Source organism: Mobula hypostoma, chromosome 5 (assembly GCF_963921235.1).
Source record: "Mobula hypostoma chromosome 5, sMobHyp1.1, whole genome shotgun sequence".
NCBI classification, from domain to species: domain Eukaryota; kingdom Metazoa; phylum Chordata; class Chondrichthyes; order Myliobatiformes; family Myliobatidae; genus Mobula; species Mobula hypostoma.
The window spans coordinates 113,172,533-113,297,619 of NC_086101.1; the positions used below are offsets into that span (position 1 = coordinate 113,172,533).

Sequence of the window (125,087 nt, forward strand, 5' to 3'; positions counted from 1 at the left end):
TGTCCTGGATACTTCAGAGGCCAGTGCCCATGATGGAGCTGACTGAGTTTACAACTCTCTGTAGCCTATTTTGATCCTGTGCAGTAGCCGCCGCCCCCATACCAGATGGTGATGCAGCCAGTTGGAATGCTCCCCATGCTATATCAATAGAAGTTTTCAAGCTTGTTTTTGGAGACATGCCAAATCTTCTCAAACTCCTAATGAAATATAGCCGCTGTGGTGCCGTCTTTGTAGCTGCATCAATATGTCGGGTCCTGCTTACGTCCTCAGAGACGTTGACACCCAGGAATTTGAAATTGCTCACTCTTTACACTTCTGATCCCTCTATGAGGACTGGTGTGTGTTCCCTCATCTTACCTTTTCTGAAGTCCAGAATCAGCTCTTTGGTCTCACTGATGTTGAGTGCAAGGTTGTTGCTATGACACCACTCAACTAGCTGCTGTTCGCCCTCTCGTCACGATCTGAAATTCTGCCAACAATAGCTGTATAGTCAACAAATTTATAGATGGCATTTGAGCTGAGTCATGGATGTAGAGAGGGTGGGGAATTGGACTAAACACACTGCTGCTTTAATGTTGCCCCATTAAGTCTGAACATCAAAGTCACCGTCATTACAACGATTGTCTACAACTAAGTGGCATTTGGAGGCAAATACTTAGAAATTTAATCACAGCTTTCTTATTCAATACGTATGCTATAGCATACGTTTCCATCACACAAATTGGATATAACGCACTTGATATATTAGTGAACACCATGCGTATTAGGCTGGCCAAATTAGTTATAACTTGACTTCAGTAGGGAACTAGACACCACCTAAGAGTTACTTTGGAAATTCATAATCAGAACCAGGTCTATTATCACTGACATACGTATGTCATGAAATTTGTTGTTTTGTGGCAGCAGTACATTATAGCACATAAAATTACTATCAGTTACAAAAATAAATTGTGCAACAGACATAAATGAGGTAGTACTCATGGATTCATGGACCCTTCAGAAATCTGACGCCGGGGGGAAGAAGTTACCAGCATGCTTTCTCTGTAATTGCATCAATATGTTGGGCCCAGGATAGATCCTCTGAGATGTTGACGCCCAGGATCTTGAAACTGCTGACACCTCCACGAGGATTGGTGTGTGTTCTTCCCACTTCCCCTTCTTGCAGTCAACAATCAATACCTTGGTCCTGTTGACAGTGAGTGTAAGATTGATGAAGGTGAGTGCTTGTTACGCCGCTGGCATTTAGGGCAGAGATGAAGGTCCTCCGTCTCTGTCCCTCCATGGCCATCTTCTCCAAAGTGCCCAAGGTGTGGTTCAGAGTCCTTACCTCTACTCCTATGGTATGACGCAAAGTTATCTAGTAGCCTCCTCTTGGTTTTCACTACTGTCAGCCACACAAGTCCCGGGTGGAAACTCAGGAATACCAGCTCACACAGGTATAGAAAGGTTCTTCAAAATCAGAATCAGAATCAGGTTTATTATCACTGGCATGTGACGTGAAATTTGTTAACTTAGCAGCAGCAGTTCAATGCAATACATAATACAGAACAGAAATAAATAAATAAATAAATTACAGTATACATATATTGAATAGATTAAAAAAGTGCAAAAAACAGAAATACCATATATTAAAAAAAAACGAGGTAGTGTCCAAGGGTTCAATGTCCATTTCGGAATCGGATGGCAGAGGGGAAAAAGCTGTTCCTGAATCGCTGAGTGTGTGCCTTCAGGCTTCTGTACCTCCCACCTGATGGTAACACTGAGAAAGGGGCATGCCCTGGGTGCTGGAGGTCCTTAATAATGGACGCTGCCTTTCTGAGACACCACTCCCTGAAGATGTCCTGGGTACTTTGTAGGCCAGTACCCAAGATGCAGCTGACTAGATTTACAACCCTTCTTTTGGTCCCGTGCAGTAGCCCCTCCATACCAGACAGTAATGCAGCCTGTCAGAATGCTCTCCACGGTATGCTCTATATCGATATGTTGGGACCAGGTTAGATCCTCAGAGATCTTGACACCCAGGAACTTGAAACTGCTCACTCTCTCTACTTCTGATCCCTCTATGAGGAGTGGTATCATACCTTTCCTGAAGTCCACAATCAGTTCTTTCATCTTACTGACATTGAATGCCAGGTTGTTGCTGTGGCACCACTCCACTAGTTGGCATATCTCACTCCTGTACGCCCTCTCGTCTCATTTTGAATTCTACCAACAATGGTTGTATCATCAGCAAATTTGTACATGGTATTTGAGCCATGCCCAGCCACACAGTCATGGGTATAGAGAGAGTAGAGCAGTGGACTAAGCACACACCCCTGAGGTGCACCAGTGTTGACTGTCAGCGAGGAGGAGATGTTATCAGCAATCCGCACAGACTGTGGTCTTCCGGCTAGGAAGTCGAGGATCCAATTGCAGATGGAGGTACAGAGGCCCAGGTTCTGCAACTTCTCAATCAGGATTGTGAGAATGATGGTATTAAATGCTGAGCTATAGTCGATGAACAGCATCCTGACATAGGCATTTGTGTTGTCCGGGTGGCCTAAAGCCATGTGGAGAGCCATTGAAATTGTGTCTGCCATTGACCTATTGTGGCGATAGGCAAATTGTAATGGGTGCAGGTCCCTGCTGAGGCACAAGTTCAGTCTAGTCATGACCAACCTCTCAAAGCATTTCATCACTGTCGATGCAAGGGCTACTGGGTGATAGTCATTAAGGTAGCTCACACTATTCTTCTTAGGCACTGGTATAATTGTTGCCTTTTTGAAGCAAGTGGGAACTTCCGTGTAGCAGTGAAAGGTTGAAAATGTCCTTGAGTACACCCACTAGTTGGTTGGCACAGATTTTCAGAGCCTTACCAGGTACTCCGTCAGGACGTTTCATCTTGCAAGGGTTCACTCTCTTAAAAACAGCCTAACATCAGCCTCTGAGACAGAGGTCACAGGGTCATCAGATACAGCAGGGACCTTCACAGCTGTAGTTGTGTTCTCCCTTTCAAAGCGGCCATAGAAGGCGTTGAGTTCATCTGGTAGTGAAGTATCACTGACATTCATGCAATTGGGTTTCGCTTTATAGGAAGTAATGTCTTACAAATCCTGCCAGAGTTGTTGTGCATCTGATGTCACCTCCACTATCATTTGAAATTGTCTCTGCACCCTTGAAATAGCCCTCCGCAAATCATACCTGGTTTTTTGGTACAGGCCTGGGTCGCCAGACTTGAATGCCACAGATTTAGCCTTCAACAGACGACGTACCTCCTGGTTCATCCACGGCTTTTGGTTTGGGAAAGTACAATAAGTCTTTGTAGGCACACACTCATCCACACAGGTTTTAATGAAGTTGATAACAACTGCAAAGATGAATCCTTGAATACAGTCCAGTCCACCAATTTAAAGTAGTCCTGTAGGCACTCCTGCGCTTCCTCGTCCATACCGTCTTGGTCCTCACTACTGGTGCTGCAGACTTCAGTCTCTGCCTATACTCAGGGAGTAGAAGTACAGCCAGGTGATCAGACTTCCAGAAGTGAGAGCGTGGAATAACACGGTAGGCATTCTTGATGGCGGTTTAGCAATGGTCCAGTGTGTTGTTTCCTCTGGAATTGCAAGTGATCTGTTGATGGTAGTTGCTTAGTGATTTTTTTCAGACTGGCCTGGTTAAAATCTCCCAAAACAATGGTGAAGGCGTTAGGGCGCTCTGTCTCATGCATGTTGCTCCCATTTCTCAGATCATATCAAGCCTGATTGACATTGGCCTGAGGTGGAATGTATACTGCTACCAAAATGATCCCGGAGAACTCCCGTAGTAGGTAAAAAGGACGGCACTTAACTGCCAGATATTCCAGCTGTTCATTGCTGTCTCCGTAACTTTTTTTTGACCAGTCAGGATTGTTAGTCTTGAGCTGAACCCCAAACCTGGAGTACATGTGGACCACTCTTAGTCTGGCCTCTACCCTTTGACTTGTTTGGCATGGGTGACCCTACCAGGAGCCAAAGCATAAAGCCCTGACTCCAGCCAACATAGCCCTCCAGGACATGCTGCACACAAGCCTCCAAACCTTCTGACAAGGTTGTGGTCCTCTTGCGTGTAAGATTGCTGTTGCGAAACCAGTTAATTAACTTTATTGAGATACAGTGTGGAACAGGCCCTTCTGGCCCTTCAAGCCTCACTGCCCAGCAACCTCCAATTTAACCCTAGCCTAATCACAGGTCAATTTACATTGACCAATTAACCTACCAACTGGTACATCTTTGGACTGTGGGAGGAAACTGGAGCACCCAGGGGACACGCACACAGTTACGTGGAGAACATATTAACTCCATACAGAAGCATTAGGAGTTGAACCTGGGTCACTGGTACCGTAAAGCACTGTGCTAACCCCTACATTACCGTGCTGCCCCACTTATACACTTCCTCAACACCACCTGAGATTCTGCCACCGACAATGGTGACTTCGGCAGATCTGTAGATGGATTTGAGCTGTGCCTAGCCGCATAGTCATGAATGTAGAGAGAGAAGAGCAGTGGGCTAAGCACGCATCCTTGTAGTGCACCACGTGTTGATTGTCAGCAAGGAGGAAATTTTATTTATGAGCCACACTGTCTGTTGACGAGGTGCTACAAAGCCACGTTGAATCTCCTCCTATTTATCCACTATAAATCTGTTGTAGCAGTAGGTAAATTGCATTGGGTCCAGGTCCTTGATCAGACAGAAGTCAATTCTTGCCATGACCAATCTATCAAAGCTCTTCATCACAGTAGATATGAGTGTTACAGGGTGATAATAGCACTGGACAACAATTTTTTTCAGAAGTGTTGCTTCCTCAGAAATATTTTTTGTTTATGATGACCATTTGAAGCTGAACACAAACATAACTTCAGACTACTTTTATCACATAGGAATCTGGAGAAACAAGGAATTAACTTTCATCAAGTATAATGTGTTTAATTGTGTAACAGTGCTTTGCAATAGTTTAACTAAGCTAAAAAAAGGTTTTGTTAATGATTTCATTTGTAGTCAGTGTCTGAGGCTTCTCACTTAAGTGCCCAACATTGACAGATTCCAGTTGCCCTGACACCGTTTCTCCATGACCGCAATGTCCTGGTGAAACCTTTCACTAGGCTCGTCACTGACAGTGCCAAGATTTGCAGAGTAGTCGTCCAAATGAGAAGGCAGAAAATGAATCTTTAGTGAAATGTTGCATTTCATGGATTTGTGTGCTTGAAGCATGTTGTCAACCAGCTGCACGTAGTTTGGTGTTTTGTCATTGACCAAGAAAAATTTCAACAACATCCTTAATTCCTTCCATATGATTTTCTCTGGTCCCACTAGAAGAAGTTCTTCAAATTGCCTGTCATTGATGACCTGTTTGATTTATGGACCAACAAATATGCCTTCTTTAATTTTGGCATCAGTTATTCTGACTTGAATTATGAATTGAAATAACAAATATAAGGGATTTCAAAAAAACTGGTGTATGATAGAGAAATTTCATGGTGATATTCATGGTCAGCAGCTCAAAATCCATAAGATAGATCCAAAAGTATTCAGGAAGCAAAATCATTATTGTCCAGCGTAACTGATAATTGACAAGGAGAACAAAAAGCAATCTTGAAGGAAAAGAAAAATTCTTGGGAAGATATCCAGCTTCATGTATAACCACTGCTGCTGTCTCTTCAGAACACAGGTGCCATCTTCACCACAGGAGGCCATTTGGAATTGATGAGCAATCACCTCCATTGACAAATGTGCAAGGGTATTCTATTAAACAATCCAATGTACAGCCTTTGGTATTTCAGTTTGCAGTAACAGATAAACACCTATTGAAAATGCTGTATGAAAAATAACTTTGGTATTGTGAGTCTGAAACTCTGTGGCCCCAAACCCACTTTCATAATTGACATAATTGCTTTTATAATGTGAATTTCTACAATGTGAGGTGTCTTAGGAATGTAACTGCCTTGTTATAGGGTCAGAGAGCAATACAGGCCCTTCAACACAATCAGTCTATGCTGAAGTCTGAATTTCCTGGATTTGGCCAAACCCCACCCCTCTGTTTATCTCTGAATTTCTTAAACGACACTAATGTGCCTTTCTCAACTACTTCCTCTGACAGTTTGTTCCCTTCAGATCACACTTCTGCCTGTAAGGAGTTTGTACGTTCTCCCCATGACTGCGAGTTTCCTCTGGGTGCTCCGGTTTCCTCCCACTGTCCAAAGATGTACTGGTTGGTAGGGTAATTGGTCATTTGTAAATTGTTCCATGATTGGGCGAGGATTAAGTCGGGGGATTTCTGGGCGGCGCAGCTCAAAGAGTCGGAAGGGCCTGTTTCATGCTGGATCACAATAAAGAAAATACATACTCACCACTCTCTCTATGGAGAAGTTATCTCTCAGGTCCCTTTCAAATCTTTCTCCTCTCATCCTGAAACTTTGCCCCTATATTTGGACTCCCCTATCACAGGAGAAAGTCTACTACCATCCACCTTATCCCTGCCTATTCTGAAACACTTCTGTAAGTTTGTCCCCTCATTTGTCTACACACCAAGCAATAAAATCCAACTTCTCCCTTTAATTCAGGCTCTCTAGTCCTGGCAACTCATAAATCTTTACAGCAGCCCTGGCAATATCTTGGTCATAGCAGAACAAACAGTGTGGTACAACTGAAAAGACTCAAGAATCAAGATTCAAAAAACTTTATTGTCATTCTAACCGTACATCAGCTCTGCAGGGCAGAATGAGACAGCGTTTCCCAGGAGCAGTGCAATCATAACATAACAAATTCAACACTAAATAATAAACATAACAATAAATAGTAAAACACAACAGCCACATGTCAGTTAAAATCAAGTTATAAGTGTCCAGTGCAAGTTAAAAGTGTCCTAAGCAGAGTCAGGTAGAGCAGCTATTTAGCGGTCTGACTGCCTGTGGGAGGAAGCTGTTTAGTAGCCTTGTGGCACACATCAAAGTTGCTGTGAAAGCAGCAGGCCAGGCAGCATCTCTAGGAAGAGGTACAGTCGACGTTTCAGGCCAGCATCTGCAGAATTCCTGTTGTTTGTGTTAGTAGCCTTGTGGTTTTAGTTTTGATGCTCCTGTAACGTTTGCCTGATGGCAGAACAAACAGTTCATGGAGAGGGTGTGAGGGGTCTTTAATGATGTACCGTGTCTTCTGGAGGCATCGACTCTGAAAGAGGTCTTGGACAGAAGGTGGGGAGACCCCAATAACCTTCTCTGCTCCCCGAACCACCCTCTGCAAGGCTTTTTTGTCAACAGCACTGCAGCTGGAGTACCAGGTTGTGATGCAAAAGGTCAGCACACTCTCAACCACGTCTCTGTAGAATGTAGTTAAGATTTTAGTGGGGAGTGCAGCTTGTTTAAGCTTCCTCAGAAAGTGCAATCTCTGCTGGACCTCAACCTGGAGTTGATTCCATTCCCAACCGTTTCCAGGTCAAATCATACCAGTTGTGCGTTTTAACTGGGTTATTTTATTGTCAGGGACTCCTGGGACCCCTGGCATGATCTGTGTGTCAGTGGCACACACGATGATATCCTTTAGGAGCATTGCAGGAAACTGTGGAGAGGAATAAACAGTTGCCGTTTTGGGCTGAGACCCTTCATTAGAACTGGAAAGGAAGTGTGAAGAAGCCAGAGCCTCATCTACCTATCATCTGCCAACTTCTTACATCAACCCCCCTCCAGTCCTGATGAAGGATCTTGGCCTGAAACATCAACTGCTTACTCATCTCCATAGGTGCTGCCTGACCTATTGAGTTCCTCCTACATTTTGTGCATGTTACTCAAGACTTCAAGATCATTAAGTCCCCATCACCCAGGACATGGCCCCTTCTCATTGCTACCATCAGAGAGGAGGTGCAGGAGCCTGAAAACACTCACTCAATGATTCAGCAACAGCTTCTTCCCATCTACCTTCCGATTACTCAATGAAGATTGAATTCATGAACACTTCCTCACTATTTTTAATCTCTTTTTGGTACTAATGTTTTAATTTTTAACTATATACTTCATATTGTAATTTATATATTTTACTATTATATATTACAATGTACTACTGCTGCGAAACAACAAATTTCACAACATATGCCAGCGATATTAAACCTGATTCTGATACTTCCTGTACTCCTTCCTGGCCAGAGTCATAGGGAAGTACAGCACAGAAACAGGCCCTTTGGCCTATCTAGTCACTGCAAAACCATTTAAACTGCTTACTCCCATTGAACTGCTTTGGGACCATATCCCTACTATTCATGTACCTATCCAAACTTCTCTTAAACATTGAGATCAAGCTTGCATGCACCACTTGTTGAACAGGCAGAACAGCTGAACAGAGTGAATGGTCCTCCTCAAGTCATGACCTGGATACAGCAGCCTGCTGTCCAACTATCACAATTTCATCATCCCTCATTTCCTGTCAAGTGTAGGAAACCCCCCAGGTGTTTGTTTTCCCCACAACTTCTCTCAATGAATATGCCCTTCCTGGTTTAAATAAAGCTTTAAACTTGGTCTCTTCCTGATTACTGAAACACAATAGTTACATTCCTAAGGATCATCATTATTATGAGTCATATGACACTGGGCAATCATGGTCTTTCCATGACCATAATTGTTCTTGGCTATTTTTTTCTACTAAAGTGGTTTGTCATTGTCTTCTTCTGGGCAGTGTCTTTACAAGATGGGTGACCCCAGCCATTATCAATACTCTTCAGAGATTGTCTGCCTGACATCAATGGTCACACAACCAGGATTTGTGATATATTCCAGCTACTCATAATCCCATCCACTCATACGATCAACCATCCATCATGGCTTCACATGACTCAGATCAGGGGGTCAGGAAGGTGGTGGGGGGGTGCTAAGCACATGCTATACCTTGCCTAAGGGTAACCTACAGGCTAGTGGAGGGAAAGAACTCCTTACACCTCCATTGGTAGAGACATTCCTCAATGCCGCCACCTAAATTTCCTAAGAAACCTTGCATGATGGAATTTGATCTGTTTTAACAGATCAGGTCTAGTTGACTTCAAAGCACAGATTTGAATAGGATTTCCTAATCATGGTGTGTTATAATCAATATAGTCTATGTTTTGCAAATAGTATTCCCTAGTCCAGGGTGGCAGACCTTTTTGAGAATATGTGCCCAAATTAGTGATAATCTAAACAAAATCTATTGCATTGCCATAATAATTTTCTTTTCTGGAAAAGTGTCCATAAGGAAAAGAGCATACTTTAGCCATAATTCTTTCACAAATTCACCATCACCAAGTCATTTGTTGCTTCATTTGGCAGTAAAGATTATCATTATGTATCTTTTATATGACGGGTGAAGTTTAAAGAATGGAAGGGTGGCTCTGCATGCTATGTTCCAACAAATTTTTTGTGTGTGTCATCTTGGGCTCGCCACCCCTGTCCTAATCCATCAATTGTATTATAAGCACACTGTACTCTGGAAATACAGATCAACAGGACTCAATGGAAGTTTGAAGAACAGCACCTCGTCTTCTGCCTGGGCACATTACAGCCTTCCAGAGTCAATGAATTCAACAACTTTAGGTAACGCTTCTCACAGACTATAGGTTTGTAAAAGCTTTTTTACCACCAGTCTCCTCAAGGATGACGAGCATTAAATACTTGTGTGCCAGTACTGGAATCATCCACAAGTTAGAGAAGTCTCACCTTGGCTGTCTTCAGCTAGCGTAATCCAGAATCTGAAGCTTCTACTTAACCATCCCTTGACAGCAATTGGACTACAGATCATTGGAAGCTAACACAACAGAGAGCAATCTCACACACATGCTTTCATGAACACACATAAACACATGAAAGCTCAACACATTTAACCACAGTTACTGTGTTTTTATAAACGCACCCACTAAAACGCATGATAGAATGAGTCAATTGCAAACTGATCTTTTTCTCCCTTTACATGAGCACCTACTCTCCATCCACCAGAAAAAGCAGGATATTCTGGTAGCCACTCATTTCAATTCTACTTTCCATTCCAACATGCCAGTCCATGGCCTCCTCTACTGCCGTGATGAGGCCACACTCAGGTTGGAGGAGTAACACCTTATATTCCGTCTGGCTAGTCTCTAACCTGACGGCATGAACACTGATACCTTGAACTTCTGGTATTCCGCGCCCCCCCCCACTCTCCTTTACCATGCCCCATTCCTGTTTCCTTTTCTCACCTTCTCTCCTCACCTGCTCACCACCTCCCTCTGGTGCTCCCCCACCTTCCCATTCTTCCATGGTCTTCTATCCTCTCCTACCAGATTCCACCTTCTCCAGCCATTACTGTACCTCTTTCACCAAACTACATCCCAGCTCTTTATTTTACCCCCTCCCCCTCCCAGTTTCACCTATCACCTGCCACCTTGTACTTTTTCCTCCCCTCCTCCCACCTTCTTACTCTGATTTCTCTTTCTCGATGAAGGGTCGCGGCCCGAAACGTTGCTCTTTTCTAAAGATGCTGCCTGACCTGCTGAGTTCTTTCAGCATTTTGTATGTGTTGCTTTTTCTCCCCTTTCTGTTGACCATTCAAGCAGGAAGTTAGCTTTAAGTCAAGTCAAGTCAGGTCAAGACACTTTTTATTGTCATTTCAACCATAACTGCTGGTACAGAATATAGTAAAAATGAGACAATGTTTTCCAGGACCATGGTGCTACATGAAACAATACAAAGACTACACTGAACTACGTAAGAAAAAACACAAAAACTACACTAGACTACAGACCTATCCAGGACTGCATAAAGTGCACAAAACAGTGCAGGCACTACAATAAATAATAAACAAGACAGTAGACACAGTAGAGGGTGTAGTAGGTTGGTGTCAAGCCAGGCTCTGGGTATTGAGGAGTCTGATGGCTTGGGGAAAGAAACTGTTACATAGTCTGGTCGTGAGAGTCCAAATGCTTCGGTGCCTTTTTCCAGATGGCAGGAGGGAGAAGAGTTTATATGAGGAGTGTGTGGGATCCTTCGCAATGCTGTTTGCTTTACGGATGCATCTGTGATGGCAAGACATGCCATAAGGCCTGGTGGATTTGGATCAGGGGCAGGAGACTGTAGTGAACACCCCTCATCAAAGACAGCTGTGACCGGTTATTCATGGATTGAAGGATCTTCCCTGACTCCACACCACAACACTCTTAAGATTTCTGCACTCCTCCAATTCTGGATTCTTGGTCATTACTAATTTTAAATCAGCCCACCACTGCCTTCCTGTCAGAACTTGAAACTCTCAAATTCATTCTCTACCGCTCTCTGCCTCCCTGTCCCTTTATCCTGCTTTTAAACCTTCTTTAGCCCTTACGAAGCTAGAATAACTTTTTTTACTGCCACTCCCGTAACTCAGTTTCTGCTCGGGGATGTAAAAGGTCGCATAGAAAAGCAAAACTGAACTGGAAACATTGCTTCTGCTCAGATTGGATTGGCAAATTGGAAAGGCACATACCTGTTGCCAACACAACATTATGACTGACATGGAGTTCCATTTCCCAGTAGTGTACTGGCACTGAAGTGTTTCCCTCGAACAGGCTTTAACATCCCTTTTAAGGAGCCTTTCCTTTCACTTTCACTTTTGCCATTGGTACCGAGCCAGATTTGGTGATTTAATTTCAAACTGAGCAAGTATTAAAGGAAAACCAGACAGCTCCCTACCTTCTGAAGCAAAAGCTTGTGGGGCTTCAGATCCCGATTCGGAGATTTCAGTGTCGAAACTGAGGGTGCAGCTCCCAATGAGATCAAAGGGGTGTTGTTCTGAAAGAGATGTGCCTTTCAGATGAAATATCGAAGTGCTTGCTTGTTTGCACTTCCTGCTCTTGTGATGAATCAGCTGGTGTCCAGAGATTATGTTAATGTGTACAAGTTGTCCCTGGGAAATGTGTCAGTATTTACAGGGGGTCACAAAGAGTGTGTCAGTATTTACAGGGGGTCACAGGGAGTGTGTCAGTATTTACATGGGGTCCCAGGGACTGTGTCAGTATTTACAGGGAGTCCTGGGGAGTGTGTCATCATTTACAGGGAGTCTCGGGGAAAATGTTAGTATTTACAGGGGGTACCAGGGAGTGTGTCAACGTTTACAGGGGGTCCTGGGGAGTGTGTCAGTATTTACAGGAGATCCTGGGGAGTGTGTCAGTATTTACAGGGGATCCCGGGGAGTGTGTCAGTGTTTACAGGAGATCCTGGGGAGTGTGTCAGTATTTACAGGAGATCCTGGGGAGTGTGTCAGCATTTACAGGGGTCCTGCGGAGTGTGTCAGTATTTACTGGGGGTCCTGCGGAGTGTGTCAGTATTTACAGGGGGTCCCGGGGAAAGTGTTAGTATTTACAGGGGGGACCAGGGGGTCCTGGGGAGTGTGTCAGTATTTACAGGGGATCCCGGGGAGTATGTCAGTGTTTACAGGAGATCCTGGGGAGTGTGTCAGCATTTACAGGGGGTCCTGCGGAGTGTGTCAGTATTTACTGGGGGTCCTGCAGAGTGTGTCAGTATTTACAGGGGGTCCCGGGGAAAGTGTTAGTATTTACAGGGGGGACCAGGGGGTCCTGGGGAGTGTGTCAGTATTTACAGGAGGTCCTGGGGAGTGTGTCAGTATTTACAGGAGATCCTGGCGAGTGTATCAGTATTTACAGGGGGTCCTGGGGAGTGTGTCAGTATTTACAGGAGATCCCAGGGAGTATGTCAGTATTTACAGGAAGTCCCAGGGAGTGTGTCAGTATTTACAGGGGGTCCCGGGCAGTGTGTCAGTGTTTACAGGGGGTCTCGGGGAAAGTGTCAGTATTTACAGGGGGTCCCGGTGAGTGTGTCAGTGTTTACAGGAGATCCTGGGGAGTGTGTCAGTATATACAGGGGGTCCCGGGGAATGTGTCAGTGTTTACAGGAGATCCCCAGGAGCATGTCAGTGTTTATAGGAGATCCCCGGGAGTGTGTCAGTATTTACAGAGGATTGCAGGGAGAATGTCAGTATTTACAGGGTGTCTCAGGGAATGTGTCAGTATTTGCAGGCTGTCCTGGGGAGTGTGTCAGTGTTTGCAGGAGATCCTAGGGAGTGTGTCAGTATGTACAAGGAATCCCGGGGTAGCGTCATCATTTACAGGGAGTCTCGGAGAGTGTGTCGTTACTTACAGGGGGTACCAGGGAGTGTGACAGTATTTACAGGAGATCCTGGGGAGTGTGTCAGTATTTACAGGGGGTCTCGGGGAAAGTGTCAGTATTTACAGAGGATCGCAGGGAGAATGTCAGTATTTACAGGGAGTCTGGGGAATGTGTCAGTATTTATAGGGAGTCCCGGGGTCTTTGTCATCATTCATAGGGAGTCTCGGGGAGTGTGTCGTTATTTACAGGGGGTACCAGGGAGTTTGTCAGTATTTACAGGGAGTCCCAGGGTGTGTGTCATCATTTACAGGGAGTCTCGGGGAATGTGTCATTATTTACATGGGGTACTAGGAAGTGTGTCAGCGTTTACAGGGGGTCCTGGGGAGTGTGTCATTATTTACAGGGGGTACCAGGGAGTGTATCAGTATTTACAGGAGATCCTGGGGAGTGTGTCAGTATTTACAGATAGTCTCGGGGAAAGTAACAGTGTTTACAGGAGATCCTGGGAGTGTGTCAGTATTTAAAGGGGGTCCCAGGGAGTGTGACATCATTTACAGGGAGTCTCAGGGAATGTGTTAATATTTACAGGGGGTACCAGGGAGTGTGTCAGCGTTTACAGGGGGTCCTGGGGAGTGTGTCAATATTTACAGGGGGTTCCGTGGAAAGTGTTAGTATTTACAGGGGGTACCAGGGAGTGTGTCAATGTTTACAGAGGGTCCTGGGGAGTGTGTCAGTATTTATAGGAGATCCTGGGGAGTGTGTCAGTATCTACAGGGGGTCCTGGGGAGTGTGTCAGTATTTACAGGAGATCCCGGGGAGTGTGTCAGTATTTACCAGGAATCCCGGGGTGTGTGTCATCATTTACAGGGAGTCTCGGGGAATGTGTTAATATTTACAGGGGGTACCAGGGAGTGTGTCAGCGTTTACAGGGGGTCCTGGCAACTGTGTCATCATTTACAGGGAGTCTCGGGGAAAGTGTTAGTATTTACAGGGGGTACCAGGGAGTGTGTCAACATTTACAGGGTGTCCTGGGGAGTGTGTCAGTATTTACAGGAGATCCTGGGGAGTGTGTCAGTATTTACAGGGGGTCCTGGGGAGTGTGTCCGTATTTACAGGAATCCCGGGGAGTGTGTCAGTGTTTACAGGGGGTCTCAGGGATCGGGGAAAGTGTCAGTATTTACAGGAGCTCCTGGGGAGTGTGTCAGTATTTACAGGGGATCCCGGGGAGTGTGTCAGATTTTACAGATCCTGGGGAGTGTGTCAGTATTTACAGGAGATCCTAGGGAGTGTGTAAGTATTTACAGGAGATCCTGGGGAGTGTGTCAGTATTTACAGGGGGTCCTGGGGAGTGTGTCAGTATTTACAGGTGGTCCCAGGGAGTGTGTCAGTATTTAGAAGAAATCCTGGGGTGTGTGTCATTTACAGGGAGTCTCGGAAAATGTGCTAATATTTACAGGGGGTACCAGGGAGTGTGTCAGTATTTACAGGAGGTCCCGGGGAAAGTGTTAGTATTTACAGGGGGTACCAGGGTGTGTGTCAACGTTTACAGGGGGACCTGGGGAGTGTGTCAGTATTTATAGGGAGTCCCGGGGTGTGTGTCATCATTTACAGGGAGTCTCGGGGAATGTGTCATTATTTACAGGGGGTAATAGGAAGTGTGTTAGCGTTTACAGGGAGTCCTGGGGAATGTGTCAGTATTAACAGGATGATCCTGGTGAGTGTGTCAGTATTTACAGGAGATCCTGGGGAGTGTGTCAGTATTTACAGATAGTCTCGGGGAAAGTGTCAGCATTTACAGGAGATCCTGGGAGTGTGTTAGTATTTAAAGGGGGTCCCAGGGAGCGTGTCAGTATTTGCAGGGGGTCCTGGGGAGTGTGTCAGTATTTACAGAGGATCGCAGGGAGAGTGTCAGTATTTATAGCACGTCCCGGGGTGTGAGTCATCATTTACAGGGAGTCTCGGGGAATGTGTTGTTATTTACAGGGGGTACTAGGAAGTGTGTCAGCATTTACAGGGGGTCCTGGGGAGTGTGTCAGTATTAACACGATGATCCTGGTGAGTGTGTCAGTATTTACAGGGGGTCCTGGGGAGTGTGTCAGCATTTACATGGGTCCTGGGGAATGTGTCAGTATTTACAGGGGGTCTCGGGGAATGTGTCAGTATTTACAGGGGGTCTCGGGGAATGTGTCAGTATTTACAGGGGATCACAAGGAGAATGTCAGTATTTACAGGGGGTCTCGGAGAATGTATCAGTATTTGCAGGAGCTCCTAGGGAGTGTGTCAGTATTTACAGGAGATCCCCGGGTGCGTGTCAGTGTTTACAGGAGATCCTGGGGCGTGTGTCAGTATTTACAGGAGATCCTGGGGAGTGTGTCAGTATTTACAGGAGGTCCTGGGGCATGTGTCAATATTTACAGGAGATCCTGGGGAGTGTGTCGGTGTTTACAGGGGGTCCCGGGGAGTGTGTCAGTGTTTACAGGAGATCTTCGGGTGTGTGTCAGTGTTTACAGGAGATCCTGGGCTGTGTGTCAGTGTATATAGGGAATCCTGGGGTGTGTGTCATCATTTACAGGTTGTCTCGGGAGTGTGTCATTATTTACAGGGTGTACTAGGGAGTGTGTCAGTATTTACAGGAGATCCTGAGAGTGTGTCAGTATTTACAGATAGTCTCGGGGAAAGTGTCAGTATTTACAGGAGATCCTGGTGAATGTGTCAATATTTACAGGAGATCCTGGGGAGTGCATCAGTATTTACAGGTAGTCTCAGGGAAAGTGTCAGTATTTACAGGGGGTCCTGGGGAGTGTGTCAGTGTTTACAGGGGGTCCTGTGGAATGTGTCAGTATTTACAGGGGATCACAGGGAGAATGTCAGTATTTACAGGTGTCTCAGGGAATGTGTCGGTATTTGCAGGAGCTCCCGGGGAGTGTGTCAGTATTTGCAGGGAGTCTCAGGGAATGTGACAGTACTTACATGGGGTACCAGGGTGTGTGTCAGCGTTTTCAAGGGGTCCTGGGGAGTGTGTCAGTATTTACAGGGGTCCTAGAGAGTGTGTCAGTATTTACAAGTGGTTCTGGGGAGTGTTTACGGGGAGTCTCAGGGAATATGTCAGTATTTACAGGATGTTGGAAGGAGAATGTCAATATTTACAGAGGTGTCTAGGGAGTGGCAGTATTTACAGGGCAGTGCTGGTATCTACCTGTGGTCACCGAGTATGTGACATTATAATGCAGGCTTACTGGAGATCCCCACATTGCCTCAGTATTTGAAGGGGATTCCCAGCGGTGTGTCTATTTTATGGGGAATTTGCAAGTGCCTGTCATGCATTTGTTCACCACAAACATCCTCCCAGTGTAAGGAGCAGAGGAACATGTCACAACTGCCCTGCGGCTGTTACAGAGGGATCCATACTGACACTCATCTAAGGTAGCCCCAAGTGTCTGCATTTGACCCATATTCCTCTAAAACTGACCTATCCAAGCAAGTACCTCACTGGACCCTCTGTCCCTTACTATTTCTGGAAAATTATTTATGTCCTCCTTAGTGAAGACAGAACCAAAGTAATTATTCAATTGGTCTGCCATGTCCTTGCTCCCCATAATCAATTCACCTGTTTCTGTCTGCAGGGGACCTACATTTGTCTTTACCAGTCTTTTCCTTTTTACATATCTATAAAAGCTTTTACAGTCCGTTTTTATGTTCCCTGCCAGTTTTCTCTCATAAACTTTTTTCCCCTTCCTAATTAAGCCCTTTGTCCTCCTCTGCTGAACTCTGAATTTCTCCCAGTCCTCAGGTGAGCCACTTTCTCTGGCTAATTTGTATGCTTCTTCTTTGGAATTGATACTATCCCTAATTTCTCTTGTCAGCCACGGGTGCACTACCTTCCTTGATTTATTCTTTTGCCAAACTGGGATGAACAATTGTTGTAGTTCATCCATGCAACCTTTAAATGCTTGCCATTGCATATCCACCGTCAATCCTTTAAGTGTCATTTGCCAGTCTATCTTAGCTAATTCACGTCTCATACCTTCAAAGTTACCCCTCTTTAAGTTCAGAACCTTTGTTTCTGAATTAACTATGTCACTCTCCATCTTAATGAAGAATTCCACCATATTATGGTCACTCTTACCCAAGGGGCCTCTCACGACAAGATTGCTAATTAAGCGTTCCTCATTGCTCAAAACCCAGTCCAGAATAGCCTGCTCTCTAGTTGGTTCCTCGACATGTTGGTTCAAAAAACCATCCCGCATACATTCCAAGAAATCCTCTTCCTCAGCACCTTTACCAATTTGGTTCACCCAGTCTACATGTAGATTGAAGTCACCCATTATAACTGCTGTTCCTTTATTGCACACATTTCTAATTTCCTGTTTAATACCATCTCCGACCTCACTACTACTGTTAGGTGGGCTGTACACAACTCCCACTAGCGTCTTCTGCCCCTTAGTGTTACGCAGCTCTACCCATATCGATTCCACATCTTCCCGGCTTATGTCTTTCCTTTCTATTGCGTTAATCTCTTCTTTAAACAGCAACGCCACCCCACCTCCCCTTCCTTCATGTCTATCCCTCCTGAATATTGAATATCCCTGAACGTTGAGCTCCCATCCCTGGTCACCCTGGAGCCATGTCTCTGTGATCCCAACTATATCATAATCATTAATAACAATCTGCACTTTCAATTCATCCACCTTATTACGAATGCTCCTTGCATTGACACATAAAGCCTTCAGGCGCTCTTTTACAACTCTCTTAGCCCTTATACAATTATGTTGAAAAGTGGCCCTTTTTAATGCTTGCCCTGGATTTGTCGGCCTGCCACTTTTACTTTTCCCCTTTGTACTTTTTGCTTCTACCCTCACTTTACACCCCTCTGTCTCCCTGCACTGGTTCCCATCCCTCTGTCGTGAACTAACCTCCTCACGCCTAGCCTCTTTAATTTGATTCCCACCCCCCAACCATTCTAGTTTAAAGTCACCTCAGTAGCCCCCGCTAATCTCCCTGCCAGGATACTGGTCCCCCTAGGATTCAAGTGTAACCCGTCCTTTTTGTACAGGTCACGCCTGCGCCAAAAGAGGTCCCAATGATCCAAAAACTTGAATCCCTGCCCCCTGCTCCAATCCCTCAGCCACGCATTTATCCTCCACCTCATCGCATTCCTACTCTCACTGTCGCGTGGCACAGGCAGTAATCCCGAGATTACTACCTTTGCGGTCCTTTTTCTCAACTCCCTTCCTAGCTCCCTATATTCTCCTTTCAGGACCTCATCCCTTTTCCTACCTATGTCATTGGTACCTATATGTACCACGACCTCTGGCTCCTCACCCTCCCACTTCAGGATATCTTCGACACGATCAGAAATATCCCGGACCCTGGCACCAGGGAGGCAAACTACCATCCGGGTCTCTGGACTGCGTCCACAGAATCGCCTATCTGACCCCCTTACTATCGAGTCTCCTATCACAACTGCCCTCCTCTTCCTTACCCTACCCTTCTGAGCTACAGGGCCAGACTCTGTGCCGGAGGCACGACCACTGTTGCTTCCCCCGGGTAAGCTGTCCCCCCCAACAGTACTCAAACAGGTTGTTATAGAGCTCACGTTCGTCATGTGCTGTTGCCAACTCACGTCAAGAGCCATCCGGAGCATTCATGTACAGCAACCATCTAGAGACTTTCGCATCGTCTTGGTGAGTGTCCACATCTCGCATCCGTACGTGAGAATGGACTCTATGACTGCAATGAAAATCCTCTTTCTAAGCCCTCTGGTCAGGTTCGACTTCCAGATTTCCTTCATGTCGTTCATAGCCCTCCATGCCAGCACTTTCCATATCTTTATGTCCTTCTCCGAACTCATCATTCTTGACCCGAGGTACTTGCAGTCAAAGACTTTCTTAATGGTATCATTCTGTATGGTCTTGAGAGTACCTTTGTCGCAGTTAAACGCCATGTACTCTGTCTTTTTAGCGTTTAGGCGAAGTCCAACTTTATTGCACTCAATTTCCACTTTTGTCAGCTGCTGTGCTTCCTCCATCTGGTCAGAGAGCAGGACTATGTCATCTGCAAAATCAAGATCTGTGAGCGTAACTGGTCTGACGCTTTTGGTTCGCCATGGTTTTATGGTAAAACCAAGCCTGTCACGATCTTTGGGAGCTTGACGCAGAGCGTAATCAAGGACGATTATAAAGATGTAGGGTGCCAGAGTGTCTCCCTTGCAGCACACCAGCTAGGAGCTCCAACACTGCTGTTTCTCCGTCTGGTGATACAACTTTTGCCATGGTTTTGGTATAGCTGGACTCTATTGCTCTCAGTAGATGGTCTGGCACTCCGTAGGCTCTCAGGATCTTCAGCATTTACCTCGGTGAATGGAGTCAAAAGCTTTGTGAAAATCGATGTAAGTAAGCATGGCTGGTAGGTTGTTCTTCTTGGTAGGTTGGTCTGTAAAGCGATGCGCTAACTGCAATGCTACCATATTGCCTTACTATAGTCACAGAAAAGTGCAGCACAGACAGAGACTCTTCAGCCGTTTTATCCATGCCGAACCATTTAAACTACCTAGTCCCATCGATTTGCACCCAGACCATAGCCCTCCGTACCTCTACCATCCATGTACCTATCCAAACTTCCCTTAAACATCAAAATCGAACTTGCATGCACAACATGTGGTGGCAGTTCGTTCCACACCCTCACAGCTCTCCGATTGAAGAAGTTTCCCCTCGTGTTCCTCTTAAACTTTTCACCTTTCACCCTCAAACCATGACTTCTTAGTTGTAGTCTTACCCAACTGCAGTGGAAAATGCCTGCTCACATTTATCCTATCTTTACCCCTCATAATTTTGTATACCTATATCAAATCTCACCTAAGTCTTTTACATTGCAAGGAATAAAGTTCTAACCTATTCAATCTTTCCACATAACTCAGTTCTCCAGTACCAACATTCTAGTAAATTTTCTCTGCAACCTTTCAACCTTGCTTATATCTTTCCTGTAGTTAGGCAACCAAAACTACACTCAATTCACCAAATTAGGCCTCACTAATGTCTTACACAACTACAATATAACATCCCATCTCCTGTACCCAATATTTTGATTTATGAAGGCCAATGCGTCAAAAGCTTTCTTTATGACCCTATCTACCTGTGCTGCCACTTTCAATGAATTCCCTGTATTCCCAGATCCCTTTGTTCTACCGCACTCCCCAGTGCCCTACCATTGTGTAAGACCTACCGTTTGGTCCTACCAAAATGCAACATCTCACATTTGAGTCCATTAAACACCACTGTCTATTTGCAGTGACACTTTCAGATCAGAAGACTTTTTATTAAATTGTCCTTGCAAAAAAATTCTTGCTTAAGAATGTTTCTGAGAATACTTTTCTCTTCCCATTCACAACCTCAAAGGACTATTAGTCAGTTAATTCTATTGTTGTACTGAATGTAGGAAATACAACTTAAATTGAGGACCTGAGTATAAGGAAAGGTTATATGGTGAATACATGCAACACACACAAAATGCTGGAGGAACTCAGCAGGCTAAGCAGCATCTATGGAAAAAGGTAAAGTCAACGTTTCGGGCCGAAATCCTTCGGCAGGACTACCTGACCCGATGTGTTCCTCTAGCATTTTCTGTGTTGCTCAGATTTTCAGCATCTGCAGATTTTCTTGTTTATGGTGGATACATGCAGACTTTTCACCTTCAGGTTTGTTGAAAACAAGAGGTCACAGGTTTAGGGTGAAAGGTGAGATATTTAAGGGGAGTTAGAGGGGGAACTTCTTCACTCAGAGACATCAGTGCAGGTGGGAAGACCAGAATTTCACCAAGGAGCTGCCCCAAGGCAGTCGCCACATTAGCAGACATCCCACCCTGCAAAAACTCATTTCAGGGAGGTAGCACCCCCCGCCCCCCTACAACCCCATATTCACCCCCCCCGTCGACCTCCGAGGGTGTATGTAATACTTTGTTTAGTGATTTTGTCTAATCTATAAACCGTTGGGTATATGCAGCAAATGTGACATTAAAATATGTACTTATATTATATTATGTCTATTCTATTACAACTTTAAGCAAGTCTCCAGGGAGTTTGGCCTCCTCATGTAGAACATCAATAGCATAGCTCCTTGGCAGCTAGCCAGCTAGTTTAAATCAGGGGTCCCCAACCTTTTTCTGCTCCGCGGACTGGTTTAAAATTGGCAATATTCTTGCGGACTGGCTGACTGGGGGGGGGGGGGAGGGGGGGATGGGTGTTAATCATGACCGGAATATAGGTGATAAGTCAACTTTAAGTCACTTATAAGTGGCTAATACACTCAATTTCGTTTCTAAAGGGGTTTTATCTAACGAATTTAATATAAAACACAGCGCATATGTTCCTCACATGAATGTAGTGATGAGTCAATTATAACAGTCCCAAATCTCCAGGCCGCGAAGAATGCAGTGGTACCGCGGTAGCCAGAACGCACCCAACACATCTTTAAGAAAAAAGCCGAAATGAACAAGCTACACACATCAAAGTTGCTGGTGAACGCAGCAGGCCAAGCAGCATCTATAGGAAGAGGCGCAGTCGACGTTTCAGGCCGAGACCCTTCGTCAGAAATGAACAAGCTAATTGATTAGGGACACCACATGGTGCACCTCAGGTCCCCCCCCCCCGTCCTGAGATGAACATCACACAGAATGCCTCAGCACCCTCTTGCCTGATATGGATATCACACGTCGCGCCTCAGCCCCCTTTCCCCTGCGGGAGACGCCACACTACACCCCCCCCCCCCCGCCTGAGGGAGACACCACATAGCGCCTCCCCTCCTCCTCCAATCACGTTCTCCCTTCGCAGTCAGACGACCATTGCCCCGGCCCACGCCCCGCCCAGCGCGCGCACGCGCACTCCCGCCTCACGACGTCTCTCCTTCCGTGCGTGCGCGCGCCCGCCTCGAGTCACCTTGGTGAACGTGGAAATGGCGGCGGAGAAGGGGCGCACTTCCCCGAAGGCCATAAAATTCCTCTTCGGGGGGCTGGCGGGGTAACGTAACCCAGCGTTAAGGGGCAAATATTTAGAATAAAAGTTGTGGTGGGGGGAAGACTTGATGGGTTTCATTGACTCTCACTCCATGCCTCCCTATCCCCGGGACCTCTCCTCGCTCCTTCATCACCAGGCCGGCGCTGCAGCCCCGCTCCCTACCTCTCTAATAGAGAATTTAATTCTCTCATCACTGTCTTTTACTTTCAGCAGTTGTTTTAATTTGACCGGTCCCTGCAGTGCTGTTAGTCCAGAATTCGGCGGAATTATCTCCGAGATTATATTTAAATTTGCAAATATTTATCTTGCATTATTTCTCCTATATGGAAAGGTTAAGTTGCTACTAAAAACTAGGGCACTGTGTTAAGATTTTATCTTGCAAAATGTTTCTGTATCTGAAAGGTTATTTATTGGCTTTTCTTTTGAGGCATGCAGTTCATTAAGAATTATGCTTGTATTAATCTAGAAAAAAAGTTCATTATTTTTGCCGCTACATTATGAATTCAATCTTATGAATCAACATTCAAATCATTTGTTTTTTTTCTATTTGAAAAAAGTCAAATTTGCAATTAGAAGTCTTTAGTGTGTTAAGAATTTAATATGCATTATGTACTGGAAAGGTTTATTAATTTGCTATCAGAAATGGGTACAGTGCACTGAGTTTAACTTACAGTATTTTTATGTATAGAAATTTATTTGCATTAACAATCTATTATACAAGTGTCTTTATTACATAATATGCCTTACACACACATTTTGATTATGTTGAGAACAATAAGAATTTAATTTTTGCTGTAAAATTTGCATTCATTTAAGTACATTGTTATGATTTCTGTAATTATTTTATTAATATTCTGCATACTAGTGTATTCAAGCTATTGCAAATTGAGGTGGAATTACTGTACATTTTGCCTCTCCTAGTCTCACAGTACTTTCCTATTCATGTGAGCAAGTCACTTGGAGAAAGCTACATAATTCTCTGAACTGACATCTATAAGGCAACTGTGTATTGAAATCTTGCTCCAAGGACCTGGAATACATAGAAGGAGGAATGCGCACATCTAGACCTTGACTGATATTTAGTCAGACGTGACTGAGGTAGTGTTATACAGTCAAAGATGCAGTCTTCTGGTGGCACATTTAAACTGTCTAAACAACAGGAAATGGTGGAAATATTCAGTAGGTGAAAGAGTTAATGTTTCAGGTCTGGGACCCTTTGAGATCCTTCTGGTACATTTTGTTGTTATTTTAGATTTCCAGGTGGATGTAAAAGAATCTTGACAACTGGAGAGAAAAAGATTATTTATTTGTGTCGAGTTGCATTCCAGCCCAATGAGCCCGCGTCGCCCAGTTACACCCATGTGACCAATTAACCTACTAACCTGTCTGTACAACCTACTAACCTGTCTGGACTGTGGGAGGAAGCCCATACTGCCACGGGTAGAAAGTCAAACTTCTTACAGACAGCAGAAGAAATGAATACTAGTTACTGCTGATGTAATACAGTTAAACTAACCTGCAGATCCTTCCTGGCACTAGTAAAACAAAATCAGATTTATATTCTGTCTGGGTAGCCTCCAACCTGATGGCATGAATATAGATTTCTCCTGGTAATCAAATCCCCCACTGATGAGGCCTCACTGAGGTTGGAGGAGCAACACCTTGTATTCCATCTGGGTAGCCTCCATCCTGATGGCATGACCATAGATTTCTTGAACTTCTGGTAATTTCCCCCACCTTCACCATTCCCCATTCCTGTTTCCCTCTCTCACCTTATCTGCTCACCTGCCTGTTACCTCTCTTGGGTGCTCCCCCTCCATCCCTTTCTTCTATGGTCTTCTGCCCTTTCCTAACAGAGTCCCATTCTCCAGTCCTTTATCTCTTTCTCTAATCAACTTCCCAGCTCTTCACTTCACTTCTACCCCTTTCTTGGTCTCACCTATTACCTACCACCTTGTATTTCTTCCTCACCTCCCACCCCCACCTTCTTACTCTGACTTCTCCCCTTCCTTTCTAGTCTCGACCCAAAATCTTCGACTGTTTACTCTTTTCTACAGATGCTGCATGACCTGCTGAGCATTTTGCATGTGTTGCTTTATAATCTGATAGTTTTGCTGCAGCAGCACAGTGCAAAGACATTAAGTTGCTATACATTACAAAAATATAGTTCAAAATAAAGAGATAGTGCTCAGAAACCTGATGGCAGAGGGAAGAAGCCATTTTGTATTGAGTATGGCTCTCCTGGAAAGAGATGCACCTAAGGTCTTGACATTTCAATTCATGATGGATATAGTAATTCAGTATTCCATTGAGTGAATCCAGGGCATTAAACAGCCCCCCTCCCCCTAAGCTCTGTTTTACTCAATGCAAACCAATCCAGGATGATTCACTGGTGACTCTGTTTTGCTATATTCTCCATAAATGAATGTGTGACCTCTTAGGGGAGGCAATAAGATCTGTCTGTAGCAATCCAAATAAAAGTGCTACCCAATTTAATCTAGCTTTGATTTATCGCTGCAAGTCACAATTTTTCGAGTCCATATTGCAATACTTTTTAAATGTAATGAGAGTTTCTGTCTCTGTTACTCATTCAGACACTGAATTACAGTAGAGCTACTAGGACTTGATGTTTCAATCCCTATGCTAAGTCGGCAGTCTCAATGTTGGCAGTGGGCTTAGAGTGGTGACAAGGAGGGAGAGTAGGTATGTCATTGGGGTCATCAGGTGGGCACCCTCCTTCTTTGATGTTTCGTTGATAAGCCCACGACGTCTCCAGAGGGTTCAATGGTGCTACCTGGCGTCCCAGATACACCCCCCCTCAGTTCCATACCCTTCTGTCTTCATCTTGCAGCCCAGTTGTTGTCTTTCCTTTTAATCCAAATCCAATTGCTGCTTTCTTCTGCTGTGTTTGACAAGGACTTGATTGCTTGTTGGAGGGAGTGACCCCTCACCCCCATCTTCTTCAATAGATTGGTCGTAGATGTAGCAAAGAATCCCCTGCATCCCACTTCTACAGGGAAAATCTTGGTCTTCCAGCCATTCTGGGCAGCTTCAGTTGCCAGTTCAGAGTACTTGATCTTTTTCCTCTCATAAGCTTCTTCGATACCATCCTCCCATGGTACTGTCAATTCCACAACATATGCCAGCTTGGCTGTTGTGGACCACAGGACTATGTCTGGCTGGAGTGTTGTAGCCGCGATGTCTGGGGGAAACACAAGTTTTTTTTCCAAGTCCACATCCATTTTCCAATCCCGAGCAACCTGCAGAATGCTTACATCTTTTGATGTTATATGATGCTCTGGAGGTTGGCCTGATAAATCGTGTGATGTGGACATTTCCTGCCGATGTTTGTGGGAGAGCATTTGTGGTGATTCGCCTCTGTTCCAAGGTTGGTGCCAGCTGTCTGAGAACTTGGTTATGCTGCCAAGTGTACCGCCCCTGGGTGAAGCTCGTGGTGCATCCTGTTAAAATGAAATGCTTATCATTTTTCTTTCTGTTCATTGCAGGACTGTATACAACCTTTGACCTTGCCCTCAGATCAATCTAACCCTTCCCTCCTACATAGCCCTCCACTTTTCTATCTTCCATGTGCTGTCTATTTAAGAGTTTCCAAATTTCTGGATGTGACTGAATGTCAGTTAAGAATTCATCCATGCTAAATGAGGCTTTCATATCTTTCCATGGAGAGCTGCTGAGTATTTCCAGCCTGTTTTGCTTTTAGAACAGTTTAATGTTCCACTTTAGAGGTCAACTAACTTGCCCCTTTGCTAGCACTTCCTCAGTACCACACTGAGTACGTACAACCTCAGATAATGTCTAGATGTGCCCCCAGTCACCTTGATCTCTGCTGTGCATTGAGTTCTCTTCCTACTTTAACTTTTCCTTACTTTCCAAAGCCAAGGTGAATCTTGTGAAATTCTAGCAATGAGTGGAAGAGCTGGTATTAAATCCACTGGCAAATTGGATCTTCAACTTTGCTTCAAATGTCAAGGTCAAATAGCTTTCTATAGAAAGGTGTCTTAGGACAGCAATAATTTATTTCTCCAATTCTCCCCCCCCCCTTTTTACTTTCCCCATTCTGGTTACTTTCTCATCCCTTTTTCATTTGTCCATCACCTTCCTCTGGTGCCCCTCCTCTTTCTCCCATGACCCACTCCCCTCTCCTATTAAATTCCTCCTTCAGTCCTTTACCTCTTTCACCTATCACCTCCCAGCTTCTTACTTCATGCCCCTCCCACACCCACTCATTGGGTCTCACCTACCACCTGACAGCTTGTACTCCTCCCCCTTCCCCCCACCCCTGGCTTCTTCCCTCTTCCCAGTTCTGATGAAGGGTCTCAGCCTAAAACATTGATTGTTTATTCTTCTCGCTAGAAGCTGCCTGACTTGCTGAGTTCCTGCAGCATTTTGTGTGTGTTGCTCAAGATTTCCAACATCTGCAGAATCTCTATTTATACCTATCTTTCTTTGCCTGCTTTCAAAATAAGGGTGATTTTCTCATGGCACTTAAGGTCTTGTGGATGTAGGCAGATAATCTGCTTGCTGTATGGGTGGCACAGTGATAGCTCGTGGAGCCGCTGGCTCACAGGTCCTAGAAAACTGGGTTTGATCCTGACTGGCATGTTGCCTATGTAGAGTTCGCCAGTTCTCCCTGCGACTGCATGGCTTTCAGCCAGGTGCTTGAGCTTGCTTCCACATTCCAAAGAACAGCTGGTTGGTAAGTAAATTGGTCACTGTTACTGCCCCTCATGTGGAAGTGGATGGTAGAATCTAAAGGGAGTTGATGAGAGCTACCCCTGGATCCAGAGAGCAGAATAGAGGCGTAATGGTTAGTGCAATACACTAAGGAGGCAGCAATCGGGAGACTGGGGTTCAGTTCACACCACTGTTCATAAGAAGAGCATACATCTACTCTGTGACCTTGAGGGTTTCTTTCTACATTTCAAACTCGTATTGGGTTGGGGTTAGTGAGTTGTGGGCTTACTATGTTGTGGCGACACTTGTTGTGTCCCAGCACAATCCTCGCTGATTTGATTGGACACAAAACAATGCATTTCAATGTACATGTGACAGATTTATTTATTTATTAAATTTCAGCGCAGCATAAGCCCCTCTGGCACTTCAAGCCGCACCCCCCTGCAACCCCCAATATGACCTTAGCCTAATCACGGGACAATTTACAATGATCAATTAACCTACCAACCAGTACTCCTTGGGCTTTGGGAGGAAACCCATATAGTCATGGGGAGAATGTAGAAACTCCTTATAGGCAGCGGTGGGAAACCTAATCTTTATTTTTGTGAGGAGAATACCATAAGACTGTAACCATGGGAGCAGAATCAGGCCATTCAAGCCCATCGAGTCTGTTCTGCCATTCATTCATTTTTTCCTCTCGACCCCATTTTCCTGCCTTTTCCCTGAAACCTTTGACACTCTTACTAATGAAGAACCTACCAACCTCCACTTTAAATATTCCCATTGACTTCACAGATTTGCCATTCTCTGGCTAAAGAAATTCCTCTCCATTCCCCTGCCAAACTAGCTTAAGCCTTCTCCAACAGGTCTAGCAATAACAATATGTTTGGTAGAAGGTAACATTCTTAGACTTTTGGACTGGATCTTTGAAGGTCCCACACATGAATTGTGGCGTTGACCATGGTTCAAAGTCTGAGTCAATATTTGCTTCACAAAGAAACTGGTGACATTGCTTAAACCATGCCCCCTAGGAAAGTGTGATTGCTGACTTTAGCAGTTAGAGTAACCATTGAACTGTAGAATCGCACAGTTCTGAAATGGGTTCTTCCAGTCCACTTTGCCCATGCCAGCTGTGGTACATAGCTAGACAAATAACTTCCCGTTACGCTGCTGGTGTTTAGGGCAGCAGTGAAGGTCCTCCATCTCTGTCTGTCCTTGGTTGCACACAGATATAGGAGGATTCTTCATTGCTGTTTCCATAACAATTTTGTTTGACCAGTCAGGGTTGTTATCCCTGAGCTGAACCCAACGCCCCCTCCCAAACCTGGAGAAGCAGTGGACTATACTTAGTCTGGCCTGTACCCTTTGACATGTTTGGCATGGATGACCCTATCATGAGCTAAAGCGTAAAGCACTGACCCCAGCCAACATAGCTCCCCAGGTCATTGAGGCATGCAAGCCTCCAAACCCTGCGATAAAGATGTGGTACCCTTTGAAGATCTACGTAGATTGCTGGTGATCATTATGTGTAGAAGGTCTTTCAGTAGAAGCGAGGGACTCCATCTGGAATCCATTAGTAGTTTTGGGAGTGTGTTATGGGGCAATGAGGAGAGAATTTTACACCATATCTAACCTGCCCAGTGTGTGTGTGATGGGACAATGCAGAGGAAGCTTTACTTTGTAGCTTCTACTGTCCCTGCCCTGGAAGTATGTGACAAGACAGTGTAATGGGAGCTTCATTCTGAATTTAACCCTGTTATTCCTGCCCTGGGAGTGTGTGACAGGACAGTGTAAAGGGAACTGTATTGAACCAAGGCAAAATACATAAAATACTGGTGGAATTCAGCAGGTCAGGCAGCATCAGTGTTTCGACCTGAAACATCGACTGTTTATTCATTTCCATAGACGCTGTCTGACCTGCTGAGTGCCTCCAGTATTTGTTGTTTTGCCTTGGATTTCAGGCATCTGCAGATTATCTCATTTTGGGGATCTCTGTTGAACCAGTGCCTTCCCATCCTCTAGGTCAGCGGTCCCCAACCACCGGGCCACAGAGCATGCGCTACCAGGCCGCAAGGAAACAATATGATTTGGCAATATGAGTCAGCTGCACATTTCTTCATTCCCTGTCATGGGCGGCACCTTTCCTCATTCCCTGCCGGGCCACAAGGAAATGATGTAATTTGGCGATAGGAGTCAGCTGCACCTTTACTCATTTGCTGTCACGGCCACTGTTGAGCCATTACGCACGCGTCATCCATGTCAGCACGGGAAGGAGATCAACTCGAGCTTGCAAATGATGGCGGGCTGAAAAGTATGTTTGACATAACATCTCGGCCGGCATTCTGGATCAAAGTCAAGGCTAAATATCCTGAGATAGCCACGGAAGCACCGAAAATGTTGCTTCCATTTCCAACATATCTCTGCGATGAATGTAACAAAAACTAAATTACGGAATAGACTGGAAATAAGGAACCCCGTTCGAGTATCGCTGTCCCCCATCACCCCTCGATGGGACCGTCTTGTTGCAGGAAAATAAGCCCAGGGCTCCCACTGATTCTGCAATATTGGTGCGTTGCAATAATTTTATATGTTCATATGGGGAAAATATGCGCTGTGTGTTTAATATCCAAACGTTACTTAAAATGTTATGATGCTATTGACTTATATAACCATATAACAATTACAGCACGGAAACAGGCCATCTCTGCCCTTCTAGTCGTGCCGAACGCTACTCTCACCTCGCCCCACCGACCTGCACTCAGCTGATAACCCTCCATTCCTTTCATGTCCATATACCTATCCAATTTAACTTTAAATGATAATATCGAACCTGCTTCTGCCACTTCTACTGGAAGTTCGTTCAACACTTACTTCAAGCTTCCCTGTCCTGCCCTAGTAATTGACTTATCGCTATATTCATGCGAGGAAAATATGCGCTGTGTGTTTAATATTAAATTCATTAGATAAACCCTTTTAGAAACGAAATTGAGTGTATTAGCCATTTGTGACCGATATTCCAGTCCTGATTAACACCCCCCCCAACAGAATCGCCAAAAACGATTTGTAGAGAAATAATCAGCTTGTGCACGCATGCGCAAGTCACACATGCATACTGGTGCCCACGCAAGGCTTCATGGTCATTGTAGTCTTTCTCGGCGTAAACCCAACGTATTTGACTGCTACTCTTGTCCGTTGGCCCCCCCCCCCCCCCCGGGATCGGCCGGTCTGCAAGAATATTGTCAATATTAAACCGGTTCGCAGTGCAAAAAAGGTTGGGGACCCCTGCTCTAGGTGTTACAACATTGACAGACTTAAAATAACTAAACCTCTCCTGGGCCACTGTCATCTTTCACCGTTTGGAAACCTGAGCTCATCCAAGATACACCTGTTACACTATTTCTCAGCAACCTCTGTTAACCTGTCACTGCTGTTTATTGACCTACATTTGTTCTCAGTATGAGGAAGCTCTCATCCTCCTTGACATTCCTCATGCCCTAACTTCTGCTATCTACCTTCCTCCAGTTCTGTTCTGTAGTATGTGTAGATTTTTAATGGTGGTTGAGTAATAGACATTATTGTTACTATCCAGAGTTGGAATTAATTGCATGCACACTCAACAAATTGCATCTTGGCTGTTGAATCACTAGGTATAACACAACACCTGATAACCATGCTTTACACCACACAGAAACCAATTGCAAGGAGCAACATCGTGCGTTTTGCTTTGACTCAACGAAATAATTTAGTTTTGCAACATGCAGGTATTTCTCTTGCCTATTATTCTGAATAAGAACTAGAAGAGTCATGATGAGCTGAATGGACTCCTGAAACATGACTTTGTGGTTATAAAGTTTGCCCAGGGATATTTCAGCTCTTCACCAGGAGTAGCATAGAATAGTTTGTTCATTTGTTATGTGTCGTGTCATATATAACGTAGGTGATCATGGTCTTTCCATGACCTTGATTTTTCTAGGCAAATGTTTCTACAGGAACAGTTTGCCATTGCCGTCTTCTGGGCAGTGTCTTTACAAGAGGGGTGATCCCAGCCATTATCAATACTCTTCAGAGGTTGTCTGCCTGGCATCGGTGCTTGCATAACCAGGACTTGCGATGTGCACCAGCTGCTCATACACCCATTCACCACCTGCTTCTCTGGCTTCACATGACCCTGATCAGGTGGAGAATGGCTAAGTAGGTGCTACACTTTGCCCAAGGGTGATCGGCAGGCTAGCGGAGGGAAGGAACACCTTACATAGGTGTCCCCCACTTTTCGAATGTTCGCTTTACAAAACCTCACTGTTACGAAAGACCTACATAAGTTACCTGTTTTCGTAAACAGAAGGTGTTTTCACTGTTAGGAAAAAAGCAGCATGCGCCCCGAGCAGCCGTTAGCAAGATGAGTTCTAAGGTATCGGAAAAGCCTGAAAGAGCTCGTAAGGGTGTTGGACATAATTAAGCATTTCGATTGTGGTGAATGAAGCAAGGACAAAGTGAGTTTGGCTTGTGGAAGTTGACGAAGATGATGTTGAAGAGGTTTTGGCATCCTGTGACCAAGAACTGATAGATGAAGAGCTGATGCAATTGGAAGAGGAAAGGATAACAATCAAAACTGATTGTAGTAGCGAATGGACCGAAAGTGAAGTCGTCCAGGAACTGAACGTGAAGCAACTGCGTGAGATTTTCGCTGCAATGATAAAGTACAACTTTAAATTTGAAAGGGTCCGTCGGTTTAGGGCATATTTGCAAGATGGTTTGAGTGCTTACTAAGAACTGTATGATCTAAAAATGGCACGAGGCTAAGCAGTCAAGCAAGCCTTCCACATCAGCCAGAACAGATGACGAACCTCGACCTTCGACATCAAGGTAGGCAGTCATAGGAGAAGATAACCTGCCTGCCCTGATGGAAACAGATGACACCCCAGTGTCCCACCACTCCAACCCCCGGGCAGTGGACAGATACCGATCTGCAAAGAAAGCAGCGGTAGCCAGGAGGCACCCAGCACATCTTTAAGAAAAAGCCGAAATAAACAAGCTAATTAATGAGGTGCTGCCTGGCATGTAAATGTCGGCCCAGATCAGAGGCGGTTGCCGATTGCATCGCCTCTGATCTGGGCCGACATTTACGTGCCGGGCGGCACCTCATTAATTAGCTTGTTTATTTCGACTTTTTTCTTAAAGATGTGCTGGGTACATTCCAACCACAGCTGGACTGCTGCGTTCTTTGTGGATCGGTATCAGTTCGCTGCCCGGAGGGTGGGGGCCACTGCACCACCCCAACCTCCAATGACTCATCCTAACACACCATCATCAGTGTGCTCAGCACTGTCTTCCCGATTCCCGTGAGTGATACTACACTGTACATACATTATTTCTACTTTATATCGGCTGTGTATTTTTACGTGTTATTTGGTATGATTTGGCAGCTTCATAGCTTAAAGGTTACTGGAGAGAGTGTTTCTGCTGAGAGCGCTTGCGTGAGATCTTCGCTACGGAGAACAGTGCGGCAATGATTGTGGAAAAGTATTTCTACTTCATATAGGCTGTGTATTCATCATATCATTCCTGCTTTTACTATATGTTACTGTTATTTTAGGTTTTATGTGTTATTTGGCATGATTTGGTAGGTTATTTTTGGGTCTACGAACACTCACAGATTTTTCCCATATAAATTAATGGTAATCGCTTCTTTGTTTTACAACATTCCGGTTTACGAACCGTTTCATAGGAACACTCTACCTTTGGATGGTGGGGGAAATCTGCACCTCCTGTGGTAGAGACGTATCTCCACCTCACTGCTCATACAGCACAGGAACAGACTCTTTGGCCCACAGTGTTGTGCTGTACCAATTAATTAGTAATTAAATGGCCAACTAAACTAATCCCTTCTTATACCCTTATTTACCTCACATTCATATTCCTGTCTAAACTTCTCTTAAAAATCCCTAATACGTTTGCCTCTACCACCATCTCTGGTAGTACATTCCAAGCATCCACCACTCTGTTTAAAAACCAATTGTCCCTCACATTCCTTTTGAACCTACCCCCTCGCACCTTTTAATGCATGCTCTCTGGTATTAGACATTTCAACCCTGGGAAAAAGATACTGTCTCTCTTCTCTAAATATGCCTCTCATGATCTTATAAACCTTTATCAGATCTCCCCTCAGCTTCCAGTGCTCCAGAGAAAATCACCCAAGTTGTCCAACCTCTCTGAATAGCACATGCCCTCTAATCCAGGCAGCATCCTGGTAAACCTCTTCTGCACCCTCTCCAAAGCTTCAACATCCTTGCTGTAGTACAACGACCTGAACTGTATGTAATACTCCAGATGTGACCTAACTAGAGTTTTATAAAGGAGCAAACATGACTTACTTCGTCTGCCCCATCTCATCAGGTCAAATACAAAGCAGCATGAACGGAGACAGATTGAGAGAGGGCATCTCATTTCCCATCAAAGCTTAAGGGGACTTTCGAGATTTCTTATACACTCTAGACATGCTGTTAATTGGTTGCTCCCAAAAAAAAGAGCAGAGCTTTGTTCTATATTAGGCATGCACTGTAGCTGACCTCAGAGAAATTGTCTAGTCATTACAGTAGCAACGTAAGATATAGGAGTGGAATTAGGCCATTTGGCCCATCAAGTTTTCTCTGCCATTTCACCATGGCTGATCTATTTTCCTTCTCTGACCCAGTCTCCTGCATTCTTCCCATATCCCTTCATGCCCTGACTTATCAAGAATCTATCAACGTCTGCCTTAAATAAGCCATAGACTTGGCCTCCACAGCTGCCTATGGCAATGAATTCTACAGATTCACCACTCTCTAGCTAAAGGAATTCCTCATCTCCATTTTAAGTGGATGTTCCTCTATTCAGAGGCTGTGTCCTCTGGTCTTAGACTCCCCCACTACAGGAAATATTTTATAATCTCCAGTACTGACGTATTCCTCTGTTTGGGGAGCTCAAACAGCAGGATGCCTGTTCTATGAAAGGCTAATTGAGTGTGCACTTTATCTTTTAGGATGGGGGCCACGTTCTTCGTCCAGCCGCTGGACTTGGTGAAAAACCGTATGCAGCTAAGCGGGCAGGGAGCCCGAACAAAGGAGTACAAGACCAGCTTTCATGCTGTGAGCAGCATTCTGAGAGCTGAGGGGATCCGTGGAATCTACACCGGGTAAGTTAAGGCATTTAGCACTCGCGAAAGTGTGTCAGTGCTCTCTGTAAACTTATCTCCCTGGATGTTGTTACCTCTCACCTTGTTGAAATATTAGCCTCTGTTGCCTTCAAAGTTGGTACCTTTTCAATAACACTCAACAGGTTGCTCCCTGCCTGTTAAATCACAAGGGCCAACACACCAAAACCAATGCCCTCCTTCTCATCCATATCTATTAAAGCTAATTGTGCAAAATGCTGTCAGTTAAAGTAATTCAAAGTAGATTTACTTCCCAGTATCTATAATTCTGTAAAAGTCCTAGCAGAATCGTGATGATGTGCTGAATGGTCTCCTATGTCACACCTTTGATTCTATAAGTTTGCACAGGGACAAACTATCAGTTCTTCACCAGCGAGGTAATCTGTGAGAAATTTCCACTGAGATTATCTCCTGAGACCCATCTGTTACTGGAACCTCAAAGGTTCAATTATCATCAAAGTATACAACTCTAATATTCTTCTTCTCCAGATAGCCATGAAACCAAGAAAGAAAAGAAAGGCAACATGATCAATAACACCTAAATCCCTCCTCCACACGCAAAAAAAACAAGAAAGACCTGGTGAAAAACGCAGAATAAAAAAAAACCCATACGACTGGGAAAAAAGAGTCCACAGTCCAAGCCCACATCCAATCACAGAAAACCTGTACAAACTTCTCCCTCTCCATATCAGAGCAATCTCACTAGCGATAAAAAGGCAGTCTCACCTCTCCATATCAGAGTGATCTCACTAGCAACAAAAAAGCAGTCTCTCCTCTTCTTGCAGAGCAATCTCACCAGCGATAATACAGCAGTCTCCCCGCCCCATGCACAGCAATCTCACCAGTGACAACAAGGTGGTATCCATTCTCTGTGACAAAGCGATCTCACCAGCAGCGAATCAATTGGAATGGTGTCAGTTCCTGTCCTGTTCATGGATGGTGGTGGTGTGGGAGCTGAGAGGTTCGGAGTACTGGCAGACTGGCAGTCTTGTGGTATTTGGTAGGGTGCTGAAAACTCCAAAGCTTGGGCCCCGGAAAGTGAGGGTTGTCCTGCAGCACTGTGGCTTAGCCTCCATTGTAACGCCTGCCTCTGGTAAAATCAGCCAGCTTGGCACAAGCACCTTCCTGTTGGGGAACCAACTCAGTTGCCATCAGGAAGATGGTTTGTAATTGTCACATGCAGTGATGAAAAGTTTTTGTATGTGCTCCATCCAGCCAGATTATGAGTATGTTGAGCGCATATATATAGCTAGGGTGCTTAAGACTTTAGCACAGTACTGTAATTTTATGAATTGCTCTGTACTCTGCCACAAAAAAAATCATATATGTGAGTGATGATAAACCTGATTCTGATATGGATCTCCGTTGTGGACTGAGAGTGGAAAGGGGGCAGGGAGGGGGTGATCATGGTTGGGAGAAAGAGAGAGGAAGCACCGGAGAGACATTCTGTAATTATCAATAAACCAATTGTTTAGAATTAAATGACCTTGCCTGTGTCTCAGGGCTGTATGTATATCTGCACCTGCGCCAATACCTCCCACACCCCCCCCCCCGCCCTGGCACTGCTTCTCTGCCACCTGTCCCACACCCCTCCCACGCTGCTTCACCCTCACCACTCTCATCCTTTGTTCCCGCCAGATTTGCAAACTCGTTCTCCGTGGCATGTGGACAAATACAGTATTTTGCAAAAGGAAAACAAAGTACAGAACCTCCCAGTAGCCACACATTTTAATTCCACGTCCCATTCCCATTCTGACATGTCCATCCACGGCCTCCTCTACTGTAAAGATGAAGCCACACTCAGGTTAGAGGAACAACACCTTATATTCCGTCTGGGTAGCCTCCAACGTGATGACATGAACATTGACTTCTCAAACTTCCGCTAATGCCCCACCTCCTCCTCGTACCCCATCTGTTATTTATTTATTTATATACACACATTCTTTTTCTCTCTCTCTCCATTTTCTCCCTCTGTCCCTCTCACTATACCCCTTGCCCATCCTCTGGTTTCCCCCCTCCCCCTTTTCTTTCTCCCTGGGCCTCCTGTCCCATGATCCTCTCATATCCCTTTTGCCAATCAACTGTCCAGCTCTTGGCTCCATCCCTCCCCCTCCTGTCTTCTCCTATCATTTCGGATCTCCCCCTCCCCCTCCCACTTTCAAATCTCTTACTAGCTCTTCTTTCAGTTAGTCCTGACGAAGGGTCTCGGCCTGAAACGTCAACTGTACCTCTTCCTAGAGATGCTGCTTGGCCTGCTGCGTTCACCAGCAACTTTGATGTGTGTTGCTTAAAATTCCAGCATCTGCAGATTTCCTTGTGTTAGAGTACAGAATGTAATGTTATTCTTACAAAGTGCAGTTCTGATAGACAAATAAGATGGATGTGACAAAGTAGATTGAGAGATCAAGCATTCATCTTTATCAATAAGAGATTTGTCCAAGTCTTTTAGCAACAAGATAAAATCTGTCCTTGAGTTTGGTGGTACATGTTCTCAAGTGTTTGCGTGTTCTGCCCAAGGGAAGTTGGGGGAAGAGAGAATGATCAGAGTGGGAGAAGTCCCTGGTTATGCTGGCTGCTTCCTCAAGGCATCAAGAAGTGTTGGAAACAACTTTTTTTTAAAAAAACTTTTTATAGTAGTAATTAATGTAAGACTAAAGTTAATCATCTGTACTTTAACAAACTTGTGTATTTTTCACAGTTTGTGGTTGTTCGTCCCCACTTACAGGCAGAAAGTGGTATAGCAATTAATCTAATAGTTTATCACCTTCCTCATTTTTCATTTGCCGAGTAACAGCAGATTGCTCACATGATATAATTGTGCAACCAATGATTGGTTTATTTTATTTAAGGAATTTTTCTTACTCAGATTATAAAAGTGATGGATTTTTCAGAGGTGCCATCTTTTATCTTCGCTTCCTTTGTATTCAATCATTTCCACTTTGTTTCTCATTCTTTACTTAATTTGCTTAGTATTTGTATGGTTGTTAATACTTTAAAATACACGATCATCAAGAATTAAGACTGCTCGCCGTTCTTGATTCCCAGAAGGACCCTAAGGATCAGAAAATAGCAAGATCCAACAACTGAGTCCAAGGAGGGGAGGCTGGTGTGCGTGATGAACTGGGCTGTGTCCACAACTCTGCAACTTCTTCTGGTCTCAGGCAGAGCTGTTGCCATACCAGGTCATGATGTATCCAGATAGTATGTGTAAAAACTGCTGAGAGCCATTGGGTGAGTTTCCTGAGCCTTCTGAGGAAGTAGAGGTGCTGGTGTGCTTTTCTTGGCCATAGCATCTACACAGTTTTCGAAGACAACTGACCACCCAGGCCATGCTCATTTCTCACTGTTGTCATCAGGTAGAAGGTGCAAGTGCCTCAGGGCTTGCACCACCAGGTTCAAGAACAGTTACTACCCCTCACCCATTAGGCTCTTGAACAAAAGAGGATAACTACACTCATCCTATTTCTCATGTTCCCACAACGGATGGTTTCACTTTAAGGACTCTTTATCTTGTTATTTCATGCTCTCGTTATTGATTGCTATTTAATTATATCTGCATTTGCACAGTTTGGTGTTCAGTGATCCTGTTTACAGTTACTGTTCTATAAATTTGTTAAGTATGCTTGCAGGAAAAAGAATCTCAGGGATGTATGTGGTGAGGTGTATGTATTCTGATAATATATTTTATTCTGAACTTTGTACTTTTGAACTTTGAAACACTTGGCTTTGTTCAGGCAGTAACATCACAGTGCTTCTTCCTGTCTGTGCCCCTCTCTGTCCCATACAGTCTGTCTGCTGGCTTGCTGCGCCAGGCCACGTACACAACCACCCGCTTGGGCATCTACACCATCCTCTTCGAGAAGCTCACCAAGGCTGACGGGACGCCGCCCAACTTCTTCATCAAAGCTGGAATCGGGATGACGGCGGGTGCAATAGGTGCCTTCGTGGGGACGCCTGCTGAGGTATCACTGATCAGGATGACTGCTGACGGCAGGTGGGTGCCCGAAATTAGCTACATAGCTTGTATTTCAAACCAGTGAACGCTAAGAAGAGATTTGATCCTGGGTGGCAGAGTGGTACACCTGGTGGAGCTGCCACTTCACAGCTCCAGAGACTCAGTTTGATCCCAACCTCGGCGCTATGGGTGTGTGTGGAGTTTGTACGTTTCCCTGTGGCCAAGATGGTTTACCCCGGGTGTTCTGGTTTCCTCCCACATGCCAAGGACGTGCAGATTGATGGGGTTATTGCCTCTACTGTATGGATGAGTATTATACAGCCCTACTGCTTAGAAACGGGCGCTTTGTCCCAACTGGCTCGTACCGACCTGCTAGTCCCAGTTACCTGGGGTGGGCCAGTAACCCTCTCAATCCCCACCCCTCCATATACTTAACCAAATGCCTCTTAAATGTTGCAGTTGTATCCGTCTCAACCCCTTCCTCCAGCAGCTCATTCCAGGTACACACTACCCGCTAAAACAGGGGGTCCCAATCTTCTTTATGCCATGGACCCTTGCCATTAACTGAGGGATCCACTGACCCCAGGTTAGGAACCCCTGCTCTAAAGTGACCTCTTGGGTCTCTTTTAAATGTCTCCTAACTTATCTTGTACATGTGCCCATCCACCTTATCTATTACCCTTATGATTTTATAAATTACTCTGAGGTCACCCCTCATTCCCTTACACCCCAAGGGGTAAAGATCCTGTGTGGCCAACCTCTCCCTATGACTCAGAACCTCCAGTGCAGGCAACATTCTAGTAAATCTCTCCTGCATCCTTTTCAGCATGACAATGTCTTTTCTGTAGCAGGGTGACCAAAACCGTCCACAGTACTCCAAGTGCCCTCTCACCAACGACTTACGTAACTGCAATATAATACCCCTACTCCTCAGCTCGATCCCTTGACTGATGGACAGTATGCTAACCACTTTCTTCACCACCCTGTCTACTTGTGTGCCTACTGACATTTGTACTCCCAGATCCCTCTGTTCCACAGTACTCGTCAGTGCCCTGCCATTCACACTATAGGTACTAATCCTGGTTTGAATGTCTAAGATGCACATTCCACAGCCAATCTTCCTAACTGATCGAGATATTTGTAATTCACACAAATTGATGAGAATGTGGAGGGGGCACGGTAACATAGCGTTTATCATACACAATTACAGCACCAGTAACCTGCCGCTGTCTGTAAGGACCTTGTATGTTCTCCCCATCATCATGTGGGTCTTATCTGGGTGGTCCTGTTTCCTCCTATATTTCAAAGACGTTTGGGTTTGCAGGTTAATTGGTCACATGGGTGTAATTGGGTGGTGCAGGCCCATTGAGCCAGAGGGCCTATTATTTCTAAATAATAAAATAAGATAATGTGGGATTACTGTGGGAATATTTGGAGTATTTTGAAGAATTTGAGCCCCTTATTTGAGAAAGGATCTGCTGGCATTGGAGAGGGTTTGGAGGAGGTTCACATGAATGATTCTGGGAATGAAAGGGTTAATGTAAGAGGAGTGTTTGATCACACAGCCTGTACTCACTGGAGTTTAGAAGAATGAAAGGGGATATCTGTGGAATTCATTGCCACAGATAGCTGTGTAGGCCAAATCATTGGGTATATTTAAAGCGGAGGTTGATAGTTTCTTAATTAATCAGGTTGTCTCAAACATTACGGGAGAAGGTGTGAGAATGGATTTGAGAGGGATAATAAATCAGTTATGATGGAATGACAGAGCAGACTCGATGGGCCAAATAGCCTAATTCTGCTCCACTGTCTTATGGTCTTAATGGCTAATGTAGACTGAAGTGTTCCACACGGAGTGGTCAGTTAACCCATCACATCTGTGCAGTAAAAGACATGATCTAATTTACCTCTTGGCTTTAATCTGTCACTTTATAGATGCAGGTTTTCATCTAAGACAAAGGTATCCTTTTCCAACACCTTGCAGGCGGTGAGCTTCAGATCATCATCCTTTGCTGGGTGTAGGAGAAAGAAATGTCCTCAAATTCACTCTATCCTTCTACAAATTAGCTCTCTTCCTCTGGAAAGTCTCAGACCCCTTGATTATCAATGTTGATAATTCCTTTCCTCCAACAGATGCTGCTCTAACTGCTGAATTCCTCCAGCAGTGTGTTGGTTGCTCGATGGGCCAAATGGCCTAATTCTGCTCCTATATCTTATGGTCTAAACCCTAAGGTGGGAAGCAAGATTAAATTAAGGTCCATTTTTAGCAAACATAGAATCCTGTAGATTGTTGGTCCTTTCTTAAGCCATAATTTTTTATTGTCTGGACTATGCACTTGCAAAAGGGATCCAAAAATACGAAGAACAAAGCTTTTGTCATTAAGTTGGTGAAAACAGGGGTTACCAATATCTCCTTCTCTTTTGGGTCACGGGAACACTGAATAGGCTGGAACTTGTTTCTTAAAGCAAGATGAGGTCATAATAGTCTTTTAACTAAGAAAGGATTTTCAGTAGGGTTGATGTGGAGATGATGGTGTGAGAGAGCAAAGCCAGAGTTAATTATATATATAGACCTGATGAAAGGTCTTGGGCCAAAACATCAACTGTTTATTCCTTTCCATGGATGCTGCATGACCTGCTGAGAGCCTCCAGCGTTTTGTATGTGTTGCTTTGGATTACCAGCATCAGTAGAATGTGTGCTAATATTGGAAGTTCTTTACTCATCAGCATTGGATATCCAAGTATCATCTTGTGCAGAAATGTGTAGTCATGCAGGCCATAGCTGTGCGAGGTTTTATCCAGACTTAATTTTAATTGTTGAATTTGTAACAAGCAACCCTTTCAATCAATCAACAATTGTACGGGTGTCCTTTCTCTCTAGGTTGCCTGTCTCAGAACGTAGGGGCTACAAAAACGTGTTCAACGCGCTCTTTCGCATTACCCACGAGGAGGGGCTCTTCACACTCTGGCGCGTAAGTTCTCACCAAGGAGCACATCTCATCTACAAGGGTTAATGCCAAATAGAACGTACAATGCGGTTTCCCTGGGATGAGTCCAGAACTATGGATAATGGAGGCAGGGTGAGGGGCTGGGCCATTCAAAGGTGAGATGAAGGACTTCTTCAATGAACATGTAGTGGATCTTTGGAATTCTGTTGCCCAGAGAATTGTAGATGCTCAGCAATCATGTACTGATTTATTTATTGAGATGCAGTGCAAAATAGGCTGTTCTGTCCCTCCCACCACCAAACCATCCCCTGATTTAATCCTAGCCTACTCTTGGGACAATTTACAATAACCAATTAACCGAACAACCAGTACATCTTTGGTCTGTGGGAAGAAACCTGAACACTTGGAGGAAGCCCACGCGGTCACACGGAGAACGTACAAACTCCTCACAGGCAGCAATGGGAATTGAACCTAGATTGCTGGTTCTGTAAAGCGTTGTGCTAACCACAACACTACTGTGCTGCCCCAAGATTAAAATAAGTGGGAATATGGGAATCAGATCTTTGCGTGGTGTCCAGTGTTGCAGGACAAGTAGATAAAGCAGTTAAGAAGGCATGTAAGACCATAAAATATTGGGACAGAATTAGTCCGCTTTGTCCATTATGTCTGCTCCGCTATTTGGCTGATTTATTTTTCCTCTCAACCCCATTCTCCTGCATTCTCCCCATTACCTTTGACGTCTTTACTAATCAATCTATTAACCTCTGCCTTAAATATACCCAATGACTTGACCTCCTCAGCAATCTGCGGCAACACATTCCACAGACTCACCACCCTCTGGCAAAAGAAATTTCTCCTCATCTGGACTGTAGGAAACATCCTCTCCACCTTCATTCCAGCTTGGCCTTTCGATATATAAACCCACACAGTTCAATAGATTTCAGTGAGATCCCCCACCCATTCTTCTAAACTCCAGTAAATACAGGACCAGAGCCATTAAATGCGCCTCATATGGTAACCCTTTCATTCCTGGGTTCATTCTTGTGAACCTTCTCTAGATCCTACTTAGTTATACTTTATTAGCCAAGACAGGAAAGCAGGCTTGTAGGGGTGAATGGACTCATGCTCCTTGCACCTTTACATATTTCACCTGAAACCAATTCATTAAAGACTCTCAAAAGAATTTTGAGGAGGTGGTTCTGCTGGAAGTTAAAGACCTCCTTCCGCCCCCAAAAGGCACAATTCAGAGACATCATGATCCTTTTCACTGATGCTCTGGAAGGAGGCTGGTTTATTGGTTTACTGCTGTCACGTGTACTCAGATAGTGAAAAACTTGTGTTTTGTGTGTAATTCTGCCATTATGCCACACATAATTACATTAAGATAACAAAAAGAAAACAATACAGGATATAATGTTACATTTAAAGATAAAGAAGGGGAGCAGCTAGACAAATAAAGTAGATTGGAAGATTTAAGAGTTGAAGAGTTCATCTTTTGCTTATGAGAGATTCGTTCAAGAATGTTGAGGCTTTGGAGAGGGCGCAGGAGAGGCTTTACCAGGGTGCTGCCTGGTTTAGGGGGCATGTGCTAGAAAGAGAAGTTGAACAAACTTCGGTTGTTTTCTCTGGAGTGCCAGAGGCTGAGGGGAGATCTGATGGAGGTTTTAAGATTATGAGATGTGTCAATAGAGTGGACAGGGAGTATCTGTTTCCCAGGGTAGAATATCTAATACCAGAGGGCATGCATTGAAGGTGAGAGGAGGTAGGTTAAAGGGGGATATGAGGTGTTTTTTTAACTTTGAGGTGGATTCCTGGTATGGTGGGAGAGGCAAATACATTAGAGGCTTTTGAAAGATAGGGGCAAATACATTACAAGCTTTTAAAATGCACATGGATATGTGAAAGATGAAGGGATTTGGACATTGGGTAGGTAGGAGGGATTAGTTTTTTGGGTTTTATTGATTTACTTCTTAGCTGGTTCGGCACAACATCGTGGGTTGAAGGGTCTATTCCTGTGCTGTACTGTTACGTTAATCTGGGATGGAAGCTATCCTTGGATCTGGTGTTTCAAGTGCTCAGGCCAAAACGAAGGCAACTATTTTAAAAATTAAGACTTTTGCTATAATTAATTTTATCCCTGAGTTGTATAGTTGCTGACGTCTCGCCCTGGGGCACTTTGTCATTTGCTATTTAATTAGGTCGCATGATTGGGTAGGGTGGAGGAGTCCTTACCTGGGCAGCTGATCGGGTAGCTGTGGCAAAGCTAATTCCAACAGTTCATGGGACCCAGAGCAGGGTGATACTATCTTAACATTAGACCTAGCGTGCTCAGGAAGTGATTCATACAAGTCATTCCCTGCACACCAAGCCTGGCAATTCATGGATGTTCCCAGGTAATGAATAAGTTCAGTTTTTACAGAAATTCCCAAGTCGATTTTGGTCTGTAAATTGAAGGTTACTGCTGCTGGTGTTTAGAGCAGCAATGAAGGTGACCCGTATCTGTCTGTCCTTGGCATACAGATATAGGATTCTTCATTGCTGTTTCCATAACAAATTGTTTTGACCAGTCAGGTTTGTGGTCCTGTGTTGAACCCCTGGACCTGTAGGACCAGTGACCACTCTAAGTCTGGCCCCTACTCTTTGACCTGTTTGGCATGGGTGACCTTACCAAGAGCCAAAGCATAAAGCCCTGACTCCAGTCAACATAGCTCTCTGGGTCATTGAGACAGACAAGCCTCCAAACCCTGACAAGGTTGTGGTCCTTTTGGAGGTGTAGGTTGGAAAGTACACAAAAAAAATCATATATTGTTTTGAATGATGTCAAAAGTACAGAAGCTGACAAGAAAGAACAATTAGTAAAATTAGTTCCGCCTTTCGTAGGAATGGATGTGTACATACAGTGGCATGCAAAAGTTTGGGCACCCTGGTCAAAATTTACTGTGAATAATTTCCAAAAGGCATAAAGTTAAAGATGACACATTTCTTTAATATTTTAAGCAATAAATCTTTTTTTCCCATCTTTTACAGTTTCAAAATAACGAAAAAGGAAAAGGGCCCGAAGCAAAAGTTTGGGCACCCTGCATGGCAGTGCTTAGTAATACTCCCTTAGTAAGACAGCTTGTAAATGCTTTTTGTAGCCAGCTAAGAGTCTTTCAGTTTTTGTTTGGGAGATTTTTGCCCATTCTTCCTTGCAAAAGGCTTCTAGTTCTGTGAGATTCTTGGGCAGTCTTGCATACATTGCTCTTTTGAGGTCTATCCACGGATTCTCAATGATGTTTAGGTCAGCGGACTGTGAGGACCATGGCAAAACCTTCAGCTTGCACCTCTAGAGATAGTCCATTGTGGATTTTGAGATGTGTTTGGGTTCATTATCCTGTTGTAGAAGCCATCCCCTTTTCATCTTTGGCTTTTTCACAGATGGTGTGATGTTTACTTCCAGAATTTGCTAGTATTTAATTGAATTTATTCTTCCCTCTACCAGTAAATGTTCCCCGTGCCACTGGCTGCAACACAAGCCAAAGCATGATCGGTCCACCCCCGTGTTTAACAGTTGGAGGGGTGTTCTTTTCATGAAATTCTGCACCTTTTTTTCTCCAAACATACCTTTGCTTATTGTGGCCAAAAAGTTCTATTCAAAAGGTTCAAAGGGACATCTAAATAAGCCTGATGCATTTTGGAAACAAGTCCTGTAGACTGATGAAGTTAAAATAGAACTTGAGGGCTACCCCCAACACAATCCTCGGACTGTGTTGTTAAAAAGTTCAAAGTAAATTTATGTAGATGTGCTCAATGGTTGGGAGGGCTTTACTCTTGATGTACCTGGCCATATCCAGTGCCTTTTGTATAGATTTTCAGTTCAAAGGCATTAGTGTTTCCATACCAGACCATGATACAGCCAGCCAATATACATCTGCAGAAGATTGCCAAAGCTTTAGTTGTCATGCGGAATCTCCACAGACTCATAATGTGCTGCGTACTTTCTTCGCAATTGCACTTTCGTCAAACTCAACCTGACGATTGACAGAGCATGATACCAGTGAAGTAGCAGTGATCTATGTGCAAGGTAAAGGCATGGAGTTTACAGCACAGAAACAGGCTGTTCACCTCAACAGGTCCAGGCCAGTGTTAACTCTCCGTGCCCCACATATCCTACTTCATCCCATCCTATCAACATAGCCTGCTAGTTCGTGAATGTATCTAATTTTGTGTTAAGTGCATCTGAGCTATTCAACTATTGCATGTAACACACATCAAAGTTGCTGGTGAACGCAGCAGGCCAGGCAGCATCTCTAGGAAGAGGTACAGTTGACGTTTCAGGCCGAGACCCTTCGTCGATTACCTCTTCCTAGAGATGCTGCCTGGCCTGCTGTGTTCACCAGCACCTTTGATGTGTATTGATTGAATTTCCAGCATCTGCAGAATTCCTGTTGTCAACTATTGCATGTGCCCACTTTGATCCTCAAAATTATAATTTAAAGTCATTAGACCTTCAGTGACCGCCAGGTGTGTCATTCCTTTTTAGAATCTTGGAAAGCTCTTAAGTAGCTGGGCATGTTGATAATGAGGCTGTTCTTGTCATCTCTTGACAGTGTTTGGGTGGTGATTCTGCAGAAGTAGCCTGCAGTCACTAAAAGATTGATTACATAAGCACTTGGAAGAGAAAAGTGCACTGTAACGTCATGCTCCTTCTTTTCTCAAGTCAGTGGCTTGAGTGGGGGCAGTCAACACCCCCCACCCCTGACAGAAATCTGAGCTCAAAAGTATAGCCAGCTGCTGTAGGGCTATGAGACCAGACTGCTGTCTTCCAGGTGAGGTGTTAAACTGTGACCCTCCTCACTAAGTGAAAGTAAACAAGAAGAAATTAAGTAAAGGGAACACGAAGCCATCACTAGTCACTCAGTAACAATAAACATGAGTCAGTCCTCACATTTGTCGCATTTCTGTTCATGGGAGCTTGCTGTTCATCTACTGGCTGACATGTTTTGTACACTACCACACAATGATGGGTTTTTATGGGCGTGAAATTTGTTAGAGTATTCTAAAATTGTGTGAGGTACTAAAGATGTGCATTTCATTCATTCTTTGGGTCAGAGAGACTCAGACTCTCACTTGTCATTTTCTTTCCCCCAGGGTTGTGTTCCAACAATGGCACGAGCTGTGGTGGTGAATGCGGCCCAACTGGCTTCCTACTCTCAGTCCAAGCAGTTCCTTTTGGGTCTAGGTGAGATATCTTCCTCTGTACGGCGTGCCTCTTGCTCTCCCTGGCAGTGGGAAGCCCCTGTTGTGATAGAATTGCTGCCTCACAGTGCCAGCCACCTAGGTTAGTTCCTGACCTCTGGCACTGTCTGTGGGTTTCCCCTAGGTGCTCCAGTTTCCTCCCACATCCCAAACACATGCAGGGTTGGTGAGTTAGTTTGCCACTGTAAATTGCCCCTAGTGTGTGAGTGAGTGGGGATCTAGGAAGAGTCGATGAGAATGTAGGGAGAACAGAAAACTGGATTGATGGAGGATTAGTACGGAATGTGTGCTTGATGGTCGGGTCTGAGTCCATCAGCCAAAGGACGATTTGAGTGATGCTTCTCTCTGATGTGATCCTGTGTATTGAGTACCAGTTTGTACCAAGCTTGTCTGTGGCATAGTTCTTTCCCTGGTTCCCATGGAAGGTAGGTGGTGGAACGAAGTGCAATGATTTTATATTCTTTGTCTACTGGCTTCTCAGGCAAATATTCTGCTTAAATTTAGTGGCTGCAAACTAGCCCTTAGTCCACATGCTACTTCACTGGTTCTCTTATGAGCACCTCACTTACTCCCAAGTAGCTAATGGTAAACATTGGAAACAGAATGTGGTGGAAATGCTCAGTATGTTGGGCAGCAATCTGGGATGAGGTGAAGAGTTCATGTTTCGGGTTATTGGACTTCCATCTCAACCCTGAAATGTCGAGTCTGTTTTTCTCTCTCTGCCAATGGCTGCCTGGCCTGCTGAGTGTCTGCCTTTATTGCTGATTCACATCAGGTGCCGTTTTTTTCACTCCTTTCGGTGACAGCATTGCTAGAAAGATCCCAAACCTCTCTGTCCTTCGTATCTTTGCTGAAAACCTCTCCTTTTAATCAAACCGTCAATCATTTGTCTTAAAGATGGTAGGTAGGGCCAAACCTGAGGAAATTCTAGTGGAGACCCGCGGCAGTCCCACTGTGCAAGTCGTTCATCTGCGCCTGGGTATAGAGGCAGAAGACTAATTGAATCATCTAGTTGCTAGTTCCCTGTGAAATTTTACTCAGGATAGCAATTTTATCTTGTGGTCTTAATGTTGTTTATTTATTAGTTATATGCTGTGTCTTATGACATGGGCGTTCATGGTCTTTCCATGACCATGGTTGTCTTTGGTAAATTTTCTACAGAAGTGGATTGTCATTGCCTTCTTCTGGGCAATGTCTTTACAAAACAGGTGACCCCAGCCATTATCAATACTTTTCAAGGATGGTTTGCCTGGTGTCAATGCTCACATAAACAGGACTTGTGATATACACCAGCTGCTCATAAGACCATTCACCACCTGTGCCCATGGCTTCACATGACCCTGATCAGGGGGAGTTAAGCAGGTGCTACACCTTGCCCAAGGGCAACCTGCAGGCTAGCAGAGGGAAGGAGAACCTTACACTTCCTTTAGTAGAGACGTATCTCCAGCCTGCTACCTTTAATATCATATTTGGATTTATAAACACAGGAAGTGCCTTATGATATTTTATTATGTTAGAGAGGTTTTAGAAGTGCATTGTTAGTTTAACAGCAATTAAAATCTTTTTGAGCAGCTCAAATATTGTACAATTTGCTGCAATGAGATTTGAATTCTCAGATACGGAACAGTGGGTGGACACAGAAAACACAAGAGATTCTTCAGATGCTGGAATTGCAGAGTAAAACACACAAAATACTGTAGGAATTCAGCAGGTCAGGCTGCATCTGTGTAGAGTAATAAACAGTCAACATTCAAAGCCAAGACTCTTCATCAGGACTGGTGTTGTAGAAGTTGGTTAGAGGTCTGACAAGATATTCCAAAGAAATATATGGTCATTTTATGTGTTCCCAGATTCAGTGTTTTGTACTGAATGGTGAAGCATTACTGAATCATGCTTTTTTTTTTGTGAACCTAGGTTACTTCAGCGATAACATCCTTTGCCATTTCTGTGCCAGTATGATCAGCGGGCTCGTGACGACAGCCGCCTCCATGCCAGTCGACATCGTAAAAACTAGGTGACAAAACTAGCTTTATGTTCCTAAAGCGATCGAAGGTGCCAAGATCACACTCTGCCCAACCTGTTTACTTTAGATGCGAATCTGAATTGTTGGATCTTTGTTTATTTTCTGATCCTTAGGATTCTTCCAGGAGTCAGGAATGATGAACAATCTTAATTCTAAGATTTCTGTTTACTTTAAAGAACAAGCAATCATATAGATACTAAGCAAATTAAATAAAGAGCTGAGAAACTATGCTAAAGGTATAAAGAAGAGGCCAAAATGGCATCTCTGAAAAACCTATCACTTTTATAAGTAAGAGGAATAAACTAGTTAATAGATTATATAATTAAAACAATTACATCACATGGGTAATATGCTACTTAGCCAATGGAAAATGAGAATGGTGATAAACTACTATAGTTTAGCTACTATATTGCTTTCTGCCAGTAAGGGAGCTGAACCACCATGTATGTGACAAATACATAAATTTGTTGGAAAGTACAAATCTTATAAAAAGCATTGCTATAAAAAAACACTGGTTTCCAACGGTATTGTCCATTCTGTGGGAGGGTGTGATGGCTCATTATAGTCATTGAATCGTAGAATCATAGATTGACGCAGCCCTTCGGTCCAGCTTATTCATGCTGACCATAATGCCTATCAGCTAATACCATTTGCTTGCCTTTTGTCCATTTCCCTCTAGGCCAAGGGTTCCCAACCTTTTTTATGCCATGGACCAACGCCATTAAGCAAGGGGTCCATGGAATTCATGCTGGGAACCAATGCTCTCTGCCTTGTACAAACATTGGGAGAAAAAGTCACCCCTTGAAGGCTGTTAAAATTTTTCCCTTCACCTTAAGTCTATACCTTGTAGCATTAGACTCTCCTATACTGGGAAGTAGGGTGGCGGGGTGGAACTACATCCCCTGCAAAGGTACTCCTTCCCTCTGCTACTCTGCTAGCCTGCAGGTCAGTCTTGGGCAAGGTGTAACACCTGCTTAGCCCCTCCCTCCCCCCCCCCCGCCCAACCGATCAGAGTCACGTAAAGCCATGCAAGCAGTAGTAGATGGTTGTATGAGCAGCTGGGGCATTTCACAAATTCTGGTTATGCGATCACTGACGCTAGGCAGACAATCTCTGAAGAGTATTGATAATGGCTGGAGTCAATGTCTTGTAAAGATACTACCCAGAGAAGTGAAATGGCAAACCACTTCTAGAGTTAAAATTGCCAAGAACAATCATGGTCATGGATAGACCATATCTGCCTACGTCATACAACACAGCACATAATGATGATGATGATGATGATGAACTTTGGAAAAAGGACTGTGACTCCTTACCTACACCCTTTGTGCTTTTGTGTATACCCTCAGCCTCCTACACTCCAGGGGAAAACAATCCGGCCTCTTATAGCACAAGCCTTCCAGTCCCAGTAATGTCCTCGTTAATCTTCTCTGGACCCTTTCCAGCTTAGTGGCAACTTTCCTATAGCTGGGTGACCAGAACTACACACAAATAAGCCCTTCAACCCACTGACTCCATGATAAACATCCACCACCCATTTATAGTAGTCCCATTTTTTATTCCCTGCACATTCCCTTCAAACTCCTACCGGATTCTACTATTCACTTACACACCAGAGCAGGGGTTCTCAATGAATCAGGAAGCATCTATGGAGAGGAATAAGTGGTCAGTATTTTTGGGTCAAGAACCTTCATCAGGACTGGATAGAAAGGGGGCAAATGTTTCCTCCAGCATTTGTATGTGTGCGTGTTGCTCTGTTCTCCACCATCTGCAGAATCACCTGTGTGTAAAGGCCAACCCAAACTGCTGTAGAAATGGAAGCAGAATGAAAATAAGTATACAGTTCGAGATGGGAGAGCGAACAGGAGAGGAAGGTCAAGCTGGAGTAAAATATGTTCTGATTGTGGATCTTCTACTACAGGAGTTGGCAACCTTTTTGCCTCTGTGGGCCGGATCACGTATTAATGAGCGGACTGTGGGCCAGATAAATGCCATAAAAAACTTGAAATAGGGGAATTATCCATTTAAATACATCTAGTTATGTTTTGCCTCAAATTAATGAATAACACATGCTAGAAAATCATTTGTGCTTAACCAAGGATGCCAATTAGTAATCAAAGAACTCAGTTTAGTTTTTCTGTCCCACCATTGCTGGTGCCCTATCAGTCGTGATGCCAATTAGTTTTGATACATTAAGTTTCATTTCTGACATCATTTTCAGCAAAGCTTCAAAAATGTCTGCCCCAGTAACCGTGTCCTTCGTAGGAATTAATTGAATAAACCCTTCAAAAATTTGAAAAGTTGTGGTCACTCCTCGCACAAGCACTGCAACTTGAGCAGTGAATCTCAAGTCTGTACTCTCATCAAGCGAAATTTTTTTTTAAATGCAATTCGTTGCAGGCATCCCTTAAACAACTTTTAACATTCTTATATACCAATGTTTGGTTTGGAACAAAACGGAACCTGGGTCAGTGTAACAAGACGCCATGCTTGTCCACCAGTGTGGACGCATGAAGCAGTCAGAATAAGGAAAGATCGCTCGTGGGCCGGATAAGCATAGTATCTCAATACTTGCTTGTGGGCCGGTCAAAATACCTTCATGGGCCATAGGTTGCCTACCCCTGTTCTACTATGAAAGGCATCTTCACTAAGTCTTCTCAGGGTCTTTCCAAAATCCAAGAACTTGGTAGTAAAGATATTTCACATAGCCACCTCTGGGTAGTCCTTACTGGGCAATCGGGGTTGAGAGGGTTTATTTTTATATCAGTGTATTTTAATACTTTGTTCCCCCTCTCCCCTCCCTCAGCCACTCTTCTCCCCTTCTGTTTAAGCTGGAGATTGCAGAGGAGTTAAAGTTATTTTGTTTACTTCACAGGATTCAAAATATGCGGATGATCGATGGCAAACCAGAGTACAGGAATGGATTGGTGAGGAACCCTGTTTTATTCTCAGTGATATCACAATCGGGGGTGAGGGTTTATACAGGACTTGGACAGTAACACACGCAAAATGCTGGAGGCACATCTATGGAAAATAATAAACAGTTGATGTTTCAGGCGGAGACCCTTCATCAGGACCTGAAGAAGGGTCTTGGCCTGAAATATCGACTGTTTACTCTTTTCCATACATGTTGCCTTACCTGCTGAGTTCCCCCAGCATTTTATGTATGTTGCTTTGGATTTACAGCATCTACAGACTTTCTCGTGTTTGGGATTGGACAGTAACTGTTGGTTCAACACTGTATCCACCATAGTCCTTAGATTTTGTTCTTGAAGGGAATGACTGGCTTGATTCTGACAGACTGTTTCTAGAGCTAAGAGGCGTTGTTGTGTCAGAGAGTGAAGAGGCCGGTGTTTGGAATTCTTCAAAGGGTGATGGATACTCATGTTGTTAGGCACAAAGGGTAATGGACTCATAGTGGGAAAATAGGGTTGACAAGATCAGCAAGGGTTCAAACCCAGCCCTAAATTTCTTTTGTTGTTTCTCATTTGTCTCCCAGGACGTTCTCTTAAAGGTCACCCGACACGAGGGTGTCTTCAGCCTCTGGAAGGGTTTCACTCCCTACTACGCACGCTTGGGTCCACACACGGTCCTCACCTTCATATTCCTGGAGCAGATGAACAAATATTACAAGCTCTACTTCTTGGATAAATAAAATGGTGACTCCTTTAGCCTCTGCTGCCAGGGGTATAAACAACGTGTGAGTGGAGGGGTGGGTTAGGAGGACAACACATAACCAAATCTACTATTGACCACTCAAAAGGTTAGGTTGATATTTTACTTTGCTTGAATGTCGAGGATTAGAAGCCCATTGTCTGTGTGGTAATGAGAATGTGAACAAGAGTGCACTGTCCTTTGCCATGGGGAAACACTCAATTCCCTGAGCACAGTTCAAAGAGGCAAAGATGCATGACCCATCCATCCCTTAAACCTTTTTGAACTTTCAGTTACATCATGGGTAATTTGCCTCAATGCTCCAAACCTTAATTAACATCATCAGATTATCATATTGCTGTTTGTGGGAGCTTGCTGAGCATAAAATAGTTGACTTATTTCCCACAATGCAACTCTGAACTTCAGATGTATTGGGACATTCTAAAGTTGTGAAAGTTTAGGCTTTTATCCCTGCTGAAATACTCTCATCGGTCCCAAAGTTCCAAACTTAACCCCAGGTTCCCTGATTCCCAGTCCCCTCATTCCACCCCAGTCTCAACCGCTTCTTCAGATACCTGATAGACTCTTGTTGGGGAATTGCTTCCTGATTGCCTTCATTAACAACTTGAGCAGATCAATTACTATAACATTATTACAGCGCCAGGATCCAGGTTCAATTCCTTCTGCTATCTGTAAGAAGTTCGCACATTCTCCCTGTGAGTTTCCTCTGGGTGTTCTGGTTTTCTCCCACATTTCAAAGACATGCTGGTTAGTAGATTAATGTGTCTCATGAGTGTAATTAGGGAACACCGGCTCGTTGGGCCGGAAAGGCCTGTTACCATGCTGTATCTCTTTTAAAAAAAACACAACTCTCACTAATCATGCCTCCCCTTGTTCTAGCCCTTCCATTCAAGGGGATCTCCCAGGACTAGGCTCCTTTGAAGATGAGAATTGGAGATGTATTGGGAAGGAACCCTTGTTGTCTGAACTCTTAGGTTTTGGTGGCCTGCAGGGTGGAGGTGAGGGGCAAAGGAGGTAGAGTTTTGGAAAGTTGTTCATTCTACCATAGTGGATATTTACAGGGATCCCATCTCCTGTTCCCATTGTGAAAATTGACCCAGTAGCCAGTCACCCAGTCTTGACCTGCTGAGACCCTCCAATACTCCACCATCATGAAAGTTACAGTCATAGACTTGTACAGAAACAGGCCCTTCAGCCCATCTTTTACATGCCAACCATTTTGCCCATCTACACTAATCCCATTTGTCTGCTGTTGCTTTTGCTTGCCTGAAGCCTTGGACTAGTGGTCAATCAGGACAAAGACCTGTGCCTTTGTCCCGACGCCTACCGTTGGGTTGGGCAAGTTGTGGGTAGTGGTGGCGGTGGAGTTGGTAAGGAATGAGTGTCACCTCCTTTTCCACTGCTCGCCACTTTGGCTCAAGATAGCAAGTTTAAGCAAAGTCGCACTGGTACCACTACATCAGCCTGTTGTAAATGTTTGATCGTTCCCAGCTGTTCCTCCCCTTTCAGTTATTCTCTGCGTGGACACACAAGCTTCCAGTTTAGTGTGTTTATAATCAATTCCTGTTCTACTATACAGTTCACTGAGCTTTGTGCTTGAGAGTACAGGTCTTCCCCCTCACCTATTAACAAAGACAGTGGTCCCCAACTTCCGGGCCACGGACCGATACATTGCCGCAAAGAATGCAGTGATGCAGCAGTAGTCGGAACGCACCCAGCACATCTTTAAGAAAAAAGCCGAAATAAACAAGCTAATTAATTAGGTGCTGCCTGGCATGTAAATGCATCAGACAAATGCCAAGAGCGAAAGCACAAGGTCCTGAATCCAGCCAACATAGTTCTCCAGGTCATTGAAGCACACAAACCTCCAAACCCTACTCCAATGTTGTGGTCTGTTTGGAGGTCAAGAGATCCGCCAGCTTATTTCACAGATCTCTCTCCGCTGGCCTTATCTAAAAGACTGGTAACCTGCACCACTGCATTCTTCGCAGCAATGTATCGGTCCGTGGCCCGGTGGTTGGGTACCACTGAACAAAGAGATAGTCTCTAAAGAACTCATTGTTATGCAAGCTTCTACAGCAGGTGGTATGCCAAACATTTAACTTGTATGACGGATGTAGCAAAAGAAGGTCTTTGATCTCCTCCTACCCAAGGTATAGTAAATCAAGTTGTACTTGTTTTAACAAGTCAATCATTGCCATGTGGATGAGCTCAGGTCCTCAAGAGATTACGTATTGCCCATTATGCCACTGACATGCAGGGCAGCAATGAAGATCCTCCATCTGTCTGTCCATATCTTCCCACATACATATAGAAGGGTTCTTCATTGTTGTTTCAGGAGCAATTTTTACTTTTGACCAGTCAGGGTTGTTAGCCCTGAGCTGAACCCCGGAACCTGGCGGACCAGTCTGCCCTCTACCCTTTGACGTAGTGTTGGCACGTGGCCAAGTGATTAAGGCATTCATCTAGTGACCTGAAGGTCGCTAGTTCGAGCCTTGGCTGAGGCAGCGTGTTGTATCCTTGAGCAAGGCACTTAACCACACAGTGCTCTGCAAGGACACCAGTGCCAAGCTGTATGGGTCCTAATGCCCTTCCCTTGGACAACATTGGTGGCATGGAGAGGGGAGACTTGCAGCATGGGCAACTGCCGGTCTTCCATACAACCTTGCCCAGGCCTGCGCCCTGGAAAACTTCTAAGGCACAAATCCATGGTCTCATGAAACTAACGGATGCCTATACCCTTTGACCTGTTTGGCATGAGTGACCCTACCAAGAGCGAAAGCTGAATCCAGCCAACATAGTTCTCCAGGTCATTGAAGCACACAAGCCTCCAAACCCTACTCCAATGTTGTGGTGTGTTTGGAGGTCAAGAGATTCGCCAGCTTATTTCAGAGATCCCTCTCCTCTGGCCTTATCTAAAAGACTGGTAAATGTTACTGGCTGTTATAGATCTGTGTTTCAAAGACAGGTCAAGCAGATGCTTTCCCTGCCCTTCGTTGCAGCTAACAAAACTCTCGATAAGCATCAAATTGAATTAGAAAAAACTTTTTGCTGCAGCAGAGGTTTAAGTAATTATTCCCTTACCTTCATTTTCCCTAAATGTTGCCAGAACTAAGCAGCTTGAGTTATGTAGGGAGACTGGATAAGTTGAGGCTTTTTTTCCCCTACAGAGCATGAGAGGCTGAGGGGTGACCTTCTAGAGCAAGGGTTCACAGCCTTATTTATGCCATGGATACCTATCATTAACCGAGGGGCTTGTGGATCCCATTGGATCTATTGCTCCAGACATCTGGCACTTAGCTCTTGGTAGGGTCAGCCATGGCAGTAAGGTCAAGAGGGAGGTTCCAGACAAAGAGCAATTCAGGCAAGACCTCAGCAGTGGAGCTGGCGGAAGATGATGACACATCACAACAGTAGTGAAGGCTGAGGAAAGCTACAGCAGTGATGGGCCCCCAGGTGTCTTGCATTCCATGTCACTGAACCCTGACCCTAATCTGTCAAGGACCATGTGGCAGCTGCTCATGCATCAACCTCCCCATGTAAAACAAAGTCACACACAGGCATTCTTCATTAAGGAAACCCACCATAACATCCCAGATATGTGGATCTCGGATCAGCCTCTACAGCCACCTGAGGACCCACCAATAGAACATCATACTCAACTCAAGTGATCTCACCTCTTCTACTAATTCTAAAAATTCATTAAATCATGAGGGACTTAGATGAGGTGAATTGACATAACTTTTCCTTAGGTAAGTGACAGCAATAGATTTAAGCTGAGAGAGGTGAATTTTTAAGGTTACCTGGGGAATAACTTACCACCAAGGGGGTGATGGGTATTGGAACAAGCTGCCAGAGGAGGTTTTAGAGGCAAGTACAACAGGCAAAATAGGACCAGCTCAGTGAGGCTCCTTTGGCTGAACAAGTTGAACCTCACTCACCATGTTTGAACCGACAATAAAAGACCGGATTTACCCAAGTTGCTCTTTTCAGTCCAACCTTCAGTAGGCCTCTGACGTCAATACTTGCTCAACCTGCACAGCCAGAAACAATAGGCCTTACCTGAATCTGCTCCTTTTATGCTCTCTTGTTCGTTCGTTCTCTCTCTCTCACACACACACACACACCCACCCCCTTTGGTAGTGCTGTGACACACACACACACACACCCCCTTCGGTAGTGCTGTGACACTGATACTCACCATGCCTGAGCTGCCAAAAAAGACCAGAGTTACTCAAATCTCCTCTTTCTATCTTCTCACTCTGACCTTCAATAGGCCCCTGATGCTGACACTTACACCTCATATTGTATAAGTCGATGGCTTCTAACCAAAGCAGAGCAGATAGAGAGGTGGCATGGACATACAGTTTCTTTGGTTAGTGAGTATGTGTGTGTGTGTGTCTTTGTGTCTGGGGGGGGCAGCCTAGGAAAGGAAAGAGCTGCAACAGCAGAGCAGGTGGTGGAGATGGCAGAGTTTTTCCATTTAAGGTTTTTTTATTTTGTAGGACATGCATCAACCAAACTCTTCATCTCACATCGGGGTTAGCGACATGGTGCCTGAGGCAAGGCACAGGTTGGAATCGGTCACTGCATTGTATGAACGTTTCTGTAAGTTTAAACAGCAGGCGGGTCGCATTACATTGGGGAAATCAAAATTACTTGGAATTGTATCCTCCAAGTAAAGCGCAATGGCAAAAGACATCAAAAGTAAGATATGTTAACAACATATTTACATAAGTTTAATATATGTAAACCATTCAAATAGACATGAAGACACCTTAACCCACAAATACTGCTAATGGTACCATTGGAAGCTTCTACCAGCACGACATTTACCCAAGGGGTTCAAGGGCTGAACTTGTTTAGGAGTCAACATCCCTTGTATCAATACCTTCCTTGAAGTCTGTCCTAACTCATGTGCTGGCTGTATTGATCACACTGTGCTTCTCAGAGATGGAGGATCTGGAGTTTGAGAGTCACTCCGGGCACTTGAAACCATCATTCAGTCATTCCCTGCACCACAGGATTACTGTGTTGGCAAAGGTATCTTATCAACTGTGAAGATGGACTGAGCTTCCCATCTGCCCTTTCAGATGGATGGAAAGGAACTCATGATGTTATGGAAGAAGAGCAAGAGCAGGTTCTCTCTAGTATCTGGGCTGATAATTAATCCTCAACCAACATCACTGTCTTTTTATCTGAAATTGCTGTGCGCAAATTAGCTGCCACAGTTTGCTTCATGTGACAAACAGAAATAGTTCTTGTTAGCTGTGATGCACTTTGAGGTAAAGAAAGGTATTGCATAAATGTAAGTTCTTCCACGTGCATTTTGGTTTGACACAGCAAACTGCTGTAGGGACTCAACGTTTCAGATTGACTGATGCTAAGACAGGAGCGGAATTAGGCCACTTGGCGCATTGACTCTGGTTCACCATTCCATCGTCTATGGAAAAGAGTAGATAGTGGACATCTCAGGCCAAGGTCCTGAAGAAGGGTCTCAGTCTGAAGTGTAAACTTTACTCTTCAATAGAGGCTACCTGGCCAGCTGAGTTTCTGCTGCATTTTGTGTGTTTTGCTTGAATTTCCAGCATCTGCAGATTTTCCCTGGTTTATTCTGATTTATTATCCCACTCAACCCCATTTTCCTGCCTTCTCCCCATAGCTTTTGAGGCACGTATTAATCAAGAGCCTATCAGCCTTTGCTTTAGATATACCCAGTAACTTGGTCTCGACAGTTACCTGTTGCAATAGCTTCCACAGATTCACCACCTCCTGGCTAAAGAAATTCCTCCTGATCTTTCTTCTAAAGGCACATCATTCTATTCTGAAGCTGTGCCCTCTGGTCCTAGACTCTCCCACTATAGGAAACATGCTCTACATGTCCACTCTATTTAGTATGTTCAACATTCGATAGGTTTCAGTGAGATCCCACTCATTCTTTTAAATACCAATGAGTACAGGCCCAGAGTCATCAAACAGTCCTCGTATGCTAACCCTTTCTTTTCCAGAATCATTCTCCTGAACCACCTCTGGACTCTCTCCAATGCCAGCACATTTTTTCTTAGATGAGGAGCCCAAAACTGCTCATGAAGCTTCAGATGCAGTCTGACTAATGCTTTGTAAAGCCTCAAAGATACAGGGTCTCAACCAGAAACATCAATCTTCCCTTCAGCTCCACAGATGCTGCTCGACTTGCTGAGTCCCTCCAGCAGTTGTTGCTGTGCTCCAAATTTCCACACTTGTTGTCTGTTGTGTCTCTCTCTTAGATTTGGTTGCTGAGCTGCCCTGGATGGTTCTCTACCATCCTAGAGGTTGGGGTGCTTTCACTCCACACAGAAGTGGACCAGGCTTGCACAGAGGTGATTCAGATCTGGTAACCCCCAAGATGAATGTGTTCCACAGGAAGTCACCCTAGTTGCCATGGTATTACACACCTTCATTTTCTTGTGTTCTATATAAATGCTCCAGGTTACTAATAATGTGCTTTACTGTACCCCAGGAGGTGCGTAGCTCACTGAATGGGTGAGTTGGGAAAATTCATTCCTCCTCTGTGCACCTCCATTTGTACCATCAAAAATCAGACAACAGGGTGTGTGAGGAATAGAAAAACACCGCCTAACCCCATCCTTATCAGCTGTTGACAAGTTAAAAGAGGGCTGGATCCTCGCCTTGAGAATAAGCTATCATTCTGACTGCCAAGATTATGTGTAGAAGAGTGATTATTTATCAAAGGAGTAGAGACTGAAGAATGGGTTCTGGGATCTTAAATTGTTTTATTATTGTTACGCCTTCTGAGGTACAGTGAAAATCTTGCATATCAGATTGATTGTTACAATAGTGGATTGAGGTTGTACAAGGTAAGACAATAACAAAATATATAATGTGTTACAGTTACTGGGAAAATGCAGTGCAGGTAGGTAATAAGGTACAAGGCCGTGGCGAGGCAGACTGCCAGGTCAAGAGTCCATCTTATTGTAGTAGGGGACCGTGCAAATGTCTTAGAAAAGGGATAGATGCATTCCTTGAGTCTGCTGGCAAATACATTCAGATTTGTATCTGGTCCCCTGTGGGAGAGGGGAGAGAATGTTGCCATAGTCATTAAACTTTGTTAACAATGCAGCAAGCATTGAAAATGGTCGTCAGTATCTGTGAACATGTGAAAGAACTAATGCTAGGTCATGGCTTGAACCTTATCTCTGTTACTCCATAAGTACTGCCTCATGCACTGTGTATTTGCAGTATTTTTGTTGACTGTTTCCAACACTTTGCGATATCACACCTCAACTTTTGACCCGCCCCACCACCATCAGACTATTGTATTTCTCTGTCTGGGAGAGTTCCAAGTGAAAATTCTGTACTGCTGTCCATGTTCCCTCTTATCTACAAGAGGTGGCATGGACATTTTTAAGCCAATAGTGATATTAGACCTTGTGACATTTGATTACACCGTAAATGAATGACTTGGAAGGAAAATATTTACAAATAAATTAATTATTGCTTCAATGTGTCAACTTTCTATGGTACCCTGCAGTTGTTCAATGTTGGCAATCTATGTCATGGAATAGGGTTGATAAAAGAGTCATAGCACAGCATAGAAACAGGTCCCTTGGCTCAACTTCATGCCAACTAGGATGCCTGCTTAAGCTACTCGCATTTGCCCATGATTGGCTAATAACCCAAACGTCTCTTAAATATTATTGCATCTGCCTCAACGGCAACTGGTGCCATATACAAACCACATGTTTCTACCCTCTCTTTCTGCACTACATATTCATGTATATATATATAAAATTACATTTAAATTATTTAAAATTGTAATTTATCATTTTTTATTATTATGTACTGCTGCCACAAAGTGTCAAATTTCACGGCATCTGCCAGCAATATTAAATCTAATTCTGAAGAAGCTGCCTCTCATGGCCCTTTTAAGTCTTCCCTGTTTCACTTTCAAGGTATGCCTTCTAGTTTTTTAATTGTTTCCCTGTGGAGCAAGACTGAATCCATTCACCGTCAGTCTGTCTGTCATTTGTTTTATATAGCTCTTTAATCAGTCTCCTATGCTTCAAAGAATAAAGTCCTTAGCCTCCAATGTCTCCCTAAAGCTTGGGATGTTGAGCCCTGGTGACATTATCATTCTAATTTAGGTCTTTCCTATAACAGGACGACCAAAGCTATATATTGTACTCCAGATGTCTTGTTTAACTGCAATATAACATCCAGCTCTTATACTCAATGGCCTGACTGTTGAAGGGTAGAGCGCCAAGCACCAGCTTCACAAGCCTGTCTACCTGTGATACAATTTTCAGTGAGCTCAATACTTGTGCTCCACAGCTCTCCTCAGGGCCTTACCATTTATATCCTACCTTGGTTATCCTCGCCAAAATGCAATACCTGGCACTTGACTGAATTGAAAGCCATTTGCCAGTTCTTAGTTCACTTACCTAGTTGATCAAGGTCTCTCTTAATTCCTGATCATTTTCTTTGCTGTCTCGGATAATGCCATCTGAAAACTCAGCAGTTGTCTCCTAACATCATCAGGGACTCAGCCCAAAATGTCGACTGTTTATTCTTTCCCATAGATGCTGCCTGGCCTGCTGAGTGTCTCCAACATTTTGTGTGTGTTGCTTGGATTTCTAGCATGAGTAGACTTATTTGGTATTACCTCCCACATCCCCATTACCTTGAAAGGATAAGAGCAGCAGGCACAGGGGAGCACCACTGGTTACATGCCGCTCTTAACCGAAGAAACTTATTGGCCATTCCATCATCATGGCTGCGCCAGATCCTTAGTGTTCCCTGCCTAACACCAGGAACAGCTTTATTGCACAACTCAATTTAATAGCTCCCTAATGCCTTCACAGGACCAAGCAGTGATATAATTTCAAACTGTCCCAGTGAGTGACAAATGATTAAAACACCTTTCCATCCTCTACTCCATAGCTGGGTGCAGTTAGCACAGATAATAGGATGTCTCAAAACCTGGATTAGTAGTGTAGATTTGCTCTATGTGAAGAGCAGGGCTGAAGATTAGGTTATGAAGACAGACTCTGGAACTTTATTCTGCTGGGGGATCTAGAAAATTCATTTTCAGGGTCAAGAAACCACGAATGTGAAATGGAGCTCACCCATTAATTCTGGTGTGTATTTACGATAGTCGGAGCATCATGAAACATCTCCCTCTTTCCCCAACCATTGTCCTGTTGCATCCTTGCCTGGGATTAAGGATAAACTATTCACCATATACTTTACATGTATTAGGTACTCACTGTAGTGTGTTCACACAACATTCAACAATTACAAAGGATTATATAAAAATAAAGGTTTAAGGATGGATATAGAATAAATTGTGCATATATACATAAATACCAGAATGCATTTTATCAACCCAATACATCACAGGTGTTGCAATGTGAACAAAGTCACTGGAGAGAGGCTGAAGTTAGTGGATAGAGAAGTGGTTTTTTGAACAAGAATGAACAGCAGGCATCATATTGAGACTCCTTCAAAGAAAGAGGTCTGTTCGACCCAATATTACATGATATTTTATATGCTAAAGATCAAAGGACAATTCTGTATTTACAATGTATCTACAATGCTTCCTTTGACTTACACACAACTTCCACAGTTCCTTCTTTGCACGCATAGTCTAGTTTTTCAATTAAGTGGTGTCCACAGTTTAAGGAACCTATGGTGCAGGGCTGCATTTTAAATTTAATCTACATTTCACATTCGGGTCTAAAGATTGGTTGCTGAAGTTAATATTTTGCTATATACCCTAAATCCAGAATAAGCCCTAACAATGGGTAAAGCCCTCCCGATCATTGAGCACATACAAATGAACCACTGTTGCAGGAAAGCAGCGTCCATCATCAGAGATCACTGCCACCTAGGCCATCTTCTTTTCTCACTGCTGCTATCAGATAGAAGGTATAGGACCCTCAGGACTCGCACCACCACATTCAAGAATGGTTACTACCCCTCAATCGTCAGGCTCTTGAGCAAAGGGGATGACTATACTCACTTGCCCCCATCCATTGAGATGTTCCCACAATCAATTATCACTCTTTATCTCATTATCTCATGTTCACTTTATTTATTGCTATTTATTTAAATTTGCACTATTTGTTGTCTCCTACACTCTGTTATAGTTACTATTCTATAAATTTACTGAGTATGCCTACAGGAAAATTAATCTCATGGTTGTGTATGGTGACATATATGTACTTTGATCATAAAATTGACTTTGAACTATTTACAATGTAAGCAGCATTATAAAGAGTAGTTTGAAGTGTTTACAGTGCAGTAGCATGATGGGAGTAAAAGATAGTGGGAGAGGGCCTAAGTAGAATGGCTAATCAGATTAACTGCCTGGGGAAAGAAAAGATAATGTGACATTTTAATAGCCCTATAGCACTTTCCAAAAGGGAGTTTTTTAAAAAGGCAGTTTGCAGGGTGGGTAGTGTCCACAATTACTTTTCCCACCTGCCCACTTATCCTGGACACATACAAGTCCTGCAGTGATGGTAGACTGCAGCCAAAACTCATATGCACAAAGAATATCTTGTATAATTCCTCCTTTTCCTTCTGGTAAAAAAAAGTTTTCCCTCCCCTACTCTTCCATTCCCCACTCTGGCCTCTAATGTCTTATACAACTTCAACATAACATCCCATTTCCTGCATTCAATACTTCAATTTTTGAAGACCAATGAGCCAAAAGCTTTCTTTACGACCCTATCTCCCTGTGATGCCACTTTCAATCAATTATGAACCTGTACTCCCAGATAGCTTTGTTCTACCACACACCTCAATGCCCTACTGTTCACTCTGTAAGACCTACCCTGGCTGGTCCTACCGAGTACAAAATCTAGCACTTGTCTGCGTTAAATTCCATCTGCCATTTTTCCAGCTGATGCAGATGTTTCTTTAATAACAGAGCCACTTGTTTTTTTTTATTTTGTATGCTTTGGAAACAAAATTCTTTATGGTACTGCTGCAGAGAAGTGCCTGCTATTCGACTGATAAGTCTTTCACACTTCCTGTTCTACAAAGAAGATGCTGAGGAGTGTTTTCCTCTTGTCAATCTTGTAAAAGGACACTTTTGTCCAGAAAGTCATGCATTTGTCCTGGTTTCAGTTGTGAAAACACAACATAAGTGCACATACTTCACAGTTGGGATCACGAGGGAGCATTTGTGGAATAATTGAAAGCATCCCCACTGGAGGACGTACCTGGTAAGTTTGAATGCATTCAGTGTTTTGGTTTAAATTGGCTCCTTGTAAGGAAGATGGTTATTGGGAATTGTTCAGTGCTGGGTAAAAGCACAAGAGATTCTGCAGATGCTGGAAATCCAGAGTAGCACACAGAAAATGCTGGAGGAACTCAGCAGGGTCAGGAAGCATCTATGGAAAGGAATAGAGTTGACACTTTGGGCCGGTACTCTTCACCAGAACTCAGCCCAAAATGTTGACTCTTTATTCCTTGCTATAGATGCTGTCTGACCTGCTGAGTTCCTCCAGCATTTTGTGTGTGTGTAATTCAGAATTGTAAGTTTTATTATCATTGACACAGGTTGTGAAATTTATTGTTTTGTGACAACAGTCCAGTACAAAGCATAAAATAATTACTTCAAGTTACAATAAATAATAAATACTGCAAAAGAGGAGTCACGCGATTGTGTTAATAAGTTCATGAACCTGACAGCAAAGGGGAAGAGGTTGTTCCTAAAGTCTTGAGTGTGGGTCTTCAGGCTCCTGTACCTCCTCCCTGATGGTTGTAATGAGAGGAAGGAATGCGTTGGGCTCCAAGGATCCTTACTGATGGATGTCACCCTCTTGAGGCACAACCAGTTGGAGATGTCGTTGATGGTGGGAGGGTTGTGAATGTGATGGAGCTGGTTGAGTCTACAACCCTCTACAGCTTCTTTGGATCCTGTGCATTGAATCCTCCATAGCAGGCAGTCAGAATGCTTTCCACTGTTCGCTGGAAATTTGCACGTCTTTAGTGATGTACCAAATCTCCTCAAACTCCTATTAAAGTATGGTCACTGCTGTGGCTTCTTCATGGTTGCATCAATGTGTTGGGCCCAGGATAGATCCTTTGAGATGTTGACACCCACAAACATGAAACTGCTTGCCCTCTCCACTACCAACCACTCAATGAGGACTTCCTGAAGTCCACAGTCAATTCCTTTGTCTAACTGATGTTGAGTGCAAGGTTCTTATTGCAACACCAGGCAAACAGCCTGCTTACTGAAGCACCACTCTATCCCATTCCTGCAAGCTGCCTCATCACCATCTGAGGTTCTGCCAACAACAGTGGTATCATCAGCAAATTCAGAGAAGGCATGTGAGCTGTGTCTCACCAGACAGTCATCAGTGCCTATTAGTCCAAAACTAGAGGGCATAGATTTAAGATTAGAGGGGAAGGATTTAAAAGGACCTGAGGGGCAACTTCTTTACACAGAGGATGGTGCAGATATGGAACAGGCTACCAAAGAAAGTAACATGAACAACATTTAAAATACATTTCAATGAGTATGTGGATAGGAAAGGTTTAGAGGGTAATAAGATTAGCTTAAATAGGCATTTTGCTCAGCATGGGCGAGTTGGGCTGAAGGGCTGTTTCTGAGCAGTATAACTCCATGATTAATTCAATGCAGACACACACAGACAATGGAATTCATTACCACAGACAAATATGGAGGCCAAGTTATTTGGTATATTTAAAGCAAAGGTTGATGGGTTCTCAATTAGGAAGGGCATCGCAACTCGCCTCGTAAAAACATATCTGTGCTGTGGGAAGGACGTGGGGGACCACTCACAGAATCTTTCCTCCAAGACAACCACTTGAAAAAGTGGTTGCCGAGGCTCTGACAGAGTATGGCACACAAAAAAAAATCTAATAATCTGGAAGATCAGCGTCAAAGGTCCTAAGGATGTTGGTTTATTTGATGTTTATTTATTGAGATACAGTGTGGATTAGGCCCTTCCAGCCCTTCAATCCATGCTGCCCAGTAACCCCCAACTTAACCTTAGGACAAATTACAATGACCAATTAACCTACTAACCAGTACGTCTTTGGACTGTGGGAGGAAACTGGAGCACCCGGAGAAAACCCATGCATTCCATGAGGAGGATGTCTGAAATGAACTCTGATACCCCTAGTTGTTATAGTGTTGCAGTAACTGCTACGCTACAATAAACCATAAGATATAGGAGCTCAATTAGGCCATTTGGCCCATTGAGTCTGCTCCAGCATTTCACTTCTGCCGCAATCTCCTGCCTTCTCCCTATATCCCTTCATGTCCTGACTAATCAAGAATCTATCAACTTCCACTTTAAATATACCCAATGACTTGGCCTCCACACCCACTGTGGCAACAAATCCCACAGATTCATCACTCCTTGGCTCAAGAAATTCCTCCTCATATCCGTTCTAAAAAGATGCCCCTCAATTCTGAGGCTGTGTCCTTTGGTTTTAGACTTCCCCAGCATAAGAAACATCCTCTCCACATTCACTCTATCAAAGCCTTTCAATATTCCATTCAAGTCAAGTTTATTGTCATTTAAGTATATGCATGTACAGTATACGGTCAAAAAGCAGTGTAATACACATAACACACACTAACTTATGTATGTAAGGATAAAATCTACAGATGAATCACACATAAATAACAAATTCATAAGTAACAAATGGAAGTGCATAAATTAAGTAGTGTAAGGTACAGAACAGATTAAATGGTGACACTTTAAATGTGATTCAGCAGGGTGTTCAGAAGTCTAACAGGCTTGGGGGGGGGGGTGGTGAAATCTGTTTCCCATCCTAATCGTTCTTGATTTTATGCATCGGAGTCTCCTGCCTGATGGTAGAAAGTCAAAGAGGGTGCTGGATGGATGGATGGATGGATGGGTGGGATCCTGAATAACACTAAGGGCCCTGCATACGTAGCACTGCTGTGGTGCCCAGTGACAAGGTCGCTCATGGGAGACTCATCCAGTAGATTAAGATGCATAGGAATCTATGGTGAATTTGCTGTTTGAATTCAGAAATGGCTTGTCCATAGAAGACAGACGGTAGTGGTCGAAGGGATTATTCTAGCTGGAGGCCTGTAATTGATAGTGTTCTTTAGGGAACAGCACTGGGACCTCTGCTATTGGGAGTTTTCCTGTACCTATCACACCTGTGGCTGACCTGAAACAATTTGCAGCCAAGTGTTATAAAGGACACACAGCACCTTTCCGTACACAGCATATTCCCACAAAATAGCAACGTTAATTTGACCAGATCACCCTTTTCAGAGGTGCAGGCACTGACTAGGTGTTTAGTTTTAACACCACTGTCCGTGTTCCTCTCAGCTGAGAGAGCAGATGTGGGGCTCAGATGAACATTGTTTCCAATGCTGCTGTGCTCAGAGATGGACGATCACTTTTATTAATATTATGAGTGATGTCTTCTTTCCATTCCCTTCCACTGATGCTGCATGCACTACTGAGTTCCTCCACTTCTTCCTCTGTTGCTCCAGAGTCCAACAACAGTGGTTTCGCGTGTCTTTCTTAGCGTGGTCGTCTGTTTGCTGAGGGATTGATGGTGACTGACACATCAGGGCTGGCTGCAATCTTAATAAGGAGCTGGACAACAGCATTTCCCCATCAGTCAGGGACAACACAGCAAGGAAACAGCCCCTTTGGCCCATCGAGTCTGTGCTGACCCTCAATCCCATTTTATTCCCCCGACATTCCCATCAGTACCTCCCAACCCACCCCCAAATTTTACCACTCACTCTCACACCAGCGAACAATTAACCCACATTAACCAGGAGGAGAACTGGAGCTGCCGGGGGAAACCTCTGTGGCCACAGGGAGACCGTGCTTATTCCACAGACAAACTACAAAGCTACAGAGACGCCGGAGGTTGGAATCAAACCGATGTATCTGTAGCTGTGAGGCAGCGGCTCCGCCCGCTACACCATCAGCGTTAAGCAGAACTCTCAAAAAGACTGGCTACTTTTCCTGTCTCTGACAGCAATGAAATAGAACATCCTGACCTTCTGTCTGCCGAGAGGAGATAGTGCCTGTCACTACTGTGACAGGGAGAACGTTCCACAAACAAGAGCAAGTCCAAACACCACTGGCTCCTTATCGAGCTTGCAAACAGTCCCATCGAAATAAGATGCTGGGAACTGGAGCAGAAAGACAATCTGCTGCAGGAACTCAGCGGGTCAGGCAACATCTGTGGAGGGAAATGACAGTGAATATTTTGTGTCCACTTCGGGACAGAGTTTCGAAGAGAGATAGCGGGTATCAAGAGGTGGGGGGGGGAGGGTTGAGATAGGAACTGGCAGCTGATAGGTGAATCTAGGCGAGAAGGAGGTGGGTTGAGCCGGAGCTGTCAGATGATAGGTGGATCCAGGCAAGGAAGGGGTCATGGGCAGTTGGATCCAGGTGGGATAGGGAGATCGCGCCAAACGCAGGAAGGTGGTAGTGGAGGAGAGCTGCAGCAGGTGGACTCTTATGGGAGAGAACGATGGCGAGTGTAAGTGAACATGGGAGAGAAGGTGGGTAGAGTGGAGCGAATTGCAAACAAGAGGATGTCTGGGTGACTCTAAACCAGGGATTCTCAAAGACGAGACTCCCAGTCCCGATGAAAACGCTTTTCCAGTCTTGTTGAAGGGTCTCGGCCCCAAACGTAGACTGTTTACTCTTTTCCATAGATGTGTCCCGGCCTGCTGAGTTCCTCCAGCATTTAGTGCATGTGGCAGGGGTTCTCAACCCTTTTCGTATGCCATGGACCCTTACCACTAACCGAGGAGTCAATGGATCCACCCAGACCCTCTCCTGTAACTCACGCAGTTAAACGCGGCGCGCGTAACTTAAGCAGTGCAAGGTCTTACGAGAAACCTGCAGTTACCAATAAACAGCACGAAACGATGAAGAAACAAGCCGCAATTATATTGCGATGAAGTAGAGCACTGAGGTCTGGAGCGCTCGGAGGCCTCTCACTGATCTAAAGGGTTCATAATAGGAACCCCCCCACACACACCCCCACTCGTGGCCGGGGCAATCAGAATGGCAGTTGTGAAAATCCGTTATCAATTCAGGGTCCAAAATGGCCCGAGAAGGAACCTCGCACCTTGCCTCCGTACCACGTCCTTCCCCGTACACCAAATATTGTATCTTGACAGAAACCAAACGGGAGTCCAACATGTCGCGAACTGTGCAAACTGTTCGTCCATCATTAATATCGGGACGCGACGAAGTGCTGTGACTCTCTTTTGCTAAGTACCTTCAGCAAGTCCGAATATTCTGGAGGCAATTTAGACAATTGGGTTGACTTACAGTCCCGTTCTGAGGAGTCACAAGGCAATTCGGGACTTACCATGAAATATAGAAGCAGAATTAGGCTCTCACAGTCTCTCTCTCTCCCCCTCTCTCCCTCCCTAATAAAGGGGGAGACAAACAAAACAATAAAAAACTCGCTGATTGTGATGTTAAAGTCTGACTCAAGAATCGGCAGCAAACTCTCCCCCACCAGCAGGAGAAAGAGAGTGAGAATGCACAATTCACCGAGTACAGAGGTCTTCGACAGCTGATTCACTGTTCCCGATGTTCCATTTTCTCCAGAAATGCTTCAGTTGGTGACACCGGCTTGGAATCGGCTCGTCCGCAGAGGCGCAAAGCCTCGGAACCCCAAAGGCACGCTCGCCCTTGGGATACCGAAAAACGGCTCTTCAGTGAGACCCAGAAGTGGGTACCATCACTGTAAAGAACCGCAGTTTGAGTGCAGTTGCAGGTCAAGGGCACTGACAGAACCCCATCCACCTTGAAAAGGGGAAAAAAAAACGAGACATTAACGTTAGAAATTAAGTTGTACCGGCAGATGAGCTCGAAAAAGCTGCTTTCTAGCGCCATGGTAGCGGCACCTTCTCTGTTCTAAGTATCTCCATCTTCCAAGCGCTGTCTGCAACCAAAGTGTAGACTTCTGTAGGTTAGTCCAGCACAGTCTGCATGCCCTGACACTGATGGAAGAGCCTGTTGACTGCCTGCTGACCACCGGTGGGTCTACTTGAAGCAGGTGGGCAAGTCCTTCTCTTCTGAAGAAGTGAGATGATGTACCCCAACTTACTTCGATCTGAAGGCCCCAGGAAGACTTGGAGTTGCCACCAGGGTTTAACTATCCTTCACTGGAGTTAAGGGAATCCAGGGCAGGACACAAAGGTGAGTGCTCAGAACTAGAACTAACCTCCAAAGGGCGTAAATCTTGCCCGACAGACTCGAGAACTTCTGCAGCGAGGTTAGTATCTCCTAGAGCCTGCATTCAGGCCTCCCAACAGCTTCTCCCTGACAGGCCAACGCCGTATGTAATTGATCCAATGATGCTAGAATCTGCTGGAGTAAATGTTCATGCCGTCCACCTGACTCTCCTTGGAAGGTCAATGTCGTGATCAAACCACGTTGGGTCCATGAAGACTGAGACTTGCTCTAAAGATGAACTCAAGCCAGTAAATCCAGGTGTGGAGTAACTGCAAACTCGAGTTGAAAGCACTGACGGAAGTTTATTCACAGAAGGATCAATGAAGGTACATCCGGTCACTCGGAACCTCACTGTGGAAACGATAGTTTGAGATTGAGCCTCGAGTACTCAGTGTGTGTAACTTAAATAGTACACGGCCACATGAGAAATCTGCAGTTGCCGATAATCCGCATGAAATAAAAACTTCAGGGAGCAATTAACAGGCAAAACAAACCACAATTAGGTAAACTACCAAAATTCAAGTGAAGTTGGGCATTGAGTTCTCGGGCCCTTGAGGGCCGACCGCTAATCCAAAGGGTTCATGACATCTCCTGGCATTGGAAAATATTCCAAGGACATCTGCGAGAATGACAGGGTGAAAGTATAAGGAGCATTTGATGGCTCCTGGCCTTTAGTCACAGGACTCGCTCTACCCTAAGACATGAAACTCCCAGGATTTGACTTTAATTTAAGGTAATTGATAGGGTAACAGATATTTGATGGCCAACAGTAATAATATTTTTCTTTTCTTTTAGACATGTGGCACTCAAGGATACAGTCCCTGTTGACTTTCTACTGTCTCTACACAATGGTGACTTGCCTGATATCAGCTCCATGTTATGAATACATTGACTTAGAAGGAAAGGTGGGAATGAACTGCAGCAACCAATATCTTGACTCTGTCCCTGCCTCCCTCCTGTCAGACACCGAGATCCTCCTGTTGAGTTTCAACAACATCACATCTGTCTCCTTAAGCTCCTTTGGAAACCTCAATAAGCTCCACGACCTTGACCTCTCTAACAACCAAATTAGACACTTCAACAGTGATGACACCCTCTCAGTTCAGAAATTGGATCTCTCGTCTAACGCCTTAACCACAATTCCTGACTTCAGAAAGTTGCCTCTTCTCAGGAAGTTGGTCCTTGATGTCAATCAGATCTCGACTCTCCCAGAGAGAGCATTTGAGCCCTTGGTCCACCTGGAAGACCTCAGCATCAAGGGAAATGCCATCATTTCCATTCCTGACCACATCTTTGACCCACTGGTGAAGCTTCGATATCTCACACTCTCTGCAAACAGAATCGAGGAATTCCCCAAGGATGCACTGGGCAGGTTGGAAGAACTGCAGACTTTTGACATCTCAAACAATAAACTAAGAACAATCCCTGAAGACTTCTTTGAAAACAATGTGCTTTTTTATGCGTTCCTGTACAACAATCCCTGGGACTGTGAGTGCAGCACGGTGAGTTATTTGAAGGGGTGGATTGATGAAAACGACGGGAACATATACAAAGTTGTGGGGGAACCTGACTCAGAGACGGTGGTTTGTGCAACTCCCACCACTTGGCAGGGAACTCCAATTATTAATCTCCTTACCGAGCAGATCTGTCCCAGTGTGACAACGGAACTGATGACTCCGACAAACTTGGTACATGGTACAGTGACCACATTCCACAAACTATTCCTGCAAACGTCTCGGCACCAGGAGATCTGTGCTCAGTACATCGACCGAGCAGGAAAGGTGGGAATGAACTGCAGCCATCGATCTCTTGATTCTGTCCCTCTCATCCTCCCAACAGACACTGAGGTCCTCTTATTGAACTTCAATGCCATCACCTCTGTCTCCTTTAGCTCCTTTAGAAACCTCACTAAGCTCTACGACCTTGACCTCTCAAACAACCAAATTAGACACTTGCACAGTGATGTCACACTCCCAGTTCAGAAACTGGACGTCTCGTCTAATGTCTTAGCCACACTTCCCGATTTCAGGAAGTTGCCTCTTCTCAGGAAGTTGGTCCTTGATGTCAATCAGATCTCGACTCTCCCAGAGAGAGCATTTGAGCCCTTGGTCCACCTGGAAGACCTCAGCATCAAGGGAAATGCCATCATTTCCATTCCTGACCACATCTTTGACCCACTGGTGAAGCTTCGATATCTCACACTCTCTGCAAACAGAATCGAGGAATTCCCCAAGGATGCACTGGGCAGGTTGGAAGAACTGCAGACTTTTGACATCTCAAACAATAAACTAAGAACAATCCCTGAAGACTTCTTTGAAAACAATGTGCTTTTTTATGCGTTCCTGTACAACAATCCCTGGGACTGTGAGTGCAGCACGGTGAGTTATTTGAAGGGGTGGATTGATGAAAACGACGGGAACATATACAAAGTTGTGGGGGAACCTGACTCAGAGACGGTGGTTTGTGCAACTCCCACCGCTTGGCAGGGAACTCCAATTATTAATCTCCTTACCGAGCAGATCTGTCCCAGTGTGACAACGGAACTGATGACTCCGACAAACTTGGTACATGGTACAGTGACCACATTCCACAAACTATTCCTGCAAACGTCTCGGCACCAGGAGATCTGTGCTCAGTACATCGACCGAGCAGGAAAGGTGGGAATGAACTGCAGCCATCGATCTCTTGATTCTGTCCCTCTCATCCTCCCAACAGACACTGAGGTCCTCTTATTGAACTTCAACGCCATCACCTCTGTCTCCTTTAGCTCCTTTAGAAGCCTCACTAAGCTCTACGACCTTGACCTCTCAAACAACCAAATTAGACACTTGCACAGTGATGACACACTCCCAGTTCAGAAACTGGACGTCTCGTCTAATGTCTTAGCCACACTTCCCGATTTCAGGAAGTTGCCTCTTCTCAGGAAGTTGGTCCTTGATGTCAATCAGATCTCGACTCTCCCAGAGAGAGCATTTGAGCCCTTGGTCCACCTGGAAGACCTCAGCATCAAGGGAAATGCCATCATTTCCATTCCTGACCACATCTTTGACCCACTGGTGAAGCTTCGATATCTCACACTCTCTGCAAACAGAATCGAGGAATTCCCCAAGGATGCACTGGGCAGGTTGGAAGAACTGCAGACTTTTGACATCTCAAACAATAAACTAAGAACAATCCCTGAAGACTTCTTTGAAAACAATGTGCTTTTTTATGCGTTCCTGTACAACAATCCCTGGGACTGTGAGTGCAGCACGGTGAGTTATTTGAAGGGGTGGATTGATGAAAACGACGGGAACATATACAAAGTTGTGGGGGAACCTGACTCAGAGACGGTGGTTTGTGCAACTCCCACCACTTGGCAGGGAACTCCAATTATTAATCTCCTTACCGAGCAGATCTGTCCCAGTGTGACAACGGAACTGATGACTCCGACAAACTTGGTACATGGTACAGTGACCACATTCCACAAACTATTCCTGCAAACGTCTCGGCACCAGGAGATCTGTGCTCAGTACATCGACCGAGCAGGAAAGGTGGGAATGAACTGCAGCCATCGATCTCTTGATTCTGTCCCTCTCATCCTCCCAACAGACACTGAGGTCCTCTTATTGAACTTCAATGCCATCACCTCTGTCTCCTTTAGCTCCTTTAGAAACCTCACTAAGCTCTACGACCTTGACCTCTCAAACAACCAAATTAGACACTTGCACAGTGATGTCACACTCCCAGTTCAGAAACTGGACGTCTCGTCTAATGTCTTAGCCACACTTCCCGATTTCAGGAAGTTGCCTCTTCTCAGGAAGTTGGTCCTTGATGTCAATCAGATCTCGACTCTCCCAGAGAGAGCATTTGAGCCCTTGGTCCACCTGGAAGACCTCAGCATCAAGGGAAATGCCATCATTTCCATTCCTGACCACATCTTTGACCCACTGGTGAAGCTTCGATATCTCACACTCTCTGCAAACAGAATCGAGGAATTCCCCAAGGATGCACTGGGCAGGTTGGAAGAACTGCAGACTTTTGACATCTCAAACAATAAACTAAGAACAATCCCTGAAGACTTCTTTGAAAACAATGTGCTTTTTTATGCGTTCCTGTACAACAATCCCTGGGACTGTGAGTGCAGCACGGTGAGTTATTTGAAGGGGTGGATTGATGAAAACGACGGGAACATATACAAAGTTGTGGGGGAACCTGACTCAGAGACGGTGGTTTGTGCAACTCCCACCGCTTGGCAGGGAACTCCAATTATTAATCTCCTTACCGAGCAGATCTGTCCCAGTGTGACAACGGAACTGATGACTCCGACAAACTTGGTACATGGTACAGTGACCACATTCCACAAACTATTCCTGCAAACGTCTCGGCACCAGGAGATCTGTGCTCAGTACATCGACCGAGCAGGAAAGGTGGGAATGAACTGCAGCCATCGATCTCTTGATTCTGTCCCTCTCATCCTCCCAACAGACACTGAGGTCCTCTTATTGAACTTCAACGCCATCACCTCTGTCTCCTTTAGCTCCTTTAGAAGCCTCACTAAGCTCTACGACCTTGACCTCTCAAACAACCAAATTAGACACTTGCACAGTGATGACACACTCCCAGTTCAGAAACTGGACGTCTCGTCTAATGTCTTAGCCACACTTCCCGATTTCAGGAAGTTGCCTCTTCTCAGGAAGTTGGTCCTTGATGTCAATCAGATCTCGACTCTCCCAGAGAGAGCATTTGAGCCCTTGGTCCACCTGGAAGACCTCAGCATCAAGGGAAATGCCATCATTTCCATTCCTGACCACATCTTTGACCCACTGGTGAAGCTTCGATATCTCACACTCTCTGCAAACAGAATCGAGGAATTCCCCAAGGATGCACTGGGCAGGTTGGAAGAACTGCAGACTTTTGACATCTCAAACAATAAACTAAGAACAATCCCTGAAGACTTCTTTGAAAACAATGTGCTTTTTTATGCGTTCCTGTACAACAATCCCTGGGACTGTGAGTGCAGCACGGTGAGCTATTTGAAGGGGTGGATTGATGAAAACGACGGGAACATATACAAAGTTGTGGGGGAACCTGACTCAGAGACGGTGGTTTGTGCAACTCCCACCGCTTGGCAGGGAACTCCAATTATTAATCTCCTTACCGAGCAGATCTGTCCCAGTGTGACAATGGAACTGATGACTCCGACAAACTTGGTACATGGTACAGTGACCACATTCCACAAACTATTCCTGCAAACGTCTCGGCACCAGGAGATCTGTGCTCAGTACATCGACCGAGCAGGAAAGGTGGGAATGAACTGCAGCCATCAATCTCTTGATTCTGTTCCTCTCATCCTCCCAACAGACACTGAGGTCCTCTTATTGAACTTCAACGCCATCACCTCTGTCTCCTTTAGCTCCTTTAGAAACCTCACTAAGCTCTATGACCTTGACCTCTCAAACAACCAAATTAGACACTTGCACAGTGATGACAAACTCCCAGTTCAGAAACTGGACCTCTCGTCTAATGTCTTAGCCACACTTCCCGACTTCAGGAATTTGCCTTTTCTCAGGAAGTTGGTCCTTGATGTCAACGAGATCTCAGCTCTCCCACAGGGAGCATTTGAGCACTTGGTTAACCTGGAAGACCTCAGCATCAAGGGAAATGCCATCATTTCCATTTCTGACCACATTTTTGACCCTCTGGTGAAGCTTCGATATCTCACCCTCTCTGCAAACAAAATCGAGCAATTTCCCAAGGATGCACTGGGCAGGTTGGAAAATCTGGAGACTTTAGATATCTCATCTAATGTATTAAGAACAATTCCTCAAGGCTTCTTTGAACACCAGCAACTTCCTTATGTGTTCCTGTACAACAATCCCTGGGACTGTGAATGCAGCACAGTGAGTTATTTGAAGGGGTGGATTGATGAAAACGACGGGAACATATACAAAGTTGCCGGGGAACCTGACTCAGAGACAGTGGTTTGTGAAACTCCCACCACTTGGCAGGGAACTCCAATGATTAATCTCACTGCCGAGCAGATCTGTCCCAGTGTGACAACGGAAATGACGACTCTGAGAACCACTGTTGATGAAACTCGAACCACATTTGACAGTCTTTTCCTGCAAACCTCTCCACCCCAGAAGATCTGTGCTCAGTACATCAACTTAGCAGGAGGGATGGGAATAAACTGCAGTCACCGATCCCTCAATTCTGTCCCACTCTCCCTCCCGACAGACACCGAGGTCCTTCTGTTGAGTTCCAATGCCATCACGTCCATCTTTTTAAGCTCCTTCAAAAATCTCTCACAGCTCCATGATCTTGACCTCGCCAACAACCAAATTAGAAACGTGCATGGTAATTACACTCTCTCAGTCCAGAAACTGGACATCTCGTCTAACGCCTTAACCACAATTCCCAACTTTAGCAATTTGCCGCATCTCAGGAGGTTGGTCCTTGATGATAACAAGATTTCTGTTCTTCCAGAGGGAGCATTTGAGCCCTTGGTCAACCTGGAAGACCTCAGCATCAAGGGGAATGCCATTGCTGAGATTCCTGATGACATCTTTGACCCACTAAAGAACCTTCGACATCTCACCCTCTCTGCGAACAAAATCAGGGAATTCCCCAAGGATGCGTTGAGTAGCATGGAAATTCTACAGACTTTAGATATCTCATCTAATGTACTGAGAACAATCCCTCAAGGCCTTTTTGAACACCAGAGACTTCTTCATGTCCTCCTTTATGACAACCCCTGGGACTGTGATTGCTCTATCCATTACATGGCTGAATGGATTAATGTAAATAGGGACAAGGTGTACAGACATGCTGGTGTCAATGACAGCACTTCTGTGACCTGCAATGCCCCCCCAGAGCTAGACGGTATACCCCTGATACAAGTTGCCATCGACCAAATTTGTGCAGTCACCACCTCTATAACCTCAGCACCCGTGAGCACTCCAGCAGCACCCAGCGACCCCAGCCCCGACAACACCTTCACCATGTGGGCAAGAAGATCAGGGCTGCTGGAGTTTTTCCAGCAGTTGCAACGGAACTGCCTGCTGCTCTTCACCCTGCTCTGCCTTTCGCTTGGCCTGGTCCTCTTCGAGATCTCCGCCCTCTCCTTCTATATCCTCAGGTTCCACCAAAGACTCTATCGTCCCCTGAGGCAGTTGTCCCGCCGGAGCTGGTACATCAGGCTGGTCCGCTACAGCCTGGTTCTGCCCTACTTACAACAGATCTACCCTCCACCAAGAGCGGCCTTCAGCCGGGACGCCACAGAGGCCACTCCACTAGAGGGAGAGGAGTGGACCAGTAATGCGACCGAGGCTGCTGGAGATGCATTCACTAGCTTCCTCTAAACAGATCTGTGGCAAAGGAACACTTTGGGACTGAAAGCTTTCAGTTTTATAAGGCTTATTTGCATACATGTGTAGGGCTCTCAGTGTACTAGATGGACTGTTAACTGTTGATCATTTATTACCAAAATGGCTTCTCTGATGTGTTATATTAATGGCTTCTTGTAATGTTAACTGCTGAGCAGGGGGTTCTCTGTAACTGCAATGTTTGGGTTATACGGTGTGATAATGGAAACTGTATTCATTTCTTAGCCAATGGAAGTCATGTTCTGTTATCTTGTATATGTGTGCTGAGTTGAGGAGCGTGGGCTTTTTTGGGAGGCAAGCAGAGAGGATGGACGTGTGAGGAATGGACAGCAGTTCCAGGGCGGCAGACACCAGACCTCGAGGGTTCGGAGGGTGGCCGGAGTCTCGGAAGGACGTTGTAGATGGAATCGGAGGCGTCAGCTCCAATGTATTAAAATATTATGTGCACAAGACTGATAAGTTGCTTATGTGGCGCCTTTTCTTGTAGTTGCTTTTACTAACCCATCACCAAAAATTTCCTATAAAGTATAATTCTTTACTTGCACTTTGTATATTGTTTCCTATTTGTGTCGTGGCTGACCAGTGGGCGACTCACACCTTATCTGCACCAAAGCATTTGCACTGTTTGGCGGGGTCGACGGCTATTCACCCGAGGCAATAGGGGGTCAGTGGGGCAAAGACCGTCATACACGCAAACAGAGTTAGGCCCCACTTTGTTATGCACCAAATATTGCGCACCATTTGCAAAAACTGGATTGTTATTGCCCCCTCCTCTTTTATATTGCCATATTAAGTATAACATTGCCATATTGTAATTTTATAGAGAAGATGGTAGCGTAGTGTTTAGCTTAACGCTTTACAATACCAGGGTCCTGGGTTCATTCCTACCCTTGCCGGTAAGGAGTCTGTACGTTCTCCCCATAACAGCGTGGGTTTCCTCCAGATGCTATGATTCCCCCTCCAACAGTCCAAAGACGTACCGGTTGGCAGGATCATTGTAAATTGTCCTGTGTTTAGTCTAAGGTGAAATCAAGGGAATTGCTGGGCAGTGCGGCTCAAAGGGCCAGAAGGGACCATTCCCTGCTGTAACTTTACAAATAAATAAATATTTCTTTCTGGTAGAATCCAATACGTGTGTGAGGTTTGCACATTTTCTCTGCATCACAGACACTCCCCTGGGTTCTTCTCACATCTAGTCCGCACATCAGGGCTGCCCCCAACAGCCAATGTGGTGCTTCCGATGAGGGTGAGAACAGCTCAAAGAGTGTCACTGGATCACAGAGAGCAGATGTATTCGAGGACCAGTCATACTGACTTGTTGTTGCAGTAGGGTCCAATACAAATAAGTGTAAGGCGATGCATCTTGGAAAGTCAGACAAGTGTGGGGCAGACAAGAGGGACCTAGGAATGAATGCAAACAGTTCACTGGTCTGCCCCACAGATGAACAGGGTAGCGTGAGAAGAATGAGGGGAGATTTGATAGAGGTATATAAAATTATGATGGGTATAGAAAGATAGAGTGAATGCAAGCAGGCTTTTTCCACTGAGGCAAGGGGAGAAAAAAACCAGAGGACATGGGTTAAGGGTGAGGGGGGAAAAGTTTAAAGGGAACATTAGGGGGGGCTTCTTCACACAGAGAGTGGTGGGAGTATGGAATGAGCTGCCAGACGAGGTGGTAAATGCGGGTTCTTTTTTAACATTTAAGAATAAATTGGACAGATACATGGATGGGAGGTGTATGGAGGGATATGGTCCGTGTGCAGGTCAGTGGGACTAGGCAGAAAATGGTTCAGCACAGCCAAGAAGGGCCAAAGGGCCTGTTTCTATGCTGTAGTTTCTATGGTTCTATGGTTCTATGGTAGTGAAAAAGGGGGTTTAGCACGTTGCTTTCTTATCAGTCGGGGCACCGATAGTTTAGGACATTATGTTGCTGTTGTAGGAGTTGTCGCTGAGGCCACACTTGGAGAATTGTGTACAGTTCTGGTCACCCCGGTCTCAGAAAGAGATAGTTAAACCAGAAAGGATGCAGAGATGATTTATGAGATGTTGACAGGAATGGGTGTAGCTGGTGGACCTGAGTTATAGGAAGGTAGGCCAAGATAAGTCTTTATTCCTTGGAACATCGGAGAACTAAGGGCAATCAGCTGGTGGTGTTTAAAATTGTGGGAGACATAGATATGTGGACAGTAATAGTCCTTTCCCCAGGGCAGAAGAGTCAAAAACTAGGAGGGCAAAGAGTTGGCATGAGAGGGAGAAGTTTTAAAAGGGGCCTGAAGGGAATTCATTTCCTTTAGGGTGGTGAGGATATGGAATGAACTGTTAAAAAAAGTGGTTGAGGCATCATTTAAGAAGCACTTGGACAGGTACTTGAAGGGGTGCGGTTTGGAAAGGTGTGGGCCAATCGCTGGGAATTTGAACGAGGAGAGTTACATGGACTGGTTGGGTGAATGGGCTTGTTTCCCTGCTCTGTTACTCTATGACGTTTTGGGTAGAGCATGGAAAAAGATCAGTCAGCCTGTCCTATCCATGCTGGGGTCATGTAGGCAATACCAACCACCAACCCTTCCCCCCCACCTTGACCTTGCAAGTCCTCCTCCAATATAAAGCCGTCCAGTTCCCCTTGTAGGCCAGGACTGAAACCTTTGTCTGTGGCCTCAGCTTTAGACCTGTTTATCAGTGTTTTTTTTATTCCAGACTTGACTGATAAGCCTACTGTGTGGCACTTAGAAGAAAATGCCTGAAAGTCCTTGCCTTATTTGTCTTAATTTCGTCAACCTCATCAACCATGCGTCCTATATTATTGGCGAAATGCAATTTGCCCACAACCAATCGGTGCCAGCGTCCCTTAACTTTCCTCCAAGTGACTATGAATCCTGTTGGGATAAGTGTGTCTACAAGCTTTCCCACTAATGACCTCCCTGTATATCCCTGGGCTGTTCTGAATAAAGAAGGAACAGCTATCACTTCCCTGTGCTCCAATACCACCCTGTATCCAAAGAGATGGTCATTTGCCCTCATGCTTCACTCATTCCCAGGAGGGCTCCCAAATGGCGTAAGTGTAAACATCATCAATAATTTGTCCTGGTTCAACCATGTGGATGATACAACCAAGAAAATGCACCAAAGCTTCTACTTCTTCGGAATACTAAAGGAAGTTTGTGTGTTCCTGTTGACCTTCACCAACTTTTACAGATGCACCACAGGAAGCATCCTATCCCAATGCATCAAGGCTTGGTGGTCAACTGCTCTGCCTGTGGTCACAAAAAACTGCAGAGTTGTTGACACAGTCTGTCCATTACAAGAAGTAGCCTCCCCTCCATGGACTCTGTTTACACTTCCCACTGTCAAGACAATCACCAGCTTCCCCATCCCGGGAATTCCATCTCCTCCCCTCTTCCATCAGCCAGAAGATGCAAAAGCTTGAGATGACATTTTGCACGTTGGCCTTCATTGAGTCAGGAGATTGAGGTCAAGAAATGCAAGGATGTGTTGAGCTCTATGAAAACTCTGCTCAGTTGTGATCTGTTGTTTTCAGTTCACCTCCTGATAGGAAGGATGTGGAAACTTTATAGAAGGTTCAGAGGAGATTTTCCAGGATACTGCCTGGATGGGCAACCATGTCTTATGAGGAAAGGCTGAGCGAGCTAGGGCTTCTGTCTCTGGAGTGAAGGAGTATGAGAGGATACCAGATAGAGATGTACATGACGATAACAGGCATAGATTGAGTGGAGAGCCGGCCCCTCTATCCCAGGGCCAGAAACCATTAAGGGAGGGGAGGAAAAGCAAAATATCAAGGTGACAGGAGGAAAATATAAGAGGGGTGTAGAGGGATGTCTTTTACAGACAGATTGGTGGGTGTGTGTAACACACTGCCAGGGGTGGTGGTAGAGACAGATACATTAAGGGCATTTAAGAAACTTTTAGATAGGCAGTTGAGTATTAGAAAATGGAGGGGTATGTAGGAGAGAAAGGTTAGATTATCTTAAGGTGAGTTAAAAGGTTGGCACAACATCATGGGCCGAAGGGCCTGTGATGTGCTGTAATGTTCTATGTTCTAACAAGAAACACCAAGCTCAAGGGAGCTCACTATTAATTCGGTATCAGGGCAACTGGAATCCATCAATGCTGGCTGATTGTTGTTGGACGGCGAGCGGCCTCAGACACTGAGTGCAAACAAAGTTCATCAACAAAACATTTTTAGCTTAGTTGAACTTTTGGAAAGCGTCCGCACCGTTTGATATTAAACGTATTATATTCATTTAAAGCTGTTTTCTTGCTTCTCCACATTCCTACGTGATACAAGTGGTCTGAAATTATGTTTGTGTTCACCCTCAAGCGTTCTTTCAGAACCACAAAGTCAATTGTTAGGAAGCAACACTTTCGAAAAAAAACTTGCTGTCCAGTGTTATTCGACCCCCGCGCGATAAAGAGGAACTCCTGATGTCTATGAAGCCCCTCAGTCGTCCAGGCCAGTGTATAATCAAGCAGTAGTCAATCAAAGCAAGCTGTAACTAATCAAGTTGTACAGCAAGTCCAGTTGCCTTGATTTACTACAGCTTGATACGAGCTCCTGATCTCTCACTCTACCTTGTGTCCTTTCTGTCTGCCGGCACCGCACTTCCTCTGGAACCGTAACGCTGTACTCTGCGTCCCAGAGAAAAGTGCTGGAGGAACTCAGCAGGTCAGCAGATAGAAGGATCTCAGCACGAAACGTCGACTACCTGTTCATTTCCATAGATGCTGCCTGACCTGCTGAGTTCCTCCAGCTCTATGTGTGTGTTGCTTTGGATTTCCAGCGCCTGCAAGTTCTCGTGTTAATGATTGACTGCACTCTGCCTTCTGCACTTCCGGACTACCCCGACGAGCTTATGGATGAAATGATCTGTCTGGGTGGCACTTCAACAGAAGCTCCTCGCTGCATCTCGGTACGCGTGACAATGATAAACCAATTATCGATTAATTCTAGTTCTGCTGTCTACTTTGCTTTCTACATTCATTCGAGGGATGTGGGCTTCGCAAGCTGAGCCAGCATTTGATCGCCCGTCCCTAGCTGCCCCGAGAAAGTGCCCTGTGGAGCCTCTGCAGTCCCTGAGGGGTGGGTACACCCGCAAAGCTGATCGGGAGAGAGCGCCAGGATATCGCCCCTGTGCCGGTGAAGGAACGAATGGCGGAAAAGGAGTACCAAGGGCGACAGATGGCGCGGGTGCAGACTTACCCAGCCCTCAGACACCAGGCAAGAATCATTTGACTCCAAGCGATTGGTTTATTGATCATTACAGATCATTATGGGTTCTTACCCACTTTTCCAACCATGATCACCCTCTCCTTGCCCCCTTCCCTCTCTCAGCCCACAATGGAGACCTGTATCAGGATCAGGTTAATCGGCATTCATATATGTCATGATCTTTTTGCGTCAGCAGTACAGTGCAATACATAAAATTAATACAGTACTGTGCAAAAGTCTTAGGCACCCTAGTTATCTATATGCCCAAGACTTTAAAACAATCCTGTATGTGCCTTAGTCTCAACATATATCAATCAGTCTGTGCCGCCACCCCCAGCAGCGTGTTACGGACATCTTCCACTCCCGCTTGATAATGATTCCAACAAATCTGTAGAATCTGTTCGTGTTCAGTGAACCTCCTTAACCTTCGGAGAAATTTCGTTTCTGATCCCACCCCCCACCACCACTTCCCCGCGATGACATCTACACTCAGCGGCAACTTTATTAGATACCTCCGGTACCGCATACAGCGGTCACTGGGTGTCTGTTCGTAGTCTTCTGCTGCTGTAGCCCACCCATCCACTTCAATGTTCGACGTGTTATCTGCTCAGAGACGCTCTTCTGCACAACACTGTTGTAACGTGTTTGTTGTAAGGTGTGGTTATTTGAGTTACTGTCGCCTTCCGGTCAGCCTGAGCCGGTCTGGCCGTTCACCTCTGACCTCGCTCATTAACACGGCATTTTCACCCACAGAATTGCCGCCCACTGGATAACCTTTTTGTTTTGCAAACACGAGAAAATCTGCAGATGCTGGAAATTCAAGCAACACACACAAAATGCTGGTGGAACGCGGCAGGCCAGGCAGCATCTATAGGAAGAAGTACAGTCGACGTTTCGGGTCGAGACCCTTCGTCCGGACTAACGGAAAAAAGAGATAGGAAGAGATTTGTAAATGGAGGGGGAGGGGCCACCCGAAATGACAGGAGAAGACAGGAGGGGGAGGGATGGAGCCAAGTGCTGGACAGGTGATTGGCAAAGGGGATATGAGAGGATCATGGGACAGGAGGCCTAGGGAGAAAGAAAGGGGGAGGGGAGCCCAGAGGAAGATGGAGAACAGGCAAGGAGTTATGGTGAGAGGGAAAGAGAGGAAAAATTAATGAACGAATAAATAAATAAATTAATAAAGGATGGGGTAAGAAGGGGAGGAGGGGCATTGACGGAAGTTAGATAAATCAATGTTCATACCATCAGGTTGGAGGCTACCCAACAGAATATAAGGTTTGTTCCTCCAACCTGAGTGTGGCTTCATCTCGACAGTAGAGAAGGCCAGTTTTGTTTGTTTCTCACCATTGTCTAATCTCTAGAGACTATTGTGAGTGAAAATCCCAGATCAGCAGTTTCTCAGACCACCCCGCCTGGCACCAAAAATCAGGCCACAGTCAAAGTCACTTCGATAAAATTTCTTCCCTATTGTGTATTTAATGGTTCAGCAATATCTGAGTAATCGTATATATATTATCTGATTACACATTCTGTTTCTTTTAAATTATTTATTATGGGTTATATGTGTGTGTGAATGCGTGAATTGTGCTACCACGTGATATGCGAGCGCCTCGCTTAAAGTAAACTGGAAGTGAGACGCTCATTTCGGACTCCAGTGTCCTCTTTGAATCAGCTTAATGTTTTGAAGTTACAGAAGGTAACATTCCCCATTTTGATGTTTGTTCGAAACCTCTTGACCACGTCTGCATGCCTTTTCGCTCTGAGTTCCAGCCACATGATTGGCTGATGAGATATTTTCAGTAATGGCCAGGTGTACAGGAGCCCCTAATAAAGTGGCCACTCAGTGTGCATGCCGATCCGAGAGACAGACCCCCGATCTCTTTGGCCATCCGCCTTTGAGTTATGACCCCGCAGGACCCACTAACCCTTTACAACTCACTGCTGTGACTATCGGACTGTCCCGCGACCCGCTGCCCTGTGTGTGACTGCCTCAACAAACACGAGTCCCCTTTTTAAAATCAATCAGCGAGCGGTGTACTTTGAGCCTCCAGCTGCGAGTGGCGGGGACTGCTGTGGGGGTGACAGCAGTCATACAGACGCCGTCGTTGTTTTCCCACAGCGCTGAGGTGGGAAGGGGCTCGGAGTCCGCTCCACGGTCCCTACGGAGCCCCTGCTCAAAGGCCGTTGGCCATGGCGATCTGGATATCCCTCTGCTTTCTTTCCACAGCGCTGGCTTTCGACGGTAAGTTTAAAGATGCAATTTATCCAGCACAAGGTGTGGATTCCCAATCATAGAGTCTATTGAGCATCGGGATAGAGGCGCTGCATCACAGATCGAGAAATCGATCCCGACGCGCTCGTTCGTGAGTGTGGAGTGTTTCACGTTCTGCCTGTGACTGCGTGGTCTCTTCCCGCCCCCTCCCCACCCAGGCGAGGTTTGTTCCCTCCCACGCCCCAAAGATACACGGGTCGCTGGGTTAATCGGCCCCTATAACTTGCCCCCATTGTATGGTTGAGGTGTAGAATCTGCGGGGAGTTAATGGGAATGTGGGGAGAATGGAGTAAGATTGGTTTTAGTATGGTGGTCAGTACGGACTCGGTGGGCCGAATGGCCTGTTTCCCAGCTGCATGACTCGTTGACAGGGATGATGCTAGTAGAAAGATTAGAAAGTTTAACCGAATTAATTTAGATGTCAGGTAGTTAGTTGCCAGGAGTAAAGGTGAATGTAAAAGACTCAGTTGTTTTATTCATGGAATATGACGTACGTGATTTTTCAATTTTCGTTCGAAATATTCGTATTTTGCATATTATCAATTAAAAACATTTCAGGTGCCGCACCGTTTTCCAGCCGCGTAAAAATCACCTGCCCAGAGCAATGGTTGGTCCACGCAGCTATATAAAAAAAATTAGAGCGAACTGCAAACATTTTCTCAATCGGCTCCTCCCACTTTCGGCAAACTCAAAATGTACCCGTGGGCGTCCGCATGAGCCCCAGTGATGCCTGTCTTTACGTTGGCAATGTAGAACAGGTCAAGCCTTCCCTGGCAATGCTCTCCAACACTTCCTGCGCTACACTGACGACTGCCTTGGTGCTGTTTTGTGCACCCGTGCTGAGCTCGTCGATTTCATCGACTTTGTCTCCTAATTCCATCTGCCCTTAAATTCACTTGGTCTATTTCTGACACTTCTTTCCCTTTTCTCGATATCTCTGTCTCAATCTTTGGAGACCAACCGTCAACCGACATCTTTTATAAACTTACCGATTCCCACAGCTACCTCGACTACCTCTTCACTACCTCTATCTCCTGTGAAAATGTTATTCCCTTTCCACAGTTTCTTCGCCTCTGCCGCATCTGTTCCCAGGATGAGGCTTTCCTTTCCAGAACATCCTTCTTCAAAGAACAGCGTTTCCCTTCTTCCACCATTGATGCCACCCTCACTCGTATCTCCTCCAATTCCCGGTCATCCGCGGTCACCCCATCTTCCCGCTGCCTTATCCGTGATAGAGTTCCCCTTGTCCTTACCAACCATCGTATGAACCTCAGCACCCAACACATCATTCTCCACAACTTCCGCCGCCTTCAACGGGTCTCCACCACCAAGCATATCTGTACCTCCCCGCCCAATTCCCCACTTCCTGTAAGGATCGTTCCCTGAGCGATTCCCTAGTCCAGTCGTCCCTTCCCATTAATCTCCCTCGTGGCACTTACCCCTGCAAGTGTCAGAAGTGCCACACGTGCCCATTCTCCTCCTCCTCCCTCACCTCCATTCGGGGGCCCAAACAGACCTTCCAGGTGAGGCAACACTTCACCCGTGAACCTGCTGGGGTCGTCTATAGTGCCTGGTGTTCCTGATGCAGCCTCATCTATATTGGTGAGACCCGATGTATATTGAGGGAACTGGTTTGTCGATCACCTCCACTCTATCCGCAAAAAAGCGGAATTTCCCGGTAGCCAGCCAGTTCGATTCCTATTCCCATTCCCATTCTGGTGTATTCTCTCTTTTGCCATGATGAGGCTATTCTCAGGTTGGAGGGACAACTGACCTCATATTCCGTCCAGATAGCCTCCAAACTGATGGCATGAACATCGATTTCTCAAACTTGCAGTAAAAAAAAACTACTCCTTTCCCTCATCTTCATTTTCCCACTCTGCACTCTTCTCCTCACCTACCTATCACATCCCGCCCCCCCGTGTCTCTCCTCTTTCTCTTTCTCCCATGATCCACTCACCTTTCCCATCAGATTCCTTCTTCTCCAGCCCTTTAACCTTCCTCCCTGCTTTTTACATCCCCCCTTCCCAAGCCCATGTGGCTTTCCCTATCACTTTCTAGATTCCTCCTTCCCCTGCCCTCAACTTTTTATTCAGGCATCTTCCTCCTTCCTTTCCTGTCCTCCTGAAGGGTCTCGGTCCGAAGTGTCAACTGTTTATTCATTTCCATAGATGCTACCTGACCCGCTGAGTTCCTCCACCATTTTGTGTGTGTTGCTCTGGATTTCCTACACATGCAGGACCTGTTGTCTTTACACCATTCATTTTATTGGGTGTGCTCCGCCAATCAACCATGGTTGAGTTTTTTTTTCAACCCCATTCTCCCCTTAACCCTTAAACCCTTTACCAGCGTAACACACACAAAATGCTGGCTAGAACTGAACTGCTGGCCGATTGGTGCTTCTCGAGATATCGATGTGTTAGCTTCCTGGTGTGAGCACACGGCCAAGTGGTTAAGGCATTGGACTAGCTACCAGAAGGTCGTGAGTTCGAGCCCCAGCCGAGGGAACGTGTTGTGTCACTTAATCACACATTGCTCTGCAACGACACTGGTGCCAAGCTGTATGGGTCTTCCCTTGGACAACATCAGTGTCGTGGAGAGGGGAGACTTGCAGCATGGGCAACTGCCGGTCTTCCATACAACCTTGCCCAGGCCTGCGCCCTGGAGAGTCAAGACTTTCCAGGCGCAGATCCATGGTCTCGCAAGACTAACGGATGCCTTTACTTCCCTGTGTTCAGTGTGGTGATAGTGTGCCGCAAAGTCTTTATTCCAAACTAGGGGAAAATAGCAGAGTACCGTAGTGATTAGCACAACGTTTCACAGTACAAGCGGCCGCCTATAAAGAGTTTGTACATTCTCCCCGAGACCATGTGTTCTCCGGGTGCTCCGGTTTCCTTTTCCACAGTCCAAAGATATATCTTGTTGTTAGGTTAACTGGGCATTGTAAATCGTCCCGTGGTTAGTCTAGGGTTAAAACGGGGTGGTTGCTGGGCGGCGCGGCTGCAAGGGCCAGGAAGGATCTCTTCCACGCTGTATCTCAAAAAATTAATTAATTAAAATGTAATTGGTGTCCGTTTATAACTGGGCATATATTTCTGAAAGCAGTGAAACTGTTGGCCTTAGATGTCCGAGAGAAATTGGTAACTGGTTTCCTATCGTCACCTTTACTGAGGTACAGTGACAACATTTGTTCTGCATGTCGTACATTACAGGGAAAAGCAATAGTAGAAGGCAGAATAAAGCGTTACACTTAGGGAGAGTGCAGGTTTAGACTGACAGTAAGGTGCAAGGTTCATGACGTAAGTGAAGGGGGCTTCCACCTCCCTCCCCCTTTTCTTTCTCCCTGGCCTCCTGTCTCATGATCCTCTCATATCCCTTTTGCCCATCACCTGTCCAGCTCTCGGCTCCATCCCTCCCCCTCCTGTCTTCTCCTATCATTTTGGATCTCCCCCTCCCCCTCCCACTTTCAAATCCCTTACTCACTCTTCCTTCAGTTAGTCCTGACGAAGGGTCTCGGCCTGAAACGTCGGCTGCGCCTCTTCCTACAGATGCTGCCTGGCCTGCTGCGTTCACCAGCAACTTTGATGTGTGTTGCTTGTCCATCTCATTGTACTAGCTGACCGCTCAATAGTCTTTTTAACAACAGGATGGATACTGTCCTTGTGTCTGAGTGCACGTGCATCTTCTACCCGAAGGGGTGGGCGGCGGAAGTGGGGTGGAGAGAAGAGATGCAGGCAACTTTATAAAGGGAGGGAGCAGTGTAGACAGAGTCCATGACGGAGACTGGCTTCTGACGTCTGCTTTTTTTTATAGATCTTTAAAACAAATTCTTTATTACAAATGTCGGTGCTATACAATATGTACAAAACCAGTGACTAACACATTTACTACACTACAAACAGACCCAATACATGTTAAACCAATATATTTCCATCCTCATCAATGATGGCATTTACACCCCGCGGAGCCCAACGGTCCCGGAACACCTCTATGGTCGCCGTGGCCGTGTGCTGGGCGTTGTCCACGGCTCTCTGCAGTTTCTGGTGGTCCCGGGCAGAGCACTTGCCTCCGGAGGGAATGCTCTCTCTGCGGTTCATCTGTAATCTTTGTGCGGATCGAAGGGGCCACGGCATTTCTGTGTTCAGTCTCCTGAGGAAGTCGAGGTGCTGGTGAGCTTTCACGGCTGTGTATTTCCCACCTTGCCAACAACAGCAAAACCCTCAAAGAGAGACCATGGTCTACAGTCCATCAAAATCCAACACTTCGACATCCCACAGGCTCGCTCTCTCACTAACACGGGACAGACAGATGGCACTCCTTTCACAGCGACAGGGGAGACAACAGTCGCTATTTCGCTGTTGCAGTAAGTCTGAGGCGTTGCTCTTTTAGTTCGAGTTCCCCGACTCGGGGATCGGCAAATCGATTACTGGGTGCAGAGCCCGCTGTCTTCGATGTTCCGGCTCCTGCTACGCTTCAGCGCACGACACCAGTGAGAATTCGTGTCCACAGGGCGGTGCAGGCCCCGTAGTCTCTCGACTTCGGGCCAAACCGGGATGTGCCGAAACGCGGCCGATCAACGGGCTCCGGGAAGGCGAATACGCCATTGTGCAGAGGCGCAGTTTTTCAGTGCTGCTGTAGCTCAAAGATCCCGACAGAAGCCCAACCACCCCGAAAAGGAAAATAGAGACATTAGAATAGGAAAATATGAGCAGCTTCCCTGATGGGCCGGGAGAAGTTGCCCACTGGCGCAACTTTAGCCCCGCCCACTGTTTGGTCACTTTGGACACCTATGTTGCCTTGTCTGGACACTTACGTTGTCTGATTGGCCCTGCTCCAGGGTGCATTTCAGAGCAGGCATGACAACTCCTCTTTGCTGGGTCGTTGCGGTTCCTTGTCTAATGAAATTCAGACAAGTGTCTCCTGTGTGAGCGACTTTAGTTGGGCAAGATATGTACAGTTTGTCTGAGCTCTTGTTAGTTTTCGAGTTAATTTCAGTAATAAATCTTTAGTTTTAATTTGAACTGCCGAAGTCTCCTTGCGTTCGCTAGTGACCCTCATTGCGACTCTCTCTGGGTTACTCTTAAATTCTGCCAGATGAGAGCAGCTGCCTTGCCACCGAGGTTGAGCACTGTGATTTCAGTGTCTCGGGACCCAGAGAGTGAAACCCAGCTCAGCTCTTTGCGGGCGAGGGAGCCCCACTCCTCGATACTCCCAGGGCCGTTATTTGCCCCGTCGTTCTCAGGTTGTTTTCACTGGAATCTTGCTGCGCGCACATTGAATGCAGTCGCTCCATGTATCAGAAGCGGCCATGGAATACTGTGGGGGAACACAACTGCAGATGCTGGAAATCCGAACAAAACTGATACGGCCAGAAACAGTCGGCAGATCACGCAACCTCAGTGGAGAGAGAAACAGGTCTTGCCCGGCAACGCCGACTGTTTCTACCTGACCCGATGAATTCCTCCGCAACTTCATGCGTGTTTCCAGTGAAATAAAGATTTTGTTTTGAGTCGAGCATTCTTCATCAGAACCGAGAAAGTGAGAATCGAGTTAGTGCGGGTGGGGAAGGGACAAAGATAGGAATTCCTCTGACGGGACAAAATAATCAGGTAATTCAGAAAACGTTAATAAAAGCAGCAAAAGACTTAAACACCCACCGGCTCAGTCAGCATCTAGGCAAAAAGAAACAGTCATCGCTTCAAGCCTGTTCTCTCTCCATAGATGCTGTCTGACTTGCTGGGTGTTTCCAGCATTTTCAGGTTTCTGGTAGCCGTAGTTCTTCCATCTAAAGAGCAGCTGAAGAGCCTCTTCGCCTGTTTAACCAGATGCTGATATTGCACAGTTGTTAGTTATCGCTGGGCTTCTGAAAAGCACAAAAAGGGGAAGGAGGAAACGGAAGGAATCCCCGCAAAGTGGGAGCAATGTGTCAGCTAAAGCTAGAGACAGCAGTTTGACGGGTTGTCAAAGGTTCTATCGAAATGCAAATCTCTCCCTTTTCTCTCTGATAGAGGTGCTGATGGACACTCAGATGGAGACGGAGGAGCTGAACTGGCTGGCGCTGCCCAGCAGTGGGGTAAGGTGCCAACTTTCACAAACTCCTCTCTCATCTTTCAGGAACGCAGAAGGGTCAGAATAACAAATCTAAAATATGTATTTATCGAGGAAGATTTATATTTATCATGGAAGATGCCCTTCCAACCCTTTGAGCTGCGCTGCCCAGCAACCCCCAATTTAACCTTAGCCTAATCAGGGGACAATTTACCAGTTAACCTACTAGTTAGCACTTCTTTGTACTGTGGGAGGAAAGCGGGGCGCCCGGAGGCATCTCGCGTGATCACGAGGAGAGCTTACAAACACCCTTCAGGCAAAGGCGGGAATTGAACCCTGGTCGCTGGTACTGTAGAGCGTCGCGCTAACCACTACGTTACAGTGCCACCCCCAAAGATGTACAGACCCGTCGGCCCACCATACCTATCTACTCTGATCCTACACAATTAATACCACATCCTGCTGTGCCCTGCTCATTCAAGTCCCCGACCAGATGTGGCTGAAATGTTGTTACTGTTCCTGATAACTGACGTCTTCCAATCCCAGGTAACATCTTTATGTGCCAGATTTTGATTATAGAGCACAGAACGTAAACCAGTACAGCACAGTACGGGCTGTAGAGGTTATGTCGCCACAATACAACCCAAGTGCAGAGTGAGAGACACTGAAGCAGGTCGGTAGTTCACAGACTTTAATTCGAAAGTAACGAAAGGGAAAATAAAACAATAAACGCTAGGCCAGCATTAAACGAATACCACTAGTCTTCAGAGCCAGTTGATTTGAAAGTCCAATAACTCAGGGAAGGCCGAACACAAAACAGCAGCGAAGCTTTGCTATGCTACGTCCAGGTCTCGACAAGCACTACGACGACAAGAATGGAGTTGAACATTATCATGATGAAATAATAATTACCTGACACGTGCAAATTCACAAGCGCAATTGCCGTATCTACTGCGCTGCCGAATCCGTGGTTGTGACAGGTTACTTAAAAAAAACAAAACCATGAGAAATTGAGTGGGGAACTCGACGCTGTCCGACGCTCGATCCTTTATTACGAAGCCAGCAAAAACGTACGATCTTATAACGATAAAATAACTAACGAAACTAAGTCAGTAATATAGCAAAATTAGAGTTAAAAAAAAGAGGATCTAGTGTTTTCCCGGCCTATATGACGTATAAACTCTTCTCGGGCTTTCAGCCGGGTACAAATATAGATTGTAGCCGACGGTTCGACATCAAACACCGCCATCTTCATCGGGAATGATGCCGCGGCGTGGCAAGTCCCCGTATTTATACCCCATGGTATGTCCTTCCTGATTGGTTAGTCCTCATCCAATCAGGTCCCATTTTGTTTACAATCAATTTCCAGTTCTTACTGAAGAGTCAGACCTTCGTCTTCGTTAAAATTCTGTTTCTCTAGTTTCATTTCATTGGCTTAGTCCCAAAGGCCATTGGCGCAGCACAGTAATCTAGTGCCGTTTTAGTCAATCCTATGGCTATTGCAAGTGAGGTGTTCACCTACCGCCGATTTCTCCAGGTAATCCAAACGGATACACCTACTGTGCTCCTGAGAAACCATAGAAACATTACAGCACAGAAACAGGCCTTTTGGCCCTTCTTGACTGTGCCTAGTCCCACTGACCTGCACCGGGACCATATCCCTCCATACACCTCTCATCCATGTACCTGTCCAAGTTTTTCTTAAATGTTAAAAGTGAGCCACATTTACCACTTTATCTGGCAGCTCATTCCATACTCCCACCACTCTCTGTGTGAAGAAGCCCCCCTAACGTTTCCTTTAAACTTTTCCCCCTTCACCCTTAACCCATGTCCTCTGGGTTTTTTTTCTCCCCTTGCCTCAGTGGAAAAAGTCTGCTTTCATTCACTCTATCTATACCCATTATAATTTTATATACCGCTATCGAATCTCCCCTCATTCTTCAACGCTCCAGGGAATAAAGTCCTAACCTATTCAACCTTTCTCTGTAACTCAGTTTCTCAAGTCCCGGCAACATCCTTGTAAACCTTCTCTGCGCTGTTTCAACCTTATTTATATCCTTCCTGTAATTTGGTGACCAAAACTGCACACAATCCTCCAAATTCGGCCTCACCAATGTCTTATACAACCTCACCATAACATTCCAACTCCCATACTCAATAGTTTGATTTATAAAGGCCAATGTACCAAAAGCTCTCTTTACAACCCCATCTACCTGTGACGCCGCTTTTAGGGAATTTTGTATCTGTATTCCCAGATCCCTCTGTTCTACTGCACTCCTCAGTGCCCTACCATTTACCTTGTATGTTTTACCTTGGTTTGCCCTTCCAAAGTGCAATACCTCACACTTGTCAGTATTAAACTCCATCTGCCATTTTTCAGCCCATTTTTCCAGCTGGTCCAAATCCCTCTGCAAGTTTTGAAAACCTTCTTCACTGTCCACTACTCCTCCAATCTTTGGATCATCAGCAAATTTGCTGATCCAATTTACCACATTATCATCCAAATCATTGATATAGATGACAAATAACAATGGACCCAGCACTGATCCCTGTGGCACACAACTAATCACAGGCCTCCACTCAGAGGAGCAATCCTCCACTACCACTCTCTGGCTTCTCCCATTGAGCCAATGTCTAATCCAATTTACTACCTCTCCATGTATACCTAGTGACTGAATTTTCCTAACTAACCTCCCATGTGGGACCTTGTCAAAGGCCTTACTGAAGTCCATGTAGACAACATCCACTGCCTTCCCTTCATCCACTTTCCTGGTAACCTCCTCGAAAAACTCTAATAGATTGGTTAAACATGACCTACCACGCACAGAGCCATGTTGATGCTCCCTAATAAGTCCCTGTCTATCCAAATACTTGTAGATCCTATCTCTTAGTATTCCTTTCAATAATTTACCTACTACTGATGTCAAACTTACCGGCCTATAATTTTCCAGATTACTTTTTGAACCATTTTTAAACAAGGGAACAACATGAGCTATCCTCCAATCCTCCGGCACTTCACCCGTGGATACTGATGTTTAAAATATATCGGCCAGGGCCCCTGCAATTTCAACACCAGTCTCCTTCAAGGTCCAAGGGAATACCCTGTCAGGTCCTGGGGATTTATCTACTCTGATTTGCCTCAAGATAGCAAGCACCTCCTCTTCCTCAATTTGTATAGGTTCTATGACCTCACTACTTGTTTGTCTTATTTCTATAGACTCCATGCCAGTTTCCTTAGTAAATACAGATGCAAAAAAAAACTATTTAAGATCTCCCAATTTCTTTTGGTTCCATACATAGCTGACAACTCTGATCTTCAAGAGGACCAAATTTATCCCTTACTATCCTTTTAGTCTTAATATATCTGTAGACCCTCTTTGGATTATCCTTCACCTTGACCGCCAAAGCAAACTCATGTCTTCTTTTAGCCCTCCGGATTTCTTTCTTAAGTACTTTTTGCACTTTTTATATTCCTCAAGCACCTTATTTGCTCCCTGTTTCCTATCCATGTTATACATCTTTCTCTTCTTCTTTATCAGAGTTCCAATATCCCTTGAGAACCAAGGTGTCATAATGAGGGGTGCTGGGAGTAGACCCAAATGCAAGGCTCAGACACTGAAGTACTTGGAACAGGACTAGGATATCAAGGTAGCAAGGTGTGACAGGACAAAACGATGCTGGACATGACACAGGCCCTGGACGAAACAAGGATACAGGGCCTGGGCTAGGACTTGATTGGGATAGCGGAACCAGGACATGGAACTTGGGACTAGCAGCCTGGGCTTGGACTCCGAGCCAGAGACTGTCATGGTCTGGTCCATGAAATCTGCATTCCGGTTCATGCTCCTTATTCCAGGTTTTCCGGTTTTCCCCAGTTTCTTTTGAGGCAGCTGATTGGCGTTTGGGCTGGATTCATAAATACCTTCAGGATTCAGCCTCTGGCTGCTGGATTATTCCTGTCCATACCCCCTGTCAGAATCTCTTCTGTTCCCCTTCCTTCTGTTGCCTTGCCTCACCTTGCCTCATCTAAAGCCTTGCCTTGCCTCGCCTCACCTCGTCTGAAGCCTTGCCTCACTTGTAACCCTCACCCTTACCTGCCGGAGCAAGATAAGGAACTGTCTATCATTGTTTTGAACTGTCTCTGTGTCCACGCCTTCGCTAGGTAGGTCTGGCCGTCTGCCGCTGCCTTCTGTTGGAAACTGTCTCATCATATTCTGCATTCTGTGTATGAGTCCCAGCTCTACGTCCTGTTTCCAGGGAGGGATCCCGGCTCTGTGTTCAATGTTCCTGTCTCTCCCTTGACCAAGGCTCTGTGTTCCTGTCTCTCCCTCGACCAAGTCAAGGCTTTGGGGTCTCGTCCAGTCCTAGCCACGTCTTAACCTTGTCCTGTCCAAACCACGGTTTTGTGTTCTCGTCTTGTCCATGTGTCTCACCCAGCCTAGGAGTACCTTGCCCAGCCCGGTGCTGGGGTTCCCTTGTGTCTGTCCAGGAGTCTCAAGTCCAGTCCCATTGCCTCTCCTCGTCCTGTAGCCACGTCTTGTCCTCGCCTAGTTCTGGAGTCTGAGCCTGAGTCAAGTCCCAGGTTTTGGGTCCTTGCCCAGTCTCTGGCTCGGAGTCCATACCCAAGCCTCAAAGTACCCTAGCCATGAAGGACCCAAGCCATGTCCAGTCCTGTAGCCACCTCATGTCTTTGCCAAGATCCGGGGTCCAAGCCACTGGTCAAGACCCATGTTTCGAATCCTTGTCCAGTCTCTGACTCCGAGTCCTAGCCCAGGCTCCCAGTTCCCAGTTCCATGTCCTGGTTCCGCTATCGTAGTGACGTTCTAGCCCAGGTCATGTATCCTTGTCTCATCCAGGGCCTGTGTCATGTCCAGCGCCCTTTCTTCCCCACTTCCCTTGCTTTCTTGACTAACCTAGTCCTGTTCCTTGTACTTCAGTGTCTATGTCTTGCATTTGGGTCCGCTCTTAGCACCCCCATATGACACCTTCAGGATTAGGCCTCTGGCTGCTGGATTTCCTGTCCTTACTTCTGTCTGAATCACTTCCCTTCCCCTTCCTTCTGTCGCCTCGTCTGAGGCCTCGCCTTGCCTCCTCTGAGCCTTGCCTCGCCTCGCCTCCTCTGAGGCCTTGCCTCACCTGTAACCCTTGCCTGCACTGCTGTCTCGTTCAATCGCCGGAGCAAGATAAGAAACTGACTATTGTTGTTTTGAACTGTCTCTGTGTCCACACCTTCACTAGGTAGGTCCGGCCGTTTGCTGCTACCTAGTGTTGGGAACCGTCTCGTCGTATTCTGCATTCTGTGTAATGAGTCCTGGCCCTACGTTCTGTACCCAAAGAGGGGTCCTGACTCTGTGTTCTGTGTATGAGTCCCGGCCCTACGTCCTATTTCCAAGGCGGGTTCCTGTCTATCCCGCGTACAAGGCTCTGCTTTCCTCTCTCTCTCTTGACCAAGTCAAGGCTTCAGAATCTCATCCAGTCCTACACACAATCCAAGAACCTTGTTTTGTCCAAGCTACGGCTTTGTGTTCTCATCTTCTCCATGTGTCTCACCCAGTCCAGGAGAACTATGCCCAGCCCGGTGCTGGGGTTCCCTTGTCCTGTCCAGGAGTCTCTCATCCAGTCCTCTTGTCTCTCCTCGCCCTGTAGCCATGCCTTGTCCTCGCCTAGTTCTGGAGTCCGAGCCAAGTCCCAGGTTCTGGCTCCTTGCCCAGTCTCTGACTCGGAGTCCATACCCAAGCCTCACCTCGTAGAACCCAAGCCTTGTCGTGTCCTCGCCTAGTTCCGGTCTCTGAGCCAGAGTCAAGACTCAGGTTCTGGGGCCTTGTCCAGTCTCTGGCTTGGAGTCCAAGCCCACGCTCCTAGTTCCAAGTTCCATGTCCGGGTTCCACTATCCTAGTCAAGTCCTAGCCCAGGCGCTGTATCCCTGTCTCGTCCAGGGCCTGTGTCATGTCCAGCGTCCTTTCTTCCCCTCTTCTCTTGCTTAACTCTAGTCCTAGTCCTGTTCCTTGTTCTTCAGTGTCTGTGTCTTGCATTTGGGTCCGCCACCAACGCTCCCCTTTTGACAGAGACTGGACAAGGACCCAAAACCTGGGTCCTGACTCGGTCTGGGACTCCAGAACTAGGCGAGGACAAGACTTGGCTACAGGATGAGGATAGGCAACAGGACTGGACGTAAGACTCCTGGACAGGACAAGGAAACCCCAACACCCACTGGACAAGGTACTCCTGGGCTGGGCGAGACACATAGACAAGACGAGAACACAAAACCATGGCTCGGACAGGACAAGGTTAAGATGTGGCTAGGACTGGACGAGACCACGAAGCCCTGACTTGGTTGAGGGAGAGACAGGAACGCAGAGCCTTGGTCGAGGGAGAGACAGGAATATGGAAAACAGAGCCGGAACCCCTCCTTGGAAACACGACGTAGGGCCGGGACTCAATACACAGAATGCAGAATATGATGAGACGGTTCCCAACACAAGGCAGCGGCAGACAGCTGGACCTACCTAGCGAAGGTGTGGATACAGATGGTTCAAAACAATGATAGACAGTTCCTTATCTTGATCCGGCGATTGAACTAGACAGCGGTGCAGGCGAGGGTTACAGGCGAGGCAAAGCTTCAGATGAAGCAAGGCAAGGCGAGGTGAGGCAAAGCTTCAGGCGAGGCAACAGAAGGAGGGTGAACAGAAGGGATTCAGACAGGGGGTATGGACAGGAACAATCCAGCAGCCAGAGGCTTCATTTTTTCTTCTTCTTCGAGTTTTTACGGCAGTTGGCATCCACACTGTTGCATTACTGCAATCTTCAGGATTTATTGTCCCTCATTGTCCATTTATTTTAAAGCCGTCTTTCCAGTTCCGTCGCCCTTAAAAAAACTAAACAATCATTTCCTCCACTGATCACTCTCCCCACATTCCAATAAACCTTTAACACTGTTCTCTACCAGTCCTATTTTGCGTAATTGTTGTAACATTTGTTGCCTTTCCTGTGCAAATTTCCTGCATGAAATAAGGATATGCTCTACTGTTTCAGTCTCCTGACATAGATCGCAAAAACCTGTTGGATGCTTATTTATGATGGCCAGAGTACCATTACGGTTGCTGTGCCCCATTCTCAGTCTACTTATAATCACTTGCACCTTCCGCTTTACTCCCCTACTTCTTCCCATATCCACTCTGTTCTGAATTGAATGTAAATATCTTCCTTTTATTGCTCTATCCCAATGCTGCTGCCACTGTTGATTTATCCCTCTCCGCACTATGCTCTTGCCCTCTGATTTTGATAGTTTAATATTGACCTCTGTAGATCCTTTTTTGACTGCTGCTTTTGCCAGCCTATGTGCTGTCTCATTTCCCATAATACCTGAATGTGCTGGAACCCACATGAATGTGATATTTTTGCCTTGTCTAGCCAGTCTTGAATTTGCAAACAGGATTTCATAAAGCAGATCCTGCTGACCTCTAGCTGTACCCGCCTTAATGCTTGCAAGGGCCGATACAGAATCGCTACATATCACAAAATTGTTACAATCAACCTACTCACTCCATTCTAGTGCTAACAATATGGCAAACATTTCAACTGCATATACACTCAAGCAATCAGGTGTTCTCTTGCTAATTTCCACTCGATAACTTGGTACCACAAATGCAGACCCTGTTGCACTTGTTTCTGGATCCTTTGATCCATCTGTAAAAATCTGTATGCCTTTATACTTACATTCCCTATAACTATGATTTTCACTGAGTATATCAGCCGTCTTATTACTGTGCTTAATCTTAAGCAATTCCAGATCTACAGACGAATTTTCTAATACCCAGAAAGGTCTGACAGGCCACACCACACTTGGACAAAACTCTTTATCGTATACACCCATATCTTTTGCTGTTTGCTCTCCTGTCCAGCCAAAACTTTCTTTTTGTGTCCTCTCCTTCTCCCAGCATATCTGCAACACCCTTTTTGTAGGATGGCTATCACCATGCCCCCTTAAATTAATCCAGTAATTGGCCTCCAGCTGTTTACGTCACAGCCCCAATGGCATTTCATTTGCCTCAACTTGGAGTGCACACACTGGAGAAGTTCTGACCGCTCCCAAGCACACCCTTAGAGCCCGAGCTTGCACGATATCCAGTTCTGCCAGCACAGATTTTGCTGCTGACCCGTGTACAATACTTCCATAGTCTAATCTTGATCTTATTAATGCTACATAAATATACTTCAGTGATGCAAAATCAGCACCCCATTCCAATCCAGCAAGCCACCTCATGACATTTATCACATTTTTATATTTACTAACTACATATCTAACATGTTCTCTCCATGTTAATTTCAAGTCAAAGTGCACTCCCAAAAACCAAAAACTTTCAACTCTCTCCAGGTTACTTCCATACAGATTCAAATTAAGTCCCCTGAACTTTTTCATTGTAAAGAACATGGCTTTTGTCTTCTCCACTGAAAGTTTAACACCCCATTCTGTCTCCCACTCTTCAACTTGATTAATTCCATCTTGCATTTTCGTAACTATATGTTCAATATTTCTCCCTCTTTTCCACAAAGCCCCGCCATCTGCAAACAATGACCTCCCCACTTCTGTTGGAATATTTACGAATATATCAGTGATTAAAATGGAGAATAAAGTTGGACTCACTACACTCCCCTGAGGCATCCCGTTTTCTACAACATACTGGCTTGATAGCTCTGATCCTATCTTCACCTGAATAGTTCTCCCATTTAAAAAGTCCTTAACCCAAATAAGCATTGCCCCCGCCATTCCCATTAAATGTAGCTTGATTAGGAGCCCCCCTTTCCATAACATATCATAAGCTTTCTCAACATCAGAATAAACTGCAACCACTGTCTCTTTATTTATTTGAGCTTTTGTTATTTCATCCTCTAGACACAACACTGAATCTATAGTATTCCTTCCTTTCCTGAACCCACTTTGATACATAGCCACCATACCTCTACTTTCCAAGAAGTACACTAACCTCTCATTTATCATACGTGCCATAAGTTCACATACATGTGACGTCCAGGCAATTGGCCTGTAGTTTTCTGGCCTGCTGGCATCTTTCCCAGGTTTCCTTATTGGAATAATTATTGCCTCTTTCCAGCTCTCTGGTATTCTCCCTTCATCCCAAACTTTGTTATACAGAAGCAGTAGTTTCTCCAGACTTCCTTCACTCTCAAGTATTTTATCATACCATAACATATTTCATCTTAACCTGGCACAGTCTTTCCTGTTTTATCTAGTGCCTTTCTTAATTCTCCCATGCTGAAAGGGACATCTTGCACACCGTCAAGGTTAGTTTTCCTACATAAAGCCTCCATATTTTCACTTTTGTTCTCTCCTCTACCTCTTCTTCCCTTCTCAGACAAATTATCGGAACTATGTACCATAACAAAAGCGTTTGCCAACAACTCTGCCTTTTCCTTATTTGTTACTGCAGTCTCATTTCCATCAACCAGAACTGGGTACCTCCACTCTCTCCTGTCCCCTCCCATCCTTCTTATCATTCCCCACACCTCTCCTACTTGAGTTGTGTTTCCGATTGAATCACAATACTTTCTCCAGGGGGTTCTTTTAGCATGTCTTATTGTCCTCCTTACTACTGCCTGAGCTTGTTTGTACTGAATCATATGTTGGAAGTTATGAGTTCTTTTAACCAGTTTAAATGCCTTATTTCTATTTCTCACTGCTTCCTTACAATTATCATCCCACCATGGTATTATTCTCTTCTTTATGCTTCCTTTATTTTTAGGAATGGATTCTAATGCGGTGATATTATACCATGTTTTAATATGCTGTCAAGCATTTCTGTGTCCATTCCATCGCTGATCTGACTGAGATATCTATCACTTTTTTCCAGAAATTTCTCCCAATTGGCTTTCTCAAGGATCCATTTCCCACCTGTATTCTCTGTGACCAAAGAGGCAGAAATATTTATCTTGCACCAGACTGCATACAGTTCCTTCTTGGTACACTAACCAATCACACACTGATGAAATGGGGTTTGATATTAATGCAAGATCAAGCACAGGTTCTTTACTTGTATTAACATCAATTCTAGTACTACCGCCATCATTTAGGCACATTAAATATTTCTCATCTAGCAACTCCTCTATTACCTGACCATTAATGTCTGTTCTGTCACTGCCCCATAATAGATTACGTCCATTAAAATCACCACACCAAACAACGTTACTACTATTCTGCCCTTCTATCTCCTCAAGCTTGTTTCACTCTAGTCTTTTGCGTGGATTATAATAATTCACAATCACCAACTCCTTCCTTTCAGTTCATACTTTTACCACCACATACTCTTGTTCACTTCCTACACCTAGTATTCTATAAAGAATACCTTGCTTTACATAAGTTGCACATCCTCCTCCTCCACCCTCTCTCCTTTCTCACCTTACTGCCTCATAACCATATAAAACAAAATCTAAATTAGGTTTTAATCAGGTCTGTTGGATACACACAACATCCGGCTTTTCTCTCCTACTAGCTATAAACTGCTTGAAATCTTGTCCATTAGCAATCAGGCTTCTTGCATTCCATTGAAGAAGTAGCATCATTAGTAATATCAACCCACACATACTGTCTCTTGACTTGACTGTACCCTGAGTTCATCGTTTACTTCTTCCCATTTTAATCCTATCATACCCAACTGGTGCTCTGCAGCTTTCACAATAATCTGAATCCTTTCAGTTTTAGATTTGACCTCATATGTTGCGTTTACCTCTCCTGCTATAAAGGTCAGCAATTTCTTCTTCTCTATCCCTATGCATTCTTCTTATCTTGCCTTCTTTAGCTGCCGCTTGCTCTTTGCTACATCCTCCCTCATTCATTTTCTTCTGTCCTGCCAACTTGACTGCCTCAGCATATGAGACTTTTTACTTCACCCTTATCTGCTGCACCTCCACCTCTTTTTTCAACACTTCACATCCCCAGTACGCTACACTGTGGTTACCTCCGCAATCACAGCACTTTGCTCTCACTCCCCCTCCACATTTTCCGTATTCATGTTCCACACCATACCTTGCACATCTTCTCTTTCCTTTGCTCACTTTGGCCACATGCCTAAACTCCTGGCAATTGAAACACCTCATAGGTTTCGGTATATATTCTCTTACACTGTATCTTAGAAATCCAAAATATAACTCCTTTGGAGGCACCTTATCCTCAAATTCTACCAGAACGGTTTCAGTCTCCCTTTTCTCTGCTCCCCTTGTCATTCTTTTAACACTCATCACTGAACCTCTCCTCACCCTCAAGTTCTCCACTAGCTCCTTCATATTAACACTGAGGGGAACCCCGGATATCACCCCCTTGCAACCATTGACCCTTTGTACTCCAACTCTTACAACCCTGGACACTTTGACTTTCCCAACATTAGTCACCTTCATTGCCTTCTCCATCTGCTCTTCAGTTTTACATCCTATCAGCAGGTTTCCATCTCCTAAAATTCTCGCATGGTTCACTTCCCTTACTTGTCCTCTGATGATTTTTGTTAGCTGAAGCGGATCGATTTTCTTTACTCCCACTTCCCCTTCAAATCTTACCACTACATTTAGCAATTTTGCCCTCGGGCCCTTCTCCTCAACTTCTCTTCCCTCACTTTCCCATTCACTTACACTAGACCCACCTCCTTTCTTTCTCTTCCGACCCACCATCTTCCTGTTCTTAGTCCCTCTCCCTACCTCTTCCCACTCCCACTTTGTGCTATTGCTGTCACCATCAGTCTCCCTCCCTGCCATCCTATCCGAGTTTGCAAGGGACCATGTACGAATATCGTTCTGGACATATACAGGCCGTCGGTCAATATTCCCATGGAATGTCCCCCACAACACCCCAGCAGTTCCAAAACCTCCTCAACTGCAGCCCTGACTGCCGCCCAGCCAGCCCCTGCTTCCAACCAGAGCTGGTTCTTCTTCTTCTACTTTTTTGAATTTTTACAGAAGTTGGCATCCACATTATTGTATTACTGCCATCTTCAGGATTTGTTGTCCTTCATTGTCCATTCACCTTAAAACGGTCTTTCCGGTCCCGTCCCCCTGAAATAACTAAACAACCATTTCCTCCACTGATCACTCTCCCTACATTCCAATAAACCTTTAACACTGTTCTCTACCAGTCCTATTTTGCGTAATTGTTGTAACATTTGTTGCCTTTCCTGTGCAAATTTCCTGCATGAAATAAGGATATGTATGCTCTACTGTTTCAGTCTCCTGACATAGATCACAAAAACCTGTTGGATGCTTATTTATGATGGCCAGAGTGCCATTAAGGTTGCTGTGCCCAATTCTCAGTCTACTTATAATTACTTGCTCCTTCCGCTTTACTCTCCTACTTCTTCCCATATCCACTCTGTTCTGAATTGAATATAAATGTCTTCCTTTTATTGCTCTATCCCAATGCTGCTGCCACTGTTGATTTATCCTTCTCCGCACTATGCTCTTGCCCTCTGATTTTGATAGTTTAATATTGACCTCTGTAGATCCTTTTTTGACTTCTGCTTTTGCCAGCCTATGTGCTGTCTCATTTCCCATAATACCTGAATGTGCTGGAACCCACATGAATGCCTTGTCTAGCCAGTCTTGAATTTGCAAACAGGATTTCATAAAGCAGATCCTGCTGACCTCTAGCTGTACCCGCCTTAATGCTTGCAAGGGCCGATACAGAATCGCTACATATCACAAAATTGTTACAATCAACCTACTCACTCCATTCTAGTGCTAACAATATGGCAAACATTTCAACTGCATATACACTCAAGCAATCAGGTGTTCTCTTGCTAATTTCCACTCGATAACTTGGTACTACAAATGCAGACCCTGTTGCACCTGTTTCTGGATCCTTTGATACATCTGTAAAACTGTACGCCTTTATATTTACATTCCCTGTAACTATGATATTCACTGAGTATATCAGCCATCTTATTACTGTGCTTAATCTTAAGCAATTCCAATTCTACAGAGGGATTTTCTAATACCCAGAAAGGTCTGACAGGCCACACCACACTTGGACAAAACTCTTTATCGTATACACCCATATCTTTTGCTGTTTGCTCTCCTGTCCAGCCAAAACTTTCTTTTTGTGTCCTCTCCTTCTCCCAGCATATCTGCAACACCCTTTTTGTAGGATGGCTATCACCATGCCCCCTTAAATTAATCCAGTAATTGGCCTCCAGCTGTTTACGTCACAGCCCCAATGGCATTTCATTTGCCTCAACTTGGAGTGCACACACTGGGGAAGTTCTAGCCACTCCCAAGCACATGCTTAGAGCCCGAGCTTGCACGATATCCAGTTCTGCCAGCACAGATTCTGCTGCTGACCCGTATACAATACTTCCATAGTCTAATCTTGATCTTATTAATGCTACATAAATATACTTCAGTGATGTATAATCAGCATCCCATTCCAATCCAGCAAGACACCTCATGACATTTATCACATTTTTACATTTACTAACTACATATCTAACATGTTCTCTCCATGTTAATCTCAAGTCAAAATGCACTCCCAAAAACCAAAAACTTTCAACTCTCTCCAGGTTGCTTCTATACAGATTCAAATCAAGTCCCCTGAACTTTTTCATTGTAAAGAACATGGCTTTTGTCTTCTCCACTGAAAATTTAACACCCCACTTTGTCCCTCACTCTTCAACTTGATTAATTCCATCTTGCATTTTCGTAACTATGTGTTCAATATTTCTCCCTCTTTTCCACAAAGCCCCGTCATCTGCAAACAATGACCTCCCCACTTCCGTTGGAATATTTACGAATATATCAGTGATTAAAATGGGGAATAAAGTTGGACTCACTGCACTCCCCTGAGGCATCCCGTTTTCTACAACATACTGGCTTGAAAGCTCTGATCCTATCTTCACCTGAATAGTTCTCCCATTTAAAAAGTCCTTAACCCAATTGAACATTGCCCCCAAATCCCCATTAAATGTAGCTTGATTAAGAGCCCCCCTTTCCATAACATATCATAAGCTTTCTCAACATCAGAATAAACTGCAGCCGCTGTTTCTTTATTTACTTGAGCTTTTCTTATTCCATCCTCTAGACACAACACTGGATCCATAGTATTCCTTCCTTTCCTGAACCCACTTTGATACATAGCCACCATACCTCTACTTTCCAAGAAGTACACTAACCTCTCATTTACCATACATTCCATAAGTTCACATATATGTGACGTCAAGGCAATTGGCCTGTAGTTTTCTGGCCTGCTGGCATCTTTCCCAGGTTTCCTTATTGGAATAATTATTGCCTCTTTCCAGCTCTCTGGTATTCTCCCTTCATCCCAAACTTTGTTATACAGAAGCAGTAGTTTCTCCAGACTTCCTTCACTCTCAAGTGTTTTATCATACCATAACATATTTCATCTTAACCTGGCACAGTTTTTCTTGTTTTATCTAGTGCCTTTCTTAATTCTCCCATGCTGAAAGGGACATCTTGCACACCGTTAAGGTTAGTTTTCCTACATAAAGCCTCCATATTTTCAGCTTTTGTTCTCTCTCCACCTCTTCTTCCCTTCTCAGACAAATTATCAGAACTATGTACCATAACAAAAGCGTTTGCCAACAACTCTGCCTTTTCCTTATTTGTTACTGCAGTCACATTTCCATCAACCAGAACTGGGTACCTCCACTCTCTCCTGTCCCCTCCCATCCTTCTTATCATTCCCCACACCTCTCCTACTTGAGTTGTGTTTCCGATTGAATCACAATACTTTCTCCAGTGCGTTCTTTTAGCATGTCTTATTGTCCTCCTTACTACTGCCTGAGCTTGTTTGTACTGAATCATATGTTGGAAGTTATGAGTTCTTTTAACCAGTTTAAATGCCTTATTTCTATTTCTCACTGCTTCCTTACAATTATCATCCCACCATGGTATTATCCTCTTCTTTATTCTTCCTTTACTTTTAGGAATGGATTCTAATGCAGGTGATATTATACCATGTTTTAATATGCTGTCAAGTGTTTCTGCGTCCATTCCATCGCTGACCTGACTTAGATATCTATCACTTTTTTCCAGAAATTTCTCCCAATTGGCTTTCTCAAGGATCCATTTCCCACCTGTATTCTCTGTGACCAATGAAGCAGAAATATTTTTCTTGCACCAGATTGGGTAATGATCACTCCCTACAGTTCCTTCTTGGTACACTAACCAATCACACACTGTTGCAATGGAGTTTGATACTAATGTAAGATCAAGCACACATACTTTACCTGTATTAACGTCAATTCTAGTACTACCGCCATCATTTAGGCACACCAAATACTTCTCATCTAGCAACTCCTCTATTACCTGACCGTTGATGTCTGTTCTGTCACTCCCCCATAATACATTATGTCCAATAAAATCACCACACCAAACAACGTTACTACTGTTCTGCCCTTCTATCTCCTCAAGCTTGTTTAACTCTAGTCTTTTGCATTGATTATAATAATTCACAATCACCAACTCTTTCCTTTCAGCCCATACTTTTACCACCACATACCCTTGTTCACTTCCTACACCTAGTATTCTATAAGGAATACCTTGCTTTACGTAAGTTGCACATCCTCCTCCTCCTCCTCCACCCTCTCCCCTGTCTCGCCTTACTGCCTCATAACCATGTAAAACAAAATTAAATTAGGTTTTAACCAGGTCTGTTGTATACACACAACATCTGGCTTTTCTCTCCTACTTGCTATAAACTGCTTGAAATCTTGTCCATTAGCAATCAGGCTTCTTGCATTCCATTGAAGAAGTAGCATTATTAGTAATATCAACCCACACATACTGTCTGTTGACTTGACTGTACCCTGAGTTCATCATTTACTTCTTCCCATTTTAATCCTCTCATATACAAATAGTGCTCTGCAGCTTTCACAATAATCTGAATCCTTTCAGTTTTAGATTTGACCTCATACGTTGCGTTTACCACTCCTGCTATAAAGGTCAGCAATTTCTCTTCTCTATCCCTATGCATTCTTCTAATGTTGCCTTTCTTTAGCTGCCGCTTGCTCTTTGCTACATCCTCCCTCATTCATTTTCTTCTGTCGTGCCAACTTGACTGCCTCAGCATATGAGACTTTTTACTTCACCTTTATCTGCTGCACCTCCACCTCTTTTTTCAACACTTCACATCCCCAGTACGCTACACTATGGTTACCTCCGCAATTACAGCACTTTGGTCTCACTCCCTCTCCACATTTTCCATATTCATGTTCCCCACCACACCTTGCACATCTTCTCTTTCCTTTGCTCACTTTGGCCACATGCCCAAACTCCTGGCAATTGAAACACCTCATAGGTTTCGGTATTGTTACGAGAATACACATAAAATTAAGATGTTTGCTGGCCTGGGCTAGCATCAGTGGCATCAGCAGTTGGTCTGCCACCTGCCCTCAGGGGAAGGAGAGATAAGGAACAGCGTCTGGAGATGTGTAATGAAGGGATGTGGGAGGAAGAGCTGTCTGGAGCGGCTCCCCCCTTTGAAGCCTGAACTGTTTGAAGTGATGGACAGGCGATACCCCAGCAGGGGGATAAAAAGGGACAGGTTCGCTAAGACAGACACACACGCCACCCGAGGTAACGAGACCCTGGAAGCGGTGCGCTTCTCACGAGTGGGTGAGAAGTCCCAGACAACGACAAGGGTGGAAAGGTACGATCAGCGGGAACCCGGTGTGTGTCCGCCCTTGCCTGGGTGCCGGGTTCACTGCAGAGGATCGACCGCATCTGGAGGAGGGGTCACAGTCGGTGACCTCAGGTGACATCACCAAGGACCCGCCCAAAAAGCTGTTTGTGAGCCATCTCGCTGGTCTGTGAGTGAAGCCGTTCTGAATGATGAGTTGTTCCTATTCTATCTCTCTCTTCCCCCACATTGTCCACCGCCATGGCAACGATTACTGCGAACTGAACTACTAAACTGGACTGAACTTTGAGTCATTTTGAAATTGGTCATTTACCCCTAGACAACGATAGAGCTTGATTGATGCTGTTATCTTAATTCTGTGCACATGTGCGTTTATCATCGCTGAACTGTTGCATTTATTATCCTTTCGATTAATGTGTTGCTTGTTTCTTTAATAAAACTTTCTTAGTTCTAGTACTCCAGACTCCAACTGAGTGATCCATTTCTGCTGGTTTGGCAACCCAGTTACGGGGTACGTAACAGTATATATTCTCTTACACTGTATCTTAGAAATCCAAAATATAACTCCTTTGGAGGCACCTTATCCTCAAATTCTACCAGAACGGTTTCAGTCTCCTTTTTCTCTGCTCCCCTTGTCATTTTTTTCACACTCTTCACTGAACTGTTCCTCACCCTCAAGTTCTCCACTGGCTACTTCATATTAACACTGAGGGGAACCCCAGATATCACCCCCTTGCAACCATTGACCCTTTGTACTCCAACTCTTACAACCCTGGACACTTTGACTTTCCCAACATTAGTCACCTTCATTGCCTTCTCCATCTGCTCTTCAGTTTTACATCCTATCAGCAGGTTTCCATCTCCTAAAATTCTCCCATGGTTCACTTCAACTACTTGTCCTCTGATGATTTTTGTTAGCTGAAGCGGATCGATTTTCTTTACTCCCACTTCCCCCTCAAATCTTACCACTACATTTAGCAATTTTGCCCTCGGGCCCTTCTCCTCAACTTCTCTTCCCTCACTTTCCCATCCACTTACACTAGACCCACCTCCTTTCTTTCTCTTCCAACCCATCATCTTCCTGTTCTTAGTCCCTCTCCCTACCTCTTCCCACTCCCACTTTGTGCTATTGCTGTCACCATCAGTCTCCCTCCCTGCCATCCTATCCGAGTTTGCAAGGGACCATGTACGAATATCGTTCTGGACATATACAGGCCGTCAGTCAATATTCCCACAGACTGTCCCCCACAACACCCCACAGCCAGCAGCTAACTCGTAACTCTGGCCCAGCAGTTGGACCACCGACCACCGACCACCAACCACCGACCACCGGCCACCGGCCACCAGCCAGAGGTTGAATTCTGAAGGTATTTATGAAGCCAGGCCAAACGAGAATCAGCTGCCTCAAAAGAAACTGGGGGGAAACCGGAAAACCTGGAATAAGGAACATGGACCGGACCGTGAACCGGAATGTGGAATTCACGAACCAGACCGTGACACAAGGTTCCTTATTCTTACTCACTTCGTCTTTAATCCTGACAGGAACATACAAACTCTGCACTCTCAAAATTTCTCCTTTGAAGGCCTCCCACTTACCTATCACATCCTTGCCACCGAACAACCTGTCCCAATCCACGATTTTTAGATCCTTTCTCATTTCTTCAAATTTGGCCTTTTTCCAGCTTTGAACCTCAACCCGAGGACTAGATCTATTTTTATCCATGATCAAGTTGAAACTAATGGTGTTATGATCACTGGAACCAAAGTGTTCCCCTGCACACACTTCCGTCACCTGTCCTAACTCGTTCCCTAATAGGAGATGTAATATTGCATCCTCTCTAGTTGGTACCTCTATATATTGATTTAGAAAACTTTCCTGAACACATTTTACAAACTCTAACCCGTCTAGACCTTTAACAGTATGGGAGTCCCAATCAATGTATGGAAAATTAAAATCCCTTACTATCACAACTTTATGTTTTCTGCAGTTGTCTGCTATCTCTCTGCAGATTTTCTCCTCCAATTCTCGTTGACTATTGGGTGGTCTATAATACAAGCCCTTTAATGTGGTCATACCTTTCCTGTTTCTCAGCTCCACCCATATGGCCTCGGTAGACAAGTCCTCTAATCTGTCCTGCCTCAGCACTGCTGTAACATTTTCCCTGACCAGTAATGCCACCTCCCCCCACCCTTCATCCCTCTGCTTCTATCACGTCTGAAAAATCGGAACCCTGGAGCATTAAGCTTCCAGTCCTGCCCCTGCTGTAGCCAAGTTTCACTAATGGCTATAATGTCGTAATTCCATGAGTCAATCCATGCCCTCAGCTCGTTAGCCTTCCCCACAATACTTCTCGCATTGAAATAGAAACACTTCAGAAGATTATTACCACCACACACAACCCTTCTGTTTGTGACTTTGCATGAACTTTTAACATCATTTATTTTCACCCCGCTCCACTTGATGTGGGTTTCCGCCGTGCGTCCTGTCTGACCGATATACGCTGCTCCGCTTTCACAGGGAACCGTGTAAACGCAGGCCGACCTGAATCCCAGGTCACCCTTGACCCACATAAGCTGCGACTTGACCTTCCTTAGGAGTTTGTGGATGGTATTGATCCAGTATTTCTTAAGGATTCTGGCGACCCTTCCAGAATCCGCGGAAATGTAGTGAAGGCAGGCGGTAGCGTAGGTTTCGCCTTTTTGTTAGGTTTCCTGGTTTATCTGTCAGCCCTTGATTTCCTTCACCTTCTGGCCATTCTGTAGGAACGTCATGCGTAATCGTCTTATTTCTTCGGGGAGTTTTCGCACCGTTAATCAGAGTAGAAAGAACTTTGGGGGGCGTGATTGTGGCTGTTGTTGTTGGGGTTTAAGTCCGTGTGAGAGGGTTTCCGATAGACGCCATGTCCGGGTCTACCGTCTGGTTTCCGTCGTAATAGAATGTCCGGGAACATTCTTCTCCATTCCCATCGTAAATTGAATGTTTGGATGTATGCTGTTCATATGGTCACGGAAATTAGAGTAACTAACGTCCAAATTAGCGGTCACGAAAAAATATATCACCCCATCTCATTCCCTCTCAACGAAACTCGGAGCGCGTGAATCAGTTACTCTACTCTTTGCTTCTACCACGTCCCAAACCATGTGACAAATTACCTATAAATGCGCAACCTGCAAGCAGACAGAAAATAGACACATTGTTCCTAGATGAACCATTAACCCACTCCAATATCAACCTAACCCCTCCCTTCCAGATACAGTACCTACTTACCGCCCGTTAAGCCGCTGGCGTTTCAGGCAGCAGTGAAGGTCCTCCACCTGGCAGTGTTCAGGGTTTCCATCTCTGGTGGTGTTCAGGGCTTCCTTCATCGTGTCAGTAGCTTCCTCAGTTTTCACTACTGTCAGTCATGCAAGTCCCAGGTGGAGACTCGGGAATACTGTCGCACTCAGATGTAGAAGGATTCTTCATTGCTGTTTCCGTAACAGTTTTGATTTTGGTATGAGAACACCAATGCCTTTGAACGGAAAATCCTACAGCAGGTAGAGGATTCTATCGCGGGTAAAGCTCTAAATGAAACGGCGTCGTAGGAAAGTAGAATCCCTCATCGGAGCTCCCCACCACACGGGTGTGCTCTGTTCTCGCTTCTGCCATCAGGTGGAAGGTACAAGAGTCTCGGGACTCGTACCACAGGTTCAGGAACAGTTACTACCCCTCAACCATCAGGCTCTTGAACAAAAGGGGATAACTACACTCACTTGCCCATCTCATTATCTTATGTTCTCATTATTTATTGCTATTTATTTATATTTGCATTTACACAGTTTGTTGTCTTCTGCACTCTGGTTGATCTTTCATTGATCCTGTTATAGTTACTATTCTATAGATTTGCTGAGTATGCCCACAGGAAAATGAATCTCAGGGTTGTACTTGCTGCCATGTCTATACTCGGATAATAAAATTTACTTTGAAATTTACCAGTCTGGGTTGTTAGCCTTGAGCTGAAGCCCCGAACCCGGACAACCAGTGGACCACACATAGTCCAGCCTCTACCCTTTGACCTGTTTGGCATGGTGACCCTACCAAGAGCCAAAGCATAAAGCCCTGACTCCAGCCAACATAGATCTCCAGGTCATCGAAACACGAAAGATTGTTGTTTTCTTGGAGATCCCTTCCACATAGCCATCCATTTTTACCCCTTTCATCCAAGAGTCTCTTATACAATGGTTCCCAGTTTGGGGTCCATGGACCCCTCGATTAATGCTAGTGGCAGGGTTCATGGCATAGAAAAGGCTGGAACCCTTGATCTTAAATGTCCTTAATATAAATGTCTCCACCACCACCAGCGCGTTCCAGACACTTAGCACTTTTTAAGCATAGTTGTTTTTTTAAAAAATAATTTCTATTTACTTTTTTTTCCTGTTAATGCCCACATGGAAATGAATCTCAGGTTAGAATATGGTAATGATAGATAGATAGATATAATTTATTGATCCCGAGGGAAATTGGTTTTCGTTACAGCCGCACCAACCAAGAATAGAGCATAAATATAGTAATACAAAAACCACAAACAATCAAACAACAAATGCAAACTATGCCAGATGGAAAATAAGTCCAGGACCAGTCTGTTGGCTCAGGGTGTCTGACCCTCCACGGGAGGAGCTGCAAGTTCGATGGCCACAGGCAGGAACGACCTCCCGTGCCGCCAAGTGTTGTATCTCGGTGGAATGTAGCCGAAGTCCAACAGTAAAAAGTTCAATATCCGGTCTACAAACACGTTCCTCGATCGTAATATGACCCGGATTGCACCATCTCGTGTTAACCAGAACAGTAAGCACCCAACTCCTTAACACTTACCGCTCTCAGTGCACTTTCGGTCAGCCCGAACGGTCTGGAAGCCGTCCATGGAAAAGTTTTGATCGGGTATGTCCTCGTGCAGCCCCGTTCCAGTGAAACACATAACATTGCACTCCCGAAATGTACTTTAATAATAGATTTACTTTGAACTTGGAAAATGTTTTCTGCACCCTCTTTTGCTTAATCAAATCCTTCCTGTAGGGTGCAGATCAGAACTTTACACAGTGCTCCAGGTGCAGCACTGTAGCGTAGTGGTTAGCACAACGCCTTACAGTCCAGTGACCCAGGTTCAATTCCCACCGCTGCCTGTAAAGACTTCGTACGGTCTTCCCATGACCACGTGGGTTTCTTCCGGGTGTTTCGGTTTCATTCCACAGTACAAAGGCTATGGGTTAATTGATCGCATGGGTGTGATTGGAAACCGTAGGCTCTTTGGGCCGGAAGGCTCAAAATCTAAATAAAAATAAAATACAATACTATCATGGTCCCGTCTGGCAATTCCCCAACTTGCTATTACCCCCTTAATTGGGTCTTAATCCCCTCGTCTGATTTCCAATCATTCCCAATTCCACTAATTACAGCACACCTGGTTCCCATTAGCGAACATAGAATAAAACTTGGGCCAGCCAAAGCCGCTGTAAAACAAGATACAGACAGACATGCTTTGCCAGTTCTAGTGTGAGTAAATCTCGCTCCCTGATTCCTTGGGACTGTCAGCTCCAAGCTCCGCATCATTTCCTGGATACTCTACGTAAACCTTGTCTCCGTGTAAAGACTCTCCTGGATACCGGTTCCCCGTTCGCGGCGGTGCTAACGCCTCACGACTCTGCCTCCGCGCTTGCGTTCTACACTTGGGTTCGTCCTCAGCCTCGTCCTTGTAACAAATACACCTGAAGTATGACTTCCCAACTCTTGTACTCTGTGCCGTACGCCTTCCTCGCCGCTCTTCCCAACATGGAACTATGTATTTGTAACTGTTAAGTCGAGCACTTTCGCCCCGTCCCCAATAGGCAGGATCTCCCAGTGGTCAACCATTTCAAGTCCAATCCGATATGTCAGGCCATGGCCACCTCTGCTGCCAAGATGAGACCACTCTCAGACTTAAGGAGCAACACCTCATCTGGGTGGCCTCCAAATTGATGGTATGAACATCGAGTTCTGGAGCCTCCAGTAATTTCTGCGCCACCTCCTCCTATTCCCTACTCTACATAGAACAGTACAGTACAGGAACAACCCTTTGACCCATAATGATATGCCGAAGCAGCTAAAAAATAATTTTTAACAAAACTAATCCTTCCTACCTACACGATACCCTCCATCTTCCTCATATTCATGTTCCTGTCTAAATGTCTCTTAAAAGCCTCTAATGTATCCCCACTCACCTCTTCTCTTCTCTTCTCCATACCTACCCATCACCTTCCTGTGGTGCCCCTCATCCTTCCCTTTTTTATATGTCCACTTTCATCTCTTATTAGATTCCTCCTTCGCCTATCAGCTCCCAGCTTCTCAGATCACCCCCCCCACTTCCCTGTCCGCCCACCTAACCCCTCACGTGATCTCACCTATCACCTTCCAGCTTGTACATCTTCCCCTCCCACCACCACCTTATTCTGGCTCTGGCTCTTTCCCTTTCCCCATTGACCAGTCCCGATGAAGCGTCCCGGTCCAAAACATCGGCTGTTTATTCCCCTGAATTGCTGCAGCCTGACCTGCTGAGTTCCTCCAGTATTTTGTGCTTGTAGCTCTAGGTCTTGCTGTTCAACAACACTCCCCAGTGCACGAACTGCCCTGGCTTCACCATTATCATCATCACCCTGCGCCGTGCCGTATGACGTGGCCTATCCATGGCCATGATTGTTCTTAGCAAGTTTTACTACTGAAGTGGTTTGTCATTGTCTTCTTCTGGACACTGTCTTCACAAGATGGGTGACCCCAGCCATTATCAATACTCTTCAGAGATTGTCTGCCACTTGTCAAGGTGATTATGTAGGTGAAAATGATTAGTAGGTTTGTGTGTCAGACAATACTGGCGATGAGGTGGACAGTAAAGAAAGCTGCACTGGCTTATGACAGGATATTGTTCAACTGAGAAATAGGGTAAGGGAATGGCAAATGGAATATGACTCAAACAAGTGCAAAGTGATGCATTTTGGAAAGCTAAACCGGGTCGCATAACCAGGACTTGTGATATGCACCACCTGCTCATACGACCGTCCACCAGTTGCTCCCATGGCTTCATGTGACCCTGAGTAGTGGTGGTGCTGGTGGGGGGGTGGTGTTTAAGCAGCTGCTATACCTTACCCAAGGGTGATCTGCAGGCCGGTGGAGGGAAGGAGCGCCTTACGCCTCCTTTGATAGAGACGTATGTCCACCCTGCCACCCAGCCCTGGTTTAGCTTTCCAAAATGCATCACTTTGTACTCGTTTGAGTTAAATTCCATCTGCCATTCCTTTATCCAGTTTCCCAGTTGAGCAAATTTACTAATCGTTGTCATGGAAACATACAAATCTACAGCACATTACAGGCCCTTCGCCCCACAATGTTGTGTCGACCATGTAACATACTCGAGAAACTGCTTAGAATTTCCCTGCCCTCTACTTTTCGAAGCTCCATGTACCAATCTAAGAGTTTCGTTAAAGACCCTATTGTATCCACATCTGCCACCTTCGCCGGCAGTGCATTCCGCACACCCACCGCTCTCTGTGTGAAAAACTTAGCCTTGACGCCGCCCCCCCGTACCTACTTCCAAGCACCTTAAAAATATGCGCCCTCGTGTTACCCATCTACATAATCATACTGATTATTAATATATATATGACAAACAACAGGGGTCCTGTGGCACGCCAATCTAAAAAAAACTCCTCTACTACCAGTTTTTTTTCAACCAGCAAACTAATTTTGTCTCCGATTTGCGAACGTACTCTGATCCCAATGTACCCTGACCTTCTGGACTATGTCTGTGCCACTCATGTTGATATGTATGTATTTATTTATTTAGAGATACAGCTCGGAATAGACCGTAACCAGCCCCGGACAACCCTGATCTAACCTTAACCTAATCACGTGACAATTAACCCTCCCGGTACCGAGATTCATGAAACACACATCAAAGTTGCTGGTGAGCGCAGCAGGCCAGGCAGTATCTCTGGGAAGAGGTACCGTCGAAGTCCTGTACAGTCCTGACGAAGGGTCTCGGCCCGAAACGTCGACTGTACCTCTTCCTAGAGATGCTGCCTGGCCTGCTGCATTCACCAGCAACTTTTATGTGTGTTGCTTGAATTTCCAGCATCTGCAGAATTCCTGTTGTTTCCAATTGACAGAGCTGTATTGACCCCTGAGCCCCGCCCTGTCCCCGCCTCCTGAAGCTCCCCGGCACGGTGGGACTGGGAACCCGGCCGAGATGGGGTCGTTCTCTCGTTATTTTCGTGGAGTCACTTCAGAGGAAGTGATACTGACCAGAGGCTGAGGATAATTACATAGAATACAGAACAGTTCAGTATAGGAACAGGCCCTTCGGCCCATCATCTCTGTGCGGAACGCGGTGACATTAAACTATATGCCTGCACATGATATATATCCCTCCACTTCTTGACTGTTCATGTATCTGTACATATCTCTGCTCCAACCACCCCTGGCGCCCGCAGTTCTCTTTCTAAAAACCAATTTGTCCCACAGATCTCCTTCAAACTTTCTCCCACTCGCCTTAAACCCATACATACCCTGTAGTATTTGACATTTCTACGCGGGGTGGGGGGGCAGGGAATTCTCCCTATTTATGTTTCATTTCGAGCAGCGTGTGTGTGTGTGTGTGGTGGGTGGGCGGGGGGAGGTCGAAATGTCTAATTCCTGCATCGCACGGAGAATGGAGCAATGGGTAAAGCCCAGAGTTGATCCTGCACCCCTCCCCCCGGCACTGTGCATGAGTATGGAGCTTGTTTATCTCCCTGTGACCACATGAGTCCACACTCCCCACCCCCCCCGCCCACGGGTACTCGGTTTCCTCCCACATCCTAAAGACGTGCAGAGTCGGTGGACCAATCGGCTGCTGTAAATTACCCCAGTGTGTGGCTGAGGGGTGGACTCTGGAGGGTGTTGACGAAAGGTGGGCGGGGGGGGGGAACAGCTAGACCCTGTTCCCTGATTGAGCAACTGGACCCTGTTCACCGACAGGGCAACTAGACCCTGTTCGCTGATAGAGCAACTAGACCCTGTCCGCTGATTGATCAACTGGACCCTGTTCGCTGATTGGGCAACTAGACCCTGTTCAATGACTGGGCAACCAGACCCTGTTTCCTGAATGAGCCACGAGACCCCGTTCGTCGATTCAGCAACTGGACTGTGTTTGTAATGTTCCCTCTAAGGTGTGCGTGTGTGCACACATCCTTGGCTACGAGTGCACAAAGGAATTTAAAATGCACTGAAACGGTTGTCACCCTCTACCGTTGTTGGCATGTTAAGTATATTTGACGATCGTACACAATCGCATTTCATTTTTCGTTGCCCGATGTGGACGCAGATTTTAGAACTGGCTTATTTATACTGTTTTTATTGAAGAAATTATTGACGCATTGTGTCAAATTCCAAGGAAGCCCAAAAGAACTGCTAGTTAATTTAAAGGGAAACAGAAGAAACTGCTACTCCGAAGACCAATGAGGTCAGGAACGAGCAGCTACGAGAAATATTTACACACAATACAAAAACCGGTGTTGTGGAGATGCAAAAGTTGCTGGGGAATTTGTAAGTGAGAAGAAGTGGAATGATATTTGGAAACTTGACTTTTTAAAGCATCATTTAGCGAGCAAATCACATATGGATGGTGTGCAAAAGCTCCAGCGTGAAAATCCTTTATTACCCGCTATAGGCCTGCTACGTATGTTTTGCAAGAGTGCAGATGAACGAGAGCGAAAACGATGAAACCCAGAGGAGATCACAGTTCTTACTGACAGTTGTTTTATTTATTTTAAACAATGAACAACGAACTGGACTTGGTAGTTTGTTATCCTAAGAAAAGCTTTAGGTTTAGTTCAACTTAAACACTCAGCACGTTCATATCGTCACAGAGCAAAAAAAATTGCACAGCACAAGATTTTTGCATACACTGATCATCACAAATTAGAAGGAACATCGCTTATTTTCTGTTTGAGCAATTTGAATGGGAAAAGCGGCCCAAATCTCGTAGCTGGAACCTACGCCCCCTGGTCTTGGACGCCTCTGTTCAAGCAAAGGTTCATCATCATCCATCCTGATTTGTACATTGCATGACTGCGAGATGCTTCCGGCCTCCCCAGATCCTATTCGAGTGTTTTTATCTAGTGGGATTGATTTTTTCCTCTGTCTCTCTTGGCAGTGGGAAGAGGCTGTGGCCGTGGACAAAAATTTCCAGACCACACGGACGTACCGGGTGTGCAACGTGGAGCTTCCGAACCAGGACAACTGGCTGCGCAGTAGCTTTATGCGGCGGGGAGAGGCTCGACTGGTCTACGTGGACCTGAGGTTCTCCGTCCGGGACTGCACGTCCTTCCAGGGGGCCGCTGGCTTCTGTCGGGAGACCTTCACCCTCTACTACCGCCAGTCGGACTCTGAGGAGACAGTCCCGGCCGCCGGCGCCCAACAGCTGAGAGCGGCGTACGCCAAGGTGCAGGAGGTGGGAGCCGAGCACGTCTTCAGCCTAGGGAGCGGCGGCCAGGTGAACAGGGTCACTGTGAGGGTGTGGCCGCTCTCCAAGGCCGGCTTCAGGCTGGCTTTCCGGGACCAGGGGGCGTGCGTCAACTTGCTCTCCGTCCGGGTCTACTTCAAGAGGTGCCCGGCCACCGTCGCCAATCTGGCCCACTTCCCCGAGGTGGCAACGGGCGATGGGCCGTCCTCGCTGGTGGTGGCGGCCGGCTTCTGCGTGCCCAACGCCGAGGACGACTCCGTCCCACTCAAGATGTTCTGTGGCAGCGAGGGCGACTGGGTGGGAGGCGCCGGCGCCTGCCGCTGTCGCCGCGGTTACCGGAGCAACGAGGAGCTCACTGCATGTACAGGTATAGAAAACACCCGGATCCCCCCCCCCACACACACACACACACACGTCCCCATTCCTCTCAAACACACTTGCAGCAGAAAACGCACACCTGCCTACCCCACGCACTCTCTCACCCCTCATTTCCCTCGCAACACAGACGTATACAACCCCCGCACACGAAACAGCCGTCCCTCATTCTCTCACATGCACACCCTCATTCCCCCCCCCCACCTCACCAGAGGTCGGGTTGCCCATGGATGCTGTGTCCCAGCTTTCTACGTGATACACCGACCAGAGCAGTACAATATGGATAGCAAGCTCGCCTCCTCCGCACAGCTGATGAAGGCAAAGGAACGGCTGGTACAGTTTGGCAGCAGGAGTCGCCAGTCAGCGTTAGGGACCCCAGCTGCGGATTTCTCCCCCGGGGTTTGCTCCCGAAGGCTTTCCCACGACTGGGTACACCCACAAGGCAGCGGAGCTTGGAGACCAGAGTTTTCCTTTTCCTGGGTGAGCTACCAACCACTCTGACGAGTCCCATCTGCCTGAAGCGAGGGGTTTTAAGGTGTCAGTAACCTGCCTTTGCCACTTCTCCTGTCACTAGAAATTGTTCCGCCGGGCTCAGTAGCTAAGCCACGCGTGAAGGCCAGGAGCTGGACTTGATTGTCAGAGACTGTTCGAGACGCAGCCATTTAATAAGTAGTGGAGCTTATCCCAATTTCCACTCCCGGTTAAAGCTAACTTAAGGAACCACACTTATCACAAAAACTCCCTCCCCTTATCCCCTCACATTCAGAACCCCCCGCTCCGCCTTCACGCACTCTGACACTCTCCATACACACAACCATCTCTCACATATCGCCCCCACGCACACCCTTCACACCCCACTCCTCTGACACTCCCCACACTCCATACACACCCTGAAATCTGCATCAACGTCACAGTCGAGTCTGTTGATACGTACAAGTCTGTACGGGTACAATGAGGAGCTTACTTGCTGCAGTATCACAGGCCCAGGTCATCGGAGACGAGTACATTGAACTGCGCTGTGGTCCGAACTCCCACCCACTGCCGTTCACCCTTCACTGAACAGACAGCTAAACCACAGCTCGCCATCCCAATCTTTCAAGCTTCTCGACCCTGCTCTCCAATCTCCTTCCACGTCGCAATCGACGTGTCGGGTCGCTCTGTGTTGATCAGCCGCAGTAGCCATCACCGCTCCCCCCCCCCCCCCCGCAACCCTGTCTGTAGGGAGTTGATGGGAGTGTGGGGAGATTGAAATGGGATCGGTGTAAATGATCGGCACGGACTCTCTCTAGGGTGGTGTGTTATTTCAGGAAGTCCACTCTGCTGTGCCTATGAGCTAGGCCCCACCTTTAGGACAACCCAGTGTCTATGTTTCCGCCCAAGTACGCCGATCAACAAGCCCGCCTCGGCCCTTACCCGGCGGGGCCGCACCAGCAGAAGGTTCTCCCGGACACTGAGCAGTCCGGAAACGTTGTCCATTCACAGACTCTGCTCCTGCTCAGGCCATCCCGCCCCCCCCCCAACATTCCAGAAGGCCCTCCCACCCCTGTATCAGTCCTTTGCTCTCCCAATTTTTCCCATGGGGTCAAAAAGCCGAGCTCTTCAAGTTTTTGTCTAAGGGGAGAATTAGGGAGGAAATTTATTTACTATTTTTATTTATTGCGGGACAGCGCTGAATAGGCCTTCCAGCCCTTTCAGCCGCGCCGCCCAGCAATTCCCCAGATCAACCCTAGCCTAATCACGGGACAATTTACAATAACCAATTAACCTACCAACCGGTAGGTCTTTGGAATGTGGGAGGAAATAGGAGCACCCGGAGGAAACCGATGAGGCCACGGGGGAAAAGTACTATCTCCTTACATGCAGCGGCTGGGATTAAATCCGCAATGACTGTACTGTAAAGCGCTTTGCTAACCACTACGTCACTGAGCTGCCTTAGGAGGAGATGAGGGTCCAGAACTCACAGCCCAAAGCAGAAATGCGTCTACACATTTCGCAGACGTTGGAATCGTGAGGAAATGAAAGTCCACCAGGAGGCTATTCGGCCCATTCTATATGCGTTAGTCAAGGAAAATGCTTTCCAACCCAACTCATTCAACTCTGTTGTTGACTGGTCTTCCAGTAAACTTTTCTGGCTCGGACAATGAATTCTAGACCCCCGACTCCTCCCTAATTCTTCTCTTAGTTAAAGCCTCGGCGTTCGTTTTTTTAAACCCCACCCCACCCCACCCCCATGGGTCACCAACTATATCCCGGGCCTTCATAACTTCACTAACTCCACCCTCCCTCCCCACAGAAATTGAAGACTATGTGACGCTCACCCCCACCCAATCATCCCAGAATGACCCGCGCCCCTCCTGCATCCAATCGGAAGAGCAGATTGCCCTCTTGCGAGCCAATGGGCGCCTGCTGGAGGAACAGGCTCGGACCCTGGGACAACTGGTACGGGCGGTGGGGGCCCTCAACGCCACCCTCAGTGCCATCTTGCAGAGGCTTCCCGGACTACTGGAAGGAACGGCCGAGGGTGAATCCTCGTCGGATGCTGATCCCGGGCGGGGAGGACGGAGCTCCCAACTAACGCCATAGACATTGGAACACCCAAGGGATTGTGGGCGGAGCAAAGAACTGCCGGAGGAATCTGGAGTTCTGCAGGGTGCAGGGAACTGTCGACGTTTCGGGTTCGAGACCCGGCATCGGGACTGAACGGAGAGGAGATGGCCAATCTCTCTCTGTCTCCCAAACCCCAACTTTTCCCCGTCTTTCCATCTCGTCTCATCCCTTATTCCCCCTCCCCCCTCCCATCGTTAACTGGAGCTCGGGGCCATTTTAAAACCCCGCCCCTTCCCCCACAGACCTGTCTGTCCTCGGCCTCCTCCACCGCCAAGGCGAGGGCAAACTCAAGCTGGGTTGTGGGGGGTGGGGGCGGCCGTATCAGCACCTCGTGTTCCCCCTGGCTTGAACATTGGAATTTCCAGCAGAGAAAATCTGCAGAAGCTGGAAACCCAAGCAACGGACAGAAAATGCTGGAGAAACTCAGCCGGTCAGGCGGCACCTATGGAAATGAGTCGAAGCCAACAGCTTTCATCGGGCAACACACATCAAAGTTGCTGGTGAACGCAGCAGGTCAGGCAGCATCTATAGGAAGAGGCGCGTTCGACGTTTCAGTCCTGACGAAGGGTCTCGGCCTGAAACGTCGACTGCGCCTCTTCCTATAGATGCTGCCTGGCCTGCTGCGTTCACCAGCAACTTTGGTGTGTGTTGCTTGAATTTCCAGCATCTGCAGAATTCCTGTTGTTAGCTTTCATCGGGACCGGAAAGGAAGGGAGAGGTCAGAGTAAGAAGTTGGGGGGAGGAGAGGAAGAAGTAGAACGTGATACGTTAAACCGGGAAGCGGGGGGGGGGGGGGTTGAAGTGCTGGGAAGTTGATTGGTGAGAAGGATAAATGGCTGATAGCAGAGGGTAGAAGACCGTGTGAGAAAGAGAAGGAGGAGAGCTATCTGAGAGAGGTGATGGGCAGGTAAGGAGATAAGGAGAGAGGGAAACCGGAATGGTGAAGGGTGGGGGGGGGGAGGCAACAACTACAAGAAGTTCGAGACTTCAAGAGATCGATGTTCATGCCACGAGGTTGGGGTCGACCTGCGCGGAATATAAGGTGTTGCTCCTCCAACCTAAGTGCGGCTTTATGGCGGCGGTAGAGGAGACCATGGACTGACATGTCGAGATTTCCATTTTCCAGCAGCTCCTTTATCCCCTTTCTCTCCTCCTATCTCCCCAGTTCCTCCCCCCCCCCATCTCCCTGTTTACTTCCCCCTCCCATAGTATATAGAGTCGTTTTCTGTGACTCTGTTACGCGGGAAATGGTTCTGGGTCGCGAGTTATGAGATTTTGGAGTTGCAATTATGGAGAGAATACATGTAAGAAATGTATTGGTATAAAGGCGTAAAAGAAATTTGCTTTGTGATTAATTGCGTCCAGAGGGGAGGGGTTGAGGAGGGCCGTGGTCGAGAGGAAGGGGGAATGCGGAACCTGGAAAAGACCCCGTCGGCTGGTTTGAAGTTGGTCTCAGGGAGCGAGTGGCGCGTGGTTTAAAGCGAGCGGCAGACAGGGAGTGAATGACACGAGTTTTTGGCTGCAGCTGGTTTCCAACACATCAGGAGCCTTATCCCTACATTATTTAACCTCTTCACTTGGATTATCTTGGTTATGAATTGCAGCAATTGTCCTAGTTTGCAACTCGACCTTCCCTATTTCAGTGACCGGCATTCTGTCCTAATCAATCAATGAGAATTGATCCTGGCATATTGCCGTCCCTGCGAACCCGATATCCGCACCCCGCCCCCAGCCCCCAGCCCCGTCCGATTCTCTTAATCACGAAGAGGATTTGGAGTCCGGGTGCTAGCTTCAGAGGACAACAGTCGGGAGTGCCCCGTGATTGCCGGCCGCACATTGGAAAGCGGTCCGGGAGTTCAATAGGCTGGAGAGGAGAGAACATTCCGGTCACTGCTGCTGCTCTCGGCTGGCCAGGAAATACAGGACGTCCTCTAGGTTCAGCACTGCTTTGAGGTGCGATAAATTCCTGGTGCAGTTGACACTGGAATCAGTTTTATGTTTGGAAGATGACGGTAATACACCTTCAAGTTGGACTGCCAACCGCCATCAAGAGGAGAAGGAGCGGAGGAAGAAGAGGAAGACGGCGACGACTCTGACTCCCCCGCGGGTCTAGAATGGGCATTTTAGTCCACGTAGCTGAGTTGGGCTGCATGGCTCGTTTCCGTGCTGTGCGACTGTCGGCGTAGCCCATACGCACATGTATAACAACCCCAACATTTGCATTTTAGATACGACACGGCCGTGCGATTAATTTCCAGTAAATCCAGGATTCCAATGAGTGGGAACCGAGTGCAGTACCAATACCCAATCGGAGCTCTCGGAACCGTCGGATTATCAGATAATTCCTTGTACAAAATTTCCACAAAGGGACGCGGAAATTCTGTTTATTTTACCGAGCTTTGGTCCTTAATTAGACTTGCTGAGATGTCAACGCGTCTCCGAGATGCGGTGTTGAACCTTTGCGGTGTCAAAGGTCTCGACCCGGAACGTCGACTGTCCATCTCCCCCTACAGTGGGCCTGCCCGACCCGTGTGCGGCTCGGAATCCCTTCCCGAGCCGCCAGTGGAAGTGAACCACATACAGTAGATTCTGCAGATGCTGGCGATCCAGAGCAACAGACACAAAATCGCTCTAGGTATTCAGCAGGTCAGGCAGCACCTAAGGAGCCAACGTTTCGGATCCGTTTCGATCACCAGGACGTCCCATTCTCGATGAAGGGCCTCGGCCCAAAACGTCGACACTTACTTCCCCCTCCATAGATGCTACTGGACCTGCTGGGATTTTCCAGCATTGAGAGAGTGTGTGTGTGTGTGTGTGTGTGTGTGTGTGTGTGTCAACTGAATGTCCTGAAGTTCTGTTTCACGGCGAAGTGGGGAGTGTCCCGGAGCTCGGGTCCAGGAAGTTGAAGGCAGAGCCCCCAACAGTCAAGGGATTAAAATTGGGGATGATCGAGAAGCCAGAACAATGGAATCATAACGGAAGTATTAAAATATCACGCTTTATCACTTAAAATGTTCACAAAGGGCAAGATATGATTCACAAAGGGAAAGGGCGCTTTGGGTGGGGTCAGGTTACAACAGGAGGCGTCCCTATCCGATGGGTCGTGGTAATTGAGAGGACAAGAGGTGGAGGCCGGGGGAATATTTGGAGCAGAGGTTACTCCCAGCAGCATCATCCCTTAATCCGGGCCATCCAGACGGGTTAATGCGATTTTGAACGGAGAGAGGATGGGAGAGGAGGTTCAGTCCGTTCGCCACGAGTCGAGGGAGGGGGGCTTCTATTGCGATTCAGGTAGATCCGTTACAGGTCATTCCCCGGGTTCCGTTCCGATCCGGAGGGACGTCTGGAAACCGGAGTCGTCCGAATTCCAGACACAGACTCCTCGTCGCCACCCCGCCCAGCTGGAGATGTCCGCAGCGCCGCCACGGAAGCAAATCCACCCTCCATTCTCTCAGACACTCGCTCTGTGGGCGCGGGGCCGCACCCACAACTGGCAGTCGTAACCTGGGGAAGGGACTGCGGATTGGAACGGGCCCCGACAACGGGGTTACCGCCTCACCATTGCGCATTGCTCATCCATCGGAGGCCGGGGATCGACGGGGAAGGAGTCTGAGGCGAGACTGTAAAGATTAATCCGGGCGGGGGGGAGCGGGAGGGCAGGGCACAGGGTAAATGAGCACCCATTCCTGTGGGGAATAAGATCTCTCTCCCTGGGGAAGACAAGAACATAGGTCTCTCTCCAGGACATGGGTCTCACTTCTCTTCCTCAAGGAGGGGAGGAGGAAGATTTAAGTGCACAGGTCTCTCTCCGGGGGGGGGGATCAAAGACAAGGACACTATTCTCTCTCTTGGGGGGCAGACAGAAGGGCACTGTTCTCTCGCTCTTGGGGGGTTGCAGAGACAAGGACCACAGTTCTCTTTCTCTCGGGATGGGCAGGGACAAGGGCACTGTTCTCTCCCTCTTGGGAGAGTGGCAAAGACAGGGGAATTGTTCTTTCCCTCTTGGGGGGCAGAGAGGCCACTGTTCTCTCGCTCTTGGGGAGGCAGAGGCACGGGCCACAGGTCTCTCTCTCTCTCTGGGGGTAGGCAGAGACTAGGGCACCGGTCTCTTTCTATTGGGGAGCGGAGGCGAGGGCACAGGTCTCTCTCTGTCTTGGTGGGACCGAAACAAGGGCACTCCTCTCTCTCTCGTGGGGGACAGAGACAAGGTCATAGATCACTCGTGTGGGACAGAGACAAGAGTACAGGCCTCTCTCGGGGCAGGGGTAGAGTCAAGGTCACAGATCACTCTCTTGAGGGGGCAGAGACAAGGACACGGGCCTCTCTCGCCCTCTCTCTTTTTCTTCCCCCCACAATGGGGTGTTTCTGGGACTGGTGGACGACGCTGTGACCCCGGGGCATTCTGAATGGCGATGGCCGAGCTGTAATTTCAAAGTTTTCGTTGTGAATGGTGAATTATAATAATGTTTTGCTGTGATCACCGACTAGGACTCCTTTGAAAACGGATTAAAGAAGGGGACCATCATTATTCCGTTTCCAAAGGCCTGGGGAAACAAAGGACGAAGACAGGGAGCTGGGGATGTCACTAACTAGGGGGACGCGACCCGCGCCCTCCCTCCTTCAGCGAGACACAGGACACTCTCCCGCCACAATGAATGGTGGAAGAAGGTCTCGATAAAAGACTTTATCTCCAATGGGGTGGATGGGGTTCTGAGAGAGAACCCTGGGTAGTTTCCGTAAGCGGGGGATAAATAACGGAACAGGCTTGATGGGCCGTATGGCCTAATTCTGCTCCTGTGCCTTATGGTCTAAGCTCCACCTGATCCTCAAACCATAGTAGGCGACGATCATGCGTTGCCTGGGGGAGGGGGGGCGGCTAATCCACGGAGAAACGTCCCTGATAAACCCTGGCCGGCCAGTAAATCGGGGAGAGCTTCCGAAACAGGAGCTACG

General features: G+C 45.8%; 3 protein-coding genes across 6 annotated transcripts in view; 2 read left to right on the forward strand and 1 right to left on the reverse strand.

Annotated features, from left to right (window-relative positions):
• The window catches only part of LOC134346928 (uncharacterized), a 33,055-nt gene extending 21,401 nt beyond the window's left edge, over positions 1 to 11,654 (reverse strand). The window contains exon 1 of one of the 2 annotated variants that reach the window (XM_063048796.1): positions 11,461 to 11,654. In XM_063048796.1, the coding sequence (XP_062904866.1) occupies positions 11,461 to 11,500 (40 nt within the window). In that variant the 5' untranslated portion in view covers positions 11,501 to 11,654. Of the gene's footprint in view, positions 1 to 977; positions 1,004 to 11,460 lie in introns of those variants that run through there. The other variant, XM_063048797.1, reaches the window with a different exon arrangement.
• Positions 11,655 to 51,796: 40,142 nt separating this feature from the next.
• Positions 51,797 to 77,559, forward strand: LOC134346930 (uncharacterized). Of its 2 annotated transcripts, none has more exons than XM_063048799.1 (2): positions 51,797 to 51,814; positions 69,875 to 77,559. In XM_063048799.1, exon 2 carries the CDS (start codon positions 69,877 to 69,879, stop codon positions 76,420 to 76,422), a length of 6,546 nt encoding a protein of 2,181 aa, XP_062904869.1. In that variant the 5' UTR covers positions 51,797 to 51,814; positions 69,875 to 69,876; the 3' UTR covers positions 76,423 to 77,559. The 2 variants fall into 2 exon arrangements, with proteins under 2 accessions (XP_062904869.1, XP_062904868.1); XM_063048798.1 differs by lacking the exon at positions 51,797 to 51,814 and adding an exon at positions 67,228 to 67,361.
• LOC134346931 (ephrin type-B receptor 3-like) lies at positions 51,820 to 121,567 on the forward strand. 2 transcript variants are annotated; one of them, XM_063048802.1, is made up of 4 exons: positions 51,820 to 63,061; positions 89,954 to 90,018; positions 116,844 to 117,519; positions 119,821 to 121,567. In XM_063048802.1, exons 2-4 carry the CDS (start codon positions 89,962 to 89,964, stop codon positions 120,108 to 120,110), a joined length of 1,023 nt encoding a protein of 340 aa, XP_062904872.1. In that variant the 5' UTR covers positions 51,820 to 63,061; positions 89,954 to 89,961; the 3' UTR covers positions 120,111 to 121,567. The 2 variants fall into 2 exon arrangements, with proteins under 2 accessions (XP_062904872.1, XP_062904870.1); XM_063048800.1 differs by lacking the exon at positions 51,820 to 63,061 and adding an exon at positions 83,640 to 83,915.
• Positions 121,568 to 125,087: the final 3,520 nt, after the last annotated feature.

Excerpts from the sequence above, each read along its gene's own strand:
- LOC134346931 (XM_063048800.1), top strand. The coding sequence starts at position 83,864 with ATGGCGATCTGGATATCCCTCTGCTTTCTTTCCACAGCGCTGGCTTTC. Across the intron at positions 83,916-89,953 it reads CACAGCGCTGGCTTTCGACG|AGGTGCTGATGGACACTCAG; the intron begins GTAAGTTTAAAG and ends TCTCTCTGATAG. Across the intron at positions 90,019-116,843 it reads TGGCGCTGCCCAGCAGTGGG|TGGGAAGAGGCTGTGGCCGT; the intron begins GTAAGGTGCCAA and ends CTCTCTTGGCAG.
- LOC134346930 (XM_063048798.1), top strand. The coding sequence starts at position 67,340 with ATGGGAGAGAACGATGGCGAGT. Across the intron at positions 67,362-69,874 it reads GGGAGAGAACGATGGCGAGT|ACATGTGGCACTCAAGGATA; the intron begins GTAAGTGAACAT and ends CTTTTCTTTTAG.